This window comes from Rousettus aegyptiacus, unplaced genomic scaffold (assembly GCF_014176215.1).
Source record: "Rousettus aegyptiacus isolate mRouAeg1 unplaced genomic scaffold, mRouAeg1.p scaffold_m13_p_15, whole genome shotgun sequence".
NCBI classification, from domain to species: Eukaryota; Metazoa; Chordata; class Mammalia; order Chiroptera; family Pteropodidae; genus Rousettus; species Rousettus aegyptiacus.
The window spans coordinates 40,757,052-40,901,230 of record NW_023416290.1 but is presented as its reverse complement, the minus strand read 5'-3'; the positions used below and the strand labels follow the sequence as shown (position 1 = coordinate 40,901,230).

At 40.1% G+C, this 144,179-nt stretch overlaps 1 protein-coding gene across 4 annotated transcripts; it reads left to right on the top strand.

Moving 5' to 3' along the window:
* Positions 1 to 70,949: 70,949 nt before the first annotated feature.
* On the top strand, positions 70,950 to 142,148 carry SYBU (syntabulin). Of its 4 annotated transcripts, none has more exons than XM_016158974.2 (8): positions 70,950 to 71,148; positions 74,974 to 75,072; positions 76,892 to 77,093; positions 97,002 to 97,199; positions 129,734 to 129,836; positions 136,985 to 137,188; positions 138,627 to 138,776; positions 140,305 to 142,148. In XM_016158974.2, the coding sequence occupies exons 2-8, from the start codon at positions 75,049 to 75,051 to the stop codon at positions 141,407 to 141,409; spliced, it is 1,986 nt and encodes a 661-aa protein (XP_016014460.2). In that variant the 5' UTR covers positions 70,950 to 71,148; positions 74,974 to 75,048; the 3' UTR covers positions 141,410 to 142,148. The 4 variants fall into 4 exon arrangements, with proteins under 4 accessions (XP_016014460.2, XP_016014459.2, XP_036088869.1 ...); XM_016158973.2 differs by having other exon boundaries at positions 76,889 to 77,093; XM_036232976.1 differs by lacking the exons at positions 70,950 to 71,148; positions 74,974 to 75,072 and adding an exon at positions 75,666 to 75,681 and having other exon boundaries at positions 76,889 to 77,093.
* Positions 142,149 to 144,179: the final 2,031 nt, after the last annotated feature.

Genomic DNA, 144,179 nt, shown 5'->3' with positions numbered 1-144,179 from the left:
GCTCCATCCCTTTCTCTCTGGTCTAGACGTGACTGTGAATGTTCTGCATCTGTTAATTTCCACAGCAACTCATCAGATTGCCGAGGCTCAAATGGGAAATGAATTCTAAGAAGTTCCACAATTTCCACTCAGCCAGTGTCCCAGATTGGGCAAATTCCCAGAAAAACTGTTTCATTATGGAATTTGGCATTTCAACAAGTTCCCTTTCCTAAATATTGAATGACCCAATATAACCCTGTTGCTTGCAAGATACTATTAAACTCGAGAGTTAAATAAAACTGAAACTGAGGGTCCCTATTGCAGGACTGCTCAAATCTCCATGTTGGGGAGACCAATCCCTGCACCCAGAGAAAAAGAGAGTTCTTTGGTGGGGAGTGTACAAAGAATTCAACACACACGCCAAAGCTAGGACCAAAAGGAAAGTTTATTAAATAAAGGGAAAAGCAAAGACTAGAGAAAGCAAAGATAAAAACCCAAGAAGAGGAAAAAAGCCCCGAGTCGGGGGATCCAGTTTATAAATCAATCTTTAGTTCCTGTGAGTTACGGTTTAAAGACTTTGTTTACCCATTCCCTTTGATACGGGCAGACAGTGAAGAAGGGGAAGAGTTTGCAGCATGAAAGGCCTGCTGGCAGTTCCCAGCCTTTATTCCACAGGTTCCCTGAGGTTTTAGCCTTAGGGAATGAACAATTTTATTTGTGTAGGGCAGTCACTTAAAGACTCTGCTTTTCCTGTTTCCCCTTCATGGTGTGGGGGAATGGACTGTTAGCAGTACCAGCAGAAACCTTCCTTTGTTCTGCAGGTGCCCTCCTGGCCTGGCTGCAGGGCTGATCAGCATATTGCAGTCTCTGAATGGAGCTTGATTTAACCTTTAATTCTATTGCCTCCTCCCTACCTTATTATGACTTCGGTTAAATTTAGCTTTACATCCTAGGTCTAGAAATCATATTCCTCTTTCTATATACACACCTCAGAGATCTGGCCTTTCCCCCGATAATCGGCAACTCCCAAGGCAACAGAAGACAGTGATCTGGACCTGACCGATAGTCACAAAGTCTGGACCTCTGTCAGGATACAAATAACACCTCGACCTAAATTATGTTTCAGCTACTGAGCCCTAAGGTTTAACAATCCCTGGCTACCTTCCTATGAGAGCAGATAAAGGGAAGCCAGAACAGTCTTCAAGTCCTAAGAAAAGATTTATTACCCTTTCACCTCTGACCAATCAGCTCCTAGCATGACCCCAAACCCCTAATCCACAGTGTCTTGTGATTCTGTCCTATATAATCTGTAACCTACGCCAGCCATCCAGGAGCTGGGTTTTTCAGAACATCACTTTGCCCGTACTCTGGATTGGCCAATTCTCCAATAAAACCTTCTTTTCCATAGAGCAATCTTTTGCTGATACATTTCTTTAGACCAGTGGGCACAGGAAGGTGGATTCACATAATGGGGTCCTGGTAACAAAATTATGATCTCTAAGTACGGATTCAATAATCAAAAATATCCCTTGCCTTTTCTGATATAAAGGAAACTTTAATTGTACATGATATAGTCTTTATTTTTATTTTTTTTAACTTGCTTCAAAACTTTTTTCTCGAAGGGAAGTTTTTTTCTATTTAAAGAAAGGAAAAGTAATTTTTCCTTTTTTCTTCTAAGTTCTTGCCTGAGAGCCCCCTGTAACAGAAGACAGATTAACAGGAGAAAAACAAAAGTTTAATAACATGCATACCTCTTGTATAAAAGATACCCAGGAAAACAGTAACTTCCCTAAATGGCCCAAGCCACCACCTTAAATACCATCTCCAGATACAGACAAAGAAAGACTGGGGAGGGGTGGGGGAGGGCGGAAGCATTTATTGGAGGTTACCAAGAAAAGCACAGTAAACAAAGTTCAGGTCGACTTCTCCTGTTTTCAGAGTTTCACTTGTGTCTGCTGCTTCTTAAAAATAAGCAGCTCAAAATAATCCATATCCTTTCACCATGGCTCTGATCAACAGGACATCGTAGGAGGCCCCGTTACAAACTCGGCAGTGTAGACGCAGGTGCTGTGTTGGAGGCTCTCAGGGCACTGTGAGCTCGTGCGCGCTGCAGGCGTGGTGAAGGGCTGCAAGACACAGTTTTACAGGAGTGGAAAGTCTGCAGCGAGGGGCCTGGTCTCTGCAAGCATCGGGTCAGAGGCACGGGCTCTAAGGGGGAAGAACAGAAGGGAAGTTCGATCTGAGAAGTAATGAGCTGCAAGCATGACTGGCTCACTCTCTAGAAGAGTTTTGAAAAGGCGTCACACTTTCTCAGGTCCAGACGTGTGAATGACAGACACAGAGCGGGGAAGAGGCAGGCTGAGACGGAGGAGCCCAAGGCACATTTGAAAAAATAATTTGGAGAAGTCAGGGGGAGAGGGGAGGGGAGAATATTTGACCTAGAATTTTAAAAAACACAATGCAATTTTTGAAAAAAATGTTAGTTCAGAGATACAAACTGTCAAACTAAAAAAAAAAAAAAAATGATCTTCCACGGCTTAAAGTCTATTATAAGATTTTATTGGGCCAAGAATAATTCATGGAGGTGGCAAGAGAATTAAAAGTGTTAATCAAGCTTTATTCAGAGATTGCAACATGCTATCAGCCCTGCAGCCAGGCCAGGAGGGCACCCCAGAATAAAAGAAGGTTTCTGCTAAGACTGCTAACAACCCATTTCCCCACATTGTGAAGGAGAAACAGGAAAAACAGAGTCTTTAAGTGGCCGCCCGACACAAATAAAATCGTTCATTCCTTAAAGCTAAACCCAGAGGGAACCTAAGGAATAAAGGCTCAACATATTCTTAACCTTTTCTCATTACAGAGTCTTCCCCTTCCTCACTGCATGTCCATGTCAAAAGAAATCGGCTAACAGAGTCTTTTAAACTGTAACTCACAGGAACTAAATAATGATATAGAAACTGAATTCCCAGAACAGTCAGGGTCCCTCTCACTGTCTTTCTCTCCGTATTCTTTCTCTGTGTCTCTCACTGTCTTTGTCTCTCTGAGTGTGGCTCACTCTCTGCCTCTGAGAGACCACACTCTGTGGAGCGCTACCCCCTTTCTAATAAACTCCTTCTGACTCTCTCTACCTTTGCCATGTGTGTTGAATTCTTTCTTCACTCTCCGCCAAAGGACCCTTTTCCTCTCTCGGTACAAGGCTCGGTCTCCCCTCCACTGGGGGAAATTTGCCCTGTCCTGCATCAAAAATGCCAGCAAAAGTCCGGTCTCGGAACATGGAGTCTACACTACCAGAAACATGGCTAAGCTAGGTGGAAAAGACAGCACAGCCATCGTCCCAGAGCTTTGCAAGCATTTTATACATCAAGGAGGGAGAAGTGAGGAAGAAAAGATAGTTGGAAAGAATGTACACGATTTATAGGCAAAGGATGGGAGAAGGTGAAAGGGCCCAGCTCTGGGATTGCAGAGAACACAAGCAAGGTTCTCATAAAGAAATGTCCACTCTCGTAGATCAGCGGGGGCTGGGGAGGGGGCAGCAGTCGGGAGCCCCGGCTTAAACGGGAAGCGGTGTGGAGAGTGGTCTCCTGAAATTAGATGGTGTCTGGCTAAAATAATCTGGGGAAATAGCCGCCTGGAAATTAACCCAAAATTCCAGCAGGATAAATAGGAGTGTTTCGTTAGCTGGTCAGCAGCCATTCACAGGCCGAACTCTGTCTCTCTCTGAATTCACAATGTCGAGCCACCTTGACCTTCTCGATGTCCTCTGTTCTCTTCTCATTCCCGCCACAGGACCTTTGTGCCTGGAATTTCCTCCACCTCCCCATTGTTTTCCCATGTCACTTCATGGATCAGATCTCAGGTTAAACATCACTTCCTCTAAAAATGTTTGCCTGCTACCTTATCTAATGTTGCGCCTCATCCAACACTCTAGTTTCTATCAAATAAAATATTTCTTTTTTTTTCCACAAAGATAATATCACTATTACAATTTTATTTTGTTTAATTGTTTATTATCTGCCTTTCGTCTTTAGAACGTCGGCTCCCTAAAAACAATGTCTTCCACGTCTCTTTATTGCTTAAATCTATCAAGGCCCCAACAGGAAACAGATGAGTAACTGGGAGAAGTTTGATAAGGAACTATTTACCAAGTGACTGCTGCGTGACTTCTGTCTGCACAGGGGCAGTGCCGCTGTCACTCCTAGGCCTGAGGGCACGGTAGAAGCCTTCCTGGAACCCGGAGAAAGGAAAGGCTATGTGGAGAGGACCACCTAACAGGAGCAGGGACCTGCAGTCGAGAGGCACAGCCAGCTCATGGTCTCCCTTCAGAAAGGAGCTGAGAAAATAAATGTCTCAACCCCTCTCCTCCATCCTTCAGATTGCCTGCTGTGGCTCCCTGGAAGTCCCAAAGGAGCCAGCAGCTCCTACAGGGCAGTCTCCAGAGGCACAGAGTAGAGTGGAGAAGGCCGAAGAGCGAGTCTTCAGGGGCAAACAGAAGCTCTCCAACCAGTGGCCACACCTCCATGCTGAGATGAGGGCTTGACACCAAATACACGCTTCGTAAATATGTGTGCAGTCAATGAATAGTGTAATGATGCGGAATTCAAAGCTGAATGTCATTTGGTTTCAGAAAAGTATGTTTTCTCTGAAGACAGCTGCAAGGGAGGAAAAATAATTTTCCTTCTACCCTTCTAAGCACTTTTGGCCAGTCTAATAATCAAATTGCCACAAGACAGATTAACAGGAGAAAATAACTGACTTTATCACATACATCTATCTGCGGGTTCCATAAGAATATGGGACCTCTGGACAAATCAGGCAGTTAAGGTTTACATGCCAGCTCTGAACAAAGAACAGGTGGACAGCGGTCTGGGGCTTCTAAGGAGAAGAGGAAGGGAATTCACAGGTGGCTGAGAAAAGCAAACATCTGGTAAACAAGTTGTTGTTGCCAGGCTACCCAGAAGCGGAGGGGACTCTAACGAGCAGACTTCGCAGGGTCCTCGCTGTCTGCCACACTCAGTTGCCATCATGCTGACGTGATAGCTCCCTTTCTTTAAGCAGCTTTTTCTATCTGAATTTCTTTGGACAGGTAAGTGGGGAGTAAAAGGCTCTTCTTCAGTCTTTCATTCCTTGAAAATACCAGCCTAAAACAATCAATATCCCAAGAAGGCATATTTGGGGTCACTAAACTCTGTTCAACTTCCTAACCTTTGGGCAGCAGCAAATTAAAGAGTCCCACTTCCCAGGAAGGCAGGAATAAGGTAGATTAACTGGTAAGTCAGGGACAAATGTCTGGTTGTGCAGTGTATCAAAGAGAAAATGGAAACCTAACTGAGGTATTATATTGCAGGACATCAAAATCGGAAGTGAGGGTACATGCATTAGGGAGTAGAACAGGTCATCCGTTGACACTGTACAGCCACCTTCAGAAAGCTTCACAAAAAGCCCCGTATATGGTGCTTTATTCAGGTTTAAACTCTCCTGACACAGCAAACCATGTCCTCATTTTATAGATGAGAAAAATTCACCTTAGTCTGGTGTCTGTCCAAGGCCATACAGCTGGCCAGAACACATACGCAAACACAGAAAAAGAGAAAGAAACCTGTTGGCTAAAAGTTTCCTTTAAAAGATGTAGGAGATGAGGCTGAGGGGATTTGAGGCAAGACCTTAATCTTATCAAGAGTTTTAATATATCGTTATCCTACTCTACTGCAGTAATTGCCTGCTTTTTTGGGAGTCTTTAAATCAAGTGTTTTAGTCGATGTGGTAAAAATGAAATAGAACAGACAATATGAAAGAAGAATAAATCAAGAACCTGGATCATCTGTCTGAATAATACAAATCCTAGAGAGATGACACCTAAATAACCGTAATGCCTCTAAAACGATTGCTTTCCTTCCTGCAACCTAAATCTTGGCCCGGGAAGAGAAGGTAAGGAACAATAACAACAACAAAAAGTCAATTTGAAGTGACAGCAATCCCCATGAAACGGTGAGAAAACAGGGCTCTTACTTCTCACATATTAAATCTCTTAAATCGTGGGATTCAGAGCGAGGAGAGGCCAAACGATATGACAGAAAACTCATTTTTAACTATTTGTATTTGTATTCACCTTGTGGTAATAGATTTAATCTCTTTCCTCATCATTTTTTCGTAAAGTCAGGACATTCTTTTTCCTATTCTAGTTGCGGAAGGACTATTCTTACTAGGAATAAAACTGGCCTTTACGGAAAAGTTTTGGCACTCCTGCCTGCCTCTTGGCAGGTGTAATAAAGCTCAGCAACAATCCTAGAAAACCTGACTGAGAAAGGAAACAGTGCTATGGTTGGTATTCCTGGGGATTTTGAAAGCAATGGCAATGAGCCATGCTCTCAGCCACAACAATTAAACTATAATCTTCAGACTGTTACTGAACTCAAGTGGTTCATTTTGCCTACACTCATTAAAGCCAAAGTTTGCAGCAAAGAAAATAGAGGTTTATTTAAGGAAATGGTGACCAGAGACACAGGTGAGCTGGTGCTCTTAAGACCTGATTCCCTGACTGCACGTAGGTTACAGATCATATACGGCAAAATCACAAGACGCGGTGGTTTGGGAGTTCAGGGTCATGCTGAGAGCTGAGTGGTGAGAGGTGAGGTAGGGGTAACGAATCATTTCTTTAGGTCTTGAGAATAGCTCTGAAGTTTTTCCCATGTCTCTCTGTCTGGTTTCATGGGAAAGTAGCCAGGGAGTCATTTCACCTTAGGGCTCAGGAGCTGAAACACAACTTAGGTCAAGGTGCTATCTGCAGCCTGCCAGACATCTGGACTATGTCAGGTCCAGGTCACTGTCTTCTGCTGCCTCAGGGGTTACTGATTACCAGGGGGGAGTCCAGGTCTCCGAGGGGTGTATAGAGAGAAGAATACAATTTCTAGACCCAGGATTTGAAGCTAAATTTAATCAAAGTCATAAGGACACTTGGTTTCAAGAGTGGTCTCAATCAGGCCCAAACTTCTTGCACCAGACTTCCAGTGCTACGATTCGGATTTTAGTGTACTAGGTTTGTACGAGTAGATGAGATACACTCACATGTTAAGCTATCAGTGAGAGCCATTTATATAGCTAACATTGAATGATAATGAAAAAAGAATCCCCCCAAATAGCATTGTTAGGTAGTTAGACAAACATGAGCAACGGGGGGACAACGGAACAAAGGCCTAGCCCAGAAACCACCTAAAGAACACCCCATTTGTGGTTAAAAAAAAAATCACTCCTGCATCCTGAGAGACAAAGGACTGGAGGGCCATAAACCTAGCTGGTTTAGCCTGGCCGCAGACGCTTGCGCAGAAAGTACTACCCTAACCTGCCTATGATCTCAGCCTCACTGTACCATCAGTACAACAAGCCTATGCCCGGAAGATCATGAATCTAATTATAACAGACCGAATTGTGGGTAAGCACATGCGCAGTACACAGGGAGTTATACGACAGCCAAATGCAAATCAAAATGACCTCATACTCCAATCGCCCAGGAACACCTTGGTACCCCACCCTCATCCCCACCACTCGCCCACCGCAGCCCTGATATAATACAGACCCTCCCACTTCTGCACTGTTACAGTCCTCTTTGCGGAAAACCCGCTCCTCCCTTGGAGCACACCCTGCCTTTTATCTCTTATCTTTTCTCCTCTTAAATTCCATAGGGCTACAGCCTTCCTTGTGTGGCCCATCTCCTAAAATATACTTGCAATAAATCTTATTCCTTCTCAATCTCGCTGAGCTGGAATTTTCTCTGCATCAGCAGGAAGACCAAGAATCCGGTGTGACCTGGGCAGCACCAAGTTCAGATCGCCCCAAACGGTACCAGTATTACTAAATGCACTTCTTAAAAATCTAGAGGTAAATCCTTAAGGACATTGTTTAAAATCCACTTTAGAAAGGATTCAATTGAAAGAGTTTCTCCATGAGTAATGCAACCATTGACCTGCATCATTCAATGTGCTCTATCACAACTAATCTGAAATCCTTGATCCTCTGTCTCCATGTAAGCTGAATAGCAATGAAATAAAACAACTGGTCAATGAACCTTTGGGCTTTATTATTCACCACCTGCATTCCTAGTCGTTACTCATAGATAAGCTTGTTCTTAGACCAAAAAACAATTAAGAGCGAAGAAACAATTCTGAAGACTGTGCAACAAGAAATAAATAATTTACCCCAGAATGAGCAAAATCTTGATACTGAGTCGGATGCTCATTTTCTTTATAATATGGACTGAACCTTTTATCCCTCCGCCTTCCGAGAATGATTTGATTTACCACAGTGTTCTGTTCTTTAAAGAGAACTTGAAGAATTAACTGTGAGCCCAGGAGATGGACACATGTTTTTTGTATGCTATTTGGAAACATTGTTATTCTCTGGGGAGGCTCATCTGATGGGCTCTAGGAGTGGGCTTTGGATTTGAAAAGAATATAGGATTAAATACGTCTAGCAATTACCAGCAATTTGCTCAGCAGCAAAACAAAACAAAACAAACAAAAAATAAATTACAAAATGGGCAGATGACCTGTACAGGCATTTTTCCAAAGAAGACACAAATTACTGACAAGTACTGAAAAGGTGCTCAACATCATTAATCCTCAGGAAAATGCAAACCAAAACCATGATAAATTCTTGCCTCATACCTGTTAGAATGGTTATTATCAAAACAGGTACGAGATGACAAGTGCTGGCGAGGGGCTGGGGAACAGGGCATCCTGAGCACTGGCTGCTGATGGGAATGGAAATTGGTGCTGCCACCGTGAAAACACTATGGAGGTTCCTTAAAACATCAAAAATAGAACTACCATATGATCCAGTGATTCTGCTGGGTGTGTAGACAAAGGAAATGAAACAGGACCTTGAGGAGACGTCTGCATCTCCACATGCGCTGCAGCAGTATTTACAGTAGCCAAGACACACGTACACACACATACACACACACACACACACACACACACACACACACAAATGCATTATTCAGCTCTTAAAAAGAAAGAAATATCCTTTGTGACAACATGAATGGACCTTGAGGCCATTATGCTAAGTGAAATACGTCAGACAAAGAAAGACAAATAGTTCGTAATCTTACATATGTGTGGATGCTAAAATAGCCAAACTCATAGGATCAAGAGCAGAACGGAGGCTGACAAAGGTTTGGGTGTCGGGGAAATGGGGAGATGTTGGTCTAAGGGTGCACACCTCTAGTTGTAAGATGAAGTCCTGCGCTCTAGTGTACAGCACGGTGACTGGTTCACAGTACTGTGTCATATACTTAGAAAGTGCGAAGAGACTAGACCTTGCATGTCACACCACACACTCAGAGAGAATGAACATCGTGAGATGATGGAGATGTTAACTAATACCATGCGGCAATCTTCTTGCAATATGCATGTATATCAGATCATCACATTTTATACCCTAAACGTACACAGAGTTATGTGTCAATTAAATCTCAATAAATCTAGGGGAAAAAACCTTAGAGTAGATGTCCCTTGGCTTAGCAGGGCCCATTAATACCTTCTCGAGTCCACAAAGATAGACCTAGAGCTTTACTTAAGAGTCAGGGGAGGGAGCTACACTCCTACTGTTCTGAACTAAAAAAAAAACCACAGGAATTGGGAAGTGTGCACAAAACAGCAGTGAATTGTTGGGCGGAGCGGGTGGGGGACAGACATACCAGATTGACAGGAGATGAGAGCCTACAGAGGGACAAGGCCAGGGAGGAATTCCCCATGGCAGATACATTTTGAGAACTCTGACGCCCACTTTAAATTTTATGGATGTAAGAAACATCCAAACCTATAGAGAATTTTTGTAAGAGTTTATTTGAGCCATACTGACCGCATATGCCAGAGAGCAAGCTCTCAAATGCTCCGGAGAATAACTATTTTGCAGTTTCTTTTACATATTTGAAACTGAGAAAAGTTAGGGACAATTACAAGAGGGTGGGAGAAAGCAAGGGAGGCGTCAGATGACAGTCTAGTTAAGATTCTGTGCTTTCTTGAGAGTGGTCCTGCTTTAGAAAGAAGGCTCCACAATGGGTTTCAAAGGTGTGTTAATTTAGGTGCATAAAAACAATGCACATGGCTTGCTTACGGCAGAGATAGGCCTCTTGCTGAAGAAGTATATGCCTGGGGCGGGACCACCCGCCATGACCTGCCCCGTTAGAAATTTCTGACCAGATCACCTGCGGGGTCACTTTCCATAGAACCCTTTTTTACACCTACAATTTGAAGTTGGTTTATCTTCTGTGGTACTGGTATCTTCTACTCCTAAAATTTCAGGGCTGGTCTTGCCTTGCTTGGATCGGTGCTTGGAAGAAGAGGAGGGAGCTGGCAGCAGGGGCTGGCGTGAGGCCACATGTGGCTCCGGTGACAGGGAAAGCAGAGAGTGGGGTGCAGTGGGAGCTGACTCGGGAGTGGGCATGGGTCACATATACCAGAGGAACAGGATTCTTGAAATATGGGAGGCGGACACTCGGGTAACTTAAGCAATAACAGCAAAAGGTTGATAATTGCCCTGGTGGAGGAAGTGAGTTTCTTTGGAAGAACAGAGAGGAAGCATATAAGTTATTCTAGGCTATAGTTTTTCTCAGATAGTGTACATTGACTTAAAAGATCATCACAGTGTAACAAGAGTGAAAACCAGCCTTTCTGGTCACCAGGGCGGCTTTGGGCGAGTTGCTGTCCCTTCTCAAATACTTTGTAGAGGCAGTAACGCACATTCCGTATCTTAGTGCTTTCGTAAGGCTCAGACACCTTCTTATGCATAAAACCTGGCTCAGGTGAGCACTAAAGAAACGCCGCTACTGTTACTGCCTCAGCCTGCCAGATTAGGGCCCTCCAGTCTCTCCCCAGCACTGTTGGGAGAAAAACCAAAAACATCCCTCCCCCAAAAAAAGCTTCATATGGTCTGTCCATCACCTACACTTTACATCGCCTACACCTTCACCTCACCTCACCTTTCATTCTCCAGTGATCAAGCCACAGTCCTCTTTCCCAATGGGGTCATATTCCGTCCCAAGACAGCCTTTGGACACACTCTTCCCTCCCCCTGAAATTCTATTTCCTCAGAAAGCTTTGTCAAACCTTCCATGCGGAAGATTGATCACACTCTTATCACTCTCATATATCCTCTTTTTTGATAGTGATGATCACTTTGCTCTATGATCAATTGATCAGTATTCATTTCCTTTCTAAGAACATAAGCACCTTGAGGGCAGGGATCCCATCTGTCTCATCATCATGGAAACCTCAGCCTTTGTGCTAAAAAGACACTCGGCAACTATTAATTGATAAAAGAGTCTCTTTACACTGGCTTCCCAAAAGATCACTGACATACTTCTTTCTCCACTATGATGACTAAGTAGAAAAGAAATTAAATCTTTATTCCTCTGTTGCAATAATTACTTCATTTCGATAACATACGAACTCTCAATAAAGTTACATTGTTACTTGTAACTTTAATGCTAAGAACTTCTAAAAAGTTCTGGAGACACCTTCTCCTGTTTCCTCGTTAAGACAGAGCAGGGGTCCCCAACCCCTGGGCCACACACGGTACCACTCCATGGCCTGTTAGGGACCCGGGCACACAGCAGGAGGTGAGTGGCGGTCGACAGGAGAAGTTTCATCTGCATTTGTAGCTGCTCCCCAGGACTAACATCACCGCCTCAGCTCCACCTCAGATCATCAGGCATTATATTCTATCAGGAGCACTGGTCCCTGGTGCCAAAAAGGTTGGGGACCGCTGATAGAGGACACAACAGAGAAGGTAATATGAGGTAGAAAATGGGCTTTTAGCCTGCGCGTTAGATGAGCCATTAAAGGTGGTTTAAGGAGACAGTGAGGACTTCAATGACAGAACCAGGCCACCTGAAGTCAGATTTTAGACTTTCATCTTACAGCTGTGTAATCACAGCAGGTCGCTTAACCTCTTCAGGGCTCAGGTTCCTTATCTATAAAACAGAATTAAAAATAGCCTCTACTTCATAGGGTTGTTATGAGGACTGAAAGACAATATATATAAATCACTTAGGACAGAACCTATGCTAATGATTATTATTTAACAGTTATAGACCATTGCTACGTTCCAGCACCGTGCTAAGTGCTTTGTGTGTATTAGTTCTGATTCATTTATTATACCAGTAAATTAAGTGGAATGAAGTAGATTTTTTAAAGAGCTTTTTGAGTTCCGCCATTTCAATGATTTTAAGCAGACTAATTTATGTTGTGGATAAAAAAAATCACACTGTTTCTTTGCTACTTTATCTAATGAATCTACTTCCTTGTGTTTATACCGAATGTTTCCCCAAACGGCCCCTGTGTATTATCTCATTTGGTGTTTAAGACTCTTTAAGAAAAACCCTCATGGACAGGCCACAGAGTACAGTAGCAAGAGCCCACAGGCTCTCTGTGATTTACTGGCTTTTCCATTTAGGAATGTCACTTAATCACTCTGATCCTCGGTCTCCTCACTTGTCAAACAAAATTATTGGGTTAGACAATCCTTATTGTTTTCTTTAGATCTAAAAACAAAACAAAACAAAAAAAACTCTCAGCCTTCAATCAAATATTCTCCATCCTTTAAATCATCATTTAAGGACTATTGTCGCCTTCAGAAGATTGTTTACCATGCAATACCAACAATTCCCTAATCAAGAAAACAAGAATTAGCCTACTTCTATGTGGACCTATTGTAGATAATTTCTTTGTTAACATTGTGAACTTCAAGCCCAAACCATTCCTGTTTTTTTGTGTGTGTGTGTGTCTTTATAACTAATGCTGAGGTCTGTACATTCTATTGGAAAAGATAGATGGTTGATGAGAACCGCATAATGCCTCACATTCTAAAAATAAGACCCTGGGAGAGAAAAGAAAAAAAAAAGTACCCTGCAATTTTAAGATTTACCACAAGAGGGCAGGGTTGATCCAACCCTGGAAATATAATCTTTCTTTTACATTTCTTCCTTCCTTCTTCCTCTTTTCTTTTCTCTTACTTTCTTTTCTTTTCTCTTTCTTTGTTTCTTTGTTTCTTTCTTCTCTCTCTCTCTCTCTCTCTCTCTCTCTCTCTCTCTCTCTCTCTCTTTCTTTCATGTATTAAAAGGGACAAAGTGCAGTGAAGACGAAAGGGTAAATTGGTAAAAAGTTTTCCCCAAAATTGCATGATTTTGCAAAAATCATAAAAATGCTTTTATGCTTCAACTTGTAGTTCATCTTATTGAAATAGTCCCATAAAGTATGCACTCTAAAGAAATAAAAAGCAACATACAAGAAAATGGTCCTTGTAACGTTTTCTACAATAGCTTTTAAAAGGGGAAATAATCTAAATGTCCAACACTGTAGACATAAAGAGGCAGACACATGGCATATCAAATGGGTGGGATACACTGCAGCTTTTAAATTAATATTTAGAAAATTGTGTAGCAAAATGTTAACATAGTTATATTAAGTGAAAAATTAAAGAACACTTAATTTGTCCGAGATCAAAGGTATGTTTAAAATCGTGATTTTTATATTCAGTGGGATCAGAATAAAGTGTAAAAAATGAAAAACATACTTTTTTAAGGAGGGTAGAATAATAGGTGTTTGTTATTTGCAATATTATTGTTACCATGTAGGATAAAGCATGCATTTTAATCCTTTTACCTGAGACAAAATCAGTGATAGGTATTACTCATTCTTCCGGCTTTCTTCAAGACGTCTTCACCTAAGTTGTCAAGTAGGGCAGACACTGCTAGTTTTTACTCAATCTCCATTCTTCCCTCCATGTTTATTAACCAAATCCACAGCCTGGTCACCGAGAATCCTGTTAATTATGCCCTTCTCCCCAGAATCTTTGCAGCGACGGGCGAATATGCATCCCAGTTCTGGATAGAGAGATGTAAGCAGAGGTCGCGGGTTGAGGCTTCTGGGACAGCCCTTCGGAAAGCAACAACTTCCATCGGCTTCCACCTTTTGTCTTGGTCTTTTGTCCATAGCCCCTCCCGTGTTCTAGGCTAAGAAGCAGAGGTCATCCGTGCCTGTAGGCAGAGCAGCCATTCTGCGGTCAGGAGGATGAAAGAGACACGCAAAGGATGGGAGGGCAGAAAGACAGAGGGGCCGTCCCCGGCGGTGTCATGGAGCTGCCGTGCCCGCTGTACGACGGCCTCAGGACTCGTGTGAGCGAATCGAACGCATGTGCCTAAATCACTGCAGTCGAGTGTGCTTGCTACACGCAGCCAAACAAAATCTTAATTGATACATCATGAAAGGAAACCACAGAAATATGAAGTGAGCCTAGAAACGTGATGAGAACCGCAATCGGCTTGAAGGGGACGGCGATGGGCACGTGGGAGGCTTGGAAGTTTAATTCTCTGAGACACCCTTCAAGGAGCCTCTTGATAAAGTACAGTTACCAGATCTCCATCACATCATAGCGAGAACGGAGGCTGCAGAGTCTAAAACTTTTAAGATCTCAGAGGAGCGCCTTTGATTCGAACCTGGCTTGGTGCCAAGCTTTCTGTTTTGGGTGTATTGGAAAAAATATGTCACGTTTTAAAAATCCACTCCTAAATGATAGTGGCACAAATACTCAAGCTACATGTATAACAATGCTCCTTACAGCATTGTTTTCATAACACACACAGTAACATTGAAATGCCCAATAAGGAAGTAAATAAATTGTAGTATTATATAGCCATATTGGGGGAGACTATCCGAATTTTTGTAGGTTCTGACCTGTTAACGCCTTTAGGGCTCATTGTTAATTTTAAAAAGAAGCAAATAGCCAAAATAAGATTTCATTTATTGAAAATAAAAACATACAAATATTGATATGTATGTTAAAAAGCATAAACAGAAGACTGGAAGGATGCACCCCAGCTTATTCGCCATTCACTGGTTACGTCTAAGGGAGGGTTGCCCTATCTGTGTTTGTGTTGTCTGATTGTGTACAATTGTGACTTGTGTGATTTAAGTGTTTTTCAAAGAGCTTCAGCACTCGCCTCAAGTGGACTTGTTTTGGCAGAGTGTTTTCACCCCCGGTTTGTTAAATATAAAAACGTCGTTCTTAAGAAACATTATATACATGTTTTTATAAAACTCGTTTTTGACCATAATGTTTTCGAGAAGTGTGTTTATACATGAAAAGTGAGTAATGTAAAAAGGTGTTTTCTTATTTATTCGCTTGCTTATATTTATTATTTCTACTTCTTTATTACCTGTGTTCCCTCTTGAGAATTATTTTTCAGATGTTGGCTCTCTTGCAGTGACACTTTATTATGCTTTTTAAACTTTTACTTATAATTTTCAGTGTCTTTGTCCTTTTGTTCTACATTCTGGGGAAGCTCCTGGACTGTTTTACTCCAGCCATTTAGTTACTGTTCTTCTTCTTCTTCTTCTTCTTTTTTTATTTTCCTACGAACTCTTCACTGGTTCCCCCACCACTTTTCATAATAATCTATTCTTATTTTATAGGTACAATATCTCTTAAATAAAAATTACTTAAAACTTTTTCTCTCCTACTATAAATTATCTGATTCCTTAGAGATCTATTTTTCTGTCCCCCTCCCCCCACTTTGGTGGATGTCCTCAAAAAGTGGTGAATTTTGGTTATGTATTTACAGTTATGAATGATGGTTGGCTGATTCATGGACCTGGAGTCACAGGTCTATGCCGTGGATGACAGAGCCGATGGATGCAAACTCTATGTAGCTGAGATGGACATATTGGCTTCAGTTGGGGTATGCAAGTGGGGAGCAGGAAAGCAGATTGCTCCCCAAATGCCAAGACAAAGAGGGTTTAAATTAGGATTGCCAATCCCCCACTGAGAAGCCTTATTCTTCCCAGGAAAAGCATTTTATTTCTTTGGGGCATGCCCATCTGGTTTCAATCTGTGAGCAAATGCCAGCACTGCACACACAGCAGTGAGGAAGAGGGTAGAATAAACCCATGAGAACTGCTGGTCATCAGTTCGTAGTGGCCTAAATCAATCATCTGATGTTTGCCCTTCCTTTCACCGTGCAATCTGATAGATTCATCATGAAAACAATGGGCTCAGCTTCCACTAGTTTCATACACTGAGCCACGAGTCCCTCCTTTTGCTTTCCTAGCAATATGACCCTCCCCACTTCCAGTACCCCAGAAGTTAGTTAAATTTTGGGGTGTGCCGATATCCCTACTCCAGTTCTCGGTGCTCCTGAGACTGTATTAACCTTTTGCTATTTTTTAAATCATCATTTTAGTGGATTTTTGAAGAAGGAAGAGAGGTAAACCCATGTGGCCAATTTACCACCTGAATCATAAGCCAGGCTTGGACTTGCCCTGTGGGCAACTGTGGTATGGTAATATGATTAACCAGCTTTGTGTCTGTAGTTTCACACAAAGAAGAAAAAGTTCAGGGCATGAAGTATGGGGAGACATTCTAATGATTTTCAAAGGACTGGACATACATTTATTCATTGATTCAATAAATATTAGTTGAGAATTAATAAAGCCCAGGAATGATGCTCAGTATTTTCATATGGATAATGATAGACAGTTCTTGATCTCTGGCAGACAGAACTTTGTGTCCATAGTGGTCAAGTGAAGTTGGAGTGAAATTAAGTGAAGGTGTCAAGGAAGACTTCTAAAGGAAACACTGGAGTCTGCACAGCAAGGCAGAGTGCATGGAAAGGAAGGGTGGGGTCGTTGGAGAGAACGGGGCCTGTTCGAAACTTCATGCATTGTACCTGAGCAGAAACATATGTGAGGAGCAGGAAAAATGGATAAAAGCTGGCAGAAGTCAAATCTCAGTAGAATGTCATACTGGGAAGTCTAAATGATGATAAGATGATACTGACATATTTCAAGTAGGGAAATAATATGAGCAAACTTCCATTTAGTGATTACCACATCATACCGAGAGGAAGAATTAAAGGTGGGTGGAGTGGGGTGAGATTTGATGCTGTTAAGAAATTTTGGAGTAATCTTCCTAACTGATAACTCAAGATACAGGTGACACTCACCTGACACTTTTATTGTTCCAACTAAAGATAACATGTATGTAGAGCACTTACTATTGTGATGAGAACAAAGCAGCCATTAAATAATGATAGAAGTGTACAAACCTTATTCTATTTAGTTCTCATAACAATCATGCGAGATGTTATTAAAAATGTGTTACGGGTGAAGAAATTGAGGCTCACGATGTTTAAACGACTCATCTAAAGACTCACAGCTCCAAAGTCTGATCCAAATCCATCTGACTCCCAAACTGGGGGCCTCCGAACCATCGCTCACTGGATCCGAACAATTCTTTTGGAGTCCAGATATCTACTCGGCAGAGATGCGGATGGAATTCAAATGCATGAGTATAAACACCTTTAAGATCTTCGATTCTGCATATTCATTGTTCTCCAGAATAGGGAGCAAACTTACAGAATCAGAGCTAATGCAGAGAAAACCCAGCAGCAGAGAGTCAACGAAGTGACGTGGGCACTGCAGGTCCCCAAGATTACCTGATTTCCATTCCCATCAACTAGCAGGATCTACCACGCTATTTAGGACAATTAACTATGATTCTCAAAAAAAAAAAAAAAACTCAGTATGTCAGTTCTCTGTCTCTCTTACCTCTCTGATGGACATAAGAATGAGTTTAAGAGAAATGATAAAATATCTATGAAAATGAATCCCTCAGTCTGAGCTCCACTATAAATCCATCCTCAATTTTTTTTTTTTTTTTTCTGTCTCCCATTATCCAACGCCTTGCTAAGGTCATCATTTTCATATGCTTTCTGAGGATAAAGAGCTCTGGAGGAACCTATGTTAAGCAATCACCCCAGGGGCCAGCACACACAAGCTCATGATATTTACTTAAAGTTCTCATTTCTGTGGATATGTCAAGGTCTTTATAAACAGAACTGACTTTTTCAGGGCTGGCAAATTAGCATCGTGTCCAGAATAATCATTCCCACAAGGGGAATAACATGTTCTATTTTCCATCCCTGTTCATTGGTGACAGGTGCCATTTCAAGTAATTTGCAAAATAAATTCTAAAAAGGGCATAGAAATAATGCCTAGGGTCTCTTTTTCACGAAGTAAAAAATTCTCTATGTGTTGTGAATGCCGAAGGGGAACAAGATCTATGGGATCTATACTCGAGATAAATTGAAAAGAAACTCTCTTCTTTGATGAATTTTGTTTCCACGTGTTTCTCAGGCAAGACCATGACAGAATAATTCGTAATTTGAAAATGAGGTGATCAAGAGACCACCCAGGTGGCTTCATATCAGAGGAATAACATACCGTAAACTGATTAGGGAGTAACAACTGACTTCGAAGAGTTCTGTGACAAAAGCTCTTCTTGACAGTGAAAAGAAGAAATTAACTTTATATTTTTAATCTAATAAAAAGAGGCCTACCCAGAAATTCCACTCCTAGGTATAAATCCAAAATAATTGAAAGCAAGGACTCAGATATTCGTACCCCAATGTTCATAGCGATATTATTCCCAATGGCAAAAAGAGTTCATCAACAGATGAATGGATTACAGAATGTGGTCTATACACGTAATACAGTATCATTTGACCGTAAAAGGAATGAAATTTTGATATATACTACAATATAGATGGATCTTGAAAATGTTATGCTTAGCGAAGTAAGCCAGACACTTAAAGACAAATATTGTATGATTTCACTTATCTGACATACCTAGAATAAGCAAATTCATAGAGATAGAAAGGAGAATGGATGTCAATAGGAGCTGTGGGGAGGAAGGTAAAGGAACTTACTGTTTAATGTGTACATAGTTTTTGTTGGGGAGGATGAAATGTTTTGGGTATAGATGGTGATGATAAGTTATTCGAAATTAGAAATGTTTTTAATGCCACTAAATTATGCACTTACAAATGGTTAACAAAGATAAATATTATGCTTTATATATGGTACTCTAATATAAAAAAAATAGATCTTACCGATCTCACCATAAAAAGATTTATAGTCTACAGAATGTGGAGACAATTTCTCCAGGACAACAAATTATAGCAAAATGAGGCATTATGGGAGCAGTTTTCAAACATTTTTAAATGAATGGACCCTTGAAGAATCTTCGGAGTCTATGGAGCCCCATCCTAGGGGAAAAACACACTGTTGTATATAATTTAAGGGACAGAAATTATGGCGCCCTGAAGCACCCTTATTGACCTCTCTGTGAGAGCAGTCATGTGAGACTTCACAAAATTCCTACTTATCATGTGAGACCCTATGGCCAGCTGTTGAGGATGTCAGATGACTTTCACTAAAGGTAATCTCACCAGCGTGTGATTCCCACTGCAGCTAAAGGTCCAGAGAAACTCTGAAATCACACATGGGATAAAAGAACAAAAAGACGACCATTATTAGCCCCAAAACTCATGGATCCATGAGTACGTTTTCAGCTTTGCCTGAAATGAAATCTCTTTCTCACAACCTAAGATCGCAAATAGTGAATGGTGAAAAAGTCAGCATGAAGGATAAAGAATTAAACAGTATGACTTCATCTCATTAAAATATAGAATCATGTTAATAAGCTATTACATTCATCTTTGGGTCTATTTTTGCCTGCACACAGCTGCTTTTTTTTTTCTTCTTCTTCTAAGGAGACTTAATAACAGCCTTTCTGAATGAAAAGAGGTTTTTGTATCCGGTTGTAACTTGAAAAGGAACAACTAAAATTATACATTTCAGAGTAATGTAGGAAATAAACACCCCTTCATTACTGGTCACAAAGTTCTATTTTTATACTACTAGTTAATGCTTACTATTCTCTCTGAAATTTCTACAATTGGCAGCACTTTTATGCATTTAGTAGAAATTGGTACTTTATAATCCTGAGATGAGAAGGGTAACAAATTTGAGAAGTTTTAAATAATAATTTCCTTTGTTTCTAGCTCTCAACTTATTAAATGTTCAGCTTCTATGTTGACTCATTCTTAACAAATCAAATAATAAAAGCATTTGAATGCTTTTTCTACTGCATATCTATTAAATATACAAATTAGCACCTAGAGATGAAAAGAAAAAGAGAGAGTAATGAAAGTACTGTGAATTGTATATTTAAATTTTTAGGATAAATAATGTATCCCTTTGATATTTTTGTGACTGTAGAGTTCCACAGTCAAATGACACATGTAATTAAATCCAGGTTAACAATGGTCCTTGACCATTCCCACATCTAAATATAATACTGCATTTTATTCTAGGTTCATATTCCTCGTCCTACCATATAATAAAAATTTAGCCTGATGGAGCTTTCTGTAACATCTGTCCCCTGAGGCACTGCATCCCATTTTCCTTGCCCTGCTGATCTCATTTCCTTTTATCTGTATTTACTACTTTCCCTCCTGAATGAAGACAAAAGCCACAGGAAAAATGGGCTAAGAGGCGCTTTTAAAGGTTTTTATCACACTCTGTTCAGAATTCAGTTAGCGTATAGTCAACCAAGACTTGCTCCATTCGTACAAGTGTAAGATGCACATTTTTACTGTGAAATGACAAAATATGTGATTATTTAAAGATTTGTTTTCACAAATTTGTGTTTCTTTTAAGCCTATGATTTTACAATGGTCTGTACACTGTCTCCGGAAAATGTCTCTTTTTAAAAGCCTAACTTTACATAATTTGGTAAGTGATACAACTACACAGTGCTTTCCAAAAGGTAGTATGTGTTGATGTGGAAGATGATTTTACATAGGGCACTGTTAGATTTTTGTAGTAGTTATATTTTTAATTTTATGGACTCCTATCTATTGCAAGTAACCCTGCATTTCCGTTTATAGTAGAAATATAAAATTTCCATTTCGAGTAGTTTGATTTAAATTAAAGATGGGTATATCTTAAAGAAAACTATTAAGAAAATGAGACTACAGGTACCTTGTTATAGCAAAAATTGGGAAAACACTGCCATATGGGCATATGTGCTGCATAATGGCATAAAGAAAGGAATAATCAACTGTGCTTGAGCCTGGAATGATAAGTAGGAATCCCCTAAGAGGACAAGGAAAGGGGTGAGGCATTCCAGACAGAAGGACGACGTCCCTGACATGAGCTGCACACATAGTATACGGGAGCATGGTGGATTAATATGGCTGGTAGGAGTGAGTGATAGACCATGAGTTAGAGAGGCATCAACGTACCAGATCACAAGAGACCTTCTTCGCTGTGCCAGAATCGATGAAGACTTTTCCATGTAGGCAATGGGAAATCACTGTAGGATTTTAAAGCAAAAGTAGCAGGGCTGATTGTTACTGTGAAAAGATAATTCTGGGGCACGTGAGTCCAGAAGGAAGACCAAGAAGACCATGGGAGAGAGACTAGGTAGACAATGTTGTAAAAGGCATAAAGGAAAAGACTGGGAGACTAAATAAAACTACGTGCAAATTATTTCTGAATGACAAAGGGTAACATAAAAATCATGAAAGGGCAAATGGCAGAGTAAAAGGAGAAAATCACTACACACACACACACATACCCTGACCGTCCCAGAAAATGTTCATGTGCTTAATACATAAGAGCTCCTCCAACTCAAAGGAAATACATATTTCATTTTATTATGTTATCATGAAAAAATTCATGAGAACAAGTAATTCACATAATAAAAAACAGAAAGGAAGAATAAAATGTATGAGAATGCTAGAAGTTATTGATGATCATGAAAATATGACTTTAAGAAAATGAAGCACAGCTTTTTGCCCATCAAATTGTTAAAATTGATCATATTAAGAGTTGTCAAGAGTGTGTATAATAGGACACTTTCATGTAAGTGTCCTGTAGTGGAACAATATATTGACACAAAGAACATACCATCAATAGGTAAATGGCCCGTCTTTAAATTCTAATTTAGTCTTTTATATTTACAAAAGCTATGCAAGAAGAATAAAAATGGAGATGTTAATATGTTCAATGTCTAATGCAGACTACAAAGAGTGTGTAATACATCTATGAAAAATGCTTATCTCCCAACCCACTCACTTCCTCCACAAAATAAAGAAATTCACTAACTTACTTAATGTAGTGAAAATGGTCATGAAAAACAGAGGAATCCGAGATATATTTAAGAGATAAAATTTGTAGAATTTAGTAACCTGGAATGTGGGAAGTGACATGAGGAAAAGTCCATTATGGCTCCATTTTGGGCAACTGGATGATATCACTCCCTCAGGTAAGCAACATGAAAGAAGGCACATTTGAGAAAGATAATTAGTTCATCTTGGGACTTGATGGTTTTGAGGAACAATGGTATATTCAAATGAAAATATCTCATAGAGTGTTGAATGGTTGAGTCTGGATCTTGGGAGAGGGGTCTTGGCTGGTGACATATTTTTTAGAGGTGTCAGGCAATGACAAAAAAAACATGGCTTTGGTGAAATTCCCAGGAAATTCATGTGGCATGAAAAGAAAGGAGAACCAAGGAAGGAGACTTGGGAACACCAGGGGTTAAAGGGAAGGCAGAGGAAGGAAGCACACTGCTATGGCTGAATGTTTGTGTGTCCCCGCCCCCGACCCCCCTAAACTCATATGTAGAATCGTAACCCCCAAAGGTGATGGTATTGGGCAGTGGGGCCTTTGGCGGGCAATTAGGTCATGAGCTACAGCATTCATGAATGGGGCTAGCATTCTTATAAGAGACCCCACAGAGATCTCTAGCCTCTTTCGCCACGTGAGGACATTGCAAGAAAGTATCTGCTCTGAACCAGGGAGAGGGCTCTCATTAGAACGCAACCATGCTGGCACCTTGATTTTGAACTTCCCAGCCTCCGGAACTGTGAGAAATGAATTTCTGTTAGAGCAGCCCAACAAACTAAAAACACAAACCAAGGAGGTGTGTGAGGGGAGGCCTCATGGACCCACACCGAGGCCCAGACAGAGGGGCTATCCAACTGGCCCGGATGCCCAGGCCTCAATTCTGCCATCCTGGTGGCCAAGTGGGAACTTGTACATACAAACCCCTTATCACTGCAAGAGAAAGAGGTGTGAGTGAACATGAGCCAAATGCATCACCTTCTTTGTCTGAATTAGAGGATGTTTCTTCATTCCTAAGGAAAATCTTGGAGTCAGCAGGCACATGGATTCTTAGCTCGCAGCCCTGGATCCAGATGCAAAGAAGCTGGGAGAATAATCACCTCCCTTTCCTCATATGCTATTAAGCAATCTATACCCTTTTGCATACACACACAAAAATAATCATATTAGTCCAATTGGATTAGTTTAATGCATATCATTTATAAATCTCCTGGGAAAAGATGGGGGAATATTTTCTTTTGTTTTCAGAAAATCTGATTGAAGCAGATCATACATATGTTTACAAAGGATAAAGAGCCAGATTAATTTAAAGAGGTAAAGCTACAGGGAGCATTAGTCACAGACATTGTCCATTAACAAAAGCCATCTGAAAAGATTAGAACAAAAAATCATCAATGGGTAGTTGAAATTCATTATAATATGCACTGATCTACAGTCTTTACACAGTAAATCCCAATGTAAAACTTTTTATAAAATCAAATCCTATCCTATCTTTTCATAGTAAATTCTAAAGTAAATTTAATTTTAAAATCAAACTTGTATGAGAAAAAATTATTAAACATTGAAAATTAAAAATAAATTTAGTAATTGTGGAGTGATATGAATAATGAAATCAAATATTTCAACCATACCTTTATCTATTCTTTTTCCTTCTATTCTTGAACATCAAAACCACATTTTTATGAATCTCAAATTCAATATTTGCTGTTAAATTAAGTAACACCTAAAAATAAAAACATTACCTGTTACAACCACTGTTTCTATACATATTATGTAGTCTTTTTAAATAAATTCTAATAAAAACAGAACTAGGGAAGCTTGAATTTGCTGGGTTATTAGATAAGATTCTGAAATCTTTTATTTCACAGGGATGTTTTTTATAACGCTCTTTATTACAACTGTATTTAATGTTCAATCTTCATGAAAAATAAGATCATTCTTTACCTAGGAACCTACTGAAATTCTGTGCCCAATTATAACTTTTTTTTCCCTCTGAACAGAGAATTGAAATGCCTTTAACACTGTTAAATCAAGAAAATACAATATTGTTATATTTCAAGAAGGAAAGAAAATGGATTTTCATCTACGTTGGATGACATTTAAAATGTGTTCTCTTGGTCTTCCTAATACATGTGGCTCATAACATGAAAGAAAGGAATCAGAAAATAAAGACTAAGGGAAAAAAAATTGAGGTGGGATGACAGCCTCATTAAAATGTGCAGAAAGCATCTCTGACTCCCTAGAGAAAGTTGTTATCGTGAAATAATCACATTGCCGAACATGGCAAGAGTGGACTCCAGCAGGGGCCTGATATTGCACCCAAGAAGTTGGTGATTGTATCCTGAAAATGTGACCCCCATGAAAGCCTGGCTGCTTTGTTGCTTAATAGAGTTCACAGAAAATGCTTGTCTCCAAAATGAGATTTCTTCTTCATTCGCTGTGCAGTCTGGGAATCTTGACATGATGAGCAGGAAGCCATTTCTCCTAATCAAGGGGGGGCGAGGACCCCTGGGGGTGGAAGATTGTAAGCAATCAAGCTCAGCTATGGCAGGGAAGAGGTCCTGCCTTCTGTTCCCTTGTCAAGTGGCCATAAAGGAAAGGTTAGGGAAGCTACTAGAATTGGGTAGAAATAACAGATAATGGGTCAGATGGACTCATTTGTCTTCGCAATTATCCCATTTCTATATTCCCTTGCTGCCTAAGTAGCCTGCGTGTGTATGCATGTTTAGTTCTCAATTGACATATTTGTTAGTGTTGCCATTTCCTCACTCTGCTGGTTCTTAGGTATCTTATCATTTGAAGACACAAACAAGGCTTTTCCAAGTTGTTGCGGCGAACAGAATGTTTTCCCTCTTGTGAGACAAGGAGAAGGACCAGTGTGGGCAGGGGAGATGAAATGATATAGTACAGTCTGGGCCACAGGTGAGGAAGGCCTTTAGAAAACTTCTCCAAATTTGGATTTGTAAACAGGACTATGTTCCCAAATCTTATGTCTTTCAGGTTTAAACGTAATTAATTTATATATTGTTAAAATTTCGTTTGATTAGTTTCAAGTAGTCAGTACATTGGTTAGACATTTACATGGTTTATAAAATGATCCCCCTAACTGCTCTTTATCTCCTCTGGCTCTCCACCTAGCCAATTTATATTTTTAAATGAAAAAGTAAATAGCAAAAAAAAAAAAAAAAAAAAGCATACTCTATGATTTCTTTAATATTTGCTAAATGACGTATTTGCATGTGTTCATATATTTGAATGTAAATGTATTAAAAAGATCAGAAAAATATTCTAGGATTAATTATGACTACTATAACGATGAGGTCAGCTGGAGTGGGATTAAAGGCAGAAGTGAAGGGAGACTAAGTCTTTAATCCTGAATATAGTTGGTTCTTCACTGCTTGAAATATGCCCACAATAATGTACACATGTATTACCTGCGCACACCTGGGCATGACCGCGGAATAAAATTTTATTGTAGACTCAAGGATTCACAGACACAACTATGACCAAGGGAAATTTTAAAATGAATCTTCGCAGCAGGAGGGTTCTTTCCCATCCACAGTTTGCGAGGCTAGGTCAGAGATTCCCGTGGCGTTTAAAGACCATACGCCTTGGCTATTTATCAAAATAATCATGTCTCCCCTGGAATCCCACAAATGCTCCTGAAACGACATTTAAAGAGCTCTTCAAATGGTTTCTAACTCTGTATCTAACATGCTTACCCTCCTAAAATGCGAAAACTTAGGTCCAATCTTGACATGCTGGTGGAGTTACTACGAGAATTGGTGTGATTTCCGTTACGAGTACACACTCCGTGGATCAGAAACTGGAAGTGTTTCCTCTCATACCAAAATCTTTACAATCGTGGGCACTGGCTCAGTACGCTAAAAAGTTTAGGACATCCTGGGAATGCAGTCACAGCTCACTTCCTAGCAGAAGACTAGAACCTGCCTAACAAATCTCATACAGCATTTGGAAATGTGAGCTGAAAGGCTAAACGAAAATATTTCTGATGTGAGTTTTCAGCCTCAGAATTAAGCTCCATATTTAGTGCACCCTGAAGTCATTAACTTCCTGCCAATATTTTTGTTTGTTAAGAGGGAAGCCGGAGGGTTGGGTAGCAAAAGAATCAGGAAATGTAAATAATCAAAGCTAGGAATCCAGTCCTTCTTATCGTCCTTCTCCAATTTCATATCATGCCACATGCAGCTTCCAGAACAGAGGGCCAAATTGGCCCAAGTGTCTAAAATCCTTTTGGCTGAATCCATTATACTAATATCTGACAATTATAAACTAAGTCTCATTTAACATGCTTGGATGCTCTCACTTAAAGGCAATAATTACTGAAAGGAGTGAGTTGTAGAAACCTGTTCTTTAGCGCGTTGGTTGACAAGACACCCCACTGGTTATAATGTAACCATCAGGCAGAGCTTTTTATATTTAATGTTGAACAAATTATCCTTTGTAAATGGCAGATTGAAGATTTTCACTGTCAATCTTATTCTCCACTCAACTATATTCCATTTCACAGAACATCTTGAATCTAGCTGAGGGAGGTGGGAGTCCCTAAAAATATAGAGCAAGAATAAATACAAAGGGAAGAAGGGGATCTAATAAGAATCTCACTACTAAATCAAGGACAGGAAAGAATCTTTTTGGCAAAAATTCCCTCAAAGGGTGACTTCCACAACCCTCTGGCATATGCCTCTGCATCCAGGACAGAATATCAAGAGGAACGGGGTTGGGAGGCTTTCACCTTGAGGAAGAACTGTTTGCATTAAGTCAGGGTTTTCCACTGCAAAAATATATAGATTTTCAAGCTGCAAGGCCCAGTTAGAGGTTGTCCGGTCTGACCCACTATCAAAATTGCCATTTGAATTCAAACTACATGTGATTACTCTTCCTAATGGGTCCTTCGGGCCTCGGGAGAGGAGCACACATGCTGGACGGGTCCCACTACTCTGTCCTCACCTCCGGCCATGACCTGCAGTCTTTGCATTCCTGTCCGCTTGCCCCTTCAAAGCAATGCATCCCAAATGATTCTGAACAGTAAACGTCTTTTGCTAAAATATAAAAATCACAAAATCCTCCTTAAAATATTCAAAATCATGTCATCATTTTTTGAGGAACAAGGCAAAAAGTAGCTTTAAAGAACTCTCATGTTTATATGAGAATACTATCAAACATTCTATTGGAAAGTTAATCGTATTATGAACACAGAGTAAACATGCAAAGATAAATGTTTACTTTTGTTTATCCAGTCCTCTAAACTGTGTAACCTACTTTAATCACACGAGAAAATGTGTTCAAGTTCAATTGTATATCTTTTGGTGAAAGAATGACTCTTAAACTAAAGATTGAACTTAAAATATCTGTTTCAATACAAAGAACACTGTTTATTAAGTAAGGAGGATACAATAATGGACCATATGTAGAGCAAGCCCCCTATTCCCAAGACCCGACTCAGTAGTTCAAGAAGGGGGCCCTAGTCCAGTATCCTGCAAGATCTACTCGGGTTCTCTTGCACACCAGATGCTTCTGGAGTGGCTTTACTCTGAATGAATTGCAAGTGAAAACTGTTCAAACAGCAGATATTTGCAATGCCAATATCTGACAAAGAGTCAATGTGTAAAATCCTGGACAGACACTTCATAAAAGAGAATATGCAAATGACCAATATAAAAAGGTCCTCGTTTTCATTAACCGTCACAAGAATGCAAATTAAACACATTGTAATACCACCACATACTCACCAGAAGGTTAAGATGAAAAAGCCAGACAAGTCTTATGTAGGACGAAGAGCAACTAGAACGTTCCATATGCTGGTGATGGAAATGGACCTACGTATAAATTCCTTGGAAGATTGCTAGGTAGCATCAGCTAAACCTGAATATCTCTATACCCCGGAACAATCCCTCCTTTACATGTACATACAACAGAAATACCTGCAGAGCTTTATCATAAGATGCGTAGAAGAATATTATTGAACTATTTGTAACAGTCCCAAACTAGAAACAACCCAAAGTTCCTCAGTAGTAAAAAAGATAAATAAATTGAAATAGATTCATACAAGGAGGTACTATACAGCAATGAGAATAAACAAACTATTGATACATCTAAAAGTATAAATGAATCTCTCAAACTTAATGTTGAGAGGAAGCGAGACACAAAAGAATAGATTCAGTATGAATCAACTTTGTGAAATTCAAAAACAGGCAAAGCACATCTATAGTGTCAGAGTGAGGATAGTGGTTACCTCTGGGGGAGACAGTGATTGGGAGGGGGCGTAAGAGGGGTTTCTGGGATGTTGTAAACATTTTGTTTATATTCTGGGGCTTGTTACATGGGTTTGCCTAGTTTTTGGAAATTCATACTTCTGATCTTGTACCTTTCTGAATGTGGTCATATTTCAAAAAACATTTTATAAAATTACTTTTAACAGTAAAAAAATATCAATCGTTCATTATTTGGACAGCATTTTATAATTTGCAAGTTGTTTTCACACATTGTTCCATTCAATTTGATCTTAATTCGATGAATTAAGATCAAATTGAATGGAACAATTTGATCTTAATTCATCGAATTACTCATTTATTCACCAAAATTTAGTATATTTCATATGTACTAGGTGATGGAAGCAAAACAAAGGCTAATAAGACACCGTTATTGACTTCTAGGAGCTTACAGAAGCAGGAATAGTGTTCTCATTAAAAAAAAAATGACAGAGCTAGGCTGGTAACTAAAAATAATAATGCATCCATTTAAGACCAGGAAAGCTAAGGCATAATCAGAGTAAAGGATCTAGCTGAGGCGACAAAACAGCAACTATATATATTAGTCCATAACTCAAACACACGAATGAGCCAGAAGTCAGTATGTTGAAGTCAGTCAGAAACCAAGAAGAAAAGGCCCTTCCGTCAGTGCCCGCATGGAAGGTCAGAGCAAACAGTAGGTAAGTAAGAGAAAGGAAGGCACAGCTGAACCGAAGGTTCCCCAAAATGGAAAGCGAGGCAGATGGTCAAAAACCCAGGCAGGTCACTAGGAGCCTGGTGATCCACAAGTAAGATGAGCAGAAGAACAGATACCAGGTGCCAGCAAAACGGAGCTCTTGATTCCAAGGCAATCGTCAGTCCCTGGCAGGAAGCTTCCTGCACACTTCCTGCTATAGCAGGATTTATTCTAGGCCTGAAACTGAAAGCAAGTAAATGCATGAAAATGCAGAAAGTGAAGCTTATGGGAACAGGAATAACACAAGATCATTTGGAGAATAATGTTAGACAACTATAAAGATGCAAAACCACTGAGAAACAATATTTATATTAAATATTAAAAATTCAGGATTTTATATTCAAGAAATGATGAAACATAACAAAACATGTCAGATAATGTGATTTAAAAAGAAAAAAAATGGAACATGGAGAATAATTTCCTTAATTTATTTATTCATCTTTTCAACCAAATAACAATTATCAGATGCCTTCAGTTGTCCAGCACTGTGCTAGGCACTAGTTATATTGGAATGAAAACAGAGTCTCCAGGGGGCTTATTGTCCAACAGGAGCAACAAAGACGAGATTATTACAACACAATGCATCAAGTCCTACGATACGGTCAACATCAGGGTGTTGGGTAAGACTCCTCGATGTGAAGCTTTGAAGAATTCGCAGGAATTAGGAGAGAATGTAATTTACTGCAAATGAATAACATATGCAAAAGCATATGAGAGAAGACATGGCATGTTTGAAGATTTGGACGTGAGTCAACGTGGCGGAAGCACATGTTGTGAGGTTAGGGAGAATGGAAAGCTGAGGCTGGAGAGACAGACGGGGGACCTCTAATGAAAGGCTATGTGAAAGTGTTTGGGTTTTATCCAAAATATAATTCGCTCTGACTTTAAATAACTTAAAGTCATATATACAAGGATCTGCAACAGATTTTGCAAGATGAAACAGAAAACCAAATAACGCATACGAATTCAGCCATGCGATCACCCATGAATGGTAAATAAAGATTTTGGTTAAAAATAAACTGGTTTAGATCCAGTCCTGAAAATACAGGGGGGTGGGGCTCCTTACTTGGGGGGACAGATACAACTCCAAATGTTTAGATGAAATTAATTTTGTCTATTCTAGGATTTGGCATTACAAAATCATCTTAAGAAAGTCTACAAAGAATGCACCAAGGGCTCTAGGTAAATCTAACTTTATCCCATATTAATTTTTAAGAATTAATATAAACTTTAAAAATCTTTAAAAATTAAGTATAAGTAAGAATAAAGAGTTATCACATCATAAAAGGAAGGATGTGTTGATTTAAAACTAAAATATAGTTAGAGATCACTGTTTTTTGATGACTGTACCCTCTCAACTATTTGAGGATATGATGTCAGTTTTGAGAAACAGTGCCAGTGAAGATTGCAAGGAAATTTATGTAAGAATTTTTTCCCATTTTCTAGCCACATATCCACCTAATAATTTTTATATATAATTCTTAGGATGCTGGAAAAAAAAAAATCTACAACTGGGTGGTTTCAAGACACCATAAATTTAAGATCTGCAACTTTAGCTGGGCTCCACGCCCTGACCAGCATGCCTTAGTCAGTGCCCTCTCCCATTTCTCTCAACTGCTATGCCAAACTTTCACCTCTTCACCCAAGCCTTCCTACTCGGTCACAGCAAATCGCCTTGCTATTACTAGATGTAGGAACTGAGCATGAGACGTTACAAACAGAGTTGACTATAAAGATCGTGATATCAGCAAACAGCCAAGGAAAACACTCACATTTAAAGGGTATCTGGATGATGGTCAGCCCGCTGAGAAGACTGAAAAGGAGATGACAGAAAATTAGGAGGCCTCCAGAGCTTTTAGCACCACAAAACCCAAAGGAAGAGAAAATTTTAAGGAGGAAATGAAAAGCAGAATCAAATGCTACCAAGTCAAGAAGTCAAGTACGTTAAAAGTCAGAGTCCACTGAATGTGGTAATACGATGATCACAGTAAGTAATGATTTTATTTCAAGTCATTTCAATAAAGTGATGAGAATACAAACTAGGTTGTAGTTGGCTGAACAGCAAACGAGAGTGACAAAGAAGAGAAAGCAAGTGCATACTTGAAGAACGTTGTCTGTATAATAGGGAGACGTCATGACCTATTTAGAAGGATGGAGGCTTAGAGAAAGGTTTCATTGTGGATATGGCAATGGGCAATGGTGGTGTTGATGATGGAGAAGGTGGACAAGGGAGCAGAGCTAATGGTCAAGATGGGAGAGATGAAGGGACAGTGGTAGTGGTGGTCTTGGAGGTGGCAGAGGTGACAACATGGTGGTGAAGATGCTTGTGGCAGGAGAGGTGTTGGTGTAAGTGATGAAGGAGGTAGTGATGATTGTAGAATTATAAATAATAGTTTTAAATATAGAAAACACTTTAACATGTTTATCTGCTAAGGTGGAAGAACCAGTAAGAAAAAGAAAATGATGACGAGGATAGAGTTGATCCCAAAGGGCAACACAAAGAGGTCAGAGCTCAGGTGGAGGAACCGAATTGTAATAGCATCTTCCACAGGTCAAATTCTCATAGCAAACTACCTACAGCTCTCAAAATGTGTCGTGGACTCCCACTCCTCTAAGCCTTTGTACTAGAATGATTCCCTTAGCCTAAAACGCCCTTTCTTCCCCTTACTTTCTGGATATTACTTCTACTTTTTCTTCAAAACAAAATTAGAATCTACCTCTTCCAGGAAGCCTTGTCTAATCCCTTCCCCCAGTTTCATTAGAATGCCTATTCTCTGCGCTTCATAAGAAACTGCACATGGTCCATTACAGGCCTTTTCATACTATGTTGTTATTGATTTAATCTCCAGTAGAATGTACACTCTATGAACACAAACATCATGTTTCATTAGGCTTCCATTTATCATCAAATAAAATTAACAACCCACTACTACTACTACTACAAATCATTTGAGCACTTACCATATACCAAGCAAAAATGAGCAAATTTCAACACTCCTGATTTTGTAAATAAAGTTGTATTGGGACACAGTCACACTCATTCATTTTCACATTATCTATGGCTGTTTTTGCACTCAAATGATGAGTTGAATAGATAAGACAGAAAATGGTCTGTAGATTCTAAAGTGTTTACTATCTGACTCTACAGAAAAAGTTTGCCAACCCCTGGTTTAACCAATAGAGAAGCAATAGTGAATCAGCCTTGTCCTATAGAAGTCTATATTTTAGTTGGAGACACAGGCAGTTAAAACACAATATGATATATATTTTGGTACTGGAAATTAAAAGTGCTTTAGAAGCACATAAGAGAAACATTTAATTAAATGCTGATGAGCTGTTTGATTAAATATTTCTTTTATATGCTCCCATAATATACTTTAATTTCCACTATCAAAATACATATCACATTGTACTATAATTGCCTATATCTCCAACTGAAGTATAAGCTTTGGGAAATTGGAGATTTTATATAACTAGCATTAAACACTGGCTAGCATGCTCTGTAAGTGGAATGACTTTTTGAAGGGGATTAATTCCTTTAGGACATGAAATACTTGAGGAAGATGCTAAAGGATATGGTTGAGACACCATTTCAAAAGACTACTAATATTTCCACTACGAGGGAAATAAATTAAGATTTCATTTAATTATCGCACGCAGTTCATTGTACATCTAAATTATCAAAATCTTTCAGGATCATATTCTGTTCCAAAGAGGTAAGACTACACCTGGGGTCTCCTAAACAATAAAATAGAAACTCTGGCTCTGATGCCTGGACCTGAGAGGCTGACTGAAGCATTTGCTGACAGCTGGGAGACCTACACAATCTTCATATTGTTGTTTCAATTCCTTTCAGAAGATTATTGTGAAGTTTTAATGTTAAAGCCCAGCCTAACAATATGACCTTAAGAGCCTCTTGGTTTCACTTTATTTTACATATGCAGACACACACACACACACACACACACACACACACACACACACAGTTACACTTCATATTAACTTACATATAATAAGTACATCCATATATATATATGTGTGTATACACACACACACACAGAGCACACACAACTTTCACACATATATCTTTAAGAATTATATGTATAACTGAAATTTAATACACTCGTATTTATTTATAGTTTTATCCTACATCAGAAATAGCAAATAGGTTCTACTGAAGGGTCAATGACAATCACAGAGGTTGCTTGTGGCACTGTGTTGAGAAAGATTGTGAGGTGACCTCTGAGTGCATGAGAATTAAAGGACCGCAATTCATTAGTGATGTTGGCCTTGCATAAAGGAAATGAAACGGTGGGCGTGGGTCAACTTATTTGCCATTCCTGCTCATTAAGGATCTCACACATTTATAAATTTCCTAAATGTATTCTTGCCCCAAGCTTAATACAGGTAAACAGACAGCGATTGGCTCTCCCAAGAACCCAGGCAGGTGGAAATGTTCTGTGGGGGACAACCTTGGTAGAGAGAATAAGAATAATAACTTACACTTGCAAAATACTTTAGTGCTTTCAAAGTATTCCCATGGGTATTATCTTATTGAATCTCTGCAACTTTATTTATAGATTATGAAGCCGAAGTCAGTAGGGCTCAAGAGACACTCATTCACAGTCATGTGGAAATTTCGGCATATATTAAACGCAGAGGGTTTGACTCCCTAATTGTGATACTTTTAGGGACAGAAGGCAGCATCACAGAGAACTGGGGGGTAGCCTACTGCTCTGAGGGAAGGGATTGGATTTTATCACACATCCTTTTAGACATTCTTTTAATCAACATTTGTTAAGTTCCTACTGTATACAGGTGCAATCACATGGATTAGGAGAATTGTTTGGAAAGTTGTTATATTTTGGAGAAAAAATGTTATAGCACAAGGCAAGAACTTATTAAAACATTGCAAGTGTTAAAACAATAGCCAATGTAATAAATATATAATCATTACCTCCCAGGGCCAGGCATGGTGCTAGGCGCCAGATATAAAAGTAAAAAAAAAAATTTCTTAATGCTAAGGAACTCACAGGCATTTTTCCCCTTAATTCTCAATCATTCTAGTAATTATATTTCTAGGCAAATTGTCTGAGAAGTGTGTTAAACCTGAGAAACCGGTGTGTTTCACTTAGAGTGGGCTCTAGAAATCCAAATTTTTAACAAGCTCCCAAATATCTCCGATACAGATGATACTTGTCCATGAACTTCACTCTGAATTGCATTATTAGCGCTTTCAAAGAGCCACACTGGTTGCATGTAGGAACCTGGTTTACTGGTTCCTGGTCTGCACTTTAAAAGAATGAATGCCTAGGCTGTTCGTCCCTCCAGGCCTCCATGATCAGTGCCAGTTTGAAATATTCTGTAAACTACAAGCATTAATTCCATAAACCTTAACAACTTGGTGGTGATATTGTATATCTATATCTGTTCTTGTATCTATGTCTATGTGTGTATGTATAACACATAATGTGAAAAATACACTGGTGCTTTAATATTATTCAATGCCTTTGAACAACCTGTAAAACTATAGCTGACCAACAATATAATGGCCTGATCACGCACCTGCACTCATATATAAATCATCAGCAAGCTGAGGTGCTGCCACAATCCTTGCACACCTACATCTGAAAACTTGCTCTTTGGCTACTTATTTTCCCCTTAACAATGACCTTGATAGTCTTGCTATTTTGATTGACCTTGCATAAAATTGTTAAAGACAGTCATTTTAATTCGATATGAATTTACTCTTTTGCTAAAACCATGGCACTGCATATGAGTATTTATATTTTAGCAGACATCTGTGGCCATCTGATATAATGCTAAAATGCTGTTAAAATAATTGTGTAACAGAATAATCAATAGACAAATTGCATATGATATTCCGTGGAAAAATCAAGCTGCAAAATAAGGAATCCTTTAACATATATACACATATATACATATATCATTCACATGTGTATATATAAAATACATATAGCCATAAAAAATGCAGGAAAATTCATAATAATGGTTACCTCAGAGAATCAGATAACAAATAACTTTTATTCTTTTGGGGTTTTTGCATTTATGTATTTTCTAAATTTTCTATAATGTCTTACTTTTTAATCAGAAAAAAGGTATGTTTAAGAAGACAGTATGTTTTAATTTTTATTTTAAAAGTTATAAGGGAAGGATATACACACAAATATTATTAGAATTTATCTTTTAGTAGATTACAATAATTTTTTTTTCTTCTTAGTGTTTTTCTGTGTTTTTTCATTTTCCATAATATGCTTGAACATTTTAAGGTAAAAAATAAATAGAATTACAAGGATTATCCAGTGCTAGACTAATAGAAATTATTCTCTAAAGGTAAAACATTAAGTCTTTATGAAACCTGGATATTTGGGGGCACTAGTGGGCCTTTTTGATCCCAGACTTCACCTTGAAACACTATACCTTAAATCAGTAATCTCTGGCTTCATTATTTCTTCCTCCAAATTAAAATAATTTTTACCCAAGAACAACCTCCTTTGACATATTACGGCAACTGTTACCAGAATACTAAATAAAAATTATTGTGAAAGCGATGAAAGGTAAACACTTTAACACTTCATAAAAATTAAAAGATGAGTGAAAATAGGCTGTCAAGATAAGAAATGGCTTTACACATATATCATAAAAATAGAAACACAAAGCCACTGTCATCTAAGTCCAACTTAGGAGTTAGGGTTATTTGGACACATAATGCACTAATAAAAGCCCATTTCTGCAGTTTCCGAAATGGATTTGAGGCACATTTTCGGGCCTTAATAAAAGGAATGATAGTGTGCTCATAAAATAGCAGACATGACTACAGCCTCAACATGAGAAAAGGTTCCCCACTCCTTTGGCAAGATACTGTCGTTATGGTAACGGTCCCCTAGCCTCTTCAGGTGGCTTTAGTTTGGGGTGACACACTAAGATGTGATTAAACCACCTAGCTTTGAACCACCACAACAACCTGACCAAAGAAAACTTTTTACATGCAAGAATAAATTAAAAACGTCCCACAGCTTAAAAGCTGTCTATGTGATGAAGACTCTCAGATGCGTATCTTCTGCCTAGATCTCTCTCCTCTGAGCTCAAAACTTTCACTCTACAGCTCCATTTCTATGCCTGATTATTATTTGACATTTCACATGACCAAAACGCAACGAATCACTTCCGCCATCCCAATCCCAACCATCACCAAAAAAACGATCCTGCCGTTGTTGTAAATTGCACCCCCATTCACCTGTTCTTCAGACCAAAAACCTAGGCATCATCACATTGCCTATTTTAACTTCTTTAAAACACTTATGAGTGCCTGAAAGACCTTTTTTGTTCACACATCTTTTATCTAACTGTCTCCATTGGAATATCAGAGTTTGGAGAGCGGGAACGCTACCCATTTTGTTCACCAGGATATTACCAGAATCTAAAACAATGTCTGGTATGGAGTAGGCACTCAATGAATATTCATTGACTGACTCTATTTCCATGGTACCACTTTCTTTAGAATTTTTGACAATATTCTTAAGGACGTGATAGGAATATAGATGATTTAATTTTTCTGGGTATTTGTTTCTTCATTTATAAACTGGGAGAAATTAAATAATCTATACATTTCCATTTATGCGAAAACATGACTGTGATCAAAGTTTATGTGAATTATAAAATATTCCTTTTCCATTCATTTCATTATGTGGTTTCCATTTAGCTCTTTCCTTATGGTTATATACGATAATGCCTATGTAGTTTTCAAAGCACTTTTGTTTCCATTATTTCCTTTGACACCTCAAACTCCTGGGGAATTATGTTTATTACTTTTGTTTCACAAATAAAGAACTACAGGCATAGAGAGGAAATGTGAGTTGCTCGGATTCACACAGCATGCACCATATTTCACTAAGTGAATCTGTTATGAATAAAAGTCATTGGCTTGGCTACTACTTTAAATATTTCTAGAGTCATGGTATAGACCCAGAAATTGTAATGAATAATCTTTCTCCAAAATATTTTTTTCAATAAATATTCATTATATGTGTGGTTTAAAAGAGTCTACCACACTTTTTCCGTCTGGCTTATTTCGCTTAGCATAATTATCTCCAAGTCCATCCAAATGGCAGTATTTCACCTATTGTTATATTCCACTGTATATATATGACAACATGGATGGATCTTGAGATAATCATCCTAGGTGAAATAAGCCAGACAGAAAAAGCTGAAACCACATGATATCACTTATATGTGGGATATAAAGCTAAAAACAACAAACATGGCAAATAAACAGAAACTCATGGACACAGACAGTGGACTAGTGGTTACCAGAGGGAAGGGGGTAGGAGTCAAATGTGTGATGACAGAAAGAAGTCTAATTATAGACAGTGACCATACAATGCACTATAGGTATGACTAGTGTTGAATCGTACACTTGAAACTTATTAGATTTTGTTAATCAGTGTCACCATATTTGAAAAGTCACGAATGAAACATACAAAAATTGAATGTATATTATTTTAAAATACCTAAATGTATTAAAAAGCACTAGGCTCTTTAAGATTTTTCTCCTGTTCCTTAAAACTGCTTTCAAGTAGTTGAGAAATCCATCAAGGATTTTAGACATAGGGTCCACATCACAACAATAGCTCCTAAATAAGCACAAACTATCTAATTTGGATCATGCTCAAACAAGAAAGAGAGAGTCTACCAGTTTTCTAGTCTTGCCAAGAGTTTTGATTAGACTCTAGCCCAGCACTTTCTATAAGAAAGAAGAACGCTAGTGGCATTTTTTAGTTGAGTGAACAAAAGATGATCAAACCTACTTTCCATCCATCCTGCAGTAGCATTTCATGTTTCTCCCATTTGACTTATTCCTTGAGTAAAGGCATTGCTTCCAGAAAGCCCCTGCAGTGAATAGAAGAACAGGAAAATCAGAAGTATTTAGGTTCAAATCCCCACTCTACCACTTACTAGCTTTGTAACTGTAAACAAATCATAAGCTTTCTCTTCTTCATCGACAGTTGTCGGCTTAGCCAACACTTTATTTCTAGAGTCATCAGTAAAGTGTACTAAGAATAACTACTTCTCAAGAAAAATTTATTAAGTTAGATAATATAATTGGTGCCTAGTACACACTCAGCAAATGTGAGCTCCTCCCTATCCTGGTAACTTGAAGGAGTAACATATTAATCTAGTCAATCAGACTTTAACAAATAAGCCTTAAGAAAATGGAAAGAAGAAAAGAGAAAACAAGATAGCTCTGGAGTACAGTACTCAATAAATGCTGAATGAATAAGTTAACCGAAGATAGGTTCTAGCTCTGCATATTTTGATAAAAGCAGTGAAAGTCTACACTTCCAAAATTCTTAGCACAAGACAATTACAATTTCATCCAAGAAAGAAAGGCTGGCATTTCTTTGCAATCACTTTAACTGCATTTGTTTTCCTTTAACCTTGGGTTTCTTTTAGGACTGTGTGACCTTTGAGCACCATGTAACCCTCTCACTTGTGACCTGGTTATTTAACATCATTCTCAAGTCAAGAGAAATCAAAAGATAATTTTCTCTAGTCTAATTCAAATCTAAAATCTAGGAATAAACAAGCAGGTAAGGGATAAAGATGTCTGTAGTAGCCATGAGCAATGAGGCCTGGCTTGGAAACAGGTTTTGAGGAATTGGTTGGTGAACAGACAGAATAGAGAACCCAAGAACTCAGGAACTGAGATGTTGCGCTAATCGTCAAGAAGTTTATGATTAATGTAATATCAATCATAGGCTGAATTAGAACATCTTTTTAAGTCCTTTCAACCCCCAAAATTCTATAAACCTCTTGGTTTAAACCTTCTTTCTAAAATGTATTCTACAGCAGTTTCTATAAGTACACTGAATTCTTGCACTATGTCCAGGAAATTTGGATTTGGTGGTTTATGTTTGATTGTCATCTAAAGATATTTATTGTATTCTTAATTTTGGAAGTTCATTTTATAGGAGATACATTGTGGAGGACGTATATTAACAATGGGTAAGAAACTAAGCTCCTATGGACAAGCATCTACTTTGGTTCACAGCAGCCGGCACTGTGCCCACCCTGATGAAACACATTTTCCCCTCTCTTCTTCCCATCTCCTGGTCCACTTGACACTACCCACTTAGGAACTCCACATGTACCATATCACCCTACCCTCTTCCCTACTTTACCACTCCCCACCTCGCCTACCTCTCTCTCTCTCTCTCTCTCTCTCTCTCTCTCTCTCTCTCTCCACTGTCCCGCTGTCCCTCAGCTTTGAAGGCATCAGAGTAAAAATCTAATGATATTTCCTTCCAAGTATCTGGGAGTTTCCATTAAAAGAAAAAAAAAGCTGTCAACTTACAAGGACATGAAATTAGTAATCATGAGTCTTACAGTTCCATAGCTTCATAACGATTTTACTGAAATGAGGACAGACTCAAAGAAAATAACCCAGGAATATCTGATGCAGAGGGCCTGAAAGCCTGGATTATGAAGAGAAAACCAAATTTGTAGGACACAGTCCCTAAAGACCATGAGCCAAAATGGTGAAGGAAATGATGGGGCAGACAGCAGTTTTGATGAGAAGCTAAAACCGTGGATTTATTTCTGTTGAAGGTCTCAAGGGAAGCTTAAATTCACTGGAGGCAGGCGGGGCAGGGAAAGGTACATACTAAGATCTAGCAATGTCAAGATTTCACAAAAGAAGACTTTTGGTTTGCGATGAGATTCCATTATGTTATGAACCTACATTTTTAACAGGGAAAAAGGTTTTCAAAACTTAGAAAACACCAGAGAGAAGAACTTTTGAGTCGGAACCTTATGATGAGAGAGAAGTAGGAGAAGGGATGACCAGAGGAAAATGAGCTGGGACAATGGAATAAGATGTTTCACGCATTTAAAATATGCCAAGTTCGGTAATGCGAGATTGGTGTGTTCCGGTTGTATAAACTTTGCACTGCAGAATTCACACATATACACAAGTCTGTTGTACTATAAGCTGACCGTGTGTTAAACTTTGGTGAATCAGGTAAGAAGGGGAGCCAAGGAAGAAGAGGGTCAGGGTCAGGGCAGGGATGCTATTCCCTAGAAGTTGTCTATGTACAGAAAGCTCTCTTCAGGGGTGAAAATGAAGAGTAAGAGTAAGCAAGTAACAGAACTAACATCAAGTGAAAGAGCCTTTATAGCCTGACTGTGGTGGCTGCCCTTTGACCCTTAACTATGGTAGGACAGGAGGATGCAATCAGTTTTGTCATGAAGCTCTTTAGTTAAGTGGAATGTTCTGGATGGGGTTACGTGGGGCTCTGGCAATTCTGAAGGAAGAAAATATCTTCCCATCAACCTCTTCAAAGACCTACCTTCCCAGAAAAGCCTGTAGTGGGGCTGATAAATTCGTTTTGCATTTGGACTCAAGTTAGAACTGTTTTCTTCCCAGTATTAAGTTTTTTTCAGCCTCATTGAAAGTCAATACAAGTTATATCTATACTGCACTTGCTATTTCATTTTTTTTTTTTTAAACCCAATCATTATTACCTACTCGGGGCTAGAAATTGAATGGCCACATTATCCCCAGGATCAGGAGATTCTGATAGAGGCACCTTCTTTAGACCAGGCACCCAAGGTCACTAGTGAGGTAGGAAAAACGTGTGGCTACAGATAAGTCTTCATCTGCAGTTTGTGGCCGGTGTGTCCTTAGCTGCCACAGACCGTGGGCGCGAAAGGAATTTTCCCAGGGGGCAACCGGCCTGAAGGGCACCTCGGGTCCACGCTGCGGTTTTCAGTGGTTCGTCATCTCCAGGGCGGGAACAGTGTAGTCGTTGACTGGGGTGAGTGAAGACCTCGAGACAGACTCCAGCCCCAGGCCGGGGCGGCCCCAGGATCCCCGTTGCGCAAGATGAGGGGCTGGAATGGGGGGCCGCTTCCTCCGCGGCTGGAACCCGCGCCTCTGCCACGCGCCGCCCCGCCCCGCCCCGCGCGGCTCCGGGAAATAGAGTCTGCGGCGCCAGCGGCGGGAGCCTGAGCCTGCAGGTCGGGGGCACGGGAGGCTGCACCCGCCCGCGCACCCCGCGCGGCCCTCACTGCCCCGCGGCCCTGCGCCCCACGTGCGGGCGCGGACCCTGCGGTCCCCCGCCCTTGGCCCCGCTTGGTTCGCAGCCCGAGCCGCGGCCGCACAGGCCGCCCGGCCCCAGGCGCGCGGGCGGCGAAGGCACCACGTGTCCCACCCGGGCTGGCGCGGGCGGAGCGGGCCGGGCCCCGCTCCCCGAGCCCGAGCGCACACCAGCGGCGGGGCCGGGGCGCGTCCGCACCCGCGCCTGGCCCAGCCGGGCCCCGGCCGCCCGGGCGCGCGGAGATGCCTCCCCCTGGACCGTGCGGTGGGGCCTTTTTGGGAGAGAAAGGGTAAGACCAGGCGTCTGCGAGGGCTCAACTGTCAGTGGCCGCGGGCACGGGAGGGCGACTGATCCTCTGCGGTTTAATGGAGGCAGAAATGGACCCTCCGGTGTCCCCTTTCCAGTGCGGGAGGTGGGTAATTCAGGGTGCTTCGGTGACGCACAGAAGGAAGTCGTGGAAAATGAGGACTCTTATCAGAGGGAGCCTAGGGGACAGTGTCCCTATCTGATTGGTTATTGAAATGGTTAGGCCGGAGGACTCCTCGTTGCAACAGTTAAGGTTGCCCGGGCCATCGGTTTTGAAGGTCCCTTTACTGTTTGGCCTCGGGATTGGGCCTTAGAAATGGTGTCTTTTGATAAGGAAGATTCAGTAAAGAATCGATGGTCTCCAAAAAGAAAGCCTCTGTAGATCTCCCCCAAAGACGTGGCTGGTCCAAAGTCCCCAGAGGACACTTTTCAAGTTTCTACATTTCTTGGAGATTTTCATACAGATTATTTGAGGTGAGGAGGGAGGACACTTTTTTTTTTTTTTTTTTTTTAATATCTTGTTGAAAGACTCAGCTGATGAGCTGAAAACATCATGCTGGTCGGCATCAAGATTTTTTATTTAAAATGAGAGTGAATTGCAGAGAGGAAGAGATCTGTCAGCTTATTTGGTGGTGGGAAGAGGTTCTTAAAGCTTTAAATGGAAAGAGCCACTTGGAGAAGACTGCTTTACTCTTCTTATCTTGCCCTCTGGTGTCCAGCAGGTAGTGACATCAGGGAAAGCAGGAATCTCCACTGCTAGGTTCTCGACAGGTCCCCTGGCCCTGACCTAGACCCTGGGCAGCAGAAGTAAAGAGCAGCTCCGAAGTTTGAATCTCCTTTCTCAGAAAAGGGCTAAATTTGAACCCCATAGTTCAGAACCTTCAGCTTAAAGTGTCGGCTGCACCATCGCAAGCTCAGATATTTGGCCAGGCACGTTTTAAGGATGCTTGCTCCTTCTTCCCCAAAGGGTCCCACTGGGGGCAAAGGAAGTCAGGTAATGGCAGTGCCAAGTTTTCTCCACCTGTACATTTGGGAAGAATAGTATCACCTGTTCCTCAGAGAGAGATGTCTAAGTGAAATCATGATTTTTACTTGCTTCAGATTTTAGAACAGCAATACATTGTCATAATGCAGGTTTTGGTTACCTAAATTATTTGACAATGACACTTTTAATGCAGAACACATTGAAAACACACTGTTCATCTCTTGTGATCTCCACATATTTGAATCACTTTATTAACTTAGTTTGATATAGTAGTAGTCTTTAAAGCGATATCATAATTGAGACCAAATAATCATGTGACTCCTTAAATACTGGTGCCCTAAAAAATGAGTGTAAACTTTTATTTTTATGAATGAGCTGCTGAGACTGGCAGAGAGTGAGTTGTCCAGAGGCATGAATTAGCCAATGGTGGACTTAGAATCAGCCATTTCCTAACATCCAGTCTTGTGGTTTTTCTCCTATTTTAGTAAAAGTATGTAAAAGATAAGCATCAAGGAGTAATTTTACAAGCTAGTCATTAGCAGGGCGCGGAGATAGCATGAGGGATGTGTAACTATGAAGGGCAGCATGAGTGAGATCTTTGTGATGATAGAACAGATGTGTATCTTGATCGTGATGATGGTTATGCAGATGTACATGTGTAATGAAATGTCATAGAGCTGTACTAATGTCAGTTTTCTAGTTAACATACCATAGTTATATAAGATATAATCATTGGGAGAAACTAGGTAAAGGGTATATGGGACTTCTCTGTAGCATCTTTGCAAATTCCTGTGACTCTATATTATTTCCAAAAAAAAAAGAAAAAGCTTTTTAAAAAATTTATTTTGCTAGTAACATTAGTTATTTTGCTTAATCTGAATGTATACAAAATATGTTGTTTTGCTGTTTATACTATTCTAAGTATGTGGTGCAAACCAATGTCTGCATACTTTTTATTTCATGTTTTATAGGACTACATGCACTAAGAGATCACTGCTCGTGCTAGAGTATCAGTATATTCTGGATATACTAAATGATATCTTAGCAATAGATATTAATTTAAAGTTATTAAAATTTTGGAAAATGGAGGACATGTCTCCTTTGATAAGTTTTTGTGCTAAAATAGCAGTCTGGGGTTTTTCTTTCTTTTTTATCTGTAAGAAAATACTGAGGTCTTACCTGGTGTTTCCTCCTTCCCTTAGCAGGATGATTTTTGTGCTTCAGGGGATTTAAGGGACAGATGTCACTGGGCAGAAGTGATGAGAGCACATAGACTAACTATAGAAAGAAACTGATGTTCATAAAGACCTCTCTCTTTGGTAGACATTGGGAATGTAAATTAAGTTAATTAAATATCTCGAAAGTCTTTTGTGGATTTTTAGAGCTACCTCTCACCAACTTCAAGATGTTTCTTCTTTGGGGTTGGTCACCAATGACAGCACCCCAAGAACACCTAAATGAGTTCCTGAAGGAGATAGAAAACTAAAGCTCTGATGATCTTGCAGACCGAGGTCCTTCAGGTCCTGGCAAAGGAAAGGAAGGCTCTTGTATGTGCACTTCTGACCAAATAAACATCCTTCTCCAATGGAGAAGGCACTATTTCCAGAAGTTCAGTTACTCTAGTATGCATCACAATTTTTACCACCCGAATATAAATTACACTACTTTTTACTTAATATTATTATTTAAATTGTGTACTTTTTTTTTACTTAGCTTTCATATAAGGAATAATATCCATGAAATACTAGGTTTTGTATGTCAGTTACATTTCTCCAAATATGCAAAAATAAATATGTAACTTTAAAAGAGCTATCCGTGAACCACCTTGAATCATCCCGTACAGCAGCACATCAGGAACACCGCGCAGTGGCAGGGCTTTGGGAGGGGCTCCAGGCGGTGGTGAGAAAGGCAGGCCCAGCTCCACAGCACAGCTCCTGATCAGCGATGTCACGGGTGGGAGGACCGCGCTCCCCCACATCCTCATAGTCATTTGAGAAATGATTTATTATTCCTTCCAGAAAACAAATTTTTTCATTAAGCTTTTTAAATTATAAAATACTTCTAAAATTACTTTAATCTTTATCAGAGTGGAGCATTCAGCAAGTATATTTAGCTCTGGAGAAGCTAGAAGCTATATTTGGTTTTTATTTCTATAATTTATGGTAATCATTACTCAAGCTGTCTCCCACACTTAAACACCAAGTTATATGTATGTGGGCTTTTTCAGTCTCTCTTCTCGGAGTCTGTTAACTCAGTTGCTTAAACTTCAGTAGTCCCCCATTCTCCATGGGGGTACGTTCCAAGATCCCTAGTGAATGCCTGAAACCTGGGATCATACTGAGCCCTATGTATACTTTGCTTTTTCCTATAGGCATATGCCTGTGATGAAGTTTAATTTATAAATTAGGCATAGTAATGGAACAATTATAGCAACATACTGTAACAAAAGTTATGTAAATGTGGTATCTCTCAAAATATTTTATTTTATTGTACTTGCCCTTCTTATGATGACTTGAGGTGACAAAATGCCTATGTGATGAGGTGAAGTGAGGTGAATGACATAGGCATTGTGACATAGAGTGAGGCAACTGTGGACCTTCTGACAATATGTCACTGTGACAACAAATATGATCATCCGCTTCAGGTGATCCTGGATTGTGTAGCCATGACAATGTCGATGATTGGATGCCAAGAGCAGATGATGTCAATGATTGGGGAAATTGAATATTTTCTCACCATGGTTGACCAGCAGTAACTGAAACCAAGGAAAGCAAACCACGAATAAAGGGGACTGCTGTATGGCATTTTGTTTGTTATGGAAAGCCCTTTGAAAAAAAATTCAGTGATGAGAAAAACTTTGCACTCTCAAAGGAATGTTTTTAAATACTACATGAGAAAATATAGGTAGATGAGTACAGAAGGACCATAACATCATTCCTTAAAGTACTTTCAACTCATTTAATGTGACCATCAAACTTCAGTGAGAATGTTCACTCATCAAAAAGGAGGAAAAAACCCTCAACTTAGGGCCTGCAAAGGCATTCTTCAGGGCCATGATTCATTTTTATTTAATCTATTTTCAAGCATTAAAATGATCAGTTCTCAAGAAGCATAGGCATTCCATTCCTCTTAGTCAATTGAAAGTATCTTCCTAGACCTTACCTATCAGGAAAATCCAGATTTGAGAGGATGGGGTGTTAATTCCTTGACCAGATCTGAATCAATTTGGAGAAATAAACTCAGTCACAACCTAAATTCCCCAGTTATATCTGACTCTTCGTTTTTAAAAACTTAAATTATTACCACATTCAGATGGGATTATTTTGAATACATGGTAATTTTTTAAAATAATTTTTCTTACCCCATCACCAATACAGACAGAAAAGCAAGACATTGGATTAGAAGAGACTCATTTGTAGCCCATCACTAGACTTTACCATGTTTGCCGCCTCATTCAGAATACAGTCTCTCACAGCATGATGGGATTTAAAAACAAAGACATGGTGTTTTTCCATAGTGAAAATGATGCTGATTGGAACAACCACGTAGATGGCAGGTGATTTCATCCACTTCTCTAATTTATTTAAGTTTGTGAAAAGCTAATCAAAGATAATGTAGGATATTTGGACTGCTGAGTCAACAAAGTATTCAACATGCCAATGCATGTAGGGTGTGACCATAGATCCCATGTTAGACTTCTTGATTCTGTATTCCATGTGGTTTAGCATTTTGCCCCAGTAGAATGACAGGCACATACTAAATATTTTAGAAAGAAAATTTTAATGAATGAATGAATGAATAAATGTATTAGCTAACAGCACCCATTTGTAGTGTGCTTTTCACCCAAAATAATTTCATGTCCTAGGCTGAATGCATAAGAAAATTCCAAAATAAAGTTAGCACACAAAGAGACACATTCATGGAGTGCCCATATAATTTAATGTTCAAACTGAGGCAAATATAGAATGTAAACTCTATAAGAGCAGAGATTTTTGTCCCTATTTCCAGCACCTACAACAGTCCTTGGCAATAGTAGGTTTTTAATAAATATTTTCAAATAAATGAGTGAATTAAAGAAGACATGTATATATACATATAAGTATATCCACCTTTATGAGAATATATTAACATTAAATTCAAAATGCAGCCCCAAGATTTTTTTCCATACAGTCTTGTGAATTGCCAAATTGTGCTTAAGGTGAATACTTCTAAGTGTAAGAGCAGCCCACTTCATCATCAGGAAGAACCAATTATCCTTATATTGAGATTAAATTGGAACTCACCTAATTGTAATGTCTCTATTATCACCAGAAATTCTATTGCCAGCCAGTAATTCTCAATAATGGTATCACATGAAACTTTGCCAGTCTCCTCGCCGAGGTCCACACGCTTCTCCACGTGTCCCAGGCTGGCAGCTTGTAGTGCAGATTCAATCTACAGATCTGTTTTGTTTTAAAAAATCAGGGAGATATTTATTAATAAAAAGTTTCAGTTAAAAAATTTTTAATCAAGAATATTCACGTAAAAATTCCAGATTTCTGGCTCCCCTGGGAAAATAAATAATAAAGGTAACACAGAGTCATGGTCACTGGGCACAATCTCTTCCTTTCGCAGCACCCATTACCATTCCGTTTGTTAGCACTTATACCACTTAGCTTGTGTGTTCGTTACCTGGACTAATAAGCTTCTAAATTTGTGACCTCTGTTCTAACCATTTCTCAGATTTACTAGTCATAATACTGTTTTTAAAATATGAGGTTATAAAGCCTGGACATAATTTGTCTGTCACATTAAATAAATGCCTTAAAAGAAGTTAGTAACTTTACCTGGCTCGAGCTAACCTTTTTAATTTGGAGATCATTTTGCTTCATAGAGAAGCAGAGGAGTAGCTAGCTACAAAATTGTATTCCCATAATCGTTCATCAGTATTAAATAAACTGCAACAAATAGTGAATTTATACTTTTCTTTCTTCAGATATAACCAAAGTGAATATTTTTCTCATTCTTAATGTTTTTGCAAATGATGGTTTGAAATTAGATTCTAATTTTCCTGATACTATGAACCAAAGTTTTGCCATATCAAGTGTTCCTGGGACCAGAATCTTGTATTTTTCAATTTTTCATGTTAATAGTAATAGTGTTTACTATCATAAAATTTAGCTTATTTTAAATTAATTAAACACCACTATTTTGTGTGACGCATGGTGATATGGGGGAGAGATTCCAAAATAAGAATATCCTGAAAGACTCTCTGAGTTGAATCTATAAGATGAATATAGAAAGGAAAAGAAATAACAAGCTGTTTCTTTGAAACTATGAAATAAAACGTCAGTTTAATCTCAGAAGTACACATATTATTCCCTGAAGAAAATTGCAAACCTTTGGTGACTCAACCAAAGACAGTTTAAAACCAATCAGCTTAAGTTCAACTTACTAACAGTGAGCATTTCTTTCCCAAGGGCAGGGTTGACATCTTTTGTAGTAAAAATGAAAAATGGGGTGGAAGGTAATATTAACCTGTCCTCTCTCTTCTTTCTTAGTTTAACTTGTGCCCAGGGAAGCTCAACTCATAATTTCATCAATTTCAGACCATTTATACATTAAATTAACTTTAAAATGTACAGTATAAGAGTCTGAGTGAGTAGGAGCCATTAAACCTAATGACATTTAAGTGCATATATCACAGTGAAAACATGTCTTTAAAAGGGCCATTATGTTTTTCCGTATGAAAGAAGGGATTTAAAAGTGTAAACTTTTTCTTATTCAGCTGAACATTCCATAATATTCATTTGGTCCTTAAAACATATTAAAATGGAAGATGCTATTATAAAATTATTTCTTACATTTTAGCCTAAGAAGGAAATCTTTAGTCCCCAAGAGTAAGGCTGAGCACTTAGAGTGCTTTGTCCATGGTGCTGAAACGGGCTCTTCCTCAGTGGTCTCACTGCAGGGTCAGATGTTTGGAGGGGATTAATATTTTTTTCTGTTAATGACTCATAAGAATACAATTATTGACTCAGAAATGAATGTATTGTTTAACTTTATAATCAGCATAGCAAGAAAATTCACGCACATTACAAGTTTGCATATTTGAATTAATGTGCAAAGTGGAGGCTGAATTGCCAGATGTTTGTTTTTAACTTACTTGAACTAGGGCTTGGGAATTTACATGCTTCCTTTATTCATTAAGGTATACCAACGGCAATAACAGTAAACAGTTGTCAATTTCTATAATGGATTTCTCGAAACTCTTCATTTTGAATTTTCTTAGGCCCATAATAATGCTTTTTTTCTTTGACTTGCTTTATATTCCTCCAGTACAATGAAATACAACATTAGAAATGATTTAAAATTAAACTTCTATAATTTAAAGCATATCATGTTAACACATGAATAAATCGTACTGTTAGGTTTCATTTTCCCTTACGGCCTTAACTTTTTCACAGTATTTTTCATTCCATTATGTTATGCCTTGATCTATATTTCACTGCCCTGAGGAATTTCTTCTTTTTACATTTCTTGCTTTTAACTGCCAATGAAAATTTTGCACACCAGGGAGAAGAAAGAGGTGAAAAAAATTCGAAGACACACACGACTTCTTTAATGGACATTCAAAACACGTGAAAATTTTCTTTTCTCAGTGTCTCTATCTTTCTTTCTCAGTGTCTCTGTCTTTTAGAGGAGAAGAGATAACACTAATGTGACCACAAATTTCCATGTGTTCAGATTTAACACATTCACGTGTGGCTTGTTTTACTAGAACACGCAGGAGGTTCCCTTTCTGGGGCTTATCTTTTCCCCGTTGGGATATTTAAGCTGGGAGCTTTGTCAGACTGCATCAGTGTTCTCTGGCAAGCAGGAATACAAACTACAGTCTTAGCATTAGCATTCTACTTAAAACAAGGGGAGGCGCCTGGAAGCATTACACACCACTGCAAATTCCTCTGGTTTCCCTGTAGAGGATAGCAACAGCCATCTGCCTCTTGGGTTCACTTAAATAAGTCTCCAGCTCTTGGCTCCACAACTGAAACTTCATATAGCTCTTTATATTTTCCCTGAGCCAGTGAGTTTTGATTACGTCTCCTTCAATAGGTAAGTTTGTCTGTGGTGATGAGTGAAGAATATTTATTTCGCTATGGGGGTTATATTTTTGTCAAAGATTTGTCACAAAAATATTAAGGAAGATGTGGTTAACTAAACCATATTTTGTAAAATGTTGCTGATTTTTCCAGAGTGCCTAATTTGGGAAGTTGGAAGGGATCTGAAGAAAATTTAAGTTTCCATGTGAGGATTTGAACAGCAAAGGATTTGCTCTGCCTTATTTATGGTTCCAGCAAAAAAAAAAAAAAAAGAAAAGAAAAAGAAAAAAGAAAAAGAAAAAGAAAAAAATTATGGATCATGTATTATAAAAAATAACCCTAATTTTTTATTGTGGTGGAATGCAGCTTTCCCTTTATCAAGCCATACAAAACTGCTTCTGGTATTCTTCTGTGAGCAGCTCTGAGCTGGCTAATGAGAGAATCGCTAAGCACAGTGGCATGTGGCCATTCCCACACCTGCCAGCTAGATAGCAGTTGAGTGAGTGAGTGAGTGAGTGAGTGAGTGAGTGAGTGAGTGAGTTTCAATGAGTTTCTACCCAGAGTTTATCCCAGACTGCAGACTTTGCTTGAGAATTCATTGGAAAGAATCCTCTTGATCTAGAAGCATTTTAGTTAAATGATTTTTAATGTGATGTTAGTTGTTTTAATTAAATGCTTCTGTACCCCATGAGAATTTATATATATACATACATACATATATGTATGTATGTATGTATGTATGTATGTATATATATATAATCTCCTGGTTGGAAGCTGTCACAGATTAGGATCAAAGCATCATCTCTTCTGTTAAGTAGAAGTGCTGTATTATTTATTGCTAAACTATCTAATACGTAGATTTACAAAAATAGCTACCATGAATTTAATAGTCTGGTTTAATACAACTTGCTGGAGACTCTTGCAGGTGAAACTGGATTTCAATATAGCTGTTTTTCTATGGGCTCCCATCCCAGTTGGTATTAAGTGGATGCCAGTTAAACCCCCACCTCAGCAAAGGAGAAGAGGGTTGCAGCCACTGCTCTAAGGTAGCTTTCTCTCCAATAGGGCTTATACTGTTTCTGCAGAAGTTCGAGACTGTGTCCCAAAGCGATGGTTGTTATTACTGCTGAATTATCTCATTGCTAACACCATAGAACACTGTCATTCTGTGCTCTCCCTAATTCCTCTCACCCTCCTGGTGCTCCATAGCTCATCTTATTTGAGATCACATGGGTACAATCGCCAAGGAATTGCAAAAGAATAGTGCCCCTGTTGTGAATGGCAACTAACGTTTTCCAACCTTCGCTGTACATCGGAACCACATGTGGGCCCCAGGCATCAGTAGTTGTTAGTTTCCTAGGTAATTATAAGGTTTAGTCAGGGTGAAGAACCATTACTTTAGAAAGAACTATCTCCCTGTATAATTTTTGAAAGTCCTTTGAAACTGTTTTCCTCTCCACCCCAGGCAGCAGTGTTGGATACTGGAGTGACTTACCTACTTTCGTGAGAAGTAGGGAGGTATCAAGGTTGGTACAACAATCTTGAGTCATAGGACATGATGAATAAAATGAAATTCATAGGGGTGCAAATGTATTTAGCTTTGTTTAATTTACTTTTCCATATCTCAATATATCTATAACTAAATATAAAAGTAATGTTAGAGTTATTCAGAATGCTTATGACATTCTCCAGCCCCTGAGACTCATCTCAGCCCACAGTTTGGGCAACACCCAAGCCAGTTTCCTCATCTAAAACAAATGGCTAGATTTACTACTTTACTTATAGGGTTACTAAAGGGTTAATGGGATAATAGATGTTTAAATGCCCAGCCTAGTACCTGACACACACAATCTAAGTTAGTTTTCCCCTTCCTTCAGCTTATTAATTTTAACATTAAAGCATTCCAGGTTAACCTTCAGGCAATGAGTATGGAAAAACTACTATGTGCCCTATGATGTTGTTATATTTTGAAGTGGATTAATTCAAAGCTTTGCCTGCAATATAATGTCTATTTCTTTGTAGTTCATTTCAAAATAATTAAAGGAATTCAATGTAACTAAGAAATCATACAGAAAATATAAGGTTTATTAATTTGCCTAAACATTGTTAAAATAAAGAAAAGGAAATGACTGAAATGCATTCTTATTTTGGTTAATAGTGGCAGATATACTACAGAAAAAGGTTAAAATTATTTGAGTTCTTTACTATTTTTTGCTTGAAGAGTTTCCAGGGATTAATTTGCATATATTATGTTTTAAATGTCATGCATTATTTTAGTTTTGGAAACAACCACTGTCATTTATTGATACAAGTTCTTTAAAAGGCTTCTGATTAAAATCTTAACTCATATATACCACTTTCCTCTTTCCAACCAAATACTTCTTTCTAGCTCTTTTTTTTTTTTCTTTATCTTCTTTAAGGGGAATGGAGCGGGGAGATAAAGAGAGAGCAAGCACTTTTTCCACAATGTAGACTCTTGAGACCTGAGCCAATTTAAATGTTGATAACAACTGATTATTGCCAAAACAATCCACTGAATGCCAAACTAACACCCTCTTAATTACGTGGAAAATCCCATTCCCTCTTGAATATCATGTGCACAACTCTATTAAGAAAATATTTAAGTCATTTTTAATCATCCAGCTTTTGGACATCAAGCTATAAATTTTAATTTTAATACAGAAATTAATTATGCTTTTTAAATTTCAATTGAATTCTCACTTATATTGGTGTATAAATATGTGCTGTATTGTGAAATTGGAGGTAGACAACTGCTATTGATATTGAGACCCCAGATTCTCAGTTGTTCAATTATAGCTTATTAAATACACGGCAACCTTAAAATTACTAGTGTTTGCTACATTCTTTCTCATAATGATTACTGACTATGTGAGAACTTATTGAAATCAGTAAATGTTTTCCTGAGGTAACATCTGTGAATCTATCTCAGATATGTGCAGAAGGTAGGGGAAGAGGCTACTTCAAAAATTCATTTTCATTTCTTTGTGTTTTTTTTTAACATTTTATTTAATACTGAAATTATGTAGATGTTTCAGGGAAAAATATAATCTGATATTAAGGAAAAAGTTCTTAAATTACATTATGCATTTCAGCACCTAATTTATTAGTTCATTTTGACTTCATAAATGAATTTTTCAAAAAGATTTGCACTGATAACTCTTCTTTAATTCAAGTAGGAGAGGAACATACTATCCTCATTTTTTAATTAAATATTTATTAAGTACCCAGAGCATCTTCAGTGCATATTAATTAACTCATAGGCCTAAATCATGTGTTCATTCTTGTACAAAGTATGAATCCAATTTATATAAGTAAATAAACGAGATGAACTCTCCCAAAATTGAAATAGAAGTGGTTTTATTTTCATATTTCAGAAAATATTTCCAAAGCACATAGAACGAAACTAGTTTGAAATGTTTTGAATTCTGGAATCACTCAAATTATTTTAGGATAAAGTGCTATTGACCTAATTCATGTGGCCAAAAATTAAATTCCAGTGGAACTTGGAACCCACTGGAACATTGCTATGAGAATCCATCTGAGGCGGCCATCTGCCATCTTCGTTGAGCTTCTTTGCGGTCCCCACTGACGAGGCCTTTTGAGGGTTAGGCTGAATGTACTTCTCAGAGGACACATCTGAGAGAATGCTCCATGTGTGCATAGTCCTCCTATCTCTAATGGTATGAATAATGAATAAGAATCTTATGAAATATGCACTCACATACCCTTCCTCTCTTTTTAAGAAAATACTGCGCCATCCCCATACTAAGGAAAAAACCTGAGAAATCTGAAATAAAATCTGTCTTGAACTTAATATGACTTAACCATAAGGAATGGTTTTCTGCATATAAATTTGAGTTCACTCTATCAAAAAATTATTATGGGAAGAAAAACCAGTATTACACATTCGAAGTCAGGATTTTCATACCTACCTACTATGCTATAAATTGCAAAGAGCAAGTATCTTCATTTAGAAGGTTTATAATTGAGGTGTTGTCTCAACCAGTTTTTTAAAAAGAACATGTAGATTATTTTATCCCTTAGAGCACAAAGAGGGGAAATGTTATATTAAGTTCCCCTGTGATATCTACCTAAAGTGAGGCAGTCTCTCCCTCCCCCTTTATCTCTGCCTCTCTCTCTCTTTCCTTTAGAAAAAAAAATAGAAGGAAAATAATTATGTTATACCCAGAATGATATCATACATGGAAGAAAGGGAGGGAGGGAGGAGAAGAAAAAAAAAGAAGGAATCAGAGCTGTTTGGTAAAAACAGATACCTTGCCAGAAATAAGGCAAATATTCTTAAAAGGTTTAAAGATGTTATATGTAAGCGCTGATGATAGAAGTGAATCACTATTTATATCTTCAGTAACACTTGCAAACTAAAAAATAATTACACAATAGGCTCATTAAAAATAGTATAGTAAGAGTCAAGAGGCATTTCAAAATTAAATGAAATATTATTTAAGTGAAAGATAATATTATTTAAGTTCTATTTTTCTGGAATTTTCTTTTATATATATGAAAACTGATTTTTAAAATTTCCTTAAAGTAGAATTTTGCCTCCTGAGTGTTCAATATGAGTATTTTTATTGGTATCATTATGCATTCATATATACATTGTTAATAGCCAATAACAAGCTAATTTCTACATCATGGAAGTTTATTAGAGTTAAGTTGATAATTCTGTTACTATCACTAATCTTTTCTTCATTTGGCCTGTGTCTACTAATCCTCTACATTTATACCAAAAATAAATGTACCTATGATGAGCATTCATCAATTCTTGCAGGACTGAAGTCCTTTGACTGTATGAACATGTGTGGATTTCCCATGTTTTACCTATGTAGCTGAGATGCAGGCTCAGTCAATAATGTTTACATAAAGATGGTTGTAATCAAGGCATAAGTACTTATTTAAGGTAATAAATAAATATCCTTTGTCGGGAAACTACAATGTCAGTGGATGTGCCCTTTTCTATTGTGAATAATAGCCTCTGGCTGTCTTGCATTTTCTTGGACAGGAAGAGAAGTGGACGAGGAAAGAATCAACCCAAAGAAGCTTTCCATTAGTAGAATCTCTAATTTGCACTTCAGAAAATTAAAACATGGTGTTTGACTAAAACCTCACATGATATTAAATCAGAAATGACAGATGTTTTCCACTTGAAATTCAACACATTGAGATGTTTTATACAATAATACTGCATAAATGTAATTTACTCAATCAGATTTTATAGGTATTTATGCCTGGGGCAATAAATATCTTTAATCTTATAGATCAGTTGTTTCATCGAGTAATTAAGTTGGGAAAATAAGCTTTCATTTCCACTTTCTGGTAAAAATATTGCTCTATTTTCAATATCTCCCCTTTCGTAGGCACTCAAATATTTGACATGTGGATGTATTTCAGTCCATTTGTACCTGAAGTCTCATGTAATTGAATACACATGTTTACATTTTTCCACAAAATATACATAATAAAAATCGAGGGGATTTCACGTTATAAATTATTGAGCTTGAGTTAGCAGCATAATCTTTTTCACTGTGATTCTTTTGAAGGACTATCCAATTTGAAAGTAATTCATTTCCCATTCAGTGCTACCCTGGCTCTGTCTGAATTGCAATTATCTTGAGAACCTCTAAAATATATATCCATCTTTGCCAGCAAATGGCCTGAAAGAGCAAGATACTATTTTGCTATTTTACATGATACTGTGAAGAATATGTTTTTTTTTTTTTTGCTTCATTTTTCTTTTTGGAATTTGTGGCGTGAAATCTCCCTCGAAATCACCCCTTGCCGCCAATTTTCCTAGCATATATACACACATACGAAGGTGATAGAATCATATTTTAGGCTGAGGTTTTAAAGAAAGCATTCAAAGTCAACAGCAGCAATAATAAAGTTCTAATAATCTTTGAAAATTCTTTAAGTTTGCCATAAATTTACTATTTAGCCTGTTTTCTTCTAGCACCAGAACAAGTAACTTCTTGTTGATTAAATGCCAGAGATGAACATGTTGATTTATAATTTGAACCCCGGTATAAAAATATTTGTATCTTTAAACTAGAAACCCACGTGGTTCAGTAAGATGTGAGAACTAAAGAAATAGCAGATTCATATTTCCTATTTCACTTTCACCCCAGGCCTAAGCTAGAAAGTGCCTACACTATTCAAAATCTCTCTCTCATTCTCTCTCAAGTTGCATAGTTGGATTTGATTAATTTAAATGAGAATATGGCAAGAGTCCACTGTTTTGCCAAAAAGCCCATTAACCTCCTCGAATTACAGGGCTCATGGTGTCAGGCCAGCTCTCATTCAGAGTTGCCCAGGAAGCAGTAACATATACAATGAACTGGAGCCTTGACAGAAAAAAGGTGAAAATTTGAATGCTATGTCTACCAGATATATCAGTTTGGGCAAGTTATTTCAACACGAACTTCAATTTCCTTAATTATCAGATGTGGGTTATAATACCTACTTCAAGAAACTGTTAAGGGTTAAATGAGAGAATTTTCATTAAGCCTACTACAGTGTTTACCAATAAACAGTAGCTATTGATATTATCAGTGATTAGAATAATGTTTCTTTAAGGTGCTTTTTAAAAAATGCTACTTTTTAAAAAACAAACCACCAGAGGGTAGTAGAGAATTAATAATGTGTTCATGCTGTTCCAGGTGCTGCCTCTGGGAAATTACCCTGTTCTTGTCCTTACAATACAGCTGTCTGCCTGTTCTGTCATTTCAAAATAAACGTGTAAGCTTAAAAACATGGAATATGCTTTCACTATCCTTAAATTCTCCCAATTTTACATTATACAAGGAATAGGCTGTACTGAGTATAAGATGCCATATTTCTGAACTGTTTTAAAGGAGAGAGAACTAGAAATCTTGCTTTGAAGAGTTTTATTCATACATAGTATTTTATGTGGTTGAAAAGGTTTTAGGATACTATTTAAAACGAATCACTGCATCTTTTTTTTGTGGTAGTATTGAAAGATAGTGAAGTTTTAGTGCCTTTCTCACTTATTTAGGGAGTATACAGGTCATTACAAAAACAATTTCAATAAACACCCTTGAAATAGATCTGAGAGATTTCAAGCTGCTACATCTTACCCTGTTGCATGTAATAATTGATTGCATATGAAAGTTGACCTTATCATTCTGGTATACCAATTCCAGGTAGAATGAGGTGAGGTATTTAAATTAAAGGGCAAGCTAAAACAAGTTCATTGAGATTGAGAAGATTGGACACAAGAGAATATTATATGACTCTAATCCATTTTCCAAAAGCTGCAAGCTCTTAGGAAAAGCAGATGTAGATATTAACACGAATGGGTTTGTACTCTGAAACTAGAACTCATACTATATTCATACCTATATAATTTTCAGACTTTGAATAGAGCAGTGGTTCCCAATCAGGGCTAGTTTTGTTCTACAGAGGACATTTGGCAATGTCTGGAGGTATTTTTGATTTGTCGAGACCTGAATGCTATTGGCATCTAGTGTGTAGAGGCTAGAGATGCTGTTAAACATCATGCAATACAAAGTACAGCACCACAACAAAGAATTACCTGGTCCAATATGTTAATAGTAGTGATGCTCAGAAACCCTGGAACAGAGCCACATGCTTTCAAAGACTGCGTCGTGTTGTTGGACATTTTCCATTCCTCTTCGGTGTCTACATTGGTTATTTAGATTAGAGCTCTCGGCTCGCAGAGAAGCACAGCCGTTGCCTTGGTGTTCATCTTCCATTTTCAAAGCAGCAGATTTTCCAGAGCTTTCATTTAAAGAATGTGCCATGTTCCCTTGGTTTCTGACGGATCTTAAATGTGGTTTGGAAACTAAACAGAAGAGCAAGTTTCTAGTTTTTCCTCCCCCAATATGGCCCTTAGTATATTCAAAAATGGGAAGTGTAAATAAAACTGTATTTTAAGTAGAAGCATTTGGAAGTATTGGTATAAATGCCTTCAGGACATGAAATCTTCAGTTACATGATCACTTATTCAGAAATGTGATGAAGTGTGAAGAAACTGCATCGGCCGGATGAATCATTTAAAATTTTAAAAACCTGAACAATAGTTTCATAGAGAACGTATATGGTTACAAATCAGCTAGGATGTGTAGTAGAGCCTTCATGTTGAACTGTTACAAATCCACAGACTTATTAATAGTTAAAAAAGAGCCAAAAGAGAACAAAAAGGTAATTTATTCACATTAATTAGCCAGTTTGGAGAGAAAATGGAGCTTCTCACTTTTAATCTATAATTATACCTAATTTGCCTATTTCAAATCAAGCTAAAAAAAAATAAAACATACATTTCAAAAACCAATAAAGCAAATGTGTCTTAGCCATTTAAAGGGTTTAAAACTTTCAGTCGTGGTTAACCATACTAGAAAACTATCTAAATTGACTGTTGTAGTCACTAATTTATGTCCAGTAGGGTAGTGTTAGATGTATCATAAAATACAAACCGGATTTTGAAGGTCTAGCCAAAAAAGAGAAAAATCTCATTAATAATTTTTATATTGATTACATGTTGATATGGTAATATTTTGGTTATGTTGGGATGAATAAACTATATTGTTAATCTCATCTGTTCCCTTTTATTTTTTTTAATGTTGCTACGAGAAAATTTCAAAATTCATTTGTAGCTCGTTATTTTTATTAGACAGCGCTGGCCTGGACCATTTAAGATTTGATTAAATAATCACTTTCCTGATGACATAAGCATTTAAGAAATTATGACGATGTGAGGGAAATGCATTTGCATAGTTTCCTAATCCTTCTACTCTGCAGCATCATTTACATAATTTGAAGGTTTCCCCATTTCCCCATTTCTGCCCTATGGGAACCCTCTGCTTTCCTCAAACAGGAGACCAAATCTTCCTGGAACAACAGTGCTCTCTGCTCTGTTGCCTTTGCCTGTGATGCCTCCCCAGCCTTATCTCCACCTCTGTCTTCAAGATCTAACTCAACAGATTCCTTCTTCACAATGGCTTTCCCCAAAAGCATGTTGTCGCTCCCATTTTGGCGCTTTTTAGCACTTAATCTGTACTGATCTTTCTCAAAGTGTGTTTCTTGTCTAACACTGGCACTGCCACCTCGTTAGGAAAATACTGGGTAAAACACGGTCGAATTGGTCTGTTTACTGCAGGATTTCTTAGGGCCCTTAATAGCTTAATTTGGATTGAGAACTTCTAAATTGCCACTTGTTATACAGCATTTACCAGTTTGTTTTGACAATGGAGTGAATTTTTTTTTCTCCACACATTTCATAGGATTGAGTTAATAGCAATATGGGAAATAATGCATATATCATTAATCAATACATATTCTTTTGTGGCTTTTTTTCCTCTCGGTTTGAGCCATTATATGAATCTTCTACCTCTTCTTAATTTTCAAAATGTTTTTCTTGTTTCATAACATATATTCTATGTAAATTTTTTAAAGCCAAAAATCATCTTGGTTGGCACTGTGCGGAATTACCTGTTGATGTAATTCCCTTAATATATTAAGTGATCATACTACATGTATTTTAGTCCTGTTAATGATAATAGCAATACTTATTGGTCATTAAAGTAAACTAAACCCTAAGTTTTTACAATTGCACAATACTTTCAAATTTAATATAATTAGAAGTACAGGAAAACCTGCAACCTGTTCAGTATGGAATAGTATCAGCGACATTAAATAAAGCCAATAAATACCTCTGGTATTTCTTGAGGGTAAAAAGAGCAAAGTCACTGGAAAACATAAGCTGAGGGTCAAATAGAAAACTGGAAAATGAAAGCAAAAGAGAGAACTTAAAAAGTGTGCTAGGGAGAAGAAAAGACAAAGATGGATAATAAAGTACCACTTGAATTGTGATCAAATTATACTATTTAAAAAAACACTTTCAACAAAAAATAATTGATTTGGTCATACGTTAACTTGATAACTTTTTTTTTCTTCAAAAATACACACTTAGTGACCAAATTCAAAAGCCCGATTGGTTCACTATTATACACATGTGATTGACTAATCAAAATTAAAACACAGGTGATCCCCAATTTACAATGTTTCGACCTAAGGTGGTTCAACTGAACGACTTCATTTTTTGGCTGTACAACAGTGCAAAGGCATTAGCATCAGTTGGAAAGATGCCTAGGGTTATGGCACTAGACCAGGAGCAACTTTTGAGAGGAGAACAGACAGAACTTGGTGTCTGACTGGAAACAGGAAATTAAAAGATGTGGGTGAGATAGTCAAATTGACCTCAGGGTTTTGAGCACAGATAAAAAAAAATGGCTATTACTTTTGAGCATTTGCTCTGTTCCAGACAGTATTTTGTGTGCTTTGTGTGAAATTTTCTGAGTTCATGATAGATATACTGATATAAGTACTAATATTTTTCAATTTTATAGATGAGGAAACAAATTCACAGGGAAATATAACTTGTCCAAAGTCACAGCTGAGCAGAAATTGTATCCAGGCAGCCGAGATCCAAATCCCATGCTCTTAGCTTTTCTGCTGTTCTTTGTCTCGTGTCCTAAAGAAATGAGGGTGATGTGCATAAATTTGGGATGAGGAGCTAATTTAGAGAGAATAAATGATAATGACTTATATTTGAAATAAAGTTTGGGTTTGGGACAACGGCATTTCCAAGTAGACGTGTCTAGGTGAGTTTGGACAAGCTAGAGATCTAAATTTAACAGTAAGCAGCACAGAGAAATCAAAAGTCCTAAAAAGAAGAGAACATAGCAAAGATATCCACAAACATTACCTCTTGCAGGTACTGAATTTGATAAGTATGCATATTGGTATTTCATATACTATGACCCCAGACCAGTCCTGTACAAATTTCTTTGATCACATACCTCTATTATAACACAATTTTCGAGCATATATGTAACTCATTGTTGACTGTTTTCAGTTGATAACATAGCTAAGGAAGAAGTCTTACTGGGAGAAGGGGCAGCTCTGTCATTTCCTGGCTCGTCTCTCTTTGCACTATCAACGTGAACTTCCATCCACAGTTCTTCTGCTGAGTAGACAAGATTGAGACCCCTCTGTGTTGTGTGCTGTATGGGGTACATGCTCCTGTCCAAACTCAGCCTCTTCCTTTCCAGACTAGACTCCTCATAGATTTAGTCTCCTCATGCAACATTCTCACTATTTTTTTTTATCATTTTCCTTTTCCTTTTTCCTTTTAATCACTGTAGCTTCAACCTTTTCTGTTTTATGGTTTGTGGGATATGTTATAGAGAATCTCATAGTATTTCCAGAGTAAGCTACCGCAGATGTATAGATGGGCAGACCTGTGTTCTCTGTATGTTTCCAGAATTTCTTTTGATAATACCCAGAAATCTGTGTCTTTTCCAGCTCTGCTCGCTATAGAATGAGTACCTCCCTTTTATTTGTCGGAAGTAAGAGTAGTATCTGAGCCAAGATATATACCTGATAAACATTTGCTTAGTGAGAAATACTTTGGAGATTACAGCCAAATGATAATGTCAAAAATATTTATTAATCTTTGTCAGGTGAGTAGAAAATAATATTAATGTGTCTTATTTATTTTTATTTATGCTATTGCTTTTAATTTATTTTTAATTTCTTTTTTTCTTGTTTATCACATATTGTTTTCTTTAGCCTTGAATTAAAGATTTTCCTATGCTTAAGTAGATAATCTTACAGACAGCTGACCACATTGCACTTGAGCCATAGGACAAAAACCTTAGCATTGAAAAATGGCAAGTGTGGAAATTAAGATATCAGACAACAGCTGGAAAACGCTGCTGGATGATTTGAGATAAGACAATACTGATACAGTTAAATACACAGTCCAGAAAGTTGATGATAAACTCATCTTTACAATATACATAAATAATTAAATAGATGTTAAAGTAACTTGTAATTCTACTATAGTGTAGATGGAAGCCATTTATTATAACTATAAATGGGAAAAAAACAGTAATTTATAAATAACTATGAACCAACTTCCTTTCTAGCCTAATAAGGGCTAATTTTTATCTATAAACAAAAGAATATGGTTCTAGCTTTATTTTAAACTTGACATCAATGTGGAAAGATGTCTTTCTATATATTTCTTATTAAAATAAGTGGAGCCAAACAGATACTGCCAGAAGATGATTCAGAATTGGGTATATTTTAAAGTCATTTCATCAGAGCTATTTGACTAATTGGCTAATTGGCTGATTGATTCATAAACAATTAGGTTGATGTAGAAGCAAAATTAATTTTTTTGTTCTTTTCCATGCAGCATTTATCTCTTCACATGACGTATGTACTTAGAATCTTATTGATATAGCTTTTTAAAAAACTGACTTGAGAAACAGTTTTATAAAAACACTCGTCTCTATTTCTAAAACTAATAATAGTGAATACATATTTTCTCTTTCTTATACTGACAGTTCACTAGATTGTACCTAATTACAGGGAACTGCAAGAGAACTATAAGATTTGGAAAAAATTTAAGTGAAAAACGGGAGTAAAAGGGAACAACATAAGGGCTCATAGTGTGGGGAGAGTTTAAAAAAATGACAGGCAGAGGTGAGAGCTACTGTGAATTAGGGTCACAGTTGATAAAATTTATTCTCTGTGCACAAGAGAAAAAAATCAGATTGGGTGACTGTGGAATATAGTGTTTTTGTTAATGACATCGGGGGCTCCTCATTGCAAAAGGACAGTGTAAAGAAACAGGCAGTGAAATGCAATAAAGAGCTATAAGCTTTGAAAAGTCCCTTCTGTCATACTGGAGAACTTCGGTTCTATTCAATCATGAAGAGAAGTCGTGTAGGTGCTGGGGCAAAGGAGAGGTGGCAGCTCGCCATGTTGTTAGGTAATGCCCACACGGGAGCCAAACCGGAAGTCCCCTTGGCTCATTTTCTCTCATTGCCCAACTAGGTGTTCTTCATGGTGTAGACTTGAGGCAAAACTGCCCTTCTGGAAGTCAACAGAAGGCCACATGATTGGAAGAGTCGCCAGAGGTGATCTGTGATCACCGTTCAGCTAGCTCAGTACTTTTCCAGCCTTATTAATGAGGCGGAAAACACAAGTGCTAATGACCGCAAAATGATGTGTATGTTCTATGTGAGGAAGATAGCTTTGCCAAATGTTGAATTATTGCATTTAAAAGAGACCAGGTGGGTGAATGCAAAAGGTTTGATGAACACAGTCTCAGAACTCTGAGTGGATGTAAGGGCAAGCGCCCTGTCTTAATGGGTGACAGCTTTAGCTCTAATCTCTAACGAAGAGAGAAGTTTCTGGCCTCGAGCAGTAAATGTCCTTCTTAATTTCAGTGCCCTGTCGTAGTCACCATTTAGAGAGGTGACAGCTACAGACACATTTAAAACATTGGCTTTGGTGACATTTTGACCACACTTCTCTTTAGAACACATCAAACAACCCAGCCCTTTTTTGTGAATTTTGTCTTCGTGAATTAAAAACAGTAGTTTGTGGAAGACCGTTTAACAATTTAAGAAAGGAGATGGAATGCACTGGTTGTAGCATGAAAATGGACTAGGCAGATCACTTCTCTATACGTTTCCTGTTAGTGCCTTGGTTTGAAAGCATGATCAGTGAGAGGATCACAAGTCCAGGCCTACAAATGAGAATCCAGAGTTACTTGAGGATGTTAGTTAGCCTGAAATTTGTCCTACATCTTCTACTCATCATTGAGATGTTATACCTACTCCCCAGACAGCTTTGTCTTCCAGGACAGTGCAATTGGCTCTTTGCCACATTGCTTCTTGAGAAGTGCTATATTGTGCCCTCAAGAGGATCAAGAAAGGGACCTTGTATAGTACAGTCGGTGATTTACTGATAGGTGCAGAAAGAAACCAAAAAGTAGCATCTTTCAGCAGGGTCAGGCTAAATGGGGGATAAGACTGTGATTAAAAATGTTAAGGAACAAGTCCTCATGTATATTAATGCAATTCGAAATTGCATGTATCATATTTGGAGAGTCTCCGTAAAGAAGATGCTTTCCAGTGTATAAAATTATTGGATAAAAATATATGACCAACAAATAAGCCTTAAAAGAATATGCAGTCAGAGAACATGAAATGTTTATAAATCCCTTCGACGGGCTGCTACAGCTAAGTCACGTGGATGCTCCCCATTTGGCGAGAGAATAGGTTCGCTCAAAGGTTTTAGGTTGAAAGCCTCACAAGCTCTCTAGGCAAGAAATTTGGCAGAGGTGCCGAAAAACTACAAAGACAGATTCCCAAATATTTATCATATGATTTGTATTCTGCAGTCATTTCCAGTTTCAGTGGCAACAGGGGAAAGGAAAGGATGAAATCAGGTTACAGGAATAGAATACTTAAGAAAGGGCTTGAATATATAATGCACATTTGTAAGGGAAGCCCAAAGCCAGGAGTATGCAGGTAGAGACCTGCTGTCAGCCTTTTCTTATTAAAGCTCACCAGAACAAATTATTTTTTGGCAAAAGACCATCAGAAAACCTCAGTTTCGAAGGAAAACCATATTTCTTTTGATTTAAAAAAAAAAATTTGCTGAATCCTTTCTTTAAAAAAAATAACAACAACAAAAGAACCCTCTCTGCAAATCATTATCTCTGGTTATATTTGTAAATTATTGAGAAGTGACTAGTCTGTTGTAAAGCGTAATAATAGAGCTATTATGGCAAAATAAAATTAATAAGTGAGCATATTTCTTACCATTAAAGGGTTATTGTGTGTCTGTTTAGTTTTTAATGTTTATAAAAACAGCAGTGCTCTGTGGAAAAGGAATTCAAGGGATTTATCTAAGGGGGAAAAAATTTGCTTGATTTTCACTTATCCCATTTCTTAATTATAAGGAAAAAAAAATACAGCATTCATTCTGTATTAATAAATAGGATTTTCTTCATGTTTATTTGTGTTTTTATTCTTGGCTTATCTTAAAAGCTAGAAATCGAAGTATTAACATTGAATGAATCATGTCATTATCCTATAAATATGTAAAGTTACATTTTATTTTTTTAATTTTAAAATTGTCCAAAAAGCTGCAGCATGACTTAACATTCAGGTGTTCATTGTTCTACCTTTATGCTCCAAATGGCCATGAAGTAGTCCAAGCACTACTTAGGGCACTGTGCAAGGACACAGAAAAAAAAGTCACACCTATTCCTTGATTACTATTTGTTGAATAAATAAAGTTACTTATTTACAAAACATCTAAAATGCCCATGATAAAATTTGTGGCAGTAAAAGTATAACTCTGTAAGATACTTCTTAGGTGAGCATTACAGAAACTGCTTGATTATTATTTGCTTTAGTTCCACTGTGTTTAGTGACGAATAAGTTTCACATTTTAAAATATTTTTCGGATATCCTTTATTACATAATTAAAAGCCAAAAACAAAAAACACAAGATTCTTAATTCTATATTTACCCCCCATTTATGACATTTCACAGTCCTTTTCTATAAAAGGTATTTCTGAATTTAGAACTCTGTAGATAGGAATACTGATATTAGGTGTAGACAGAAAAAAATTTATATGCAACAATTACAGGTGTTTACTGTGGGAGATACAAGCACATTGGTTTTTAACAAACTCACATTTCTATACTTAGTATCTCAAGCATTAGGAAATTAGCTGTTCTCAGCTACATCTAAAAAGATTTTGTAGTGTAGAATTTTGTAATGTTCTTTTGGTCAAGTAACTATTTATTATAAATCTGTCCAAGTTTCAAAATAGATCTATCTAAATCATATATACATTTGAAAAAATAGCATTTTCCTTAGTTCATTGTAACAAAAATCATAGCAATGCAGCCATATAAATATCTAAAAATAGAAATACCAGTGTCTCTTTAAAAATATATATGCTCACCTAGAATTGTTTTCTATTTTAATACTAAAAGTCAAATAAGTGGTAGGAGAAAACAGGAGGAAAAACTATAACAAGGAATCATGGGAATACTTTTTCAAAGAGAATTCTTTGAATTCTCACCCAAGAGAAATGAATCCATTAAAATAATGAGGCTAAGATTAATATTTTATAATATATAGGATGAAATGTATAAGTTTTCTCTGGAAGAAGCTTTTCAGGTTATGCCAGTTTGAAAGTCATTATTTCACTTGATTATTAAAAAATTCTTTTGATTTGCTCTTCAACTCATGTTACAAGCCCCCAAATTAACATAGCTTCCATGTTCGTTATATCTTTAACATGGTATTATCTTCCCTTTATATTATACAACTACATGGTTTCAGCAGAAAACATTTTCGAAGCCAGAAATCACGCTTTCTCATTGCACCCTTAAGACTAGAGTAAATTCCATGACTCTATAAATAAGATTTTCCGACAGAGAGCAATAGGAGCTGGACAGTGGTGGTAGGAGATGGTTCAACATTGGGAAGAGTGTTCTATATAGGAGAAACAACATCTGTGAAGGTCAAAGGGAGAAGAAAACAAGGATTCAATCATAAGGGATCTTGAAAACCATCAATTAGTAGGTGAACTTAATCCTGAAGACAGTGGTGAGCATTGAAGGATTTCAGCTGGAGCTAGGGAATGCAGGGTGAGGTCAGGGATGATCAGATTCGTACTTTGAAGAGATCATTCTGCTTACTGTTTTAAAATGTACTGGAGGGGGCAAGTCTATAGGCCAGGTCAGAGATCCAGGCAAGAAGAGAAGGTAGACAAATGAGCACACTTCACGTATATTAACACCTCTGGTGCTCACAGTAACTCTATGAGATGGGTATTTCAATTATTCCATTTTACAGCTAAGGAAATAGCAACGTGGAGAGTTAGAAGGGCTACCTGATGGGGTAACTTCCCTTATGAGCTAGGAAAGGGTGAGAGCCAAAGCCCACGGAAAAGGCTTGCTTACCTTTGTACAGAAGAGGGAAAACTTCTCCAAAAATGGAGAAAACGGGGTGGAGGCAAGTGAATTTATAGGTTTGGAGGCCGGAAACTGAGAGAATTCTCTTAGTAGCTTCAGTCAGAAGATAAAAGCATCTTATTTATTCTGTTCATTGATATTCAGTGATGTGTAGCATCTACATAGTATGAGGGTAGAGGTTGTAGGTTCGTAGGTTTGAAATATGGAAGTTTCAAAAAGACCTTGTGGAGAATAGGAGAGAATCCTGCCTCGGGAGCATAAATTGATCGCAGCACTGAGGTCCCACTGCAATTAGAGAGCAAGTTTGAGCACTGTCATCCACCTGCAAGGTTGTGGGGCCTCCCCTCATGCTCAGCTCCAGGTCAGAGGAGAAAGAGCTATTCAAGAAAGACTCAGAGGTCTTGGCTTTAAGTCCACCGTGGGGAGTTAGAAGACCTTGGAGGCAAACTGAATAGGCAGGGGCTGAGGGGAAGGGATGGGGTAGGGGTGTAGATCAGTTCGACAGGCATGTATTTGTATCTTCTTCAGAAGTGGAGTACAATTACACCAGATAAGTCTGGTGTAATAAGACAGTGAATGGATTGTGTCCAAAGATAAAAAATAGATCTTGGTGAAAGGGTATATGGGAACTCTGTACTTTTCTGTTTTTTTCCATGAATCTAAAACAACTTCAAAAAATAGTTTTTTCAAAAAACAGACCCGAGAATATATAAGGTAGGGACAATCTGAATATGACTTAGCATATGACTTACAAATACGATTTACCTTGCTTGTGTACTATGGCTCAGTAGGTAAAAAGAAAAATGATTTGGAACCGTTGTCTATCAAACCACAAAACACCTGCTCATTATTCCATAACCTCGGAATATTTATTTTGTCCCATTGACATTCAATGATGTGTAGCACTAAACTTTGAACGTTCTCTCCAAGTGTTGATAGTTCGAATAAAGGCACTAAGGTTTGTTACGAAGACTGACTTTGTTGCAACCAAGACTTTACCTGTCAAAAGAAAATTTCACTAATGGACCAACAGGTGGCAGTATAACATAGTGTTCTTGAAATTTTATTTGGTGCTGCTAATTAAAATACTGATTGAAGCCCCAGGTACTGCGCTTGGTGCTGTGCTAGGTAATCACAACTGTGAGGCAAAAATGCCTTCCTCCAGAAGATTACAGTCGACAGAAAAGATTCAAGGGAACCCTGTCGTGGACTAGGGCAGCAGAAGTCTCTCCAAGTGGAAAGAAATTTGAGATTAGGAAAGGAAGAGGGGAAGGAAGAGAAGAGAGAAAAAGAGAGGAGAGATAAAGAGAAAGGAACTCTGAAGGACCCAGAATTATATTATGACCTATTTATTCTTCAAAATCCATCTCAGAACTCACCACTGGAAGTCTCAGACCTCAGTCTAATTCAGACACTGGTAAGCCCTCAAGATATTCATCTGGCAAGGTACTAACTCCATGTTAGTAGTGTAACAGCTGATGGCTATGTTCGTGTCTCTTAGATTCTGAGATATGTGAGGACAGGAAACACTGTTCCTCTTTGAATACTCTGGAACCAGAGCCTGATCCAGTGCCTGACTCGGAATAGGAAAGAAATAAACATTGATGAGTGAGTGAATGAATGAATGATAGGTATCAAGCTGTTTATTATATCTTATACTTTTTTAATCTACCTCGGGAAATTGAGAAATTCAGTTTCTTTCTTTATATCTCATAAGCCACATGAGAAAACCTTGTTACCCTTTAATAAAAGTTAAAGATCTCTAGCAAGAGGAGACTGTGAAACAAGCAAGCAGGAGGCAGCAATGGTGGTTGATCCTGCGGGAGAAAGGATCTCTATTAAGGTATAACCATGTGCCAGACATAATTGGTAGGCTTTGCGTATATTCTTATTTAATCCTTACATTGGTATTAGAAACTAATTACTGTTATTAAGTCCATTTTATAGGTGAGAAAATGAGGATCAGAGAAGTTAATTTGCCCGAAGGCATTTACTGGTGCAAACTGATCTTCTTTCCCTCCCTCTCTCCCTTCCTTTTTCTCTTTCGACTAACATGCACTTATCACATGCTGTGCCCTAGAGGGGTTAAAAAACTTGCCTAAAGTCACACAGTCAGAAAGTGGCAAAGAAGGACTCACCAGGCCTAAAAGACTTGAGAATCCATGTCCTTATTAAACTACATTTTTTCATCCCAGACATCTTTGTAGACTTCAGGAAACTCTTCACATTCCTCCTCTCCCTTGAATCAGCACCACATTATGCAAGCTAGTAGCTGGACTTCTAACAGAAAGGGACATGCGTTTTGCTACCAGCCTCTGAATTGAGGTCATTTTTCCAGCCTTGAATCTGCTAATTCTCCACCATACTACCGGCAGCTCTTCCTGAAACTTTTGGCTTGCCCAGTTGCCACTAGGGCCTGGGGTCTGGGAAGCTATCCTTGAGCTTCCAAGCTTCCAGCAGCCTAGCAGTTTGTCAGCAGTGGTACAGAGGACAGAGGCTCATATTCCAAATTATGTGCCCAATTGGAGGACAAACAGAGGTGGTAACTTTTGGGAAAACAATGAGCATGGTGGCCTACGAAGCCATCCAGAAACAGCCAGATGTGATGGCATCAGGAGGCCACAAATGCCATAGGTCACTTAGAATTTTATTCTCATTTTAGCAGTGTTGTTTTTGATGCACAGTAGTACATAAGCCTGTAGGCAAATACACAAAAATACTAACAGAAGGAATATGGATAATCGATCTTAGGGCAATGAATGATGATTTCTTTCACTTTCTAAGATTTTGATGATGTGGTTTTCGTATTTTTCAAAAGAAAAAATATTTTTAAAAGTACTTTTACCCCCCCCTTTTTGATTAATCAGCATTCTGTAAATAGCTAGAGAGCACACAGGAACAGGTGACACAACACGGGCCAGACTCAAATTCTGGATTTATTTTCCTACCGATGCTTCTGCAGTGAATCGTAGAGGAGCTAAAATTACATAGCAAAGGCTGTATTTACTCACAAAGTCACAAGATTTCAGCTGATGAAGGAAAATGATTCAGAGGAATGGCCTGCGAGGTAGAAATAAAGTAGCAATCAAAACTGCACTTAGCTCCACACCTACAGATCCCACACCCGGCCCCAGCCCCACCCCACCGCCCACCCCCCGCCCGCCTGCACCTTTCACCCCACTATCAGCTGGTCCAGCTGGCATGGTGCTTCCAGGCTTCCCCTGGGCTCCTCCAGCTGCCATTATAGTCGTTGGCCTCTGGGGCTTTGTGCTCCGGTTTGCAATACACACTGCTCTTGCCTTTGTAGACAATCTCAAAATCCTCCTCTTTCTCCTTCCCCATCTTTTAGCAGAAATAAGGGCAGAATTATTTTTTGTAAACAATTAAAAAAAAAATGTTTACCAGAAAGTTGAAGGGAAAGCAAGTATAAAATCATGGAAATAAATGATATAATGGAGAACAGTTTCTAATACCTTAAGGTAACACAAATCTCATCACAGATCTGCTTTCTGGGAACCCAGATTGTAAATTTCTTATGTAAGCCTAGACTGCTGGGGATGCTAAATGAATCCCTCAGAGCCTCTAACTGGGCTACCCGCTCTGGCCCTGCCACATCTGAGAAGAGTCTCGGCCTGCACGCCTCGTCTTATCTCTAGGTAGCTCTGCTGTGTTCAGACAGCTTTCAGCTGCCCTGTCCTCACACTTTCTGGTCTCTTCGTTTCTTGGGAAAGGAAGGTGCTTTTCTCTTAGGATTAAAATTCAGCCTCTGGATTTAGGTCTTCCTATGCCCACCTTAGAGATAATTCCTTTGCCCTTTCTATAAGTCAGTAAGACCCACACATCTCCCTGTCTTGTCCAGGCATTTGAAGCATTTCATTAGGTAAATGCCAAGAATCAGTTCTTGCTATCTGGATGCAGCGTATGCACTCGTACTTTCCAGAGCATCTTAATTTCAGTCATTCGAATGTGTCCCAATGTGTCTACACCTGCTATCCAATCTCGTGTCCCCAGTTTGTTGATACAATCACCATACCTATGTCGTTGGCTAGTATCTTCGCATATTCTCACAAATGGACATAAGGCGACACACAGGCAGATGGCATTTTTGGAGGAATACCTCATGTCTGCTCCCCCGCCAGGCACGCGGAAGACTGTATCATTACCAAACCTAAAGTCCCCAACCCCCAACCTCTGCCTTCTTACCTGGACGTGCCCTTAATTCCTGTTCCTCATCTGAGATGTGCCTATGACTGAAAACTCATTTGCAGAACAGAGGTAATTGACACATTCTGAACTTAATGGACATTTAAGTCAGCTCTGTCTCAGGTTACCCACTCCCCCTCCTCTACCCCAGCTCCTCCTGGGCCCCCTCATCAGGGAGTGTTGTTGTGGAATTCTACTCATTACAGTTTTAAAACATCAGAATCCTTTAACCACACAGTAACAAGAACACGAATGCAATAAAAGGAGGCTTGATCACTCACACACGCTCTTAATGGGAAAATGGGCAGCTTTCTCCCTGGTGAGACAAATATAGGTCTGCACCCCACCACAAAAAAAAAAAAAAAATCCCAGGATGCCCCAGAATGCAGTTTCTTTTCTTCATGACGTGTTGTAAAGCACGTCAGCTGCTCCTTGTTGCTGTGCAGATCACCCAACATCGGGTCACTGAGACAGACAGCAGCGCTTGCTCACACAGCCGATAGGATTAGGAGATGGTGCTTTGTCAGCCCTGACTGAGTTCCAGAAAGCCCCCAACATACTCAGGTGAGCTGTGAGAAAGAGCGGATGTGGGGACCACGATGCGTCTCGGTTGCATGGTGCAGACATTTTTCTCTTTGGCAGTGTATTTGTATTGTCTCTCTGTGAAGTTTGCAGTATGGGAGGGTGGGGTGGGGTGGGGGTTCTATCCATAAAAACCTGTCCCTTATCACTTATCTGGTTTCAGGAATTGGTCACATACATCTCACAGTATTTTCGTGAGACTCAAATAAGAGTATATATGTGAAAGAACTCTAAAAATATAAAGTTGTGTGCAAATGAAAAATCTTATTCATTTAATTACAAATTTCACATAAACAAAGAATCAATTTATAACAGATTTGGGGGCATAATTACATAGACACATTTCTTTTCCCCCAATCTGCAACACCCTATCTCCCCGGTTCCTTCCCAGGCCTGGGTAGGGATGCTATTTATAATCTCGAAGGGTTCTTGCCTTCTAAGGCAGCTGATATTTTCTAAAAACCAGTGTTACATTCATTTCTAAAGGAAAAGCTACAAGATTACAAAACCAGATAATAAGTATTTAAGTAGAAACTGAAAATGATGCATGAGAAGATTTAACAGCAGATGAAGGATGAATATAATATACTGTATTAGATTATATCCCTGATGGTATAATCCGAACATAAGATATTTCTCCTAATGACATGAGAAACACTTGAATGAAATTAAAGGCAGCATAGATATTATCATTTGTAAAACTTGCCTTTTAGTACAGTGGAAAAATAGGCTTGGGTTCCAAAAGTACAGAGCTAAGAGGCATTTGAACACTAAATCATCAGCCTTTCCCTCAGCAGGTTGCTATGGTGACAACAGGGCTACCGCACAGCCTCTCACTGCCTGCACTTCTGCAGTAAAAGCTTTCGCTGAACACATGTTGGATTTTTTAGGCACACACCCCATCATCAAATACAAAGACATAATGGAGGCAGCTTTTCCTGAGTCGTTTTCAGAACAGAAGTTGTGGCTGTGTTCTTTATCCTGTACTTATGGATCCTTCATGGGGTTATAAAATTCACTCATTCATGCATTCATTCATTTGACTTTTATATTGCGTGCCTTCTGTGTAACAGGATCTGTACTAGGCACTGCCCATGATCCATGATGAAGACAGACAAATAGGGAATTCTGATAGAAGAGCATAACAACTCTCCTGGGGTAAATTAAATACAGGTGCCCTGGAAGTATGTCCTGACCCTTCTTGGGGGATCAGGGAGGTTTCTTGGAAGAAACCGTCTCTAAAATGATACTTAATGCATCTTTAGGCGATGAGGCAGATGGGTGGGTGGGATGCAAGAATTGCTCTCTGCAAAGGGACCAGCATGTACAACAGCCGAGAACAGATACCGCCAGAGAACTGAAAATTCTACAGTTTGACGGGTATCCTCTTGTGGAGGGTGATGGGTGGTATTGAAGGAGTGGGGGTGGATACTGGGTAGAAGAGAGAGGAGTGGCAAGAAATGAGATGGAATTGGTAAACAAAGCCAAATCATGAAAGGCCTGTGTCCACATTCACGAGTTTGAATATTACTTAGAGGATAACGAGTGAGTAATTAATGGGTTTTAATGAAGAAGCGTGGCTTGATTTGGCCTTTTAGAAAGGTCTTCCGGAAAAAAATAAATAAATAAAAAATTAAAAAGTAGGAAAAAAAAAAAGGCCTTGTGGAAAAATTGAGAAACCGTTGAGAAAGGAATATGAGGCAAAGTTGGGGGCAAGACAATTTTAGTTGGACAATTTTAATTTGAAATAATCCACGATATTTGTGGTCGAGACTCTAAATGAAGATAATATAGTTGATCAATAGACAGAAGTAATCAGATTCATGATGTTATTACTAGGGTGACATGGAGATCACTTGGGTTTCTGCTATGTGGAGGTCACAAAAGAGAGAAATCAAGAATGATTCTGAGGTTCCGAATTGGAAAGTTCCGAGGAGGATGTTTCTGCTATTAGGCCCCCAAGCTCAATTCTCAGTTCTCAGTAGGGAACTCAGAAGCACCTTTGCCCTTAACAGTTCATTCCTATCCCACAATGTCTATGTTCTCAGGCTCATAATTTTGGAAATAATAAATTGTAGGAGCCATCCTGGACCATCACTCTCCTGATGCCCATATCTGAGGACAGCTATGGATATAGGAAGTACAAATAAACTCCCCCCTCCCCCACCACAATAAAGAATTCTAAGATTACCAATCTTACTGCTTAAGAGAGCTAAGTAGATTGAAAAGGCATGAAAATGGAGTAAAATTTTTTTGGAGGTATAGGACAAAGGTAATTGATTTCACTAATCCTCTGACTTAAGGCTCTCTCTAGACTCAGAATGTACATTCATAGACTTGAGAGTTGAGGACTGAGAAAAATGTTTCAAGGGCAGACAAATGGGGATGTTGGAGCTTCAAATACGATTTTTATGGATCATAGTCTTCCCATGTAGGATACTTGGGTGTATGAATCAGACTGCTCACTACTGACATTGCTTAGAATACCCTCCAATTCTGAATAAATGGCAAATAAATTATTACACATCTTGAATTCCATCACCAGATAAAATTTAAGTATATCAAGCACAATAATAAATCAAGGCTCATGATCCAGCTGATGATCCCTATTCTAAGTTGTCAATGGGACACGGTCAGGAGCTTTTTTGAACAACTTTGTCTATCTCATAAATGCTTTTCCTGCCTGTCATGTAAGAGGCATCAGCAAGTATTGAATGGACCATCTGAAATTTCGGTTCAATCAGCTGGGTACAGCTCTTTAGTTTTCTTCACCTAATCCTCACAGTTACCCTTTGAGGTAGGTATTATTATTATCCCTCAGTTTCACTGGACTTGAAGTTCAGCGAGGTCAAGTTCAGAGAGGCCAAGAACTTTAGGCATAAAGGTATTCGGCTTGAAAGGAGTGGAATGGTGCTTTGAACCTGGCTTACCGAGTTCAAATGCAGCGTCCTTCCTATAGTTGTGTGTCTGGGACTTATCCTTGGGAGGCTGCCAGGCAAGAGTCGGAGAAAGGGCTGCTCTCGCCCTAAACAGCCTGGCTCCCAAGCCCGCGGGCACCAGCCTGGACGTTCTTTGCCTGCGGCGCTGCGCTGCCGGCCCAAGGCCCTTCTGATGCAAATCCTCCAGGAGAATCCTCAGCCTTTGGGAGCCGGGAACCCAGATGCTGTGTCAATCCTGCAGCATTGGTTTGGCTGGGGTCCGGATGCAGGGAGACCCGCCCTGTCTCTCCGGCGAGGTAATTGCGGGGAGCCGTATGTTGACTTAAAACCAAGAGGCCAGGGAGGAGCCTCTAGGGAAAAACTTTCCCTGTCTCCATTTTGGCTCTCGATGATGTTGCAGCTTTTCCAGGCACTTCCATCCGACGTGCATCGCCTTCCATCTGGATACTAGGTGCCAAAAAGAGGGCGTCGGGCACCTCCCAGCTGCAGAGGCTCCGAGTCTGTCTTGCTCCCTTCGGGCCCGAATCTGCGCGGGGGGTGGGGTGGGGGCGGCACTGGGGTGGGGGTGGGGCACGTGCCAGCGGTGAAGTCGGGCGGGCGGGGCGAACCCAGGCGGGGAGGAACCGCGCGGGGCTCAGCAGGTGAGGAGGTCGGGGGTGGCGGAGGTGGGGGGTGGGGTGGGAGGGGGTGGTGCCCCAGGGGCAGCCGCGGGCGGTGGCAACCGCACCACGTGTCCGGCCGGGGCGGGGCGGCCGGGCGCGCCCTCGGAGCCGAGCGCGAACGGCGACAGTGGCTGCGGCGCGTCGGCCCGGGAGCAGCCGCCGCCCGCACCCGCCTCAGAGCAGCCTCCTCGCCTTGGTGCGCGCAGGTGCCTCCTCCTGGACGGCGGCAGCGGCAGCGGCAGCGGCAGCGGCGGCGCGAGGAGCCGGCGGGCAGCAGCGCGATGGGACCCCTGCGAGAGACCAAGGTAAGGAGGTCACGTCGTGTGGGCGCGGGCGGCTGGGTCCGCCGGCGCCGAGAGAGAGGGGAGGTGGCCACTGCGGGGCGACAAGCGGCCAGGTGCGAGCTGGAGGGGTGGCATTTAGGGCCGGGGTAAACGGGAGCAAGGAGGTGGTGGGGACGAAGGGAAGGCAGAGGTGATAAGACCCGGGAGGTGCGTAGGTGGCACTGGAGGAGAAGATTTGGGAGGTTGACACAAGGATTAAAAAGATTGCCTTTGGAGGGTTAACCCCATCTGAAATTGGAGATTTGGGATCGAGCTCTCAATTGATGTCCTGCGTGTGTGCTGTGAATACAAACAATTTGATGTATTGGTGGCTGCGAAATAAGGATTCTGGCATGTCAGCGACCCAGCATGGGTTCAAGGTCTGCAGTGTGCCGAGCGGAGTGGCTGACGTGTGCTACCTGCTGGGTGACTGATGTGCAGAACAAATTCAGAGACGGGGTGCGGCTCTGTCCCCCGGATAGGCTGGCTGCCTGAGCGACCTCAGGAGTTCCCCGCAGCTGGGGCTTTCCCTTCAATGCTTGCGCCGTGCGGGCCTCCCAGAGGTGTTTACTTTGGCCTCGACCATTCCTGGTAAGCAGTGTGGAAAGGAGCAGGAGGTCATGTTTCGAAATAGTGTTTGTTACCTAATCTAAAGCCCGTTTTCAGTCGCAGAGGTTGGAGGGAGCAGTGTCGTGTTTTTTTGTTTTGTTTTGTTTTTTGTTTTTCCTTTTGGCAATGAGCTCCTCCTAGGAATCCATTTTAATAAGGCTGGGTGGTAGTGACCCCGAAAAGCAGTAGACTTCAGGCCTCTTTTGCTTCTAGATGATGTGCTGTGTTGGCTAAGCATCTCTTTTAGCCTCAGTTTCCTCATCTGTAAAAAGGGACACAAATTAGTGTCCTCTCTGTGGTCTGGGTTGTAAGGATCAAATGAGATAATGGTTGGGAAAGCACTTTAAAAATGGAAAAACATCGCTAAAATATTACTTTTTTATGCATTTTTTTTTTAAACCAAGGTGTGGCCTTCTGTATTTAATGCAGTGGTTTTAAGGAGAGAGAGAAAAATCTCTTCTCAGAGGTGTCTTATAAGGAAAACAAAAGCTAAACATGAGGTAAAAGGTGGAGCCATCTTACCGGGTATTGGATTTTTGTTTGCTTTTCTATTGGCAACAAGCCTTGTGTACCAGGATATTAATGAATAATTAAGATCCTGGCCGGAAGAGGAGGGATTTGAAAGATAAGGCTGCATGATCTATCACGAAAGAATTGTTCCAGGTATAGGGGTCTACTTTATAAGGAGACGGGAAAATGAAAGTTACATTGTTGTAGCTCATTCAGGGACAGCTAAATGAAAGTTTGGAGGAAATCAAGTTGCTGCTGCCAGCAATCAAAAACCTATGAGAGAGCGGAAAGCTTGAATGTGATAGAAAAAGCCAGAGTGGGAAGGAGAGTCGGGAATGGCATGGGAGAGCAGAATGACCTTCCTGCCAGCGATGGACGTGTGTGTGCGTGTGTGTGTGTGTGTGTGTGTGTGTGTACGCGCATGCATGTGTATGTGTGCCTGTGTGCATTTGCATCCTTGCTCCAGTGTGTGTGCTCTTCCCTAGATTAGAAGGGTTAGAGCTCAGTGGAAGAGTTTTTTTGGAGCTCTTTTCAGCAACTGAGAGAAGGAGTACTTTATAAAGGTTCAATATTCAGAAATGTGATTTCTTAGAAACCGAGCCCACAAGGAGCAGACAGGAAGGATTTCAGAGAGGGAATCTAGTTTCTTTTTGTTTTCCTTTTGATGTTCAATTTTGAGAAGGAGCAGAGAGTGCAGCGTCATGAGAAGGAGATTTCCCGAAGCCGAATTCCCCGTTTGATTCTTCGGCCCCATCTGCCCCAGCAACAACACAAAGTGTCCCCAGCTTCGGAGTCTCCATTCTCTGAGGAAGAGAGCAGAGAGTTCAACCCCAGCAGCTCTGGGCGCTCAGCGAGGACCATTAGCAGCAACAGCTTCTGCTCAGGTACGGTATCCACAGGAGGCCACACACAGGCATCAGGTGTGTACACTGCAGGTGTGTCGTCAATGGACCTGGACTGGGCCCCTTAGAGCCTAGAACTACACTTCTGTTATGGGGATGAATTGTCTGTAGTTGCACCTTTTTGGCTGTTCTGACCTATAAATACAGCAGTTTCATATGGTTCAACCCAGTGAAATTTCATACCAGTTTTTATATGTTATTCTAGTTTGTAATTTACAATGTAAAATCTAACTTCTTTCGATGACTGTTTAAAAAAAATGTATTCCTTCATTAAATATGGAAAACTCATTAGCTTGCATTTTATAGTAAGCAGTTTTATAAGCCTGTGGCCTTCTATTCTTGGAATCCCCAAAGATAAAGCAACTCGGAAACCTCAAGGTCAAGGCCTTGTAGTTTAGAGAGAGGGGAAGAGCACGGGCTTTGTAATCTTCCAGGCCTGAGCTAGAATCCCTGGCCTTTTCACCATTTATAAGCTACGTGACTTTGGGCAAGTTGCTTAACCTCCTTAAGCCTCAGTCGTTACATTCGTAAAATGGGATGATAATACCTACCTTGTACAGTTTGCTGTGAGGTCGAATGAGAGACCATGTACCTAAATCTACTCCTAGATATAGATATGCTTAATAAATGATGGTTCTTAATATGATGAACTAGGGAGGTCAGTTAAGGCACAAGACCCTAAGGAAGTTTCCTAAAAGATCTGAGCATATTCTGGAACGGCATAAATCTCTTCATAGCTCCTGAAGATGCCACCACTATCAGTTGACAGACTGTTATACACATTGAAGCTCATGACTTCGAAGGATTTGCATTTTTAGGAAGTATTAGGAATTTGGGTAAAATTTAAAGGAGCGACTATCTGATGGTTAATGAAGAAGGTTTCAAATGGGTAATTTTTAGCACCTATTTAGGGAAAATGTAATTTGAAGATTAACTCATGTATGAGAAGGGACATGTGACTCAAGATGCCATGATTAATGTCCTAATTTAGTAGGATACAACATTTCATTATATTTAGTAGTGGTAACTTCGTTTTTCAGAGATTTTTAAAATGCAGCTTTGGATTTATTTTTTACTTTCACAAAAGAATTCCATCCATAAGTTGTATATTAGAAATACTGTGCCGTCTATTTTTTATTTTTTCTCTAGAAATACTGTGCTGTCTATTTTTTATTTTTTCTCTGCAAAGCCTCATTATCTACTTGGTTCTGAAAAAAATTCTATCAAAATATTCTATTTTAAAACTTATTTATTGCTGTTGGAATGATATTCATGCACTTAAAAATGGAAACCCGCTGATGGTTTTTGCTTGATAAGGAGGAAAACAAGAGGAAAACTATCAAACTAGAGCAACTAAGACCTTTAGAAACTGGAGCTGTATTTGCAGAATGTAATGCTCTTTACTTTCACTCCTCTTGGAGCTCAGGAATCACTCGGGTCAATTGTGGATGAACCCAGGAGATGTCATTTCAAACTGATGTGGCTTTGTTTATGTAACCCAGGTCCACATTTATTCCTGAGGTTCTCTCTACACAATCATTTTGTCTGTAACTGACTTTAGGGCGAGTAGAATTATCAGAAAAATAAAAAAGAAAAAGTCAAAACAAAAGGAAAACTTCAAATATGTTTTAGAAAATAAATTTGGCAAACCAATAAAGTTATTAATTTTGGTCATAAATCACTCTCTCCCAGACCCATGTCCTGGATCCTTGTCCCTTCCCAGGAGACCTGTCTCCCACCGAAGCCATAATGCTGTACATGAAAGTCGGAAGTAGATATTGATCCATCTGCCATTAACTAGCTGAGAATTGAGTGGCAGAAGCATCTGATTATGGGCATCTGTAAACCTGCCTTTTCGTCTTTAGCCTTGCATCCTGCCTCCCAGTAGCATTCCCTCGATTCCTGGGCCTCATCCTCCTGTGTTGGCAATTCTCCATGGTTTGGGTTGGTGCCTTTTCCTCCTTTGCTTTCCCTTCCTACAGAACCCTGACAAACCCCATGACTGCTTTGAGTGCTGTGCTGACTAAAATTGACAGGAGCAAGACCTTTGGGGGCGTGTTAATGATGCTTTAGGAGGTCAGTCAGTGGATGAGAAACAAATGGGTTTAGTACTGTGGGGAGCATTAAAGCTGCAGGCAGTGAGGTAGAGAATGTAAAACAGTCCAGCCAGCAGGGGGAAATAGCTGGTTTTAATCCAGCCACTTTAACACTAAGGTCAAAATCTGTATCTGTTGCTTAATCATGGCAGTTAAGCCAGAGACCAGGGTACATGCAAACATTACAAATGCCATCCTCTGCTAGAATGAAACTAAACTTCTTTAGAGGTGTTTACCACCACTGTTTCATAACCCTATGACGAGCATTCTGCATTAGCTTGTCTTCTTTATAAATCATCACATTCACTAATGTGAAAGTTCAGGGGACTCCTACATTCTGGTAGTGAAATGGTAGAGGAAGATGTTACTCTCACCCATGATATGATTTATTTTGAAAATTACATTTTCAGAACTGCGAACTAGATACTCGTTCCCCAGATCTGTGTCAAAGGCATTAATTGTGCAGAGCTTCATATGTTCTAAGATTCTCAGTTTTTAAAAGAAAAATAATGTAGTGAGTTTACACGAAGTTAAACTTACTTAATACAAAGGATTATTCTTATTTTGAGAGTCTGGCCTTCCTATCATTTGTATTACAACAAAATCATGACAGTGTTTTCCACCCCCATCCTCACTTTTTTCTTTTAATTTTACCGAGACTGGGAACTGGTTTCAAAGTGGCCTGTCCATTTTTACCTACTTCGTCTCTTCCTTCCCACACCCCACTGCCTTCCCCCTTGCTTCCCACAGGAGCCTCGACAAGGCACATTTAATGACTTGATATTCTATATGCTAATTTGTGTGTTGTATCTATCTCATTTCAGAGGGAAGGAGTTGTGTGTGACCTTTTGCAATTCATTTGGGGTGTGTCCCCAAAGAGCTCTTCTTTTAATAGCTTCTTATTAGCAGAATTTCTTTTAAGATAACGCATGTGTTCTATTTTTGTTTTTGTTTCGTTTTGTTTTTTTGCATTGTACTCCAAAATCATTCTCCTGTTCGCACAGTCTCGGCCTTAAGCTGTATTCAGTCTTTGTCACCGTGACCTTCGTCGAGCACAGTTAAGTTTATACTGTAGGTATTGGAGGCCAGGTGCTATTTTATATGCATAGCAAGTAAAACATTGTATATTTTTAGTAAATATTAACTAAGACTTTCTTTAAAAAAAATACATAAGGAAGTACAGTTAAGACTAACAAAACACCTGCATTTGTGTCCCTTCTTTTATTTTTAATTGGTTTTTTAAATCAACATTTTGGTATTAAGTATCCCTCTCTTTTCTTCAGCAACCCCCCTGCCCATATTTCTTGTTTTAGCATGCCCATGAGAAGTGATAAAACCCATATTTATGATTTGTGTCTTGGGTGCGGCCCACTGAGTCTGGATCTCTGTTCATTTCTCTCTCTCTCTCTCTCTCTCTCTCTCTCTTTTTGTCGGTAGTTAATTGTGTTTGTCATTGTATCAGGACTGTTAGAAACGCTGATGACCTGGGTAACTCAGTCACATACATCAGTCACCTGACGTGGTTAGCAGCCTGCTGTGCATTCCTCTTTGCTTAGTTGAGGCAGTAATTGCCCCTTAGAACTGGGAGGCAGATGGATTGCTGGGTTTTGAGCTAGTTCTCCTTGGGGTGCCTTGTAAACATGGCAGGTGGAACAGCTTATGCGTATGGAACACTGGTTGTTTTCCTGGAGACCAGTGATTTCTCTGCATTATTTCCATGTTCCTGATTGGCACACACAGATACACAGGCACATGTGTGACTTCAACCCATTAAAAAAACATGTACCAAGTCAGTACACTAAATGGTCAGAATCCAAGATTCTTTGCAGTCTAATCCAAAGGTGTTTGCAGAAAGTATTTTAATTTTTATAGTGACTGTGAAGAAATCCTTCTTTGCGTGCCAATGACCTAGAGGTAATCATTGTTGCTGTTTGTAAGAAGAACAATTAAGGCAAATTACAACCTGACTCGTGCTCTACCGAGGCATGACAATGCCTCCAAAAATTTGCCAGGCCTTGCCAAACAAAAATATTTCTGCTATGCTTTTGTCCAGTGAAGGAAACTTGGCATCTGGATAGAGTAAGCTTTTGAACATATCAGAATTGAGATGAACTGCTTAAAGTGAAGCGAGCTGCAGTACCAAATTACAGGATAATTGAATGACTGCCAACCTGCTGTGAAGAAAAAAAAACAAAGACCCTAAGAATTTAGTACCATTTTAATGAGGATGGAATGTAAGCACTGTTGTATAATATATATTTCAACTATTCAGCCGCCTCAGCTACAGGAATAATGAAATAGGTTACAAATGAAAGGTACATAAGCGCTATTTCTTTGAGAATGTGGTAACATACAATTAGGAGGATGAGAGCAAAAATCTCTTGACATTTAGTAAAAAAAAGTGTTTCGCAGTGGGGACTGTGAAAGTAATCACTATAGAAATGGACTATGCTTGAAAGCAAATTATGGCTTTCAGTGTGAAAATCTTTTATATTCTAACTCATCTTTATGACAGTATCTCTCAATTTCAGGATATAGTGTTTGTTTACTTTAGAATCAAGTATGGTGTTTGTCTGCTTTAGAATCCTCAGGAAAATGTGTTGAAAATCAGATCCCTTGGCCCCACCCTAACCTATTATTGCAGAATGGGAGGGCCCAGGAGTCTGTATTTTACAGGTTTTCCAGATGACTCTTATGGATACCAAAGTCAGCCTCACTCCCTTGTGGTCTGTGTGTGTTTGGGCATTTTGTATGAGAAATGCAAGGGGTATGCCCAAAGTGGCATTGTAAGATGAATGAGGATCAAGATGGTAGAGGTGATGGCCAACCAAGCTGATTAAACCCGTGGCATGGGACAAGGAAAATGCCTCCACATTCCTTTGAAATTATAGCTTCTTACTCTTTGTTTACAATTCCCAAGTCATTAGTCTTAGAAACAATATTATTTATATCTACAAAATGGATTTAACTTGTGTTCAAATTATAGAATAGTAAAAGAAAAGAAAAGGCATTTCCTTCCTTTATTTTCCTACATAACAATCTCTCTCTCTCTCTCTCTCTCTCTCTCTCTCTCTCTCTCTCTCTCTCTCTTTGGATTTACTATTTCTATACTTGCACTTTATTCTTTTGTACTTTCTTTAGTATTAGGATGACTTTGGGTGTACTGGAAGTGGGTATACCCTAAGTGTACCTTGCACAGCCAGTGGGTACACTGAAAGAGACAAAAAAGAGAGAGAGAGAGAGAAACTGTGGCCTGGGAGTAGCAGGACATGTAGCTTTTTGCAAGATTCCACAAAAATGTTATCCAATAAGCATTTATTAAATACCTACAAATGATCAGGAATTGTGCTCAGGCTATAGAGATGAATAAAACACAGTGATTGGAAAAATCCATTATCTTACTGCTTAACTTGCGCATCAAGATAAATGGATAGCAGATCTTTGGATGTGATGCCCACATGACCGTCTTTACTCACTCATTTTGTTTCCCTGTCCCTTTTGCCCACACTCACTCCACACACGCTCCTTCCTTGTAATCTGAGTTTGTTGCTCCATTTATTATCACATCGACGTCTCACATTTCATGAGCCCAAGGATTCAAAGAATTAACATTGATTAGCATAGCGTAGGGGATAAACATGAGCCGTGATATCGCCAGACCTGAGTTAAACGCATGAAATGAGCTTAGTAAGGTGGCGTGGTCAGATCGGGAAATGCTTCATATGCTGGGCCAAGAACTGGATCCATGCGATCGATCGAGGGTCCATAGAGGAACTACACCAGTAATGCAAAGAGTGAGGCCGCCTTGGTAGACGACAGTAGCGGGGACTGTAGAACTGGTCAGTGTGTGCCCCTTCTAGTGGTATTCGGAATGTTTAAACTTCACTTTTTAACTCTGTGGGCCAAGTAGCATGCATAATAGCGGGACATGGTTCCTGGGCTGCCACGGTGCCACTCCAGACGACCTTGCTGAGCCAGTGAAGGGTTTCAGCAGGGAGGAGTTGTAAGCAGATTTATGATTTAGGGGAATCTTTCTGATTATGCATTGGACACTGGATGGGAGGGGTCAGGCAATTATGAGAAGCTGGCTTGGTCTGAAGGCCACCGTGGCCATCTGACTGATAAAATGATATGTGTGAAGATCGGGGACTTAGTCATCAATTGCAAGTGGAAGGGAAGGGAAAGGATTGTGTCCAGGTTTCCAGTGGATGAGCAGAAACGGAGCATCAGGACATGGGAGAGGACAGTGATGGATGAGCTCAGAGCAGGCTTTGTTGCATTTGAGATAAACGTAAAGGTCTGGAGTGAAGAGAAGTCGGAGATGCTGGTACCTGAAGACAAGGGAGTTGATATCACCGGAGGGGAGCACACAGAGGAAGATCAGAGGACCAAGGATAGAACTCTGAGATAAAGCAAGAGTAGGTAGAACAAGAAAAACAAGTTCCCTGAGAATGAAACACACACTGAGAGAGGAAGGAGGAGAGATGGGAGTGACAGTGTCTCCAACCACAAAGAAAAACTTTCAAGAAGAAAACAACCAGCAGGTTCAGAGGTCGCAGCAGGATGAAGGAAGGTGTGCACTAAAAAGCACTCTGGGAGAAGACCACTAGGTTGTCAGTGATCTTAGGCAGAAATGGTCCCAGAAAATTGGGGAGATGGGACCTAAACTGCCTCAGGCCGAGATGTGAATGGTTGGTGACAGAGTGTAAACAGTTTTTTTGAAAAGCCTAAATGGGACGGGAAAGAGAAAATAGAATAAAAACAAGTATTGGATTTATAGTAAAGATAAGGCATTTATCAAATGATAGATATTTTGATGTGGTTTTTAGGATGAGGGGAAATACACTATAAAGAAAAAGAAATAAATGGAGAGAAGGAGGGAAAGAGTGAGAGGGAGGGAGGGAGGAAGAGAGACAGAGGGAGAGAGCCAGGGAGAAAGAGAGGAGAGATTGCAAATAGTAGAGCAGTGATAACTTTCTTAAAAGTCTGGGGATAGACTCAAAAATACACATACAGGGAAGAAAAAAAGGCTGGATGTGAATGTGGTTGACCTTCAAACAATGTAGTTGTTCGTGCAGTTGAAAATCTGCGTATAACTTCTGACTTCCCAAAACCTTAACTACAGCCTTCCCTCGGTATCCCCGGGGGATTGGTTCCAGGACCCCACAGATAGCGAAACCCAGGGATGCTTGAGTCCCTTCTATAAAATGGTGCAGAACAACGATGCAGTCGGGCCTTCCCACCTGCAGATCCCCAAAAGTGGACCCAAAATACCGATTTCCATCCAAGGTTGGTTGAATCTGTGGATGGTAAACCCAGAGGTAACAACAGCAGAGGGCTAACTGTATGTTTATGGAAAAAAATCCACATTTAAATAGACCCAGGCAGTTCAAACCCATGTTGTTTAAGGGTTGACTGTATGGGTGAGCGTCTTCATAGGTCAGGGTAGGTGTCCGAAGGGTCCACTTCAAAGTCCAGGTTAGGTGCCTCTTCTTTATGCTTCCTCTGTCACATCACATGACCCGGTTTTAAAATTTCTTTAGTCACCCGACTCCCCAGTAGACTGTAGGCTCCGTGAAGGCAGGAATGGGATAGCTGCCCACACCATACCTCACGCACAGCAGTTGCTTAGCAAGTATATGTTGGAATGTGGTAGAGGCATAATTATGAGAAGAGGACAAGTGATATGTTTTCATTCATTTAATAAAATCTATTGAGAGCAGAATGTTACCTTAATAATTGGGGAAATAAAACAACTAGAACCATACCCGTTACTCAATGTAATAGGTTTATTAAATGAAGGAAGCATTCGTTTAATGTCATTGAGGAGTTTTTGTCAAGCAAAAAAAAAAAAAAAGTCTGTAATAGAACCCCTCCCCCTCCCCAACGATGTGGGTAGCTAGAAGAGAAATCTCTTGCTAAGAAAATCAGAAAATGTTCCTCTTAAGAGCTGGCACCTGCAAGCCAGTTTCGAGTGGAGAGGGAATTTAGCACAAAGCCACTTAACCACTTTCCCGGGACTGCAACTTGACACTAGCTGCCACCACACCCTGCACCCGCCCCAGGTGCTTTTTACTCTGAGAGAGCGCCAGTATCCTCCCAGGGGACTCAGTGCGCTTCAGGTATGTAAGACTCCTGGGGTGCCTGCATTGTCAAGTGGCTTTGCCGGTCCTGGGCCCTTTAATTGCCCCAAACTTCCCCTGCTACCCAGCTGGGCTGTCTCCTGCTGTGGAGACACAGTCCGGCCCCTCCTCTGCCAGAGCAGAGAGGGACTCCTGACCCAGCTGCCATCACACTATTGGGCAGCCACCATCATGTCCAGGGGCCCCACCGCCTGGGGTCACTGGGGTCATACTCCTCTGGCTCCAAAGTGGGGAGGCCAGTCATTTTGGCTAGTGCCCCTCAGGTGGGCTCATCCAGCACTCACTACCATCCTGTAGAAACACGTCCTTCAGCTTGCGTCCTCAGTTGAATTTTCCTGGGGTTCCTCCTCTTGCCTGGCTGGCTCCGTCTCTATCCTGTCCCTGTTGTTGTGGGTGGCCATGCAGACAGAGTTCCTCTTAGCCACTGACCTCCCCCTCAGAATTCTTGAGAACCCATGGACCCTAACCTAACCTTCTATTTATTCCGACGTGTCTCTGAGGATTATATTTTCTTTAATACTTTTAGCATATTTTTCGAATTTAAAAGTAATAGAAATGTGCAAACACATATGTCAGAGTGGAGGTCATCATCACGTTTATAAGATTTTTTTGTTTTGTTTTGTTTTTCACCAAAGTGAGATCGTGCTCTATTAATCTTTGATCTTTTCCGTTTGCTTGTTAAGTAAATATTTATCGAACACCTACTGTGGGCAAGGAACTAATTCTCGCAGGTGAGCTGCAGCGGTGAACAACGCTGACAGGATGTCTACCCAGCAACGCGTGTTTCAGGCAGTCCCCGAACCTGCCCGTTGTTGCGGACCAGTGCATGGAAGTCCCCTCAGCCATTGCAGTGACCACACGTACCCGACTCTACAGAAGGCTGTCATTTATTCAGCCATTCTTCTGTGGATGGACATTTCACCTGCGATGCTAACTTTCAAAATCCAGAGTTTTATTTTATAACTGGTACTGGAATGATGAGCATATTCCTTCTTTTTCTCTCTCTTTTCTTTCTAAAAAAAAAAGTAAATACCATGCTACATGTATGTTACCTAAAATAATTCTTTTTTTTTTTTTTTACCAACAGAAAAAGCCAAAGGTAGCAGCTACACGAACTGTGTAATGAGCATTGTTTTTTCCTTAGTGTTCTTCCATTTTTGTCCCTTACTCTATCTTGACCATCACTATCTTCAGATTCTCAATGTGAGAACAAATAGAAGCGGGGCTTGGATATTTACACTGCCACAAGAGTGCCAGCTGAAATTCAGGTGTCCTTAGAGTGGTGTGAAGTTTCCTTGTTGTAAAGTCCCCAGGAGAATAAGAGATAGCTTCTTGGCGTGTCTCTGTTTTCTTTTCTTTCCTCCCTATCTTTCCATTTCTTCCCCATCTCCCTCCCTCTCTCTTTCTCCTGCCAAAGAACCTTAGAAAAATGGAGTCTTTGAAAAGGCATGGCTTAGAAACTGCAAATAAAGTCATATTGCTAAGGAGAGGGAAGGTCCGCAGTAGGAGCAACATGCTTATTTTGGAAAGATCATAACCCTATGAAAGAAAGAGCGAGAGAGATAAAAGCTCGCACCTCCTCTCCTTGCTGGGCTCACCTGTCTTCTGGCAATGATGGAGCCACCTTTTGTCCAGCAGCTCCCTCACCAAAACTCCTAGGTAGATTCCTTACTCACACAACATTACATATTTGGACCAAGATATTTTCCCCTCCAGATTCCTTCTCCTCTGGCTGCTAACACAAATCAAACGACTTGACCGATACTTGGTAGAAAACCAAACAGAGGCCCTTGTTTTCAGAGCGAGCACGAGTTCTAGGAAGAAACGGAGACTTGCCTCAGTTCATTTCACTTTACTTCCTCTTTTGCTGCCGGGAGCTGCCCCAGAATGACTTTTATGGGAGCACTGGAGGCTCCAAAATAGCTCAGAAATTTCGGGAATGTTTATATGTGCAATGATTATTTTGTCTCCAAGAAACCAGGGAGACATTCATTAAATAATTATTCCAGTCTCCACGGTGTTTTTATAGTTGTAGGTTACATGTCTTGGTGAAGGTGTTTCCTCTGAATTACTTTTACAAGCTCGTTTCCATCGGCACGTACATATGCTCGAGTAAACACAGCTTTCAAAGAAAATAAGCTCCCTTTGACCCCTCATCAGCTTGCAACTGCCAACTTATTTCTCTGCTCCTCTTTGTAGCAAGAGTTCTCCAAAACCTGTCTCCATAGTTTGCCCTTGACAAGCACATGCGTGACCACACTGGCAAAAGCTAACTTTCTCTTGTCAGTCTTCATTTTCCTTGACTCCTCAGCAGTAGTCAACACAATTGAAGAAACTCGTCTTTTGGGAAAGATTTTCCTCCTTGGCCTCCGTGGTCCTGCCCGCCTCTCAAGTCACTGCAAAGTCACCTTTGTTGGCTGCACCACCACCTCGCCTGCCCCTACCCCATCCCCACAATGTCACAGTGCCCCAGGGCTCAGTCCTCAGCCCTCTTCTTTCTCTGACCCTCCATCTTTAAATCCCTCACCTGTGGGTTGGTGATGCTCCCGCACCTCTGCCCTGAACTTCAATTCAGGCTCACGTATCCAACTGCCTACTCGATATCCCCAGTGCTGTGGTTAATTTGTGCCTCAGGTTTAACACATCAAAAACAGAAGTCTTGATTTCACCCCATCTACTCATAAATCCACTTTTTGCCAACTCAGAAAAGACCACCATATTCCCCATTGTTTAAGCAAAGAACCTAGAAGACATTTTTTAATCCTTTCCTATGGTTTATTGTCATTAATTAATGCTTTCAATTATTTTTCCAAAATATATCCTAAATTCATCTATTTTCTCAATTTTCAGTACTGCGACCCTAGTCAAACCACTGTCATCTCTCATTTCTACTACGGCAGTGGCCTCCACATAGGTTTATGTGCTTTGCTCTTCCATTCCCAAAGGGCCGCACAGCATAATGGTCAAGAAGGAGGCCCTGGAGTTAGCCTGTTTGCCGAGGCTCTGCCGCTTACCGACTGTGACCTTGGCAGGTGGCTCAAAATGCTGGTGATGGTTGTGTATGCATGCCTTCTGCAAAGCAGGGTGATATTAGTGCCTACCTCCAGGAGATATTAGATTCAGTTAATTCAGACTTGTGTTGAGTGTTTAGATCATGCCTGGTAGTTTAGTAGGCACTTAGTAAAAATTAGTTAGATATATTATCACTAATACAGTCCGTTCTTCACAAACCAAATTGTTGTTATCTCCTGCCTAATGCATGCTGTGATGTCCTTTGCATTTAAGATACACTTAGGATTCCTGACCCACAGCCCCGCACGTGCTTGGGCTTCTGCCCACATCAATCTCTTCATCAGTCTTCTTCCCTTCAGCCTTCCTGGTCTCAAGGTCCCAAACTCCTTGTCGTTCTCTCTGCTTGGGGTTCTTTTTCCTGCCGTTTCCATGATTATTTCCTTCTCGTTTTTTGGGCTCAGTTCAAATGATTCCTTCAGGACCTTCCATGACAACTTATCTAATGAAGTACCTTTCCTTTCCACCTCCTACCTCACTGGTCTGTGTAATATCCCCCAGTTTGTTTCATTAACTGTACATAACAATCACATCTTCTCTGTGTATTTTTTTTTTTTTTTTACTTTTTACTTTCTTTTTCTACCACTACAATGTGAACTCCTTGAAGACAAGGATCTTAAAGCCTTGATCATCATTACATCCCTAATATCTAGAAGGCTACCTGGCACATAGGAAATGAGTAATTATTTGTGGAAAGGATGGATGGATGGATGGATGGATAGTTGGATGGATGGATGGGATTCTTACACTTCAACATTGGCAATTAGTATCGCAGTGTATAATACTGAAGCAAAATTAGTGTAGTCTACAGTCTTGTGAATTCTTACTCCAAAAAGATGCTAAAATTAGAATAGATGTCCAAATTTTGCTATCAAAAACCTAGAATGCAAAATGATCTGAATGACAAGCATTATTACATGGTTTCTGCATTAAAATAAGAATATTGAAAAGCTGGAAACAACTAGAAAAAGTTTCTTGCCTTAAGTTTTTGTGGTCTGCTTATTATGGGATGGCTCCTTTTTAACAGCTTCCTTTGTCTGTTTTTAATTTGAGCATTCCCAGAATTGCTGCTGTTTCCTCTTAGAACAAATATATGTAGAAAATTTTAGAAAACAACTAGCTGTGGTAGCTGGCAAAACAGGGACTTTATAGAGTTTGACAAATCTGAGTTTGACTCATGAGTTAATTGCTTAGGTGATGTATGACTAAGATTCTTAACCTCTCTGAGCCTCAGTTTTCCCATGTATAAAATAAGATATTATTAATTAATATGATAAAAATTAGTGTTCTTGCCATATGATAACTACTTAGTAAATGTTACTTTTCTAACCTTGCCTACATTCAGTGTATTTGAATACTTTTCTTACCTTACCTTCTTTCAGGGCATTTTGCTTTGTGATATTTCACAGGCTTCAGATTAACGATGAATTTAAGCTGTGACATTTTATCTGTCTTCATCAGACAATCTTCAAAAGTGTCAGTATCTAGGGCATTAAGAATAATAACACACAGAGCAGAGTCTGGCTCATAATAGATACTTAATCAATATTTGTTGAATGGATGAATAAGTAGTCTGTAAATGCTTCTGTCATTCATAAGAATCAACTGCATTTCCATATAGCTTTAAGTAATGTTTCCTTAAAATAGTATTGATTTTCCTTCCAAATTATGCAACTGAACATTGAACAGCATCAAGCCATAACTGAATGTTTCAAGACAATGACATAAAACCACATTCTCCTTCACCTGATATTATTTTTAAGTATTTTTCTGGTATTGTTTAGTTCAGCAATGAGCTCTGAGATCTAAATTCAAAAGTTATGCAAAAGTTTTAGAGATGTTTCTTAGACTTTTAAGAAATATTTTATCTGTGATCTTTAGAACCTAGTCTTTTATTCTTATATGTAATTAATTGGTGCAAGGAGAGTATAAAGTAAGGACTTGGTCATCATGATTGCCACCAAATGTGTTTTATGTCACTGGCTGTTAGGCACTTTAGTTAAATATTAAGAAATCATATACACCACACTCATGCACAAACACTTTAGGCACTCTTAATATTTTAAAATGTAAATTAAAAAATATATTTATGTTTATATTCACTTTGCAAAAAATATTAAGAGCTTTCAAAGTTTCATCAGAAAGCATTGCACAGTAATACAGAAAGGATAAGTTTCCTAAAAATTAAAAAAGAATAATGTTACCATCAAAAGAATTTAAATGAAAAATGAAGCTATAGAAGTCTGGAATACAGTATAGGTAAATATTTAGTTGATCTCATAGCAAAGAAAGACATCGTAAGCATTAAAGTATTAGAAGTCATAAAGGAAAAATGCAGAGATTTGACAACTAGAATTAGAAAAAGGTTTGAAAGTCAAAAACATAAAAGCAAACAACAAATTGGATGATATGACAAAGGGCTAATGCTTTTCATATACAAAGGTTTCTTACAGGTCAATAAAAAGTCTTAACACTTTAATAGAAAAATTGTCAAAGGACATGAACAATTTATAGAATAAGTAAAAAAAGACCAATGAAAGTAAGCCTCACTAATAATTAAATACATGCAAACTAAAACATCAGAAAATATATTTTTCATTATTAACTTGGCAAAATGCAAGCAAAGTAGTATTCAATACCAGCAGGAATTTAATCAATGGGGTACTCTCATACAATAATAATAGGAACATAAGTTGTCTCAAACTTCTTGGATGGCTTAGTAATTCCACTTTTAAAGATACATTCTATAAGATAAAAGTTTGACCAAAGATTTATCTATAAAAAAGTTATTAAAGCAATTTTAATCATAGTGAGAAAGTTAGAAACAACCTAAAATATCCTACAGAAAGGAACTGATTTTTTAAAAATACAGTGTTCATATCTATTTTAAATAGTTACTGACTTTAATGTTTTCGCTAAATAAAATATGTTGAAACTTTGTAAAACATACTCAAAAGCAGAGTGAGAATACTGCAATGAACCCCAATATGCTCCTAATTTATTCAGATTAAGCAGTAGCAAGATATCATGTTTTCTGTGTCTTTTTTACTTTGCCAAAGAATTTTAAAGCAAATCTCCAGACATCATGTCATTTCATGTCTACCTACATACCTCAGCATGAATTTCGTAAAAGAAAATGGACATTTCTTACATAATTATAGTGTTATTTCATTACTAACACAATTACCATAATTCCTTGGTATGCAGAGAATATCGAAATAGCCCTCAATCTATTCAACCTTTAAATAAATGTCCGCCTTATAAAACATATGGAGAACAGAGTAATGGGTTCAATTGGGTTGGCACACTGCAGCCTGCAGGCCAATCCTGTTCACCGCCTGCTTTTGTAAATAAAATGTTTTTGGAACACAGCCATGCCCAATCCTTTGTATATTGTCTACTGTGGCTTTCAATGGCAGAGTTGAATAGTTGTGACAAAGATCATCTCGCCAGCAAAGGCGAAAATATTTACTATCTGGTCCTTTACAGAAAAACTATGTTGGCATCTGAGTTAAATGATACCTTGAGGAAGCAAACAGACACTTTGGAGACAATAAAGGCTATTTCATTGTTCTCTGTCATACCAAGGAATTATGGTAATGTAGGCTTCGTCTGGCATCCCATCAGATGGCACATAATGTCGCCTTACTGTTGGCGATGCTAAGAATACTTAGTACAGGTGGGTAAGGCCTCATCACTCCACTGTAAACTCCCTACCAACCTTTTGTCTAGTGGTTTCATCAATTATATTTGTCGCCAAAATCAGTTATTTCATTAGAAATAATTAGAAAATAATAACTTTCTATTTCTCTTAATTCTATCTACCTTCATTAACCGGAATGCTTCTGTAAAGGAAGATCTTCCCAATATTAATGAGGGATTTCAGTTGTACTGAACTATAGTTTGTATAGGAGCGGTTTTTACCACCGGAATATATGCTAATTCTTCTTTTCTTTTAATTGTCAAATTTCAGTGTAAAAACTTGGTCCCTGGGTTGCTTCCAATGATTTCCAGTGGATTGGGATTCTTCTGGGTAAAAGGGATCTTTTTTTCCTCTGTTTTGTTTTGTTTTGTTTGGTATAACTATGAAATCTGGTGGTTATCAGTCAGTTGCATATTATTCTTTTTGATGCTCAAATTATTCCATCTTTGGCCAATGGGGACCTCTTTGAGTTGGCTCCTATTAGTTTTTAATAGCTTCTTTTCTAGCCTAACAAGTTCCAGGGGGAAATTTTCAGTAACAGAATAATGAAACTGTCTCTAATATATGTCGAAATGTTAACAAAACAAAAAGCAAGGGAGCAGGTCAACCATATGCATTTAAGAAAAGATCAGTAAGAAATATGCCAAATTGTTAAATTTTTTTCTTGGTACTAAAATTATAGGAACATGTTATCCTTTTGTTTTTTCTTTACTTCTTTGTACTCTTCTGCACTCCAGATTTTCCATAATGAAAATTATAACTTTTATAATAAAAAAATGGAGTCGAAATTTTAACAACTACAACAGAAGATTTTGTTTATTAGCAAGTTCCTTTAGCATATTTAAAATAAGATTCAAATTATTTTAAAAGATACTTATACTTTTTCAGAACTGTAAGTGGAATAATTGTACAATTATTAACCATCTCCCATATTTTCAAAGACCTTGTAAAGATAGAGCAAAAATGGATAAAAAAATCAATTTTTAATAACCTCCAGGCTACAAATTACAATAGATGCCTGTTTTTCCCATCTGTCTTTATAGACCTTAATTTTTTTTGTCTTTCTTAGCAACAATTTGGATACTAGTTAGTGGCTGTATTTTTTACGGCACTGTAGTTAGGCCTCGACTTTCAGAGGTTCCTGATCTGTTAGTATTTCTACTATCCTTAATCCTGCACGTTGATAAATTCAAAGCAAATGAGCAAGAACAAAAGCCACAAAAGAAACTATTCCTGAATATAAATCACAGAGGATGTGTAAATTAGTCTCCTTTACTGTCAGTGGTATCATTTAGATGTGGCCTTGATGAGGGTCACTTAGTTATCTAAGTTCCACCAGGGGCCATTGTGGGCCCTTGGAAGTGGGATTTAAAAGTGTCGACCCCAGAAGAGAATCATCCTATATTTTCAAAAGTATCACACGTAATGTAAAACATGAAACATGGTCCTGTTTGTGTGTGTGTGTGTTAATGAAGTTACACTTATGATGAATGATGGAGTAAAAACTATGCAAGAGCTGGAGTATGTTGCGTGAGCACACATATGTGTCTTAAAAGAAAGGAAAATTCTTCCCTGACAGTCTTTTACACCCTCTTCCCAAAACCTTGGAACAAAGCTTCTCTTATGCCAAAATCAGGCCTAGGATGTTCTTTATTTTCAGGCATTCTTCTGGAAGGTTGAAACACCCCACACTTTTTGATTAGATTATTCAGAATTTCCGCCATTTCCTGCCCAGAAAGTTTCCTCATCCTGTCACATTCGTCATTGATAATTTCTTTATAGTAACACAACTAATAAAAACTTTAATTACAAATATTTTGTTTATAAATCTATGGATTCTATAGGACAAATTTAGGAGTCAAGGCAGCAGCGGGAAACAGTATAATTAAAGGGTTTAACCGAAGCAGGTTCAATAAATAAATCTCTCTAATATGTGCTTGATCCAAGTGTAGTTTGGCACATAAATGAGATTAGACATGAACAACCAAAGACCATCAACTTGTCTTCACTATTCTTAGAATCTTGGAGTAAATGTAAATGAAGAATATTGTACACAGAATTTTGCAAAGGAGTATTAACGTGATCTGGACTGGTGGTCTGCTTCCAACTGTGACCATGAAAGTAAAAAGGGAGAAAGACAAGGATATGAAGAAGAGGAGGAAGGATAGAGAGGGGAGAAGGGGTCCTAAACAAGACTTGCTGAAAAATAACCACTTCTTCAGTGCTACACAGAGGAAAATATTTCAGGTGTCCCAGATGACCCATGACTCCGGTAAAGGAAGCTCTGTTGTCTGTGCTGCAGTCTTACTTTGCATAACTTAGATTGTACTCCCTGTAATAGGAAAATAAGTGGCCCCGCCCTTTCCAGAACTAGATTCCTTTGTTAGTGTCGTCCCATTAGGCAAACCAGGCAAATGTCCCAGGCTTCTCTAATAACTCACAGATTTTCTTGGATATGGATTTTGCCTTAAAGGCTTGCCAGTTTACAGGAACTGTGCGTCGTAGGGGATATTTACTCAACTCCTTTTGGCTTATTATGAACTCCATCAATATGGGGACTGGGTATAATGCCTGTGGTCTGGTTTAGGTTCAAGGTTAAACCTATTTGTTTAACCAATAAAAGACCATGTCATATTTTCCTGTTGTTCTCCCCTTAATATGAAGCACAATACTAGACAGTTAACAGATTTGGGGTGAATACTAGTTTATGTAGTGATTCAAATGCTGAACAAGGTGACTAAAGTTAAAAATTTATTTAGGTATTCATCTTCTCAATGCCCCTGGAGATATTGGCTATAAATATTGATGACAGGTGAGGCACACATTCCAGGTGAAACTGCCTTCCCTAAACCGCTACTGCTCTAAATAATTTTAGTTCCCAATTTTTATAAGACCCTACCACTTAATCCTTGAAATTACTAGTACTGAGGACATGGACCCTACCACTTAATCCTTGAAATTGCTAGTACTGAGGACATGGCGTGTACATATTCTTTCTTACTTAACTCTAGCAAATGGTAATGGAACCAAACAGAACACATTTGCTTTCTATTTATTTAAAGTATAATTTTGACAGTGTTTCTCAATACTGGAAATTGTGTAATAAGTTTGTTCCTTTGAGCCTGAGAGTTTTCAAGAAAAATTACTTTTTAGGGTAGAGAATCTGAAGCATGGATTTTTATTTGGGCCACTTCTTTCAAAAGAAGTAATTTATGGAACTGACTCATAAGGAAATAATTTTAAAGGCAGTAAGTAATTCTGAATGATTAGACTTCATTATTTTGGGTTTATCTGCTTTGGGATAGGAATCAAGAAAGAGAGGCTCTCCTGAGGCAATGTGCAGACCTGTTGAGTCTTGTTAAAGTGCTGGAATCTGTCTGAGTAATTAGCAGCTTTGCACCTTTAGAGAAGATCTCAGATATCTTTGGGTTGAAGCATGAGACCTGCAAATGTAAGGGAAAGGCAGGGACAATAAGTGATGAAATAGCTGAGCAGTAGCAGCCAAAAGGGGTTCTCATCACTCTGTAATACAGATCCCAGTTTATTCAGGAGTTCAGGAAGAATGTAGCACATTTTAGAAGAGCAGCAGAGGTAGTAGGCAGGAACAATGCACTGAACACCGTTTGCTTCCAGAAATGTACCATTGAGGTCCATTGAGGAGAAAGAAATCATTTTGCCAAGTTCACTTTGCTCCATGAACGGGGATATTTCATAATAAAAATGGAAATAAAGACCAGAAACGAAGCAACAACAATTTTTTTAGATAGATTCTAGTCATCTTAATTTAGGCAATCGGTATATTTTATTCAGGCCTAGTTCTATTTGTATCTTTATTCAAACTATGCAGTTTTACAATAGCCTTTCATAGGTGACAAATTGTTTTAGTTTTTTTAATAGTGATAAAAATATAATAGTTCTAAAAGTTATTTGCACTGGTATCGAAATATTTTCATGTAATAAAGAAATGTTTAGTAATAAAAATAACCACTAATTGATTTGTTTGAGTAAATATACTTTTAAGTAATATTGATTTGTATTCAATTCCCATGCAATTCTCCTCATCAAAGTATAAATGAATTAACAAACCATTGTAAATATTTAATAAATATGGAAAGCACTTATAGGAGTAATGGTACGATTTTCCCATTTACTTAATAAGCATCTACCCAGGTCACTTTATGTTATGCATATTAATTTATAATAATGACTGTGATAATAATCTGTAACTTGAAAGTTAAGATAATGTTTTTAGTTTGAATATCATTTTCATTTTACCAATTTACTCCAGACAGCAAGATAGCTGATCCATATATTTTTATTTGGGTGTGTGTGATAATAAAACCGGATCACTTCTTTTTGCTTCCTTGAACTCCTAAAGGCAGATCTTTTATCTGTCACTCTGATGGGCCAAATGATCAAAAATTGGGTGTGGTCAATAATAGTCAAGTAACTTTTTATCTTAACACGAACAACTGTGAAATGTTCACTCCAATGACCCTGAGTTGCTATGGTGAACTTTTTATTACTGATCCCATCAGAAATCCGTGGACAGTTATGACCCCAAAGTTGACTACCTAAAGCATTAAAACAGACAGGCCTTTAGATTTTGACAACAGGAATGTTACAGAAATATTTGTTATCCAAAAAGCTTATAAGGTGTTTCCTTAAAATATGTTTTTGATAGTTGATATTTCCTTTGTTAAAATGATTGGCCAAAATTTGGAAAATAAAAGGGGAGCCATCCATAGGCGTTAACTGGAGCTCGATCAACAGAGTACATGTGTGAGCGCACGTATGCATGGCTTGCGTACTGCATGCTTCTGTTGGCCATCATTGATTTCCTCCTCCTCATTAAACACTGTTGATTCCTGTCTTCCAGATGACACAGGCTGTCCTAGTAGCCAGTCAGTATCTCCTGTGAAGACGCCCTCAGATTCTGGAAATAGTCCTGTTAGCTTTCGCCCTGGGAGTGATGAAGACTTTACCAGAAAGAAATGCACAATTGGAATGGCTGGTGAGGGAAGCATCCAGTCCACTCGCTATAAGAAGGAACCGAAGTTGGGCCTTGTAAAGCCAGGTAAATACATTTATATTCGTGTTTCTATCAGAGTAATAAGACTAAGGAGGTTTCACATTTGAAATGAAACACCTGTATATCAAGACAGGGAACACTAATGATGTACCCAGGACCCAGAAACATCTGGGGCTTTTTTGGAAAGGAGGTAGGATAAAGGGTGGAATATTTTCTGTACCAGTTGTTAATAATTTAGTAACTATTGTGCCGTATGTGCATTATAGACATAGGAAAAGGAATAATGTTGAAAAAATGTAAACTGGATGGTATAACAGACATTTAAACTCTGTAATTAATTCCAGTATAAATTATATTGCATCTAGAGTGACAACAGATTACAAAAAGAACAGGTTATCTTGATGCAGATCTATAGGGTTGGACGTACTGGTTAACCTAGTTATTTTATTTGCTTTCTAAAGATTGAAATATGAACATGATGTTTTGTGTTCAACAACTACAAAATATTGAAAGCTATGAGATGAAATGGAGATAATTATTGCAATGGATGAGATGCCATGAGCATCAGAGAAGGTCAATTCTCAGAATCTGCAATATATAAATAAATATTTCGTGTCATAGAAATACGTACAGTAAACGCAAAATATAGGTTTAGTAAAACTGAAGTTTTAACTTTAAAAGGACAAGAACATTGGATTGGTGTTGCGAGACATCTTCTACATTGCATTATTTGCTTTAACATCCACAGTTATGCTATATATACTCATGAGCCTGAAAAGACAGATTAATGGCTTGCATGAGTCCTCATTCCTTATATTTGTCTTCTAAGTTTTGTTTGGGAAAGGGTGACCTTATTGTGCAAGGAGCTCTAGACAACTTTATTTCAGTGGAGCCGATGCTTGGCCCTGTGTCTTTTTCCACTGGAAGGTCCTGTGTCCTCTTCTATCTCTGTCCACTTTTGTTCTTCCCGAATGATTGATACACACAGCATCTCTTAATGGAGTGTTTAGTCTTCATCTTGCTTTTGGCCAACCAAAGAGAATGTCATTTAGTTTCAGGAAAAAACTTAGACTGTGTGGAAAAGAAATCCCCTCTTTCCTAGGCTCCTGATAAATGTTGGTCATGATGAATTTGTTAATAGTCCTTTGCTTTGGAATCATACAAACAAGAAAGGGAATGACACACAATAGGGAAGACGGCATATGAAAGAGAAGGGTGGATATTGTAAAAAGGGTGCTCGATACTATCAAGAGTTAAGACAGAGACAGCGAGGTAAAGAATGTCATGTAATTATAGCCAAGAAATAAAACCATTACCTTGTGTAGTGTGGGGGAGGAAAAATAATTTTCCTTCTACTCTTCTAAGTGCTTCTGGCTGATCTGATAATTAAATTGACATGAGACAGACTAACAGAAAAAAATAACCAAATTTATTGTGTATATACGTATGGGGGTTCATAAGCATGTGAGATCCCTGGACAAATCAGGCAGTGAAGGCTTATACTCTCTTCTGGACTAAGGAGAGGAAGACAGGGATCTGAGACTTCAAAGGGAAAGCAGGCAATCCACAGGTAGATGAGAAAGAGCAAACATTTGATAAACAAATATTTGCTGGGCCACCCAGAAATGATAGAACACAGAGGGACCTCTAACAGACGGACTTTGTAGGTTCCTACCTGCCTGCCACACTTAGTTTATATTATGCTGAGGTTAGATCCCTTCCTTTAAGCAGGTTTTTTATCTGAATTCCTTTAGTCAGGTAAGGGGGAGGTCAAAGGCTCTTCTTGAGTCTTTCTGTTCTTAAAAATAAGCCACTTAAAATAATCACTATCCCTAAAAGGCATATTTTTGCTTGGCAAAATTCTGCTTCCCCTCAGGACCCAAGGATAATAATTGCCTCCTTCTCTCCCCACCAGCTCGACTGTCTTTTTTTTTTTTTTTTAATAGAGATAGAATTCACATACCGTAAAATTCATACTTTAAAAGTGTACAGTTCATTGATTTCTAGTATTTTCAAAAGGTTGTGCAAGCATCACCACTACCTAATTTCAGAACATTTTTATCAGCTCCCAAAAGAAACCTCATACCCATTAGCAGTCACTGGCCACTCTCCCCCAGGCTCTGGCAGCTGCTGACCTAGCCTCTGGCTCTATGGATCTGCCTATTCCGGACATCTCATAAGTGGAATCATACTATATGTGGCCTTTTGTGTTTGGCTTCTTTCACTTAGCCTAGTGATTTCAAGGTTCATCAGCGTAGCATGTATTAGTACTTCATTCTTTTTTATGCCTCAGTAATATCTCTTTGTATTGATAGACCACATTTTTAAATAGACTTTTTTTTGTTTTTGTTTGTTTGTTTGTGGGGTTTTTTTTGAGCAATTTCAAGTTTACAGAAGAGTCGAATGGAGAATACAGAGTCCCCATGTACCCTCTCGGCTTTTCCTTTTGTCGACATCTTGCCTCAGTGTGGTGATGTGTACTGCGCTTTGTTTATCCATTCGCAGTTGATGAACATTTGGATCGATTCTACTTTTTGGCTATTACGAATAGTGGCGCTGTGAACATTCACGTACAGGTTTTTGTGTGAACATGCTTTCAGTCCTCTAGGGTATATAACCTAGGAATGAAATCGCTGAGTCATATGGTAACTCTGTGTTTAACACTTGGAGGAACTGCCAGACCGTTTTCCAAAATGGCTGTGCCACCAGCACCATGTAAGAGTTCTGATTCCCCCACATCCATCCTTGTGAACAGTTGCTATTGTCTATCTTTTTTATTTTAGCCATTCTAGGGGGCGTGAAGTGGTATGTCATGGTGCTTTTAATTTACATTTCCCTGATGGCTAATGATGACGAGTGTCTTTTCATGTGTTCATTGGCCATTTGTACATCTCCTTTGGAGAAATGTTCTCAATTTTCTTTTAACCTGGGAGTAGTCACCAATGGAATCTGCTCTAATGTATGGGGTGTACACTTACAAGCAGAGCTCTGCCCTCCTCTTTCTGTACACAGGATGGATACATATTGGGGGCTCCGTCAACACTTGTTGACTTCTAGAACAGAGGTGGACTATGGGGTTGAGAAGATTAAATGGTGGTGGGAAGAATGTCAGCTTCGTGGCTTGTAGAGGAAATGTAGATTTCGTTGTGAAAAAGTATTGTAGGAATTGAATGCAACTTGAAGTCATTTTATTTTTGTTATCCAGCCCCCTGCCTCATTTCAAAACCATTTTACAGTGGTTATTGTAGCCGCCAGCCCCCGAAAGACACATGGACCACCAGAACTCAGTGAGTTATAGGAAACACACTCTTTATTCAGCCAGCTGGATCTGCCAGGGGTACGCAGACCCCAAATTAAGCAACCTCGAAATGTAGAGGTATAGGGGTTTTAAGCCCAAAATCCCATTCTTCATTCTGTCTAAACACAAAGGTCTATCCTTCTTTTATTCATTACCTGTAAACTCACAGGTCAGGTGTGTAAGCGGGAATACAGAAGCAGAAAGCTTATTGTTAGAATATTATGTTCCTATGGGTGACAGCCTGTGTTCCCATGGACACAGCCAAGCAGTAATTTTCCTTCAAGTAATAAATTTCTAGCAGTCATTTTTCAGCCATTACATGGTGACAATACAAGGAAACAGTGAAACAGGAGACAAGCGTGGTGTAGAAATAACAAATTAAGTTTAAATGGGAGTTAAGAGAGTCATTGTCCTTCCTTGTTTCAGTAATCATAATAGGAATAATTATGTTAACGTAAGACTTTTAAAACCCTATGTGTATATACAGAATTCACATCCTATAGATGGTACTCAATTGCTAAGGGCCAATCACTTGTCTTGCTGAGAATGTTTAAGGCTTTAGGTCTTTGTTGTGAATTGTTCAAATCTAAGACCCACAGAGCCAATTGAGATGAATTGCGAGCCTTTATTATTAGCTGGCCAGTGTATGACGCTGTATCTGAGCTCCCAAATGAGGCAGTTTCTAAAAACTAGAACCGCACCCTGGTTAACAAGTAAGCAGGTTACCACACCCTGGTTAACATCAAAACAAGTAAGCAGATTACAGAATCAGAAGTTGGCTGTTAGCATATCTTTGAGCAGATTACCACACCCTGGTTAACAGAATCAGAGTAAATCCTTAATGTAGGTTTACTGGAAAGTTTTCCACCCTTAACAGTCTTCATGAAGAAAATGCAGACAAAAAAGAAGAAAAAGGCGGGAGAGAGGCAGGGAGAGTAGGAAGGAAGAAAACAAGAATAGTGCTTCATGCTCTTTTGATTATTGGATCCTTTGAGAATCATGAAAGCCATGGACCCATATTCCACAAAAATACTCATATGCAAACATTATCACTATTTCTGAGGAACTCCTTTATCGGGATTTATGAATCTTAGTTTAATGACCCTTGCCCGGAGGCAGAGCCAGAAATACCACATTTGTCAACTTTTTGATTTAATTGCTTATAGGCATACATAATGTTAAGAGTGGAAAACTGTCAAGTGAGTCAATTTCTGCTTCTGTAATCTGCTTGCTTGTTTGATGTTAACCAGGGTGTGGTAATCTGCTCAAAGATATGCTAACAGCTAACTTGCTTCTGTAATCTGCTTGCTTGCTTGTTTGATGTTAACCAGGATGTGGTTCTAGGCTTTATAAACTGCCTCTTTTGGGAGCTCGGGGCTGATCTCCTCTAACCCTGCAGTGTAGAGAGTCAGTCGCCAGCCGGCTGGCTAATAAAGGCTCACTATTCATCTCAATTGGTTCCGTGGGTCGTAGATTTGATGGGACCACAACAATATCACCTAAGTAGTCCTTACCTTATGATCTTTTCATTTATTTGCATTTAACCAAGGTCAAAGGGATCCCTAAAGTTTATTTCATAGCTGCCTGAAACTCCTTAACATCATCACTAAAAATGTTGCTCAGACTTTTGAAGGGGACCCAGTTCTGTACAGTAAGCTCTTTGTATTTAGAAAAATCTGCACTGTGACCTATAGTTCTTGGCAGAATAAACCTGTCAGTCTCGTGAATATGAAGAGAGGAAATCCTGGAAATGAGGCCCCTGGATGACTCTAATATGTATAAAATGCAGAGACAGAATCTGTTAAATCACAGAAGACATTACTCTCAGGTTACAGTGTTCCGCCTTCTCCACAGCCCCAAGTGGCCATCTCCCCTCAGCCCAAACTATCTTCAGCTCTTAGTACACGCTCTACTTTTTTTTTTTTTTAAATAAATGGACTCATCAGAACCAATACCACGTTATTAAAATAGCAAGCAATTAGTGTCTCTTAGGCAGATGCTTAGGGGCCCTTGAACACAAAATAACCCAAGCCCATTTAATTTTAGGTTCGTTGTTCTAGATTGTGGAAAACTGCTATTCACTTCAGAAAAGAGTTATAGACACGCCCCTTTGGTCATTACGATAAAGAGCTAGTACTGTTGCCTGAGTATCTGATGCAGAAAGAGGAGGGAAATGAGTCGCAGGCTGCCAGGAAGGGCTTGGAAAGGTGGGCTGCACAAGCCTGCGCCCTTCCAACAGGGCTGTGTGGCACACGCAGCAGGAAGGGAAGGACTTGTTCTGGAACTTCTCAGAAGCGATCAGCCTTCTGCCATTTTGGCTTATGTCATTTAATACCTATGCAGATTTAATTAAAAATTTGCCACCAAAGAGCAAAAGAAAACATCCCTACACTCCAGTTGGATAATGGCTTTACGTTTTCATGTTTTCCTCTTAAGTCCGTTCAGCAAACACTGAAACTGAATCTCCAGAGCCTAATACAGTGTCTGTCATAAAGTAAGTGTCCAATAAATACTTAACTGAGAAAGAGGATGCACACTCTGTGTAAGGAATTCTGTTTAGTGTTGGGGAGCGTCGGAAAGATGTGGCAGAGGTGACCGACCTCAGTGTCACCCTGCTCTTAGGGAGCTCATAATTTAAGGGAGACTACTGTACAATAAATCTGGCATAAAGTACAGATTAAAAGGAGAGGAATGAAGGTATTATAACTGGGACCTTTTTGATGAATCTGCTCTGGGAACATACCTTCTCCCAGGTGCTTCTCCTATATTTAGTTTGCAGTCAGATATCCTGATGAGATTTTTTTTACCCAGAAAGGAAAGGCCTAATGGGATTACCGCTAGTACATCAAATGACATTCCTGGGCCTCCTTTAATGCTTGATTTACTGCTTGGGGAATACTGTAGCTTAACCCAAGGAAGAAAAAGATCCAGTATCATTGTTATACAACACAAGTACTAAACCCTTTCTTCACAAGGCTTGTTGGAGAGCTGAGGAAACAATCACACAATTTCAACAAATAATCAGAAAATGTGAAAGGAAGAATTAAAAAAATAACACCTGCAATGAGAAGATAGATAAAGAACAAAAGGTTAGGGTCACAATGATTTAAAAGAAATCCACATTTAGAAACTAAAATGTTGAAATCTGCATTTGAAAGATGTCACCTTACTCCATCAGCATTCAGATTAAGTTAGTATTCCCTTGTTATCAGATACCACCCAGGCAATTGAAATTGGAGACCTGGCCAGATGAACTATAATAACCTCGCAACAATAACAGAGGATTGGTCGCTTAAAAAACAACAACAACGAAAAAAACAAAAAACAAAAAACCCCCACAAAACTATTTCCCACATTCAGAAGCATTTCCTAGAAAACACCAACTAGGTTCGTGACCACTGGACACAGCTTCTCTTAATAGGCAGAGATTCTTTCACTCAGCTAGTGTTCCTGAGCTTATCACAGGCATTGCTTTCACTTCAAAGTTAGTTCTGTGAAACAAGGGAGGGGGACACGTACCTGGGGAAGCCATTCTTATATAATAACTCGAGCTACCTAGAGGAGGGTTGAGAGCTTGGACTTTACACAGCTTCTCCCCAGATTACCTAACTCGTCCTACTTTGGAGGGTTGGGGGTGGGGGGCGGAACACTTTCTAACTACCAGACTTGAGTCTCGCTCACTAGGTGTGTATCTTTACACTGCCACTTTATAACTGTGTGCTCGTGTCTGTAAAATGGGTTTTTGTGAAGATTAAACGGACTACTGAATGTAAAGTGCCCAACATTGGACTTGGCACAAAGTGATTCCTCAGTAAATGTTCATGTTGATCCTTTGTAGAGGCACAAATTCCATGCACTTTATTTACAAGAAAACTCATAACACTCTCACACAGAACTTAACGTCTATTTGAAACAAAATTCTGGCACGTCATGTTATCTATCCCAGATGGGGTAAAATGGGAGGACACTGACCAGAGTACAGGTTGACAGCTGATGGCTTGACATTGAGGAAAGAGATGGGGAAATATGGTAGAGCAGACAAAAGGCCACTAAAAAGCACACGTGTTTAAATGCTTTGTAGTGCTTAGTGTGGTAATTAACGTTCTAGAAATAGACGGAGTCATTGTGGTGGAAATGATGTGTATGAGGGCAGAAAAATGTCTTAAGCATTTTAGAAATATTTTCATAGAGTGGAAAATATTAAGTTTTTAGTGCCCGAAAGATTTTAGTTATATGGAAACTTTCTGCAGCCTGGGCAGGGTATCACTTTTCATATAGCTTACAGTCACGATCAGAGGTGTTGCAGCAGCAAGGCCCAGCTCAGATAAAGGCTGTAACCTGTTCTGGAGACTGAAAGCCTCATGGAAATAGCTGGAAGGAGGTATCAGATATAGCTGTGGGCTTGGTTAACACTCTGAAATTGGGTTTTAAGATGTTTTAGCTAATATTTATTGAGTACTGACAGCCCCGGGCAAAATTCTAAGCACTTTACTCATTTTATCGTGACAACAGTGCTAGAAAGGGATATTATTACCCTCTGTGTTACAGATGGGGAAACTGGGGCACAGAGAGGTTTAGTAACCCATCTGAGGCCACATAGCTTGTAAATGGATTTTAAACAGGGTAGTCTTGTTCCTAACTCTTCAACTATTGCCCTGACTATAAGTTTATAAGGCTGCAAAGGATCGATTTTAATTGCAGTGGAGGAGTGTGACAAGAGAAATGTGCTGATATTAGGCGAGGATTATTTTTCTTCAGTTAGAACCTTAAAAGTTCTTATTCATTTTTATAAGTTAGCTGATACAGCCCATATGTAGATCATGCTGGCTGTTGCTGAAAACAAAATCAATGGACTTCAGTGTAACTTCACTGAAATATGGAGAATTGAACACATGAGGCTGTCTGGATACAGATTAATAAGAGGATGTGAAAATCAAGGGGATGATAAGGTATTCAGTGTTTTCCACCTAACTGTGAACTGGTCCTTTCTCTACTTGTCAAAATGTTTTCTATGCGGCCCGCGTATCACCAATACTTTATTAAACAAAGATCATTGGACTTTGTCATCTGGTACCAGAGTTTATCACTGGTTCTGAAATGGGTCTCTGAAACTTTTCTTCCACCCCTGGGAGAAAGAATGCTCATTCTGGATATATCAGAGAATGTCTTATGGTGGAGGATGGTTATATCATCTGTCACTCCTCCCCAGCAGAGACCAGAGCAGGAAAATGAAGCTTAATTGCAATGAGTGTACTTGAGGGTTTATCTTTATGACAGGGGTACATATTTACTCTCGAGCCTTTCTTCCATCTGTGCTTTAGATGATGCACCCAGTCAATGTAATGCTGCCAAATGGTCTGTTAATAGTTTTTTCCCTAAGAATTAGTGAGTTATAATCCTCTTCTCTCCAAAGGTTACTGCCATCCAAATCCCAGGTCCTCTAGGATTTATTGCATGTACAGTGTTCTAGCCACTGATTTGAGGGCCTGCAAGGTGCTTACCGCATGCTCTTATGTGTTGCGAAGGAAGCACTATGGGTCCCTCATACATAGCAGACGCTCCGGCAGACCAGACACCCACCGTTGGACATATTTATCGACTGTCAGCGTAAGAGAAATCCGCCTGGAAACTTCTTTTACACACAAACCTATAAACCAAGGGCTGTGATTCAAGCAGATATGTGACTTTTTTTTTTTCCTAACTGAGGAGGAGAGTTTATGGAACAGACTGTCCACATGGTAAGAAGGTATGGGCATGGTTAAGGACAGCCGAGGTGCGGTGACATGCTTGGCACTGGCAGCAGCTTGGAGTCATTCCCACATCATGAAGGGGCAAGAGGAGGGTCCGGTTACCTAGAGAACTCCCGGGCTGTGTGTGAAGAAGCTGTGCCCTCTCTCCAACAGATAAGTATGCTGACCTCCCTGTCTTCTTTGTTGGTGTAATTCATCGCATGGCATTTCGGCGTACTGTCGGGTTATTGAAAAGTTGTGTGTTGAACATCATGGTATGTTCATTTCGGTAATTCAGCGAGTCAAAGCCTATGTGGGAGCAGCCAGGGGCAGCAGCAAGCCTTGTGAGTGTGCAGGTTGTGGTTAAGTGAGGGAATGCTTCAGGAGCCAGTCTTCAGTGGATTTGCATTCCAAGATGCACAGTCTGGAATGTTCGTGACATTGCAGGAAGGCGATGGCTACGTAAGAGTCTTAAGGAAGGGAACCCTCACTTCACCACGTATAAGGTATCTGCTAAATCCAGGTTTGAATCCCAGCTGTACATCGAGTAGCTTGCACTCATTCATTCAACAAATATTTATTAAGCATTTACTCCGTGCTGACTCCATTCATTGTTCCAGGCATTCAGGGCAGAGGAGTGAAAAAATAGACAAGATGACCATTCTCGTGGACAATGCCTTTAACATGAGGAGATGGCTGATACACAGGCAGACTAACAAGATAAGTTCAGATAGGGACAAGCAAAACGAGGTAATGCTATGCAGACAGTGCCAGGGGCGTGTCCGAGGAGACGACCTTTGAGCTGAGAACTTAGCCATATTCCTTCACACTTAGAGAGGGTGTGTGTGGTGGGGGGAGGTAGGGCAGTGAGTTAGGAAGGAAAGAGTGCTAACAGGTGACGACTGTAATGTTGGAGTGATGGGAAGCCACTGCAGGGTTTTAAGAGAGCCGTAATTTATATATTCAGGGTCCTTTTGGCTACCCTGGAGCTTGGATTATTAAGAGATGAAACTGGAAGCAGGTAGACTAAATTCAGGTGGCTTAGCCTAGGAAAGAGATGGTGAAAACAGAGAAAAATGTGTGGATACAGTGTATGTGACAGAATGTAAGGTCCCCCATTTTCCTAATGAGATTTTCAAATGTTTTACTCGCTAACTCAAGTAAATCTTTGAGATACATGAATGGGTTTTTATTTGTTATTTTAGTTAAACATACTTATTTATAGTCTATTATTAGTTTAGAAACATTGGCTTTGTTATTCATAGTTAACATAAAGTATTTCATTCATTCTTTCTCATCACTAGAGCAACTTTTCAACTCATCTGTTTTTCCCAGAGCAAATCATCTTCACTTCCACCCCCTTTGTTTGATATAGAGCAGTTATGATTTCATGTCTGGTCCTTTCATCAGATAGTTTTTCAAGACAAGTGCTGTGAGGGTATGAGTTAAGTTTCTATAAAAGGAGACCGAAAATACAGACATTAAAACTAGCCAGAAGTTTGTTTGTCTCTTGCAAAATAGCACATGGATGTTTGAATAATCATGGCTGGTAGGCAGCTCCGTCAGGTTAGCTGTCATCTACCAGGCAGAATGAAGGGGGAAAGAGAGCAGGGGACACTCACCCAGTCATTTTAAGGTCAGGGCACAGAAGTGGTGCATGACATTTCCAATTATATTTCAGGACATCTTAATCAAATGGGGGCGGATATTGGAGGACAACTGGCAGGTTGTCACAGCATCCACTGTACAGCATGGGGACAGCTGGTTTTTCTGTTTTCCTGTAGATATATGTGAGTAGCCTTCACTCCAAAGCTGCTGAGTTCCTGAGTTCAGTTAGCAAGGGATATGGGTTTTTGCAATCTCTACAACTTAACTATTGACCGTGTTGCTATTTAAAGTGGTTTTTAAAAGACTGGAGGAGTCATACCACATGAATAATTAAAAAATCTGTTTCAACTTCTTGCCTCTTTCATTTTAAACAGTCCTAGCAGTGGACCTCTGAAGGCGGCCCAAGCTAGCAGTGATTGAGGTCAGTTCAGACTGATGTATCTTGTTCAAAGAAGATAATTATAAGACAGAGCTCTATAATATGGAATTTTTGAAAACTTTTCATGTAAAGGGATTTCTTTTCTGGGAGACAGTTTTGGGAGGAGGGTAACTCACCTTATATTTAAACATCAAATAGGATGGACCAGGTTATCAGCACAACAGTGGGGGTAAGGGCAGTTAGTGGGTGGAAGGTTTTTTTTTTTTTTTTTTATAACATAAGGAAATTTTTTTTTTTATGATACGGAAGAATCATTAATACTTATCCTTTTTAGACTGCTGTGAGAATCACAAAATATGTTAGGTATATAGCAGACTATATGTATCACACAAATATTGCACAGCACTAAGAGGTAAACATGCGTATCCTGTATTTTTGCAAAACTCAGTGTCAGCATTTGGCAGGAAGCTGTGTTTGTAAGTGATAGGATTTGTCTGGTATACAGTATGTGCTCAATAGATGATCACCGCTAACTGTTATTATTATTATAAAATGAGAAATGAGGAAAATTTATAAATATCACAACTTTAAAGCATTCAAATGCCCACTCACCATCTCATTTACATTGGTCCTATTTTATCACGGATGACTCAATTAGTAAGAATTATCCTATATAATGGAGGGTTTTGGTGGGAGCTTAATAAATGTGTTTACTCTAAGCAAACCTATTTGGAAGGAGTATGGCCACAGTTGTCCCAGAGAGTCCTTGATTTCGTTTTTTCCCTTTGGAACAACGGATTTCTCCTGTCCCTCTCTCCCAGCCAGCACTGTGAAGTGCCTTGCATATTTAAATAGCTGGAATTCATGGAGCACACCAAGCTTTTTCCTCAAAGCATCACATGCTTACCATTAAATTTAGAAATGTGTGGTGTTTTGATGTAATTTCTTCCATGTCCATTGGGACAAAATGATTGTAGAAAGACTCTAAGTGTTTTGCTCCAATGTCGACAAAAGATTCGCCTTGACTGTTTTGTAGGCATTTACTTTTATTTAACAATTTGGTATTTCTTTAAATGCTTTGTGTCCATTCATGAGGGCGATGGTTTCGTTTGAAATGCTGCAGTCACTAGGGAGAAGCTCCTGTGTTGGTCCCTGATAGGCTGGCCTTCCCTCTGCCTCCTGTTGCTATGGTGCCCAGCAGAGTAACTTCATTGCCCTGCACATGTAGGAGGCTCGGTCTCCATGGATACCCCACTCTGAGACTGTACTTCACCGAGAGATGAGCTGCACACACTATATTTTTGCACAAGACGTACCCCAGCCTGTGGTGGGAGGCTGTTTGCAGAGGCAGTGTTTGCCATGAAAGTCTATGGAGCTTACCTTCTAAGTAAGTAGTATTAGTCACAGTAAGTAAATAATTATATTGGATCACAGACGATTTGCTCTTTGTGTGAAGTTAGTTGTAGTAAGCTAAAAACATAGTCTAAAAAAAAATTTTTCAGCTCTGCCTTTCAGGTATTCAGAATGCGGAATCTATAACTAAACTTTCAAAAATTACACACATATATTGTTTTAAATACTCCTGTCTTGGTGAGTCTGTGCAATCTGAAGCCTAACCAGAAAAGAGTGACCTCAAACGCTTACATTTTAGAACGCTCCTCTAACTCTGAGCATTGCATGCTGCACTTGTAGATGCAAAGCCCAGCCTTACCTGGTGGTATGCTACAGGACAGGACGGGCCCAGCCACAGTTAATGCTAATTGGCACTGCACACAGTTTGCAGTGGGCCTCTGTGTAGACCAAGATGCAAAGTATTTGTCATCAAGAGAGAGCCTGCTTATGAGATTGTGTCTGCCAGTTCACCTTGGAAATTATTCAGAGCATTTCTCTTAGACCAGTTTTAATTTACTTTTCTCGTGTGGGATCCAGTAGAAATTCTGAAATTCTTCATGCCCATGGAACAGGGATGTGGAAGTTCTTTTTTATTAACGGATTTGATCAGATACTTCCTCCTTACTGTACATTCCAAGAGCACAAAAGGGTTGGGTTTGCAGTGTTGTAAAACACATGGGTCATCTTAGAGTGATTTTCATCCGCTGGGCAAATGATTAACACCTGTGGTGTTAAAATTAATTAGTAGGAACAAAAGACATATTGTACATATGGCAACCCCAACTCTAGTTCAGTAACTTTAAAATTATGGAAAATTTAGACATTTAGACTGTCCAGAGTCGTTACCTGGCATCTAGGAGTTCTAAACGAAAACCACAACATGTACTGTGTTGGTGTAAGATTGATTCATTTTAGTCATATGAAAGAGTGAATACAGAGTATTAGGCTAGATTATAAATTTCTTTTGTTTTCTGTACTCATGACCATTCGGGCGAAGGAGAACCAGTGAGATGCCTTTTTTTCCAACTGTTAGTCATGGCTCAATTTTAATTGCCCAAAATGGCGAAAAGGTTCCACCCTTTGAGAATGTGAATGTGCTGATGATTACTCTGGTTCTGACTTTGTCACTGAGGTCGAGATTTAGGTCATTGCCTTCATATTTTATAAATACAATTTCCATTCGTCAGTGGAGCAGTGTACGAACAGGGGTGTGTGATGAACCCTGTAGAGATCGTGGTTTTGGAGACCGGAAACAGTGTTGGTCACACTTTCCCCAAAGTTTTTCACCTCATTAAGTAACATAAGGTCTTGTTTCTTTTTTTCAGTGTGTCTGTGATTAATTCTCCTGCCTGTCTTTGAAAACCATCATCAAATGGGATTTTTGTTTTTTGACCTGAAAATATCTGCATCTTCTCTCTAAAACTGTTTCCTCAACTGTATAATGGAATAATAATAGTACCTATGACATGGGCTGCTTCAAAAATTAATGACATAATCAATGGCAGATAGCACACTATATATTAGCTGTTATTGTATTATGATTACTGTAGGCATCATCATCGTTTTTACAATGCCTTGTCATCAGGGGGAGGGGTTGTAGTTAGCAGCTTGAACATTCCTTTAGCTTGGTTCCATTCAGCCTATTAAATTTCTTATCAAATACTTCCTGAGAACTTCGCTGTGTGCTTGGCATTCTGATGGGAATTATGACATTCAGGGTACATGAAATGTAGCTAACAAAAGGTGAGAAATACAATAGTTTTCTCTTTTTAAATGTGTGGCTATATGCTTTTGCTAAGTCTGTATACACATATGTAATAAAATGTTTGTTACTTAGTTTTGTTGTCACTAACACAGTGGATATGGGTAAGATAAGAAGGGCTAGGCCATAGCATAAGTCAGCTAATATTTATAACAGATTAAAAATGTGGCAATTAAAAATCTAGATTCAAATTTTAGGCTTACTTTCTTTCCTGAAAGGATTTCCGTTCAGAGTACAGTAAATGGCATATTTTGAAAAGAGAGCAGTTTCATTAAGTTGAAAGTTCGGGGAATGATGGGAGGGGAAGAGATGGGAAATGATTGATTAATCTGGATAAAAATAGACTCCATGCTGGGATTTTTTTTTTTTTTTGCACCATCCTGTGTGATATCTGAGCCAAGAAAAATATAAAACCAATGCCATATGTGCAGAGCCTGCTAGTGCTGATATTCAAACTCTTGAAGAGTTGACCCAGATTATATTTTGCAGCTTTATTTCTATTTCATTGTTATTTTCATTTTTCCTTTCTGGCATTTTCTCTTCGTTCCATCTGTTTGCCCTGGAAAGAATGTGGCATGTACAATGAGACTATACCAAGTCGCTCAAATGGAAAAAAGGGGAGGACATTTGTACGATGTGATTTAAAACAAGGTGTCTAGAGGCTGGGACCTTGCAATCAACATATGTCCGTAAATGCTAAATATGTTTTGCTAAACTCGATTTCAGATGCAATATCACTCAGATAACCTACCTAGAAGAAGCCTTGTTTCAAGGCAAAAATTAATCCTTGGCAGAGTCCCCACTGCCATGGTGACCTTTCATCTATACTGGCCTGTGACCAAAACGGTGCCTCGCGTTCTTTTCCGTGGTCGTTGGTCACACAGGAACGCCCCTGACGGTGCACACTTCGTCAGGTGTGGGTTTGGTTCTGGACATTGCTGCCGGGATTTGTGGGTCACACATCCTTTCGAGTTCTTGGCGAGCAGTTCTGTTTGTCAAGTTCTTTTTCATCAAGAGGAAGTTCATGGCAGTTTCAGAAGGATGGCACCTTGTCTTATGTGGCGTCGATATTATTTAGGGAAAGTGCATCTTCCTGAGTCTTTGGCATCTTGTCCTCACCGCCCCCGTGGCTGAGATAGGCAGGCTCTGCAGCCTCTGCCAGGAAGATCTGATTCCTGCTGAGACTACTGGCGGGCCTGAGTGTTCTTGAGAGGCTGTGCCTGAACCTGATACTGGGTTTCTGCCTGACATCCAGTGCTGTCCCCCTCGTAGGCGGTGGGAGAAATGAAGGGTCTGGGCCACAGGCTGAGAAGCGGTAGTGCATGCAGAGCAGTGGCTTAGGGTCTGCAGGCAGTGCCGTCGCCTGGCATCCCGCCAAGCCAGTCTGCCAAGGACAGCGAAGGGGTTTTGTCTGTGCGAAGCTGGAGCATTCTTGCATTTTGCATTTTGGACGGGAGTCTCCAGCTTCGCATTTCCACCCTTTCTTTTCTCTTCGGTCTCAACCACTGTTGAACAGAACTGAACCCAGTAACGCTACTCATTTTTTTTTTCCAACAAATATTTATTGTGTTCCTGGCAGTGAGCCAGGCACTGGGATACAACAGTAAGCTAGAGGCCCCCTGTACGTGTGTGATGTGTTTCTGGAGGAAGTTCAGGGTCCCGTGAGTACACTGAGGAGGACCATGCAACCCCAACTTTGAGGGTCTGGGAAGTGACCGAGAGGCAGTAATGCTGTCTTGACACTTATAAAGGGTAAAACCAGATTTTTAAGTGCAAAGACACTTGGAGATCTGCTCTTTACATGCCGTTGCTGTTAACTTAAGTACTGTGTACTCAGAGGTTTTTTAAAAAAATGCTATTGTTATGGTTACCATGTTATATTTAACAACTATGTTTGAGATGACTCTTCTCTACTAGAATGTAAGCCTCCGTAGGACAGAGATCGTGTGTTCCTATTCTCTCTCACTATCATTTTATTCTCTTTTAAGTTCATTTTTGCCACTTCCCTTATTTATTTTTAAATATTATATATAATGCGATGCACAAAAAGAATGCATGACATGTACGTAAACTATGCAGGGTAATAATAAAGCAACCACTGCAACCCCATCTTCCGCTTTAAGAGTCACCACCGCCCCCGAAGCTGCCTGCAGGCTCTCCCACATCCAGGCTGCCCTCCTCAAGTGTAACCACTGTATTGAAATGTGTGTTTTATCCTTTCTTTGCACTTTAAAAATCATTTTTCCATCGGAGGTCTCTGTCCCTACAAGATATGTAGGAATGCGATGGTAGCATTTAAGCCTGGAGCCATGCTTTCTTTGCCTTGTGCTCCTGCGATTAGCCCAGGGCCTTAGGACCAAGTAGGCGCACACTGGATGTTTATGAATGTTCGCCCCAGGGCCTAGAAGATATTTTTGTGATTTATATGCCAAGGCAATATTGCAATTCAACTTTAGTGGGTTTGTTCCTTTTGAGCCTTGTCAGTTTTGTCTTTGGGGGGTGCTTATAGGTTTAGGCTACAGAATTAGTCGCATACAATTTAATTGTTTAGGGATATTTCCAAACTCTCATTTCCTACTTATTCTCTCCATTTTACTGCAATGTAGACAGTCTCCAGTGATCCTAAAGAGATTGGCCTTAATATCTGCTTTGCTTTTCTGTTCCACTTTGGATTTTCACAGAACATTGAGGGGTAGAGAGAACAGAGAACATTGAGTACACTGAATTTAAAAGTGAACTTGTGGGCGGGGTGGGGCAGGGTAGCTGGGCGAGCAGAGGGTTTGCCTGGGAACGTGTACTCTGTGCCAGATGTCACTTTGAGTTGAGACCCTGGGGAAAGTTCCATTAAACAGATCCATGGAAATGCAGAGCCTAATTTGTGTACAGAGCATAATCTAATTGTGAATGTGTTCCATTCTTTTTAAATGCTATAAACCACACAAGAATCAGTAGAGAAAATTTTCAGGGGACATTCAGAAACATTTTGTTCAGAAGCTTGAGAGTTCAAAATAGTTTTCAATTGATTAACAATGGCATGAGGTGTCATGCTGGATCTTGCTGCTGGAAGCTCAGCTGGTTTGCAGGATGCCTTGTCTCTCCCCAGCATGTACCCAGCCCCAGAAGGCCACAGTGGAGTGCAGCGTCCCAGGTGAAGTCTCCTCCCTGGGCCGGCGCTAGGCTTCCCAGGCCTTGAACAGGTGTCCCAGGGCAGGAGGGCAGGAGCCAGTCCACCTGCCTTGCACCTGTTTTTCTCCAAGCCCATCCCCCAATCCAGAATTCTCTCTGTTGTGCTGCCAGGCCTTCTGGAAACATTTTCATGTGACTTCATTATGCCCTTTCCTCCCCAATTCTTATGTTAGTTCCTGAAACACATGTCTAAGTTAAAACAAACCCCACTAGGCCTTCCACTTCTCCATTTGCTTTTGTTCTAATATTCTGTACAGATGCCAGAAATTGCCAGAATTTACCCAGATTATTTGTTTTATTTTATCGACATTTGTGTCTGCAAATAACAAAAATTTCCATTAAAGATTGATTACACAGTGGTAAATCTAGGATTGATCTTGGAGTATCGCAATCCATTCTGATTAGATTATTCAATTTTTCACCTAGTCCTCAGGCAATATAAGAGGCTTTTTTCCTTTCATTTGACTGAGATAATTCCTGTTTTGTTTGTTTTTCTGCTCTTTGGTTGTACAGAAAACATACATATCTTCATTCAATTGTTTTTTTATGTCTTTAGCGCTGCAGTCAAGTGTGCAACATAAGATGGGATGTTTCTTGATATTTAAATTACTTCATGCTTTTACTGTTTTAAATCTTTTCATTCCCTTGGGGTTTTAAACGGGTTTTGAACCTACGCATTTAATTTTGTGAGCCTAAGAGCTATGTGGAACAGGACTCCATGGTCTGGGCTCTCCCGGTTACTGTATACCTACCTCCCAGCCAGAAGAGTCACCTGCCTTGCCCTCCAGCCTCCAGCCCCTCTTCCAGATACAGCTGCCTCAATGTCTCCGTAAAGCATCACTCTGTTCATGTTACCACCCTGTTCAAAACTCGTCCTGGCTCCCTCTTGCCTTCGGAGTAAATGCCATTAGCCTTCCATGTAGTCATGTCAGCATAGCATTCACATTCTCCAACTCCTCACCTTTATGGTTGCATTTTCTCATCTGGTCACTCTGCTCCAGACAAACAAGGGAGTCGGTGTATTCTAAATATTCCCTGTGTTCTCTTCCTCTGTGGTTCAGGTCATGGCATCCCTTTCACCTAAGCTCTGCTCCCTTCCTCATCCCAAACACTTGTTCATATTCTGCCTGGTGCTCATGGCCCATCTCAGGTGGCATCTCTTCCATGGCATAGTCGCTGCCTGCTTCCCCTCACCATAGCTGAGCGTATTTCTTCTTCCTCTGTGTTCTCTTAGTGCCCTCTCTCTGTATTGCACTCATCATGTCCTGCCTCATATCCTAGTTGTTGGTCTGGACAGCTCGTCTCCTACAAGCAGCCTCGAGCACCAGAACTGTTCTTCTCCAAGATCCCCCACCCACCCACCCATCTACCTGCCCACTGCTGTAGCATGTGCAAGGTTCAACACATATTTGAAATGGGCTAAATTGAATATCATGATTATCATCTTGGTTTCCAGTTCTTAACTCTTTATGAATTCTGATCATATGATACCAAGCAGAGAGGGCAAAGAAGAAAGCAGACTCTGGAGTAAGATAAGCTAGCTCTGCTGTTTACTAGCCCTGTGACGTGAGGCGAATCTCATCATCAATCAGAACATCAGTTTCCTCGTCTGTACTCTGTATGACTTAGAGAGAAACGATGAAAGGAAGTAGCAGACACAGAGTTCTTGACAGCTCCGGCGTTTAGTCCACAGTGTCTAGTAACATCGGTATCTGGCTTTGTCATTCGTCGTGTTATCTCTTCAAGGCTTGTGTAATATGTGGTCAGCTGTCGACAGCATGCCGCCCATGTTTTCATTCATGTCATTAATCAAGCATGTTTAGAAGGATAAGGGCGAGGACGGAGCCAGGTGACAGGTTCCTAGAGATTTCCCTAGAGATTGACAAGCAATCCATTAGTAGGATCCTTCAGGTACTGAACTGTGTAGTCATGCAGTGCACATGCCGGACTCGTTCATAAGACTCTCCTAAGTGTTTTGACTAAGTGCTTACTGAATTCCACATGTGTGATTTATGTGGCAGCCCACATCATAACTCCATCAGAAGAGGAAGTGAGAATTGTTTTTTCATATCTCAGTGAACTCTTGCTATTCCTACTTGTCTTATTAAGGGACCTTTTCTACAATTTTACTGGACATCAACACCAAACTTAGCACTTGATGATCTTCAGAATTTATTTATTTTTTCTCTGCTTCGATATCCTGTATGCTTTTTTGTCTACCTCCAACATGCTACCTCCTTCTTTTGTGATTTCTGAAAAATTTGTGGTGTAATTTCCATAAATATACCTGTAATTGCTTTCAGTACTTTTCTTTCCTCATTCAATAAATATTCTTGTGGGTCTCTAGGCACTGTGCTTGGCTTTGGGGCTACAGTGGTGAACAAGACAGAGGTCTTCCCAGGCTACATGCTTTTTGCATTCTAAGTTTTGGGCTGAAAACTTGACTTTTAAGAGACTTGGGACAGAGATGGGAGTGGAAGGAATATTTATCCTAGTTGTAAACAACACCAGTCCGTCAACCCAGCCTAAAGGGAAAGAAGAAGGTAACTCAGTAGAAAGCCTTTCTAGGAGCCATCGCTAAATAAATGCCAAGTATTAAATCCTTTACTACTTTGAAACCTTTTGGACTGACAGCACCTATTGTGTGCTAAATGCTGCATCAGACACTGGGATACAGTGGTGAGCAAGCCCTCGAGGAGCTGACATTGTGCCGGGAAATTGCAGACAGAGATTGTAGTGCGGGGGATAAATGCTGGTTAAGTTCCAGGTGGGGTCAGAGTGTCGAGGAGGGGCTCCTGAGAGAATTAAAGGCAGATGCTAAGCTGAGACTTGAGGAACAGGTAGTAGTAAGCCAGGCCCAGAGGGACAGGAAAGTGATCCAGGTAGAGGGAACAGCATGTGTGAAAATCGGGCATCTATAGAGTATTGTGCTGCCTTCAGGAAACGCGGTGGTTCCGCTGGCTGGGGGGGGGGGGGGGGGGGGGGGGTGGGGGGAGCAGTGGTGGCAGTGAGGGCTGTAAATCATGCTGCAGAGTTGGGGCTTTATCTTAAGGATATGGGGTGCCATTAAAGGATCTCAGCAGGGGAATCACCTAATGAGATTTATGCTCTTGACCAGGGTGGAGGATGGAATGCTCAGGGCCACAAGGAGCAGCTGGGACGGGATTTGCAGCTGCTTCATAATTCTAGGCGCAAAATGATGATGGCCCGGAGCGGAGCATTCCGGATGGGAAGAAGCAGCCAGTTCACGGAGTTACTGAACAGACAGATTTGAGCAAGTGGCTGCAACTTAGAAATATTGAAAACTGGAGTTATTTATTACAGTGATTCTCAAACTTTAGTGTGCCTGAAAGATCACCCCAGCAATTTGTAAAAATGTGTATTATGGGAATGACTTGAAGACATTTCAGCCAGCAGATCTGGGGTATGAGTCAAGACTCAGTATTTTCAGCAAAATAGTCCAGGTGACACTGATGCCGATGGTCCCAGACAACACCGTGAAAAACCTCTTTCTGTTAGGTGTTTAAAATAGCAATACTTCCTTCAAGCGCATTCACGATATGTCAACATTTTGTTTAAAAATGAAGACTCATTCCTGTTATCACTGTTGAAAATTGGTGAATGGCTCAGCCCCAAGGGCTAGTGTAGTATTAAAAGAGCAGACTCCCTGCAAGTGGGTGTTCACCAATTGTGCTCTGTCTGATAAGAGATGCAGAGCAGAGAGAGCAGAGTGATGATAATCTTGTTAAGACCCTTGCTTTCCTCATTCAATAAATATTCTTCTGAGTCTCCAGGCACTGTGCTTGGCTTTGAGGCTACAGTGGTGAACAAGACAGAGGTCTTCTCAGGCCACATGCTTTTTGCATTCTAAGTTTTGGGCTGCAGACTTTATATAAATGAATTTTGCAGGTTTCAGCAAGCCCTTTGCATAAGTAAGCAAACACAGAGAAGTCAAATTTTCCCCAGTTCTTGAAGTTTCATGCAGATATGCATTCTTGCTAGTTAAGGCCTATTTTGATGCATTTATTAATATGGTATTTCTAAAGCCTAAATGCCCACCTTCAAATTCCAGCTTCACTAAGCTGTGTAACCTTGAGCAAGGGACCTGTTCTCCCCTTCTCTCAACTGTAAAATGGGAATAAAATTGTACCTGTCTCATAGGTTGACGTAAGGATTAAATGAGAATAAGTGTGAAGTACACTGCACAGTGTGTGAATGGAATAGGCCATTTCTGAGCAGTGCTGAGAGAAGCAGGGTAAACTATAAATGTACCACTTGTATTAGAGCGTAGTCATGTAATAAACACTTAACCGTAAGTCACAGTCCTTAAAACACACACACACATTTATGGTGCTTGTACGCAAGAATTCTCAGAGAAATTTAATGTTTACCAACACATACCAACCATATGGATAACTGGACCAATAAATGATGAAAATTTATTCACTTACAGTAGTCCCCAATTTGTCATTTAATTCTTACAGTGATCCCGTGTGACAGGCACTGTTTTGATCTCTTTTTAGAGTGAGGGAACTGAGGTGTAGAGAGGGTAAGCGATGTCCTGAGGGTACACTGTCATCAAATGAAGGGTCACATATTGGAATGTGGAATCCTCCTGTGCTGGAATCTACTTTTTAACCACAGCTGTTACATAAGTGTTGTCAGACGAAGCATGGTTTAGTAACAGTATTATGCCAAGTAAAGGAAGAAATTGACTCATGTCGAATGTGAAATTTGTTAAAATGACTCCCAAAGTGTGTTCTGCGGTGCACCGCTCTGTTTTAGAGCCAGTTGAGCCTGCTCCGTTTCTCAGAGGAAGCTGCTGCATGGGGGGCCTCAGCCAGAGGCGGTGGTTCTCAGATGCCAGATTCTAAAGTGTGAGTTGAAACCCCAGTTCCTGAGCCCCACTCTGTCTCTGAGTTGCTGACTCTGTAGGTCTAGGGTGGGGCCTGAGAATCTGCATTTCCAATGAGCTTCCAAGGGAGGCAGAGGCTGCCGGTTTGGGCCCACACTTTGAGAGCCACTGTCATGGGGAAGGAGAAGGTGATTGGTGGATTTCAGAGCAAAGGATGGTTTAAAATCTACCTTTCAACTGCCTGATTTGCTCCACAGACCTAGTTACTTAAATTCACAGAATGCTGAAGCAACAAACATCAGATGTGACAGGTAGATGCTTGGATGCAAATCGAAAGCAGAAATCTTTACTTTGGCTTCCACGATTCTGAAGCAGGGCATTTGCTTTCTAACACAGAGACGTTTACACAGTCCCTCCCCCCTTCTCTGAGACTGCGGGTCCTGGTTTAAAACTCAGACATTTCCCTTACTCATGACTCAAGTGCAGAATTTGCCCTTAGAACTAGGCACCTAACCAAGTCCTGGGCTTGCTTCATCAAGCACTGGCACATACTCACACAAGGATGCCGCCACCTGTCCCCCTTCCTTCCCACCCTGGGCCATGGGGTTCCCCCCGCCAGTGAGGTAATATGCATAATTTGGTACCTCTGGGTCAGCTTCTTACGTTCATGGGCTGGTCTCATTGCCAAGACTAAGGGAAAAGGTCGTGGAGTGACCTAAACCAGACCTAACATGACGTTAGGTAATTCCTGATCTCTTAGGGCTACTCAGGGCCCTAGAACAAAGGGTCACCTTAGGACGAAGGGTCACCTTAGGCATGTTGGATCCTAAAATTGGGATGAGGTTATGCAGTGCTTCTGCTTTGACTTTTAACTCTCGATTCTCCGTAACAATGAGAAGGAAAGGGGCGTAAGGACAAATAATCCGAAGAGCGTTTCTTTTTGCCTATGGAACATTACATAAAAGTGCATTTAGTCTTTATTTTATTTATTTTTTTCTTAGGGAGCCTTGTGCCTCTGGAAATGCAAATAGATGTTTATCAGCATGGAAAATCTAGCTAGATGAGTAACTGGAATAAACCCAACTCATTTTCCCATCCTCAGGAGAATGAAGAAATAAATTATAGTATGTCATACAAATACACTATTAGCAGTCAAATGAAGGCACTACGACTATGGGAAGAATTTTAGTAATATGATTTTTTTATAACCTCATAAAAAAAAAGCAGAGAACAACGTAAATCTACCTTTTAGGAATATGTAAGATGTGACCCTTCTTCGTGAAAATGAGAGCGAGGAAATGGTGGACAGGCAACAGGATGAGGGAGGCGGACGCAAGTCAGCGTCCCGTTCTAGTCTCCGTGACGCAGGGGGTGCGAGGACGTCGGGGCATTAGGGGCGGAGCGCGGCCGAGGGCTGGCCAGGCCCGGTGACGTCGCTGCCGGCATGGAGCGGAGGTGGTCCGCGCTGCTGAGACGGTCCAGGGAGCCAGGCAGGTGTGAGACCCGCCATCAGCGTAGATCACGGCCCATGACACTCCTGGTGCTGCTGCCGAAAGTGGACAGGAACCTGCTCGTGGAGAGCGAGTTATGCAGGGCGTGTTCCGGAGGCTGTCACACAGTGGTGACAGGGATGAGGGGAGGCCGTCCAGGCCAGTGGGTCTTAGAGTCAATTTAAAAAACTACTTAAGGACAGAAGCGAGGTTTAAAAAAAAAAAAAAAGCGTTGTTTGAGAGCCCTTGTTGCAAGTCTCTGCGGAGTTGTAAATTACGTCGTCTTTTTCCCAGCAAGTGGGTGCTTCCTTCCATTCATAGCCTCTATGCTTGTAGACAGCACCGCCTTACCGAGAAGAGTGGAAAACGAGGTGACTTCAACAAAGACCAATCTTGCCCTCCTCCTCTATATTCGGGACTTAGTCACAGACAGATCCTCGCCCGACCATGACTTTTTAGTGGTGGTGGCATGTCAGTCTCCAGTTCTCTCTCCCTCCCCTTCACCTCCTCCCTCCTCTGTTAACTCCCCCACAGTGACACCCCTGCTCTGAACCCACCACCCTCTGGCACCTCAGGTGCCGCTTTTCCCTGATTTAGGTCTTCCTGCCAGACGTGGAGGGCAGACGCCTCATTTTGGTAAACACTGGATAAACACGTCTCCTTGAATAGAAGTGCCGGGCTCTGCAGCTAGTTTTTTAAAGGGGCAGAAATTTAGTTCAGTACATTTGACCAAAAATCAAAGATAAGGAACATGTAAGAGTCTGGAAAGTTCTTCAGGGAGGTCTTGCTCTTGTTATTACCAGGACTCGAAGATAATCAATATGGAAGAAGTTCATGGCCACTATGGATGCAGTGCTTCCCAGACCTGCTCAGTGGAGGACAGTGGGGGAGAGGGTTTCCCCTCAGCCCAGCCTGACGAAGGGCTAGTGCCAGTTGCTGATTAGATGTGGGAGACAATGCCTGCCTGTATGGTTCCTTTGGTGCCATTCAGCGTGTGAGCCGTGGACACATCGACCACCCTGAAAGCAGCAGGGTAGGGCTGGAGAGCGGGCTGGATTGTGAGGTGTTCCTTTCTCCCGAATGATGTTTAACACCCCCAACTCCAAACTGGTCAGCCCTTCCTCTTTAAAACAGTATTATGAGGACTTCAAACCGTGGGTCAACTGTTAAGTTTCCTACAGGTTTTACAGACCAACATTTGTGCGCGTGAATTTGGCTGGAACGGCCTAGTTTTGAACAACCTGGGCCTTCTTTCTGTTTCTGTTTCCCCTCCAATCTTCTGAAATGTATTTAGGCCAGGAAGATGTTTCTGGAGAGCTGTGGGGAGACGGGTGACTATAAACAAAACCCTTCTCTCCTGTGTACTTTGCCTGTGAATTACTCTTCTTGGCTGCCTCTTTGCCTTAATTTCTCTTCACTCACTCCACTTCCCCAGGAGGAAAGGCCTTGTCATTTGACCGGACCTGGACAGAGATTATTATCTCTTCTCTTTGGGGCTCTCCTCCTCACAGCCTGGTCAGTGACCACTTGCTGCACAGCCATCTGTGGGAATTACTGAAAATGCAGATTCCTACATTCCCCCCACATCTTCTGAACTGGGATTTCTATGAACATTACCCAGAAATCTACACTGTTATTCAACTTCCCAGGTGATCCTAATGCACAGTAAGGTTTAGGAATCATTGCATTATTAATAACAATTATAAGATTAATGTTTATGAGCATGTCACACACTTCCTATACATTTCACTTTTCATTCAGCTTCACAACCCTACAAGGTAGGAATCTTTATTCACCCAGAGCAGGGCCTGACACATGACACATGGCAGGTGCTTATGTGATTACTTTATAAAAATTCATGCATGCTTGTTGGTGTGTGAATTTGTAGGTTGGCGCCTCCCTTTGGTGATGCTGGGTGGTGCATGGCAGAAACACTGAAGAATGCTAGAGGCATCTGATTGGCCCCTGATTGAATCAATTGATCTCTAGCCTTCTCTTGTCCATATCTAGTAAACTGACAGGACCACCTATTTATTTACTACTAATGAAGGGAGTTTGGGTTACCATTCACAAAGCCAAACAGCAGCCATTTTCCTCCCCTGTACTCTACTGAGGTTGGCTAAGGCACTCTTAATTTTATCTAGGGCTGAAGCAGAGGGAGACTAGATGTATCCTGGGTCCCTGTGAGAAATTAATGAACTTTTTGCCCTGGTGAGAAATTTTTACTTCCTCCTCCTTTCTTGCAGTCACTTTGCACCTTTATCATTTTTTTCATCTTCTTTCTTGGTCAGCAGGTGAATTGCCTGTAGTTCTGCCAGGACAGGTAGAGCCGGCTCAAGATAAAGGAATGCATTAGGTGGAGTTGTCCTTGACCCTGGTGGCCCTCTTGGGCCTCCTATCCCACGCTCCCTCCCTTTCTCAGATCTTCAAAGCTACCTGGCTCAGGTGACTGGTCTCTGCTAAAAGATACAGCTGTTGTAAACCTGTGTGTTTTCCCTGCGGCTTTCTGAAGGCAGGCTTGGAACCCAGGAGCAATTTTAGGTTTTGGAGGAGGCCAGGAAGAATTTGTTGTAGGACTGTAAATCTATAGACATAGTCTGTTTTGTATGTGTGTGTGCGTGCACACACGCACACACATGCATGCACGCACACACACACACAGTAAAAATGGAAATGCTCTCTACTGAAGAATGGCCGAGAGAAAAACCACCTTTTGTAAAGACTTTTATAGAAATGTATGACTTAAGTGAAATAAGGCATTTGCCGTTGTGGGGTTTTTTAAGGGAAAGGTGTTTGAAAAGCCTTTTTCTGGCCTTTTGGCCACACTGTACCTGTAGTTCTGGCTAGAAATAATAAAATCTAACATACATTGAGTATTTGCTATATGCCAGGCACAGTTCTAATTTTTTTCATGATTCACCTAATTCCCACAATCCCTCTGAAATACTTATTATCTATCCTAATTTTACAGATGAAGAAACTAAGGCAGAGAGAGATAGTAAATAACTTGCTCAAGGTTTCACAGAGGAAAGAGCCATGATTCAAACCCATGTGGCTTGACTCCAAAGCCTTCTTAATACCACATTTTATGGTGTAATTACTTTTATTATAAATAATTTTCCTTTAAAAATGTAGACTTTTAAATAAAAAAAACTAATTGTCTATAATTGCACTGTACTTCTTATTTATTATATTTTTTATAATGAGTAATATACATATGATTAGAAAAGCCGGGTGGCTCAGAAAGATAGAAAAAAGAAAGTAAGAGTCTCTTTATAGCCTTTCTGTGCCATTCCCAAAGGAAACCACTATTAACAGATCTATTCTGATCCCTCCAGAAAAGGGATCTATGCAAATAGCAGGTTATATAGCATTTAATGATTTATTTACACAAAAGCAGACATGCCACAGCCACTGTTTTGCATCTCGCTTTACTTACTCAATACCTGGTTTTCCAGATCTCTTCACTTCAGCAGACACAGGTCCATGCCACTCCTTTTCACGATCAGAGTCCCTATCGATGGACGATTCCGTTGTCTTTTTGGATGCTTCTGCGCAGGACAAATTCTTAGCAGCATAGCTTTCTGAGTATGCATGTTGCTTCAGTTCATTCTCTCTCTAACTCTTATCAGAGTGTCTGTTTCCCCGAGCCCTGAAGAGAATCAGTATTAGCAAACTTTGACTTTTTATTTTTTGCCAATTTGATGAAGAAAATCCCCTTGTTTTCTTTAACATTTTTAATGTTATAAGCGAAATTGTATGGCTTTTCATGTATATTGGTCATTTTTTTAAATTATTTTTTCTGTGAGCCTGCTGTTCTTGTTTTGCCCATTTTCATGGTAGGTTTTCTTTTTCAAATTTGTATGAGCTTTTGGTAAATTATGGAGATTAACTCTTTATCTATCATATGCTGTAAATAATTTCTTTAACTTTATTTTTTCTTTTGACTGCTACTTTCTCATAGACAGTTTTGTTTTTATGTAGATTTGTCAATACAAAATTATTTACTTCTAAATACTTTAAATATGAACTTTTTATTTTTAAATGTTTATACATTTGTTTTTAAGTGTATGGCTTCATCCATCTCACATAAATCAGAATGAAGATATTTTCTGAAATTATGATATATATAAAAATGTTTACAATTTTTCAGAAGAATTCTGTTCTGAAATGCAAATATATATGTGTGCGTACATGTATATACATATACACATGTACACGCACACACATATATATAATTTATTGATCTTTTTGATCAAATATTTCCCTTCTGAGATAAACATCCATGGAGGATTCAAAGAATAGTTTATAAAAACTAAAACAAAAGTCCTCTTTAAGCTGTGAAGACTTTTTTTGAGTCCTTAGCTGGATCCCCCAAAGCTTTGCAGCTAAGAATCTGTTCTACTGCATCTACTTTAGCTTCTTTGATAGTGTCTCCTATAATTACATCTGTCCACTGGCCCAGCTGCTCCCCTAATAGCTCTACTTGGCTTCAGTGAAAATGGCTCATCTCTCTTCCCTAGAGACGTTTAAATAAAAGATCTGTGTATGTGTGTGAGGGGACCGGGCGGGGGGGGGGTGAGAGGATAAAGGGATGAGGGATTGGATTGTTGTGCTTTTTTTTTTTTTTCTTTTTTAATTTGCTGCCTCTATTTGAGTTGGAGCTATAGGTGGCCAATCTGAGATAATTTGATAGCTTTGCGGTGACCCCTTAAGGAAAAGGAGAGTTTGGGGTTGCTTCGATCCCTGGTTTAGAATGGTTTGCTGCAGCTTCGTGGATGTTAGGATTGCTCTGTTCTCAGAGGCCTGTGATACTCTGATGTATGGAGACTTCGCAGTATCCTGAAAGCAGGCAAAAATAATAGTGTCCTCAGAGACCAGGTCGCAGGCACTGTTTTTTTTTTTTTTTAAATGTCTAGTTATCAGTTTTTGAACATATTCTTTCTGTTTCCATTTTTCCTTCCCTCTCTAATTCCTGGCCTTACCATCACGTGTAGAGGGTGCTTATTAGCCTAACATTATGAATAAAAATAACACCTCCCTCAAGAATCCAGCAATGCTACCAAACAGAAAACCGCCAGAGTTTCTGGAGGCCACTAGAAATAGTTGGAAATGCCTTCTGCTGCAAGATGTTCTATCACCGAGACTGGCCCCACGAGGTGACTTCAAGGTCATCAGGTTTAGCCTCCCCGTTCAGTCCTGGTGTCCTACTCCACCAACCGCGACAGCAAATTGAAGACGATATTGATAAGGAGTGAAGACAGTGTTCATGAGGAGGACTTGGCCATGCATATTTTAACTTCTCTTCAGCTTTTTCAAGTACATCTGTCCAACAGCCAAATACTGTTTCCCGCGCTCTGTTGTTTCCCTGGACATCAGAGATTTACCAGTCAGGCGTCTACACATAGGCAGGTGGGGACAAATACTCTTGACCACGAAAACTGCTTTAGGCTAATGCCATTAACAAAGTCCCTGTGGAATGTATAGTAAAAGCCTTTACACTGGACATCGTCTTCGGCTTAAATATTCTACTTTCAGGAATTTGTGCTGAAGGAATAAGCAGGTAATGTCTGTGCGAGGCGTCCACTGAACGTTACGCTTTTATCTAAGCAACAGCCTGGGGTTCAGCCTGGGGTTCAGTCTGGGCTCCACTTTTCACTAGTGTCACCTTGTTTGTGTCACTCAGCTTCTCTGCCATATCCATAAAAAGGACCGGTAATTGTCCCTGCCTCATAAGGTTTTTACTGTCGTGAGAAATAAATGACAATACATAAAAGATGCTTAGGATAGTTTCTGGCTCTTATTGCTTGTTCCTAATAATAGGAAAATTGGACATAGCCTACATATTCATTGATTTACTAGGACAAAATCTGGTGTGTTTTAAAGATACTCACACATTAAAAGAAAAACAATCAGCTTGCATAATAATGTATTAAGTATGAGTGCTGAATAACTATATACCAAAAGGTTAACTTTTTGTGTGTGTGTGGGGGGGGGGATAATGCAAGTATTGACCACCATTTTCCCTCTAGATCATTGCTGTTTTATGAATTTTCTACAAAGGAAATGTATAGTATAGTAAAAGCTGTCCTTTAACCATTTCAGAATAATAACAACGGCCAACATTTATTGAGAGCTTACAACAAAGATCAGGTTTGTATACACACGCATATGTGTATGTGTATACACATCCATTGCTCACAGTAACTATATGAAGCAGATGCTATGATTATCATCTCCGTTTTACACATTAGGAAACTGAGGCACAGACAGCTGAAGTGCCTCAAATCCTCTCTCTCGTAAGTAGTAGAGGTGGGATTTGAACCCAGGCTGTCTGACTCAGGGCCTATATTTGTAGGCTAGGTACTCTTTTTGTATGATTTTAGTAACTCAAAAGAGCAGTGAGCTGGAACACCCACAACAGTGACCTAGTCGATCACACCGTTTAAAGGAAGTGCATGAAGGGCACCTCTCCTTCCTTGTATGTTTGTTGCCAACTAATGTATAAATGGAGGGTTCTCAGGTCTCCAGCTTTCTTCTTAGTTATCTTGCTTAGTAGTAAATGTGGGGAGAGTATATCAGACGAGGTAGGAAAATTGACTTTTCTATGTATCCCTTAAAAAGAGTGCATTGACTTTACATTAACTAAACTGGAAATAGTTTGTATTTTTTCAAATCATCAGCTGAAATAGTTGAGAAGAAACATACACATTTTTCACTGTCATGTTACTCAGATAGTCCTCAGAGCAGCGGCTGGGGACCCGGAGTGAGTCTTCTCATCTCTTTCAGATATGCAGAAGACAAGTTAGTAATGCATAGGAACAAAGTGAGCTTACACCCTGCAAATACGTAGGATTCAATATATTTAGTTCCAGGAGGAAAAATGTGTAGAGCAAAGTTTTCCCTTCAGTTCAGAGTACGTGATTACCGCGATCAAAGGCATCACAAGGCAACAGTGGATTTTCAGCAATTGTCTATTTCTATTCTAGAATTTCCACTTCTGTGCACGCCACTGAATTACGATTGATGGCTTTTTGTGTGTCTTTTGAGGATGAAAATTGGGTGTCTCAGTGTAATAATTTTACATTAGAAAATAATATCTTAAATCTGATGGCCGCAACCACATTATCAACCACAATAATTTTTGAGTATCATCCATCTTCATCATTTAATAACCAAGCTGATAATTTACTAGCAGACCAAGCTGGCTAACTCAGGCTGTCAGGACTTCTCTGTTCCTGGATGCCACCAGCAGTCATCCATCTCTGAAACTGAAATACTGCAGTTTAGACAGTGCATTACTCAGAGGCAACTAATTAAGTTTGAGGAGTTTCTGGAGTTATTACATCATTGGACAAAGTCTCTGAAAGCCAGAAGGAATAGCCCATCACCATCCGGATAAGTTGCCACCGTAAACCTCCCAGAATGCCATTGGGAGCTGAAATTCATCTGTTCTCAGGGGTTATTCTTGATCACTTTTCTGGAAGGGGCTGAACTTCCTGAAAAGTCCCAGAAGCCGGAAAAGGGATTTCTTTTTCGCTGCCTTGCTGTTGCTTACTTTCCCCTCTAGCAAAACTAATACAACCCGTCAGTGGGAGGATCTGTTCGCTAGTGAGCCAGTCTGGGCTCATCTTGCTTGTATGGCTCATCTCGCCATCAGGGAAATGGTGGGTATGGTTTGTAGAAGTAGCTCAGGGATTTGGTCCTGGGCAGGATTTGTCACCTTCAAGCCTAGGACACATCAACTTTGGTCTAACGGCTAATAAAGGCTCACAATTCATCTCAATTGGCTACGTGGGTCTTGGATTTGATCGCACCACAACAACTGCTTGTTAGAAACTCGAGGTATTTAGATTATTCATATTTTCCTCAACTCAAAAATGTGAGCTGATTCCGGGTTCTAAACCAGAAATCGTGTTGTAGGAGTTGAGAGGCAAGGTCAAACCAAATGGCACACCTAGATTTGTTTTCCAAAAGCACATGGAATTTTTTTTTAATCCTCTCTTCTTCCCACTGTTCTCTCTTGTCTCTTCTGTTCCCCAGGCAATACGTGTAATATTTCCATTATTACGGTTTCAGAACTATGCATTTTTGTTGTTAAAAATGAATGTATATTAATTATTCTACCACACAGCGTGTTTCTTATTACATACCAAACTCAAGTCTGTACTCAGAATATAATTTTTATAAAGTAATGAACGACCCTTCCATCGCCCCCCAGAACTAAAATTTTAAATTTCGATATAATTGAGAGGTCCCACCACTGTCACTGGGAACTTTTTCATTCTCTTTGGAAATGTTAAGTTCCTGTTTTTCAGTAAGGTTCTGTTTTCTACAGAAAAACTGCAGCTGTAGTCAGGGAAAGGCAGTCATCAGATAGTGTCGTTCCAGTGGTTATCTGGAGCCCAGGCTTTCTTCCTGACTGCTTCTAACTGGTTGATTATCTGCAGACCCTAACGTGCCAACTTCAAGTATGGCTAGCTGACGACAAAAGCCCAAAGATAAACTCTCTTGGAAAAACTACTTTTGGACTCACAAATATGCTTTTCATTTTGCGTGAACTTTGGGCGGCGTGTGGATGTTGGTGTGACTCACAGGCCTGCACTTCTCCGCGACGTGGGTCACCGTCCATACCCTGCCAGAGGACTGGCACTTGTTTATGAGACCAGCCTTGCTCTGCTTCTAAGCTGTGTTTGAGAAATGAGGTCCTTGTGTCTGCTGTGAGGAACACGCTGAGAGCCTGGGAGCTCTGGAATCCTGCCAGTTGCTGAGTTAAGAGTACAAACGCAGGGAGCCAGGAACCTTGGAAGGCCAGGGAACTGGCCAGCACATTCTCAGGCTCCGTTCCTTCATGCTTCTCTCTCCCCTGTTGTTTTTCAGGTAGTGAAGCTGATTTTAGCTCTTCGAGCAGCACTGGCAGCATTTCCGCTCCTGAGGTCCATATGTCTGCTGCAGGAAGCAAGCGGTCTTCTTTTTCACGCAAGTAGGCACTGTCTCCTGCTCTGTAATTATTAAAATGCTTTACACAGGTCACTTAACCTGTACTTTCTGTAGAACGACTTGGATTACTGTTCATTTGTATTTTATTATTTTTCATTGAGCGGTGTGTGTGTGTTTTTAACAGTGATTTGAAGTTGGTACTTTTCCCTGCTCTACCTGTGTGGTCACGTGACTTGGCTTATGTTCGTCCACCCACGGCTGTCTCTCATCCAGTCTTTGGCTCCGTGTTCACTCTTTCTCTCCTCTTTCTCTTTTCCTCACTCACTTGTGTTTTCATCTGGGTATCAAGCTAGTCTCTCACATCTCACCCTGCCTCCCCTTTGTGAGTCTGTCGTCTCTCGCCTGTGTAAACCCTGAATTCACCTTCTTTCCTCTAGCTGAGCTTTTTATTCTTTTTATTTTTGTGAAAGAAGCCCTGTGACCTTCTAGCCACCTCCAACATTCACTTGGGGAAGGAGTGAAGGGAGTATGAAGTTCACAGGCATAGGTGGCCACCACTGAAAGAGGCAGTAGCTCAGTGTGTGGGGCTCTGGAGCCAGGCTCCCTTGGGTTGAATGCCAGCTCCACCACCTACAGGCTGTGTGGCCCCGAGCAAGTTGTTGCTTAACTTCTCTATGCCTCAGCTGCCTCATCTGTAAAATAGGGTTATAGTCATACCTACCTCATAGGGATTAAATTGGTTGACACATGTATGTAAAGTGTGGGATCAGTGCTTAGAGCATAGTAAGCATCAACAAATGTTCACCACGGGTGCTGTTTGGGTCAGGGAAAAGAAGGGCTGTAGGGAAGTGGGAGTTCAATTTGGCAGGACAGGTTATAAGTACCAGGATTCTCTGCTACCAGCAGTGGCTTTATTTAGTCATTCAACAAATATTTATTGAGCATCTACTATGAGAAGCGTGGAGATATGGCAGTAAACAGAACTCCATGAAAATTATATTCATCCTAGTAGGGAAGGAAAGACGATTAGATAGATAGATAGATAGATAGATAGATAGATAGATAGATAGATAGATAATAGATAGATAAATTTAAAAAGGGCAGGGAAAGGATATAGAGATTAATGGGGTGTGGGGCATATTTTCCTTAGGCCGGTTCCAGGGGACGTCTGTGATGAGGCGAGCTCTGTACAGGGACCTGAACAAAGCGCTGGAGTGAACCAGAGGATACTTGGGGATGACTTTGGTTAAGTCCCTTCACTGTCCTGGGCCACAGTGTTCACATTTGTAAAGAAGAGGTTGGACTACAGGACTTTCTAAGGTCCCGTCCTGGAGGAAAACTGTTTAGTTTCTAAAAGCTTGTATTTCTAAGAGTCAACAAGCAAATATTTCTCATTTCTCTTGGGTGAGCAGGAGCTTTGGCTGTTGTTTATAAAGGGACCTGAGATCTAAGTGTACAGTTTGTTAAAAACAAAGCCGAAGCCAAACCTGTAACAAAAAAGAGAAGCACACAGTGAGAAAACACAATTTCTCTATTCCCAAACATCATCTGTTTTGGAAATAAAGTGCCTCTGGGATCACAGACCATGAATAAAAACAGTCTCCATATAAATCAGATGTGGCGTGCTCTGAGAATAAACCATTTATCTAAAATATTCAAGAAATTAGCACATACCTGTGGTACAAGGTATCAAAGAACAGAGAAGCAAAATAAAAACGAAAGGGCCTGAAGAAGCCAATTTTATTTTTTTATTTTATTCATAGATTTTTACTGCCTGTAGGTCATGTCTTACAAACCTAGATGATAGTTTGAAGACCTCACTTTTGTAATCTTCTCCATGTTGTGACTTAAGACATCATTTCAAAGTTCAAGTCATTTCAGCCACAAACTTTCTCTTGTGTCCTAGCGCTCTACCATTATTTTTTCGAATGTCCATAACTCTTACTTCCTCCTCAAATATCTTTTATTCTCTCGGGGAAAGTCTATCCACCAAACCACCCAAGTACATAGAACATTTAGGCCTATATAATCATGTGGCTTTACTCTTAATTATGCCTTCTTTTTTAATTTTTATTTTTCAATTAGAGTTAACATTCAATATTATTTTATATTAGTTTCAGGTGTACAGCATAATGTTTAGATATTGGTATAATTTACAAAATGGTCCCCTCAATTAGTCTAGTACCCACCTGGCAATATATATAGCTATTACAGTATTATTGACTACATTCCCTATGCTGTACTTCACATCTCCCTGACTATTTTGTAACTACTAATTCGTACTTGTTAATCCCTTCCCCTTTTTCACCCGGTCCCCTAACTGCCTACACATCTGGCAGTCATTAGTGTGTTCTCTGTATCTATCAGTCTGTTTCTGTTTTGAAGACGCCAATTTTATTAAGCATTTCAAAGGAATTTGTGTTTGCAGTTAAATTCCAAAGTAATGTCAATAATACTGAGTGATCTAGAGAAACTATTCTAGTCTGGAATCCATGATTTCTCTAAGTGATTAAAAATCGGTGTGTTAAATATAAAATAGCTAAACATAAATCTGTGCAAATTAGATACATGCTTAATAGATGGAAAGTTGAAATTGGCAATGTCCCATTCATTATCCTCACTTTTTCTTATCTCACTCACGCACAGAGAACCATCAGTAGATTTCTGTGGTGGAGTTTCTCAGGCATTTCACATAATCTTTGTGTTCCTCAGGACCCTTAGGATGCCACAGCTTGCGATCCTTTTAACTGGTTTGCTGTTCCTATAATAAATGACTTTTCTCTGTGGAGAGTTAGTTCCTGGGAGGAAGAATGGTGGATATATTCGATAAAGGGGTGGAGTTGGTGAGAATACTTTTGACGGGATTTTAAAAACAAAACTTTCAAGATTTTCCCAGTGATCTCTTCTTAGAGAAGGCCAAGTCTGCTGATATTTCCGAAGAATTTTCTTTTTTAAATTAAAACACTAATCTGATCAGAGGCAGACAGAAGTGTGAAGGAAAAACAAAAGCTTGGGATTTGGAGTCACACAGACCTGGACTTGAGTTCACCTTCCATTGTTTATTAGCTGTTTGACTTGGAGGTCTGAGCCTCTGTTTCATACTCTGGAAAATGGGGTGATAATGGCATCTGCCTCACTGAGCGAAGTAAGCTGAATTATACACACACACATACAAATATATAAATACTTATATAAATATTATATAAATATAATTTCTATAAATAAATATATAAAATAAATATTTTTTATATGAAAAATATGTACTTCAGTGGCTTGGTAGGTAGACTTTCCTCAAAAGAATAAATAGTTTACAAAATATATAAAACTAAAAATAAATCTATAAAAATGTATATCAATAGTAAATATATAAACATGTATATTTAGCACGGTGTTCAGAACCGAGTAAAAGGTCCAATAAATGCTTGTTTTAGCCAGTAGTGGACAGGATACCGCTGCTGCTGTTGATAGCACTATGAGTGGTGATGGTTATGGTGACAGTGATCACATTAGTTTGCCACAGATTAGGTGGCTTAAACAACAAACATTTACTTTCTCGCAGTCTTGGAGGCTATTAGCACGAGATCACGGTGTCAGCCGGACTGGCTTCTAGGCCTGAATCCTTCCTCGGCTTGTAGATGGCCATCTTGTCCCTGTTTCTTCACAGCCTTTTTTCTGTGCCTGTCTGTGTCCACATTTTCTCTTCTAATAAGGATACTACTCAAATTGGATTAGGATCCACCCCGACGGCCTAATTTTAACTTAATTACATTTTTTAAAGCGCTGTTTCCAACTATGCACATTCTTAGGTACAAGGGGTTAAGGAGTCAACCTATGCATTTGGGAGGGATGCGATTCGGCCTTTAACAGTGATCATGGTGACAGTGACGCTGCAGGGATGATGCTGATGGTAGTGATGGTGACATTACTTGGGTAAAGGGCAACGGCTGGGGAATAGAAACTCCTCGTGAGGATCCCGTTTTCTTTCTCCCTTTCTCTCACTTTCCATTTAGTGAGTTAGGTTTTGAGGAAGGAGTGGGGTCAGCAGGGCTCTTTGTCCTCTCTATGGACTGCATGCACCCTTCGCCACTAGACCAAGGAGTCTAGGGTGGGCTGACGAGGGTTTGTCTGTTCACAGCCGTGAACAATATGGAATCCTGGCTTCTCCATTTAAAAACGTTTTATCATCATCCACAATGACTTTGTACCCAGAATGTTAGCATTTGAACTAAATTAAATGTAAGGAACAGAACTGATATTTTTATGTATGTCGTTTTTGTTTGTGAGCTATTACGAGCAGTCTCATAACTCATTTCCTGAAACGTATTTGAATACCTGATTGTGCCTTAAGTAATGCTTAATATCTTAAGAGGTTTTGCTTTATTCTGTGTAACAGATGAATTCTTTCACAGTCTGCTCATTTAATTTAATTTGTGTCTTAATATACGTACCACACTAAAGAAGTCAGTGGTGAATCCCTCAGGTAATAATAACCACATACCTAGCCATGGCCTAATACACCTGTTTACAAGCCTAAAACAATGTAGTCATTTGTGTCAAGTAGGAGACATTTCTGTGAAGTTAAAATACCTAGATTTAATTCCCAGTTCAGATATGTTCTTGGACCAGTTACTTTTTTCCTAAGCCTCAGTTACTTCACATACTTCACATAACATGAAAGGGAGATAATAATTGTATCAGCTTTATAGTGGGGTGGTCAGAATTAAGTGGAACTGTTCATAAAGCATCTGGAATGGGACTAGGGTCACAGAAGGTCCTCAGTGAAGGTTAACTCAGAATAGAATGCCTCAGGTCAAAATTAGTGATAGTTCCGTACTTTCTCTCCTAACTTGTAAGGGTTACTCCTCCAAATTTCTCACAGGCACATTAAGAAATAGGCCGATTGGTGCCAGACTTAGAAGTGAAGCATGGAGAAGCAAATCCAAACCAGAGTACATGTTCTTTTCAGCTACTCCTGAAGTCCTGCCCACCACTGGGCTGCTGAAGTCGGTTTGTCACAAAGCCATCAGCCCATCTGTTCCATATAAAGCGTCCCCTTTCCATGAAAAGGAGGCAGAGTCCACTCGAATGATTTCAAAAGGAAAGACCTTTTTAACTTTAGAATATGGTGATGTTTCATTTATGTGTGATGTACTGGGTTGATGGCTAGTTGAAATGATATTTGATTTTAAATAAGTAATTGTGATTTTGGAGCCAAGTACATCCACAAACACACACATTCACATTCACGTTTACACACTTTTCTCAGTTGTCATTAAAATCACAGAGGAGATTATCAAAAAGGAGTAAGTACTGATATATGAAAGGTACATTGTTCCCTTTCATTTTCTTATAATAAAGTCATTAGAAGATTTTCCTGACGCAGCACTATTGTCCTATTTTAACATTTTCAAGATGCCTCCTTACACTAGTGGGTGTCAGATCTCTGGAACTAGAGTAACAGTAAGTCTAAACAAGTTTATCCTGTAATAGTACCCTACAGTCGAATTGCCCTTAACAGCTTCTTGAATGCACTCACATGCGTTCTTTGATTTTCACATCAACTCTGTGAGGAAGACAGGATAGGTTACTTACTATATACCGTACCCATGTATTAAGCGGCTTACTTACTTACCTAAGTTCCTAGTAAGTGGCGGTGGCAGGCCTTACGCTCGGTTTTTCCATTTAGCAGTCATTGAGAGAGCACCTAGCATGTCCCGGGCATTAGTGGGGATGTAAAAAAAAAAAAGCGCAGGCTGTGTTCCTGCCCTCAGGACACCCTGGTCCACTGGGGAAGACGAGTGTGTAGTTGTGTTGCGGTGCGATGTTTCACAGTAGAGGTTCACACGGAATGTTAGGAGGCACCAAGGAGTGGTACCTATACCAGCCGAGGAGGGAAAGAATCCAGAGAAGGCTGCCCAGAGTAGGCTCCCATTAGTTTCAAAGTAGGAGGGAGCCAGAGGCTTAGGGTAGGGAGCAGGGGAACGTTTTAGGCGCAGTGTAAGTTCGAAAGTATAAAGATGATGGATCATCAGGAAACCGTAAGTCACGTGGAATGCTGGAATAGAGGGCGGAGGACGGAGCGGCAGAGGAGAGGGGCCGGACAGCGGTGGGATTGGACCCGTCGGCCGTTTTTAGGAATCTGGCCTTCTTTCTGGAGGCAGTGGAGGAGCCGTTAAATGGCTTTGAAAAGGCAGTGACATTCCAGTTCCATTTCAGAAAGGCCACTCCAGCCGCAGGGTCGGCCTCCTTGCCGGAGGGGGCAAGACGAGGAGCCAGGGCACGAAGAGGGTGCTGTTAACCACATTTCCGAAGTTTAAATGATAAAGGTTGTGCTAAGTCGTTGGGGAGAAAGAAAAGGAAAAATATATATATTTGGTTAAAATTATCGACTTGACACTGAACATTTTTGTGGGCTGTTTATCTGTCCCATTTTCTCCTTCTTTATGGTCAAACCTTTCTTCCCCATCCTCCAAATGAACCAACCACCTTACCTGAACCAAACCCAAGGATTTTTAAGCTGAATCAGGTGTACTGGAACAAAAACCACATCTTCAAAACAGCCTCCAAAATGAACCCAAACCAAATCAATGCTCTACATGATTTGTATTCCTAGCAGGCAGTTGGGTTTAATCCAAAACAAGCTTTGTGGTCAGAAACAATTTGAAAGAGCAGCAAAGGGCAAGGTTGCCCGTGCCAGCGATACAGGAGAGAAAATACCGGGCAGGTGGGAGGAAGGCTGCGCGTAAGGACAGTTTGCACTAATGATTACATTGTCCCTTTCAACTCTTTGAATTGGATGTCCTTAGTAGTGTTGTGGTGCAATCAAATTTAAGACCCACGGAGCCAACTGAGATGAATTGTGACCCTTTATTAGCCGGCCGGCGACTGATTCTCCCCACTAGAGAATCAGCCCCGAGCTCCCAAAAGAGGCAGTTTATAAAGCCTAAAACAAGCAAACAGATTACAGAAGCAGAAGATGACCCTTAGCAGATCTGGTTAACATCAATCAAGCAAGCAGACTGCCACACCCCGGTTAACAGAATCAGAAGTAAATCCTTAATGCTGGCTCACTGGAAAATTTTCCACCCTTCATAGTAGTCAGTCACTAGCTTTAGAAGGAGTAAAGCGTTAGCATCAGGCAGACCCAAGGATTTTAACTTTTTTTTTTTTTTTTTCATGCTTTGCCCCCAGTCGAGGTCCTCATGGGCGAAGTAATGGAGTTTCGTCGCACAAGTCTGGCAACAGCCCTCCGTCCCCACGGGAAAAGGACCTCCTGTCTGTGCTGTGCCGGAACCAACTGAGCCCCGTCAGCATGCACCCCGGTTATGCACCTTCTTCCCCAAGTAGCAGCAACTCTGGCTCCTACAAAGGAAGTGACTGCAGCCCCATCATGAGGTGAGTGCTGTGTGCGTGTTCCGGTTCATGGGTCTTCATTTGTCCTACTTGGTAAGTTTTATTAAAAAAAAAAAAAAGAGTCACTTAACTCCTGATCCACCGCCTTGCTCTGCCGGCGGACACCGCTCTTTCCTTTCCTACACTTAGCTAACTGTGCAAGGGCTGCCACAGAAAGCACGGAAGCCACGGTCTCTGACAAGGGTCAGCAGTCCAGTGGCGACCGAGTAGGGAGGAAAGTGGCTCAGAGGCGGGAGGCGGGTCCTGCCGGTTCCCTAAGGACAGGGCAGAGCGACGCGTTCATTTGTGCAGACACCAGACACTTGTTGAGCAGCGAGTTGCACCAGGTGCCGCGTGAAGTGCTGGGGACAGACGGGTGAACAGCAGAGACCGTCCCTGCGCCTGCCACCCGGGAAGGGGGATGTTTTCATCGAATGACACGTTAAGATTATCCTGCAAGTATATGTGTGTGTAACAGGGTGGCAAGGGCGTCCAACTCAATCTGGAGGGGTCCAGGGAGGCCTCTCAGAGAAAGTGAAGTTGGAATGAGATCTAAGGGTCAGATGGGGACTTAGTCCGTGGGGGGTGGGGCTGGGGAGGAGGAAAGAAAGAACTGCTCATCCAGACGGGCTGTGACTAGCGTGGAGCACGGTTGGGCTGGGCATGGCCTCAGGCCACCGGGCTAGAGTGCAGGCACCTGCGGAACAGGGCAAACGCAGTGCCTTGGCCGGGTCCAGAGTCAGGGAGGAAGTCGCCGCCCCTCTCCTCCAGCTCTCTGCCTCTGGGCCTCCCGTCCCTCTTCCTCGATTCTCGGGCAGCAGGGATGCTTGGCTCTCGGCCTGGACCGAGAGGGGCCCGGATTCCAGCTGGGGGTGTTTTGGAAAACACCAGGCCCCTCTCTTGCAGAATGCGCTCTTGTCGTGTCCTTGCTCCCCTCAAAAAGAAGGAAACTGGCCACCGAGTCTGCGCCCTCCCCTCAGGGGCCGATTGCAGAACAATTCGATTTCAAGGAATAACAATTGGGACCTTAGGGGCACATTGTGTGGAAAGTTAGGTCATCTGGCTCCCTTCTTCCCCTCCCGCCTGCCCCCACGTCATTGTCCTGTAGCACAGCAGCTTGTTACTCTGAACTGACAGGCAGGCCCATGGACAATTGTGCATTATTTTGTATGAGATCATTCCGAAGCCATAGGAAAATCCTCCCTCTCCCCACGTCCTCCACAAACACCCCCCTCCCCCCATAATCTTCCAAGGAATGAACAACCTAAGATTGGCAGGTATGACAACCCACCCCGCGCTGTGGTCACACATTACTGAGGTTTAAGACCCCCCCCCTACAGCTATCATTTCTTCTCAAACCGTTCGCTGTGCCTTAACTGTTCTTTTTTATATACAAAGAAACAGGGCAAAAATTAACATTTCGCAACTTGGATCGTTGCAGGCGTTCTGGAAGGTACATGTCCTGCGGTGAAAATCATGGTGTCAAACCCCCAAACCCAGAGCAGTACTTGACCCCTCTGCAGCAGAAAGAGGTGACAGTGAGGCACCTGAGGACCAAGCTGAAGGAGTCTGAGCGCCGACTCCACGAGAGGTGACTCCGCGTTCCCCGCACGTGACGGTTTAGGACAGTTTCTTTTTCTACGAAATGAACTGTGAACTCACACTATAGAAAACTAGAATGGAAGAAATGCGATTTCATTCACTTTTTGTCATATTTCTTAAATCTCTCAAAAGAGCCATTTGCATAATCCTGCGTGATTTTGTTATGTCAGGAGTTCAAGAGACCCTCCTAGGTGAGAGGGACCTTCCGCTCTTTCTGGGTGTGTACGGCTTTGCCTTTGCCGTGAGTTGGGTGTGCGCCTGACTATTTTTAAATGGCAGGAACTCTTGCAGGAACAATCCATACTTCAGCAGAATGGCCTGCGCACAGTGAGCCGCCCTCAAATGCTGTTTAACTCTGCGAGAGAGTGATTGGCTGTGTGCATTGTGATTCTTGCGAGCTATTTCTGGGCTGAAGGAAGAGGTTCATTATTCTTGGCCAAGTGCTAAGATAAAAAAAAAAAAAAAGAAAAGAAAAAAGAAAACAAAACACAGTCCATGCTTAAGAGATTTTATCTTGGAGAGAAAAGACCTTTGACACCTTAGAGCAGGCCAGATTCTCTGATTAACGGTTTTCCCCTGGAACAATTTAGGGTGGATGAGCAGAATTCTGAGCCAGGTAGCTACGAACCCAGGTAATGGGTGCCATGAGTCCCCTGCTTTCTGGAAGTCTTTGGTTTATGATTTGAAGAACCAATGGGGGTTCAAGCAGTCATGGGAGGGAGGTAGGAAAGCAGTGAAACTGGAAAGTATTCAAGCCTAAACTTAAAGAAGCCAGGTTAACATCTCTTCATATAGATCAGGATCTCAACTACCTGGTCTTCATATCTACTGAGAATATGAAGACATATATTTACATTAACTGTGAAGAAATTATATGTAAGGAAGAATTTTTCAATAAAGATCTTGAAATAGAATCCTGTGAAGGATTTAAGATAATAGGATAGTTTCTTTTCAGTGTAGAATAGATTCAGTATCATCCTACCTGAGGAGATAGAATAATCATCTTTCTCAAAGTCCTTGCAACATGTAACATTTTATGATTAAAAAAATTAATCATCGTTGGAATATGATCAGAACAATTTTGCAACACTAAAACTTATCGGTCTGCCTTCTGTCTTAGATAACTAAAACTGAAATGGACTTTCCTTCCACAAACTGTAGACATATAAAAAGGTAGGCTACAGAGATGAAAGCAGAATAAGAAAATCTAAGGTGTTCAAAATTTCAAATATTAAGCATCGACTAGAGGATAATGCTTGTAAAGTACTTAGTGTAATGTCCGACATATAGTGAGCACTCAAAAAATAATAAAAACAGCAGTAGTGTTTTAAAATTCTGATTCTAGTTACTATTATTATTTTAGCTATTTTACAATCGGGGTTGGGGGGAGCAGCTCAAAACTGATTTAACCTCTGTGTGTTTCAAATGGAAAAACATGGGCTCTCGGCTGTGCATCAGCATTGCTCGCTGCCTGGGTCAAAGTTGACATTTTTCTTCGCCTTGTCTTCTCACTGTAGGGAAACAGAAATTGTGGAGCTTAAGTCCCAGCTGGCCCGGATGAGAGAAGACTGGATTGAAGAGGAATGCCACCGGGTGGAGGCGCAGTTGGCCCTCAAGGAAGCCAGGAAAGAGATTAAACAGCTCAAGCAGGTCATCGAAACGATGAGGAGCAGCTTGGCTGATAAAGATAAAGGCATTCAGAAATACTTCGTGGACATAAACATTCAGAACAAGAAGCTGGAGTCTCTGCTTCAGAGCATGGAGATGGCCCACAATGGCTCCCTGAGGGATGAACTGTGTCTGGACTTTTCTTGTGATTCCCCAGAGAAGAGCTTCACCCTCAACGCCCCTTTTGGCAAGATGGCAGACGGGCTGTCTCTGGAGGAGCAGGTCACAGAGGGAGGGGCCGACAGCGAGCTGCTGCTGGAAGATAGCTCGGCCAACGGCACAGAGTTGTTTGATGAGATGGTGACAGCCACCGCCACAGAGGCTGGCGACCTGGAGCTTCTTCATTCCACCCCCAGGGCACAGGTCCTTGAGATCTTCCCCATGGCGGTGGGTCATGAGGAGGGCAGCGTGGTGGTGGAGCAGGCAGTGCAGACCGACGTGGTGCCGTTCAGCCCTGCAGTCTCGGAGCTCATTCAGTACGTGCTCAGGCTCCAGGACCCCTGTCCCTCGAGCTCAGCATCCCCTGACGAGTCTGCGGCTGACTCGACAGAAAGCTTCCTGGAGTCCCTCTCAGCGTTAGTGGTTGACTTAACTCCAAGGAATCCAAACTCAGCCATCCTTTTGTCTCCCGTGGAGACCCCATGCCCCACGGTGGATACGGAAGCTTATGAAAACCGCCTCATGAGAGAGCTGGATTTCGCAGGATCCACGGAAGGAGGGTCGGGCGGCCTCGTCGCGCCGGCCCGGGGGGCTGTCGGCCGGCAGTACTGGAGCAGCAGCTTCCTGGTGGATCTCCTGGCCGTGGCCGCCCCCATGGTCCCCACCGTTCTGTGGGCGTTCAGTACTCAGAGGGGGGCCACCGATCCGGTGTACAACATTGGAGCCTTGCTCCGGGGCTGCTGCGTGGTGGCCCTGCATTCGCTGCGCCGTACCGCCTTCCACGTCAGCACCTAGGCGGAAGCGACGGTTCTCGCGCGCCAGTCTGTCCCGTGGTGGCACTGTGCCCAAGGGGCGAGGGAGAAGCGGCAGGTCGACCTAGGACGGTCTGTGTTCTGTCCTGTTACTCCTCGGTATTTGATTTGCACTATGTTTAGTTGAAGCCCATTCACTCTTGAGAACTAGAGGTATCTTCAAAGGCATGGAGACCCGGTTTAAGTCGATGTCCCGCCGGTGTGGTATAGAAAGCATGCTCATGACCCTGCCGTGTCGTCTGAGGTGCCCGTTCTTATCCTAGTGGTTCAGGAAGAGAAAACGCAAAGTTTGCACTTTCGAGACAGCTTCCGTAAGGCTGGCATGTTGTTTCCTTGCTTTGCTTTGTGCCGTTTTAAAATGTGTAATTGTTCCAGCATTCCAATGGTCTTGTGCATAGCAGGGGACTGTAACCAAAAATAAACATGTATTTGTGTAACTGGTTTGAAGAAGTCTTGACTAGTTCTTTAGCGTCTTACTTGGGGTTGATAAGGTTTGAGTGTTTGCCGATTTTTACTAAATGTAGCTCCAAAGTCTTAAAATGGCTTGTTTGTTCTTAACCTGTTAATCGATGAAACCGTATGTAAGTTTACGATGTATTAACTTATTTTTTGCTTATTATAGATAGTGTTTTATTGGAAATTGTTTGTAACCACACACTTCAGCATGATGAAAATAAAGATTAGTGTTTCCAGTGAAATAAACGTTTTATCCTCCTATAAAATAATTGTCTCTGTGGTTTTATGTCTACATATCATAAGAAAGATTACATGGACAGTAGATCCTTCCATGGTTATCAATAGGGGTGTGTAAAAATGGAATTAACTTAAGAAATGAGAATGAGGGAAAATAATTGTTAAAGGTAAGGATTTCCTGCTGTCTTTAAAAAAGCATTATTTCTTTATAAAAATAGCTTTGGTCGTTTGCTTTTAAATTACCTCTATGCTTGTTTGTACACATTTTTTTGGAAATGATGCGCTCAGTATTTCCAAGAAAGTTGGGTTGATTTTTTTTCAAGCATGTTAAGGTGCAGAGAGAAAGATGCTATTATTCCCCACCTTGAAATAATAGGGCGAGGGCGGGTGGCTGGGTAGAGATGAGATCATATTTAATCCATATTCATTTATTCTTCACACCAGCCTTGTGAGGTGGGTATTATTCTAATTTGCAGATAAAGGAGCTGAGCCTCAAAGAGGTCAATTGTTCAGGATGTCATAGTTTGTCTCTAGAAGCCATGATTTCAAGCCTCTGTAAAGCAAATATCTTTTCCACTTAACACACAAAGGGAAGAGACCTGGAGAACATCCTAAATTCTCATCCAGAAACTTCTTCCATAGCACTTACCACCTTTAGACATACTATATTGTTAATCTCCATCTTGGTTATTATTGCCCATCCCTCACTAAAAGATTGCCTCTCCGAGGGCAGGCACCTGTGTTCTATTTTGTTCAGAAATTATGTCAAGAACTTAGAACTATATGTGGCATGTAGTGGGGTTTCTAATAATAGCTGTTGAGTGAATTATTCACCCAGCATGAGTGGGCGGGCGTTCAACTATTAGGCACTTTACTGGGTCAGTCATTGCTACAGAAGGAGACAGACAAGGTTTCTGCCCTCAGAGCTTACGTTCTGCCTGTGAAAGAAAGTATGCCACCAAATGAACAAGATCATGTTAGATTATGGTAAGTGCTTCCAAGGAAATACACTAGCTGTTTTGACCGAGAGTGACAGGGGGAAGTCAAAGAATGCCTCTGAAGAAATAACATTAGTGCTAAAGGATGAAAAAGAGCTGGTCATGTGAAAATATAGGGAATAAAAAGTTGCAAATAGAACAAACGTAAAAGCTGGGAGGCGGAAAAGAGATCAACGTGGTACAGGCGCATGGAGGAGGCCAGTGTGGCTACAGCCATGAAGGGGAAGTGGAGGGGCTGGAAAGAAGCTAGTTTATACAGGGCCATGTGAACCATGGTGGGGGTGGTTTGAATTTATTCCCTGTGCAATGAGGGAGAGTAACAGACAGTGATAGAACCTGGTCTCGTCGTCCTCCTCTCAGGCCCCGGCCCCGTACCACCACCACTCTGGCTGCCCGACTGCAGAACACGTCGTAAGCAGGTGGGAGTGGGAACGGAGACCATTTGGGGACCTGCTGTGAATAGTCCAGATGTGTGATTATGACAATTCAGAGATGGAAGTGGATATAGAGCTTCAGTTGCATAACTGAAGATACAGCGTGAAGATAGAACTGTTGTGATTTGCTGATAGATTAAAGGTGGGGAGGGAGTGAGGTAAGATTCAAGGAAAAGAGGAATTAAGGATGATTTTCAGGTTTTTAGCTTGAGAACTGCTGTCAATGGTGGTGCCATTTACTTAGAATACAAAGAGGTCAAGAGAAACGAGTTTGAGAAAATAAATGTAAGATGCCTATTAAATATCTGTGTGGAAATGTCCAATGACTAATTGCATGTGTGAATGTGAAAATCATGGGAATTGTTAGGGCTGGACTTATAAAATCTGGGTTCGTCAGCATTTCCATACTACTTAAAACCATGGGATGGATAAAATCGTCCAGGGAGGTGGGTAAAGAAGAAGGGCAAAGACCGAGCCCTGGGGGACTTCCACATTTAGAGGTGGAGGATGAAGAACCAACAAAATGTCCTGAGTAGAGGCAGCCCCAAAGTAGGAGGAAAACTAGGCGAACATAGTATTTTGAAAACCAAGAGCGGGGAGTGGTCAACTGAGTTGAAATCCTATCAAG

Coding starts and splice junctions, on each gene's coding strand:
- SYBU (XM_016158973.2), top strand. CDS start 75,049: ATGGGACCCCTGCGAGAGACCAAG. Junction 129,837..136,984: donor CGGTCTTCTTTTTCACGCAA/GTAGGCACTGTC, acceptor CTTTGCCCCCAG/TCGAGGTCCTCATGGGCGAA. Junction 137,189..138,626: donor GACTGCAGCCCCATCATGAG/GTGAGTGCTGTG, acceptor GGATCGTTGCAG/GCGTTCTGGAAGGTACATGT.